Source organism: Castor canadensis, chromosome 5 (assembly GCF_047511655.1).
Source record: "Castor canadensis chromosome 5, mCasCan1.hap1v2, whole genome shotgun sequence".
Lineage (NCBI taxonomy): Eukaryota > Metazoa > Chordata > Mammalia > Rodentia > Castoridae > Castor > Castor canadensis.
Window position 1 is genome coordinate 70,837,828 of NC_133390.1, and position 144,179 is coordinate 70,982,006.

Sequence of the window (144,179 nt, forward strand, 5' to 3'; positions counted from 1 at the left end):
AGATATTAACCCTTTATTAGGTATATCATTTTTAAGTATTTCCTCCCATTCTGTGGTTTGCTTTATCAGTCTCTTTATTGTGTAACAAAAGTGTAGCCAGTCCCCTGGTACACAAAAGTTTTAAATTTTGACTTGTTCAATTTCTCTCTTTTTACTTTTGTTGCTTGAGCTTTTAGTTACATATCTAGGAAATTATTGCCAAATTCAATGTCATGAAGCTTTCTCCTTATGTTTTCTCCTAAGAATTTTATAGTTTTAGCTCTTGTACTTAGGTGTTTGTTCAACTTTGAGTTAATTTTTGTATATGTTATAAGGGCCCAATTTCATTCTTTTGTACACAGATATTAAGTCTTTCCAGCATCAGTTGTTGAAAGGACTATCCTCCAGTTGTAACCATTTTTAAGTGTTCATTTCAGCAACATTCAGAACATTCACCTTGTTGGGCATCCATCCCTAGTGTCTATCTTCAGCATCTGTTCTGAAATTCTACCAAGTAAACAGTAACTCCCTACTCACCCTTCCTTCCAGCCCCTGGAAACCACGGTTGTACTTTTTGTCTCTATGAATTTGACACAGTACATATTCTTAAGGACCATACTGTACATGGGAAATTGTGGGAGCACAGAGAAGGGATACTGAGTCCTGGACTGGTGGGGTTGTTGGAGAGAATGACAAATGTCCAAAGAGGCTTTTGGAGGAGGGATGCCCAAGGAGGGGCCAGTACCAGCAAATCAAGAGGGTGAGGGTGGAGCCAACATGCCTGCAGATGTGATGAGTGAAGGCAAAGACTCCCAAAGGAGCACAGTGGAATTCTAAGCACTTCCCAATGTCATGGCCAGGCCCGGCCAGTCCCTCTTTGTTGGCGTTCTCACCCAGGTCTAGGGATTACCAAGTAATTTCTCTGCTGTTTCTTCCTTGGGTTCCACCCTCTTTTCATCTTCCCTATTCAGAGCAGCCTTTTCCTACTTTTCCCACCCTCCATCCTGTACCTTCTTTTTTTTTTTTTTTTTTTTTGTGGTACTGGGGCTTGAACTCAGGGACTATACCTTGAGCCACTCCACCAGTCTTTTTTTTTTTTTTTTTTTTTTGTGAAGGGTTTTTTTGAGATAGGGTCTCGAAAACTATTTGCCTGGGCTGGGTTTGAACCATGATCCTCCTGATCTCTGCCTCCTGAGTAGCTAGGATTACAGGTGTGAGCCATTGGTGCTTGGCTTTCCTCTTTTTACTTAAATAGCAAACTCTTTATTGAAATATAACATATGTACAGCACAATTCATGAATATGTGCGATGAATTTTCACAGCATGAACATACCTATTTACTCTGATTCAGATGGCAAAACAGAACCCAAGAGACCCTTCCCAGAGACTCCCAGGGGTCCACTCCCTTCATGCACCTTATACACACCGGCTCACAGAGAACAGACTCTTTTGTGTCTGGCTTCTTGGCTCAACATTTCTCCTTGTTTGTTCTGAACCAATTCCCATTGTACCACAATGTCACAAAATAGTCACTATGCTAGTTCTCATCCCAGGCCCGATGTTGGAGGGGACTGGCTACATAAATGTAAGGTGACATCAAATTCACAATACACCACAGGACAGGAGTTTTTCTGGCCTGGCCTCGCTGGGGCTACTGCTGGAAAATGGATGGTTCCCATTGCAGGCTGTAATGGAGGAGGGACTGCAATTGCCCTGTGCTCTCCTCCTAATATTTCAAGGAGAGTGAAGTTCAGAATTGCTAAACATTCCCGGAAGGGCCATAAATCGCATTTTAGCTTGCTTCAATTGCAGACTGAAATGGCCTGTTTTCTTGGCAATTTTTATTTTTCCTTTTCATCCCTTGCCCTCTGGTTCCCTGACTCACATTCTCCTTCCTTCCTTCCTTCCTTCCTTCCTTCCTTCCTTCCTTCCTTCTTTCCTTCCTTCCTTTTCTCTCCACCCCTCTTTTCCTTTTCAGGCCTCCCTAGACCAGCAGCTTTTAGTTAGTCTTAGAAGATACTAGAGTTCCAAGAAATCCTGATGATGAATCACTATACTCTTCATTGTTTAGACTTAAAAAAAAATGAGTGCACAAATCTTAGTGTAGCAGCTCAAGCAATTAATTAATTCAGCTCAATTAATGAGATCATCATGTAATGATCATTTAATCAAGATCTAGAACATCTCCAGCATCACAGTGTTTGCTCATGTTTTTCCCCAGTCTGCCTTTACTTTTCCCCACTGTTTTTCTCCCACCATCATAGATCACTGGTGCCTGTTCTTGAATTTCAGATGAATGGAACCATAGTATTTGATCTGTTTTTCTTATTACAGAATATGCTATTATTTATTCTATTCTATTCTATTCTAGGACATCTGGGTTATTTCTAAGTTTGGTTACTGTACTAGTTTGCTAAGTCTGCCATAATGAAGTACCATACACCAAGCAACTTAAACACCAGAAATTTATTTTCTCATGATTTTGGGGTCTAGAAGTCCAAGATCAAGGCATTGGCAGTCTTGGTTTCTTCAGAGGAACTCTCTCCTTATCTGGTAGAAGTCCATCTTCTCCCGGTGTCCTCACATGGTGTTTCATATATGTGTGTATCCCCTAATCTCTTTTTATAAGGACACCAATCATATTGAATAAAAGCCTACCTCACTTAACCTTAATTGTATTGGGGGGGTTAGGATTAAACATATGAATTTGGGGGGGGTCACAATTCAGCCCATTATAACTATTCTGAATGAAGCTGTGATGACATTTTTGAACATATTTTGTATATGTACAGTTGTCCAAAGTAATTGAGCCAGTCAATGCTACCATCAACAATGTGTGAGGGCTCCAGTTTTTCTACATTCTCAGCAGCTGCTTCATTTTACAGATGAGACTCAGACCCACAGAGAGAAGGTACAAGTCTCACTTTCCCATATATGACTATGATCTTGAGGCTGCAGGGTACAGCATGCTAAGGAGCTCTGTCCCTATTCTGCTTTAGGAATTTCTGAAATTCCTACACATTACCTCATTCAGCTTATCAAAAACAGCATGGGAAACCACCTGTGACTCAGGTCCTTGCAAGGTTCTGTAATTGAGGTAGTGAACAAGAGAGATGGGAAATGTAGGTTGGAGTAATAGATAGCAAACCCAACATCTAAGTACAGTGGTCCCTCAGTATACATGGGGGACTGATTCCAAGATAACCCACAGATACCAAAATCCATGAATGCTCAAGTCTCTTATATTTGCATCTGTGCACATCCTCCCATTTACTTTAAACCATCTCTAGATTACTTATAATATCCAATACAATGGAAATACTATGTCAATAAATGTTATATTGCATCATTTAGAGAATGATGGCAAGAAAAAAAGCCTGTTCATGTTCAGTACAGATACTTTTAAAAAATGTTTTCAATCTACAATTGGTTGAAGCCACAGATTTGGAACCCATTGATCAGAGAGATGACTGAAATTGCAGATTGTGGCGTTTTCTGAGCTAGGGACTAAGGAGGCTCAAGGTTAAGAAGGGTAAAATTGCCTTTCCATGGGTTGCTCTAAAAGGCCTCTTGAAGGGGAACAGATAGGAGACTCCAAAGAATTAAAAGGTTTCAGTCAGGGGAAGGCCACGGAAAGAGTCAGGCAGAGAAATGGGAAGAGTTTAAGCCCTGAAGTCACAATTGCCCTGGAAGGGGAGGGGCAGGATACGGTGTGGGTAACCAGACCTCAGTGGGCCAGGGTGGGGCAGGAGATGAGGTCTAGAGGGCAGAGGGCTAGACCATATATCCCTGCAGGTCATAGGAGGAGTTTGGATTTCATTCTTGGAGCAATAAGCAAGACCCAACGTCATTACCACAAGGACTGCTGGGGAGAAAGTAGGCTACCCTTGGTTAGGTGAGACACACTGATGATACAGCAGGAGGTGACAGGAGAGCTATATTTTGGAAGTAGGACAAATAGGACATGGTAAGGGGTAGGGTGGGTCTGTTGAGAAGAGGTGGTGGCTCAAGGGTAACTTCTAAATTTCAGCTTTGAGCCTCTAGACAGTGGGTAAGGCTCATTCAGATATAGTCTACTGGGTTGGAGATGTGGCTCAAGTGACAGGCACGGAGCCCTGAGTTCAAACCCAGTACAGCAAAAAAGAAAGAAAGAAAGCTACAACATACCAACCCTCACTACTCACTATTGGTGTCCATCTCACTGCTATGTATGTCCATCTCACTGCTATGTACCTTCAGCCTCAAGATACAGTCGGTGTCCAACATTCTTGACTGAATAACTGATTGCATGCATAAATGGAATGAGTTTAAGAAAGGAATTTTTCTTTTGCATTTTAGTGGACAATTCTGTGAACTTTAGTATGTTCACAATGTTTTGCAACCATTATCTCTATCTAGTTCCAAAATTCTTTCACCACCCCCAAAGGAGTTCCTGTGCCTATTAAACAACCTCTCCCCATTTCCTCTTCTCTCCAGCCCCAGGAAACTACCAACCTGCTGGTTGTTTCTATCACTTACCTATTATGGATATTTCATGTAGATGCAGTCATGCAATATGTGACCTTTTTGTATCTGGCTTTTTTTATTAGCATGTCTTTGAGCACATGGTAGCATTAGGGCCTCATTCATTTTAATGGCTGAATAACCGTCCTTCTTATGGCTATATCATATTTTGCTTATTCATTCATCTTTTGAGGACATTTAGGTTGTTTCTACTTTTGGATTATTGTAAACAGTGCTGCTATGAACAATGAATACAAGTTTTTTTTGTTTGTTTGTTTGTTTTGGTGGGACTGGGGTTTGAACTCAGGGCTTCACGATTGCAAAACAGGCACTCTTTGCTCTGGTTATTTTTGGAGATGGGGTCTCCCTAACTACTTGTCTGGGCTTTTCTCAAACTTCAGTCCTCCCAATCTCAACCTCCCAAGTAACTAGGATTACAGGCCTGTGCCACCCCTACTGGGCTTGAACACCACTTTTCAGTTCTTTTAAGTGTATGCTTAGGGAGTGACTGGATCATATGGTAATCTATGTTTAACTTTTTAAGGAACCACCTGTTTTCCAACAGTTCAATAAAATTATTCCGAAGGAGGAAAGAGGAGGTAAGTGGGGGACTGAGAGGCAGAGAATAGGACTTTGCCAATCCGCCAGAAACCGCGTTAAATTTGCAAGTCAAATGACAAATTCTCTGGGCTGCTTCCTAATCCTGCAGTGGGGGAAATATAACTTTTGTGAGCGGAGTGAGATTGAATCTGAGGATCGAGGCACGGATAAGGGCCCCAAGTTAATTACCTTCCCTACTCCGCTGCTTTGCCGCGCTCACTCCAGCTGCTGCGCCCCCCCGCCCCCCACCCTCGGGCCAAGTTGGCACAGCCACAAACTACAACTCCCGGCAAGCCCCTGTCCCACAGCCCCTCCCAGCCAGGCGCGCATGCTTTGGCAGACGTGGCACCGGGAACTCGGAGGCGGGGAGCGGCTGGGAAGTGGCCGTGGTGGTTGGCCGCGGCGGAGCTAGCGGGCGCGGGAGCCAGAGTGGAGACCGGAGCCCCCCGTGGGCAGCGGCGGCGGGGATGGCACGGGCCGGGCCGGCGTGGGGGCTGCTGCTGGCGATCTGGGTAAGGCCGTAGGTCCCGGGTCCGGGCGGGTCGGGCCGGGCCGGCACGTGCGTCCCGCGTGCTGTTCCGCTCCCGGCTTTCCCGGGGTGGAGGGGAGCCGCCTCTGGGCACCGGAACGAGGGCGTGCGTGCCGGGCAGGCAGGGGCCGGGTGGCCAGGCGGGCGGTCACCATGGCTCCCCGCTCGGCGATCTCTGGCGCGGGGTCCCGGAGCAGCCCTGGGCGCCCTGCGATCCCTCACAGGGTGCTTGCGTAGACGCACAACTTTGCGGGGGCGCAGGTCCGGGGCGCCACCAGCTAGGCGGGACACTCACCGGCTGGGGGCGTGCCCCGCCCTACACCCGGCCCTGCACCTGTGTGAGTGCCGGGTGGGATGGGGTGCTTTACACCTGCGTTGCTGGAAACCTTGTTTTAGTGCCACCGTGGTTCTCAGTTTCGATCCTAGGCGGCTGTGAAACTGCGGCCAGGGTCAGCCGACTGGGTGGGGTCGTCCCCCCACCCCTCCGTCCCCCGTGTCCCTGGACTTATTCTCAGATCTCCTGGTGACGCCGGCTCGAGCCCCGGCCACTTTATACAGCTGCAGCGCCGCGGACCATCTTACGTGTGTTGAGGCGCCTCATCCATGAGATGGGGACAGTAAAGATACCTCTCTAACAAGGTTGTCAGAGGGTCGGAGGAGAAAGGCCTGCAAACTGCAAAATCCTACAAGAGTGCAGGAGGGGTGGGTCAGGATGCTGGGAATGGAGGGCTGCCTGAGGGAATTTTTGCCACACTTGGGAGGCTTCCAAGGCATCCCCCAGAGAGGTCGGAATGGGTGTGCCCTGAGGGCTGAGACCTCAGGCTTCGGTGTTGCTGTGGGTGTGTGATGGGATGTTGTGGGGCCCTCTTCCACATGTTTTCCATAACTTTGGCCTCCCTTATGTTAGGACCAATCTGCGCTCCCCCCACCCCTAAGTTGTAGGGAACTTCCTGCCACTGGCACTCTTGCCAACCCAGCATTTTCAGTTTTTTTCCTTTGGATGTGGCAAGGATGCTGGGCACCTGAGAGAAGAGAGTGTGAAGGAGTGGCTTTAAACACCTGCATCTCCCAATGCCGGGTCCTTTGGGATAACCAGTGAGGAGTGGCTTGTATTTTCTGGATGTCTGGAAGTTAGGGGGGCGGGGGAAGAAGCTCCCGGTTCTCTGTTCTGCTTTCTCCCTCTGGGACAGAACTGGCCTGCAGTGGATTTTGTCCCTTCCTTGTATCTGGGTGTGCTGCAGGCTGATTGCTATCTGTTCCCTGGAGACAGTTGGTCTGGGCTGGTCTCCCTGCCAGCATGACTGTGCAGGGGATGAGGCCATCTCCTTCCTGACCCTATCAAGTTTTCTCCTGTGTATTTTTTGAGGGGTTGCACTTTCTTCCCTTTTCCCTCTCTCCTGTGAAAACAAAGGCCCTGGTTGTCTATAAAGTTTCATTCACTAAACATTTATCAACTGCAGTACTTGGTACAGGGTTGGATTTTGGGTGGGTTGCAAAATACATGTTGTGCCTGCCCTCTGGTGTTGCTCTGGGCTGGGCAGGAGTCAGTCTTGTTTGTAGAAGTGCTACTGCTAATACCCTAACTGCTGGTAGCCTCCACTGAATGGGAACCATGCTTTAAATTAGAGGGAGGGTCAGTCATGGGCCTTCCTGAGATGGGCTGAGCAGTCTGGAGGAAGTATGGGTGTTGGCTAGGCAGTGGAGGTCTGCAGATGCCCTCCCTGGTGGTGTGGAAGAGGAGGGAGGTTTGCCCAGAGCACTAGAAGCTGGGAGTCCTGAGTTGGCAATTCACATCTTCTTTTCCCTCTGAACTTAGACTTGGTTTAGCAGGTGCAAGGTGCAAGGAGTGAGCCTGTGAGGACAATGATGAGTGGCTGTTGGGGCTGGGGTTACACCTCTGTAAATTTAAAAGTTGCGTGGATCTGATAAGAGCCTCCGGGTGCCTGGGAGAGGACTGGGTTTATTTGGTCACTCAATATTTACTGAGGGCTGATATGTGCACAACACTGGGCTGTGACCCAAGGGATATAAAGGTGGTACAGTTACCTACCCCCTCCCCCCATCCACAGTTTCACTTTCTGAATAGCTTTAGTCATCCCCTGTCAACAAGAAGGGTGAATACAGTACATCAGGTATTTTGAGTGAGAGTCTATAGTCACATAACTTTATCAGAGTATAGTTATACTCATTCTGTTATATTATTATTGTTGTTAATCTCTTATGCCTAATTTATCAATTAAACTTTATCAGAGGTATGTGCATATAAAAAATGGTGTATATATTAAGGTTTGGTACAAGCTGTGGTTTCAGGCATCCATTTGGGGTCGTGGAACATATCACCCTTGGACAATGGGGAGCTACTATATGAAAGTGTCTGTCCACGGAGATTTGTGTACCTCCATGAGCACCCACATTTTTTATAGTAGCAAAAATATGGAAATGGCTTAAATGCTCAACAGTAGAGGTGGGGTTAAATAACATCTGGCCCCGTTTATTGTGTGGAGAGTAATGTTGTCAGTTTGGGCACCTTTAAGAAATATGCCATAAACAGGGGACTTATTTGTAACAGAGACTTATTCCTTACACTTCTGAGGTTGGAAGTCTAAGAGCAGGGTGCCAGCATGGTCAGGTTGTAGGGAGGGCCCTCTTCCTGTCTGTGACTGCTGGCTTCTTGTGTGGCACAAAGAGGACTAGAGAGCACTCTTAGGTCCCTTTTAAGGATACTGGTCCTGTTCATGCATTGTATCAAATATTAACAGTGATTGTTCTGGAAGGTGGAGTGGTGGGTGACTTTTACTTACCTCTTTGCTTATGCTTTCTTGTGTTTTTCTTATAAACATATATTACTTCATAATCAGAAAAGGATTTTTTTTTAAAAAGGCTTCTTTGAAGGCCTTTCTTCTGCCTTCCAGAAGAATCCCCAGGTGGAAATGGCACAGCAGCACCTGAGACAAGTTAGCCTAAGAGCTTGCAGGGTGTTCCTGCTATCCTGATCTCTCTTCCCTGCTAATGACTCTCACCTAGGTCTATGCTTGCTGGCAGTCCAGTCCATAGGAGAAATGGCGTATCAGAGCTGGAAAGTACTCTAGGGGTCTCCCAGCTCAGTGATTCCCAAATGGCAGGTCAAGGACTAGAGCTGGGCTATGGCCATGTGTTCACTGGTCTTCTTACAAATTAGAAAATGACAACAGTGAAATTTTTTCCCCCATAAGTCCAGGTATTTTCAGTTACATGCATGAGGCCCTGGATTTGATCCCCAACACTGTGCCACCTGTCTATTTTTTATTCGATGTACATATTTTGGGTGAGTCTTCGGTGTTTGTTTGTTTGCTTTTTTTTTTAAATGAAACTGGTGGAAATATATTGTGATTTCTTATTAGAAAGTTCACTCTTGATACATTTATTTAAAAAATATTTAACAGATAGTATATTTACAAATATATTTTAAAACTATAGTCCACAAGATTCAGAAGTCTGAGAACTGATCTTGTTCAGTCCTCTTATTTTATTTTATTTTGCAGTGCTGGGGATGAACCCAGGGCCTCATGCATGCTAGGCAAGCCCTCTGCCACTTGAGCCATCCCCTTAGCCCCTCTGTCCTGTTATTTTATGAGGGAACAGTGAGGCTTCTGGAGGGAAGGGGCTCCCTCACAACCACCCACTTAGTAAGGGTGGAGCTGGGAATAGAGCCAGTCCTGCTGAATTGTAAATCATGTCTTCCCACTCCTCTGTCTTCCTAGTCCTGCCTGCTTCCCTGAGGTAGGTCTAAGCTCAGACCAGGGGACAGTGTGTGGAGATGCAAGAGAAAGAAGTTTGCCTCTGTCTGTCCTGCAGACTTTTAAGGTGCATTCACTTAGGTTCTGTTCTTCTCTGGGATCATTATATATTTAGTAGATTTTTGTGGGCTGGCCTGGGGACCTAATTGCCATTTATAATGCTGTTTGGAACCTGGAGTACATTTTTCCCACAGAAATAAACACATTACCAAGGAAGTCTTAAAACAGACCTGGCACACACGGCACATTGGGTGGAGGTATGTCTGAGTGCCATATGAATGGCAAGTGCTGACTGCTGGGGATTCAGGATAAGGGCAGGTAGTGGGCACCTAGTGATCAGAGAAGGACCCAGGAAAGCACAAGGAGGGAGCTAACTTCACAAGGAGGGTAGACTCCAGCTCTGTGACTATAGAGACCTCCTGTTTGGATGCCAGGGCCTGGAATGTGGGTAGCACTGTTGTGTGTTGGTGGAAGGAATGAATGAATGTTGCAGGTAAGGAAGGAAACCTCTGAGACTGAGATGCAGGAAAGTATGAGGGATAGGCCAGGCTAACTGGAAGGAGGTTTTGAGTGTGGTGATGGGGGAATAAAATAGGAAAGTGGTCCATAGGGAACCTTAAATGCCTGGGAAAACCGTGGGACTGGATTCCATGGGGGTACAGAGACATGATGAAAGTGGCCCTTTTAATAACAACATAAGTCAGTCCACATGCATGATTGAGGCATTGAGGTGGGGAGAGGCTGGGTTAGTCTTCCCAGAACACTTTCTTCCTCTTGCTGTCTTCCCTCTTATGTCCAAGCGTGATGTGTTGGAAAGAATATAGGCTTCCAGCCAGCTAGATGCTCAGGAACTGTGTGGCCTTGGGTCTTGCCCCACTTTTCTTATTTGTAGGTGGTGGTAGTAATATCCACCTTGTAGAGTTGAAAGGTTCAGAAATAACACAGGAAGCCACAGCACCATGCCTGGCGTCACTGGGAGCGTCACATCACTGCAAGCTGTTCTATAGGAGGGGATGAGAAATGCGGGAAGAGTTGGGTGGGAACTGATGGGTCAGAGGGGGTGTGTGAGGGAGGCTGTGTGACATGGTTGCCATGTGGGGGAGCCCTGTGCTGCTGGGATTCTCCACCTGGGTCTGTTGGAGCTGACTCCTGACTCTCATCTTGCCCCCCCCTCTCTGCCAGGCCCCTTCGGAGATAACTGGGGAGTGGTGCATACAGAGGGGCTAAGGATTTAATGTGTCTGTTCCTTCCTTCTTAAAGTCGATTCTTTCCCGGGGACAGAGACACCAACCACACTATTCCCTGAAGGGTTTCGCTCCAGCCTTGTGGTTTTGTTTTGCGGGGCTCTTGTGTCTTGCTTAGTGCTAGTGGCAGGTTGGAGGCTAAGTGAACTGGGCCAGTAATGAATATGTGGGTATAAGGAGGCCTATGTTTTTACATTGCCTGGACTCAACCTGTCCCCTGACATCTGGGGGGGGTCCAGCAGTGGGGGGATGGAAGGAGCATGGTGCTCCCCCAAGGTAGGCTTGTCTATCCCTTCTGCCTGGTCCATCCTATAGCAGGCACCAGAGCCTCTAGCTACCTGTTTGCTCTGAATTGTGACAAATCTGATACATTTGTAGGGAATCTTACAAAGCATTTTCACATGTTCCATGTCATGTGGTGTTGAGTCCCAAGTTAGTTTGGTGAGGTAAGCTGGTAAGTCCTGTGGCCTGCAGAGAGGGATGGACGTGTGGACAGAGAGACCAGGAGCAATACATCACTTGACAACTCTGGAGGCGTGTGTGGCCCAGAAGGCCTAGAGGAAGAGGTGAGATACATGGTGGCTCACTTGAATGTTTCTGTAGCCGCACGTCAGCAGCCAGTCTTCCTGGAATATCCGTGCAGCTCGCTCTGTAGCTCCCTGGTGACTATGGTGTGGGGGGGCAGCTGCTAGGCACCAGCTGGTCTCCTCCTCCCCACTAGCTCCAGTACTGTCCCCTCTGATCACCCCATGCCACACACTGATCTTCGAGCATTTCTAACTGTTAGCCCTGTGGTTGGTCATGTGATAGGGATAATGACAATTGGATGGTATGAGGTTAGAATAGCCTTCTTGCATCTTTTTATTCCTTAAAGTCACACTGAAGCTCTAGTACACGTACACAGTAGTTGTTTGTGCAGTTTTTTAACTCACTACAGTTTTCTGGGGCAGGGGTGAGCGTCCATTCCCTCCAAAGAGTCCTGCAGTTCCCTCTAGCTCCTTGGCATCTTGAATGCATTAGCAGGAGCTTTAACCATTGCGGGAAGGTGCTAATGAAGGTCCAGGCTGAGAGACATAATCAGACTCAAACGTTTGAGTTACTCAGACCCTCATATGTGGGCGGGACTGGAAAGCTCTGCTGCTGGGCCAAGTAAGTAAGGATCCCCAGGGACCAGCAGGTTTGCTCTCTCTCATCCAGGGGCCTAATCTCACTGTGTCCTGGACACAGTATTGTATGTGCCCTGTCAAGGGAACGGGATCAGCAACAGCATCCTATCAATGTCCCAGGTATTCACTCAATAGACACTTCTCCAAGTGGATGTTTCCTTGCATATCTTTATGAGCCAGGCCCCTTACCAAGGCATCGGGGATCTAATGGTAAATAAGGCAGACACTGACCTTCCTCCAGTGGTGTCACAGAAGAATCACGAAGTAGTGACTTCATTCAGATAGTGATGTTGGAAAGAGTGTATGTAGTGGTAAGAATAAGGATCCCTCACCTGATGCAGGAAGTCCGGAAAGTGTCCTGTCTCAAAATAGGGTCTTTAAATGTGTAAGACAAAATGTATAGACTCACAAAGGAAACCAGTTATACTCAGGTACAGTGTATATTGAATAATATAACAAAATTTGTGATAAAATAATATTTGCTTCTTTATTAGTGCATCATATAAGGACATCTAAAAGGCAGGCTTGACAACTTCTTTGATTTTAAGCAGGATATATATTTATATACACTGTTTCAAGATGTCTGCCACAATTGTAATGGAAGAAAAGGTGATTTCTGATGGTGGTGAACTCACAGGCACTGTACTACTATAATGTATCACCTGCATTCATCAATGCAGAAAGCACTCATAAATAGACTCATAATGAAGGAAAGATTTTAGTTAGAGGTTAGGGAACATAAAGACATAACTTTTCTCCATCCAAATTAATGCACTTCAATGCTGGGTGAGGTGGTACATGCCTATAATTCCAGCATGAGGGGAGACTGAGGCAGGAGGATCACAAGTTCAAGGCTAGCCTGAGCTACATAGTGCAACTGTCTCAAAAAACAGGGGCAGGAATATAGTTCAGTGGTAGAGCTCTTGCTTATCATAAGGCCCTGGGTTTGTTCCCCAGCACCACAAAACAAAAACAAAACAAATTCATAGAGCCCAATGCAAAGAAAAAATTTCCAATATTTGGAAGTAAAAGATGATTTTCTGACCTTTAAATGTCATGCCAAGCACTGTGTAAGAAGCTCACCTGAGTTCTGTCTGGTGTACTGAGGGACGAAACCTTGTTTTTTCATTTTTAGGGCCCATATTATGTACAGTCAGGGAGGATGCAAATGATTTCTGTGTGGTAGAGAGGAGAAACCCAACTGTTACTGGTTGAATGTAGTGATCTTAAATCAGGATTCTCACACACACACACACACACACACACACACACACACACACACACACTGGTCATATGTGTATTACATCCTTATATCCTCTTATAATCTTTTATGCTTCTCTCTTTATATCCTCCTTTGACCTAGACTTGTCATTTTAGTGGATCCTTTGTTAATCAGTTAAGTAAGACTTTGAAATATGCTCCATATCTATTTGTAAGGGAATTCAGTTTTTAACAACTTATTCTTGATTCCAGAGTGAGAAAAACTGAGCATGCAGGACATCAGGGTATGTTCCTCAGAGAGAGGTCTAGGGAGAAGATGTTAATTTAGGGGTGCTGCTTTGGAGAGTGGGTGAAATCTCCTGGGGAGAGTGAGGTGGGAAGAGCAGGGGACTGAGTGAGCCCTGAGGAGCACATAAAGGATAAAGGAGAGGTAGAAGGGAGACAAAGAGGGTCCTGTGGAATCCAAGAGCTCGAGCACAGTTGAACTGGATTTATCTATGGGGGGTCATTGACAAACCATTTCAGTGGGGGGATAGATTTCAGAGGAATGAGAACTGGATGGAGGGCAGAGATGGAAAGTTCTGGCTGTGAATGAAGATGGGATTAGTGTGGGATCCAGAGAGGTTTTTTATAAGATGAGACGGGCACAGTTTCTTCAGCCTGGCTGTGATAAAAAGCACCCAAGTGTATTTGTGTAAAAATGGGTTTCTGGGCCTTCCAGACCCATGAGGTGACTTTCCTCAAGAATGAGGCCCAGGAATCTGTATTTTAAAGAGTCTGTACTTAAAGCTGTGGAGCAGCTACAAATATTTATAAGGTAATGTTTTAGTCAGGTTCCCGAGGCTGTGACAAAATACCTGAGGCAATCAACTTAAAAGGAGGAAAGGCTTTTTGTTCCACAGTTTCATAGGTTTCAGTACATGGTTGCCTGGGCCCTGTTGCTTTGGTCTGTAAGAGCATGTGGCAGAGGAGGCCTGTTCACCTCATGGCAGCTGGGAATCAAAGAGAGAGACAGGAAGAGGTGAGGTCAGTATCCTTTTCCAAGGGAGTTCCCTCAGTGACTTAATTTTCTCCCCTTAGACCCCACCTCTTAAAGGTTCCACCACCTCCCAATAGCACCACAGGTTGGGGACCAAGATTTCAACACACGGGCCTTTGAAAGACATTCAGGTTCAACTAGCAGAGAAGATTAATTTTGTGGAGTGGAGAGTATTTGGGGATGCAAGGTTATTTCTCTCCACTGAGTTGTGTTCTGCCACATCACGAGCTGTGTCACCAGCATCTGTCTGCTGTGGCATCCCCTGGCTTGTGCACTTTTCTCTGAAGGGATGCGGGGAACCTTGGGCCATTGAGGCCCTTATCAGTTGGCCATTCTGAGTGGCTGAATCGGAAGGGAAAGCAGACTTGCTGGCTTCCTGGGCTCTGTTCTGGATGAAGCTCGGGGGGTGGAGAGAGCTGAGGAATATCTGTGGGAGCTCTTCTCGTGGACAGGCATGGCTGTGCTCACAGGCCTCTCTGTCTTAGGCTTGGCCTGAGGCAAGTTGTCGGTTAACTGCTTTGAACCTCAGTTTTCACATCTCTGAATTGGAGGTAGGACCATCTCCCACACCAGGTGTTTGTAGCAGTTTTACAAACATTTTTACTGCGGCTCCTGCTAGAACTCTTAGACATTTTACAGTGTAGTCCATTGTGTATATACATAAAAACAGAAGAGGTGAGCATTCTGCTAAGTGCTTAGTCTTGCTTCCTGTGACACACACTGTTGTTTTCTGTTCGCTGTCATTTAAAAAAGAGGCTGATGTCCCTTACTGAATTGATTTTATGACTGCTCTTGGGTTGAGACCTGAAGAGTAAAAACATGGGTTTAGACTCTCAGCAGTAGGGGGCCAAACGAGATAATGTGTGTAAAAGCACGGCTATACACCAAGGGTCATGAGCACTTGAGTTGCTATTTTCTTGTCAATTAACAGAGCTATGAGGCAGAGTTGGGTTTCCAGAGTGGGAATTCACCTGCTCCTCCTCCTCCCTGCTCTCTCATTCAATGTTGCCTCTACCAGTTCCTCATTAACAGGCCTGGCACACCAGGCTGGCAGCCACCCAAGCCCTCTTGGCTCCAGAAGAGCTTTTCCAAAACATTAAAAGCTTCAGGGACTTAAGTCTTGGTTAAATGCACTGCACTTGCAATTTCAGGATAAGAAAATCTGGTTTTAGAGGCTCTTGGATCAGTTGTCCTGTCCTGCCTTGTCCCTGTTGACAGCCACATTTGAGCTGTGGGGAGCATGGGGAGAACTGTACTATGTAGCCCCAAATATAAGGTGTGGTTGCTTAAAGGGAGAAAAATAGCAGTTGAGTGGCCTTTATCCAAAGTGCTTGGGAACAGAACTGGTTTTGGACTATTTTCATATGCATAATGAGATACCTTGAGGATGGGACCCAAGTCTAAACACAAAATTTGTTTATCTTTCAAATACATCTTACACACACAGCCTGAGGATAATTTTTTACCATATTTTGGCACACCTGCATTTTGACTGTGCTGCTTCATGTGGTACCAAGTGTGGAACTTTCCACTTCCCATGTTGATACTCAAAAAGTTTCAGATTTGGAGCTAGGTATGGTGGCCCATGTCTGTAATCCCAGCACTCAGGAGGTTGAGGCAGGAGGACCCTGAGTTTCAGGCCAGCCTAGGCTGCATAGCGAAACCCTGCCTCAAACAAAACAAAACAGAACAAAATCTTTGGCTGTGGAGCATTTTGGATTTTAGATGTTCAGATTAGGGGTGCTCAGCCTGAGCAAGACATGCTGCCGGCCTCCTTATAGAGTGATCAGTCAGACATGCACAGCTCTGGGAACTTGTTCTCCCTATGTTCCATCTCTGGACCTAAAGATTTGGGTCTGAATCACAACTTACTTCCTGCGTGACCTTCAGCAAGTACTGTAGTTTTAAAGAGTATCCCCCAAAGGCCCATGTGTTAAAAGGCTTGGTCCCCAAGGAGGTGGGACATTTAGGAGGAGGGGGTAGTGAGAGGTCCTTAGGTTGTTGGGGGTGTGACCTCAAAAGAGATTGTTAGAACCTCAGCCCCCTGTTTCTCTTTTTGCTTCCTGACCATGAAGTAAACAGTTTGCCCTGGCAGGAGCTTCCCACCTTTGCTGCCTGGTACCCCCACCAGAGGCCTAAAAGCAATGTAGGCTCAATCATGTGTGGACCTTGCAAAACTATAAGCCAAAATAAGCCTTTTCTCTTTGTAAGTCAACCATCTTGGGTACTTTGTTATAGTGTTGGAGAGCTGTCTAAGACAGTGAGTTTCTTAACTCTTCTCGGTGTCAGTTTTCTTAGCTATAAGATGGATATAATAAAAGTACTTATTCTTGCCAAGATAATTAGGTTAGATAATCATGTGAACTACTTAGCTTCCTGCTGGTCCCACAACAAGCATTCTGTGCTTTCAGCTGTTATCAACATTGGGCTGATCCCTGGGCCCTAAATTTGGAATTAAGGAAATCCTTTTACAGGCTCTGTTCTTTGCCAGATGCCTTCCCATTTCTTTCTTAATAAGTACATTTAGCTCCCCAGTTGCAGCTATCAGGGGTTGCACATCCCAGGCCAGTCCATCTCTCCTCCCCTTCACTCCCTCCCTTCTCCCTCTTCTTCTTCCTCTCTCTCTCTCTCTCTCCACACACACACACACACACACACACACACACACACACACACACACACACACAGTGTCACTATTCAGGAACCCTTGGTACCCAGTTTTATTTTGAACCCTAGCAGTAGACATTTAGCATTATTCCACCATGGGTGTTAGAATCCCCAAACTTACTTTGCAGTTAGGCCTTTCTTCCTGGTTAAGAGTGGTGCTCAGCCATGTGGTTGGTGACAGATGCTTAAAACTTGATCTTTCAAGGAGCATAAATTACTCATATTTTAAAATTAATGTGCTTTTGCCTATCTCTCATTGAAGCATTCTATAAGTATTTGTTAGGTATATGTTGTAGGCAAAGTATATTACAGATCCTGTGTAATTTTGTTTTTATAAAAACAAAACAAAACCCCCTTCTAGGCAAGGTAAGCACTGCGCTTCAGTGAGAAAGTGCCAGTGAGAGTGCCTGTGGAAGGAACGGGGCAATATTTTGGTGTGTTACGGGCATCTCTTTTTCCTTTATTAGGCAAGTGTTTGTTTTTTCCCTTCCTCTCACTTATTTGGAAATAGTGTCAGACTTACAGAAGAGTTGCAAGAATTGAAAGGATTCTCATATGTCCTTTATCCAGGTTCCATGAATGTCAACATTTTATCGCATTTGTGAATTGTACCCTTCCTCCACATGTATAAAGTTTATGTATGATGTTCCTTTGCTCTCTAAGTACTTCAGTATAGTCACGTGACATATGACAGTGCTTCAGTTCATGACGGACTGTGTTTCTCAGAACTAATTCCCATTGTTAAGCAATGAATGACTGTGTTTCCTAAAATACAGGAATATTATCTTACACAATCACAATACAATGACCAAAATTAGGAAGATAGAACACTGTTTCTTATGTTCCCCTAGGGATTGCTTCCAGGCCCCCTCCACCCCCAGTGGATACGAAAACCCATGGATGCTCAAGTCCCTTACATGAAAATGGTGTCATATTTGCATGTAACCTGCATACATCATCCCCTGTACTTTATATCATCTCTAGCCTACTTGTAATGTTTAGTACAATGTAAATGCTATCTAAATTGCTATGCTATATTTTTAAGGGAAGAATGACAAGAAAAATGTCTATACATGTTCAATACAGAAGAAATTGTTTTTTATTATTTTTGATCCAAAGTTGATTGAATCTGCTGAATGGTGAATCCGCAGATATCAAGGAGCCAACTGAATTTGGTTCAGGGCCTAGTCCAGACCCCACATTACATTTAATTGTCCTTTACTTTAGTCTCCTTCACTCTGGAATGGTTTCTCATGCTTTGTCTTTTGAGACCTTGACATTTTTGAAGATTTTTTCCATAATTTGGTTTTTGATATTTCCATTCAGTGCATGATATCAAGAGCTGTGTGATGTCAGTATGACCCATCACTAGTGCTGTTAACATTGGTCCTTCAGTTAAAGGGATTTCTGCCATGTTTATCTACTGTGAAGTTGCAAATGTGGTAGTTTTATTTTTTAAATATTTAAATTGGACATGTATATTATGCTGAGTTAGAAAAATACAGAAAGGGAAAGATTAAAAACCATCCAAGGTCAAAACCTTACATTGGTGCATTTTATTTTCATCTAGTGTTTTTCTGAGCATAATTTTATTTGCTTACAGTTGTGGTCATACCATGTATATTTTGAATTTTTTTTGTAGAAATGTAACATTGAGACAAATTTTTTTTGCATTGCACCATCTTTAAGGACATCGTTTAAGTGGCTGTGCTATGCTGCCGAGTGGTTTACTCCAATTTGTATAACCATTCCCCAGCTGTTGGATATTAAGGTTGTTTATAGGTTTAGACCCTTATGACTAAGATTGTGGGAACCATGGCTGTGTGAGAACTTCTGTTAATTTTCTCAGGACAGATTCCCAGAAGTGGAATTACCAGGTCAAAGAGCACAAATACTTTCAAGATACCTGATGTGCCAAGTAGCTTTCCAGAAGAATTGTATAGTTTAGGTTTCTGCCAGCCATGTATGACAGTTGGGCTCCATATTTTAAGAGACTCATTAATGGTGCTTCTCAACCTTTTTCTTTTTCTTTTTAAACTGTGGCCTACCAGGCAGAAATTGTGTTGAGATTAATTTCCTGTATTTTGAACTATGAAAGCATACGTATTTTTCCTAGAAAATAAATGACAGTACAATGCAGCACATTACTCTTCAAGCAGTAGTGCTGCTCCCCCGCATTGAATTGAGCTGTGACAACACAGAGGTGGCTGTGTCTAGAGAGGATTCCTTAGGATAGGGAGAGATTCAGGGCACACGTGAGGGATTAGGGCATTTCACCTGGGGAGGCCTGATTGAGGGGGGGGGCATGTTTGCTCTCTTTAGAGTGTGATTGACTAACAGGAAGGAGGCACCAGCGAAAAAGGAATTTAAACTTTCCAGGGACTGGAGGTGTCCTAGATGAAGCAGATATGGCACTTCTGGAAGTGTTAATGCAAGTTCCCACAGCCTTCTGGAGCCAGCTGTGTTGAGCAGTCTTGGGAGATTTTGAGTCTTTGGCTCTGGAGGCTGAAGACAGCACAGAAGAATCCTTGAGGATTTCCATGTAGGGAAACCAGCCAACCCAACTCTAATCTGGGAATTGCAGAGATGTCCTGGCCTCTCAGTCTCCAGGAGGGTTCCCTGACTACAAATGCGCTAAGGTAGGGAACCTGGGGTGTTCCTACCTAATTCTCCTTATCTGACTGGATAGCTGTCACACAATCAGGAGGAACTCGGGGCAAATCTCTCCTTCCTTCGAAATAATCTACCTAACTTATATCATGAGATTTGGCACCTCAGGCACGTTGAAATATCCCCCTAGGAACAGATATTAATATTTCTTTCTAATTAAAGTTTTCATTTCAGTAGATACTCAGATCTGTTTGTACGTGTGCCAGAATACCCAGAATGATAGTGCTTCAAAAAGATTGTTTATTTTACTCATGTCGAAGCTTAGGGAGGGATATTCAAGGGCTACCACCATTCTTTTGTCTCAGGGAACCACACATCTTTCTTCTATCTTGTTAACATGCATCTTCAGCAAGTCTTTCCTTCTCATTGTCTCAAGGTGCTTGCTTTAGTTCCAACCATCTTGTCTAAATTCCAGCTGGCAGGAAGGAGGAGAGTACTAGGAAGACTTACATGAGATGTTTGTTAGGGACAGTTCCTGAAAGTTGCCACATAACACTTGTGCTAACATTCCAAGGCCTGGGATTTAGCCACATGATCACAGTTTCCACAAGGGAGACCAAGGCTTTTACTGTGGGTGGTCACGTGCCCGGGGAAAACTCAGCAACTTCTTCATAAGGAGTAACTGCTATTTGTTATGAGAACAGGTATACCTAATGCCACAATTGGAAAGGACTCTGGAAATCACTTTTAGCCCCTCCTTTTCCAGAGGAGGAAACTGAGACTTTGAGAAGGAGAGATGACTTGTCCAAGGTCACAGCCAATAACTGTCAAGGTCAGCACCAAACTCCAAGTACAGGGCTCTCTTCCCCCAACCCTTGAGCTTCACGTTCTCAGCAAGCTCAAGTCCTCTGACCTTGGGCTCAAGACCCTTGTCTGTTTTTAACCCTTTCCCTCAGCCCTTTTGCTACCAGCTTCTTCATTGTCTCAACTTCCAGATTCAGACATTTGAAAGTTATTTTGAGCAAAATGTGGGTTAAGCTAAACTAAACTGGTTTCTTCACAGCTCCTAGCATTAGAAGGGAATCTTTATGCAGATGATAGAGCAAAAAAGGTCAAGTCCCACCTCCACCCTTCCTCCTAAATGTTAAACTTCTGTCCCCAAATTTTCTTTCTTTAGCAAGCCGCTTTTACGTAATTGACTACCTCTGGCTTCAGGATCCACAGCAGATAGTCAATCTATAATGACAGACAGCTCTGCCCATTACAGGGAACGAACTGAGCACTAGCAGGCCCTGGAAACGGAGCTTATTAAAGCAGAGGGTGCAATATGGCAAGGACTGTCCTCCCTGATGGTTTCCAACTGTGTATGACTCCTCATCTAGTGGGAATGGCGGGTGGGCAGCAAACTCATTAAGCGAGGAGGGGATTTCTCTGTGCTGTGTGAGCAGGTGGGGAGTGGGCATAGACATGTGCAGAGGAAGGAGTGTATACCTAGCACGTGGTCTCTGATGGGAACAGATCTGAGGAAACTTCCACATGTGGGATCTTCGTGCCCTTTGCCCTGAGAATCCTACCTCACCCTAGGACCATATGAGCTTACAGGGAGCAGCGGGTTAGTGTAAACCCCTGCTGGGACCTCCTGGCCCTCGGTTCTTGGAGGTGTTGGCTGCTCCTGTTGCGGGAAAGTGAGACTCTTCTCGTGGCTTCCTCACCAGTCCAGAGACCAGCAGGTGGGGTGGAGAAAGGCAGACCTCCTCTTGCCAGGAGGAATGACAAGTTCTAGTCCTGGTTCTGCTGCTGACCTACTGTGCAACCATGGTCATTTAACCTCACCTGTAGAGGAGATGAGTACCCGTCTGCTGGGTCCCTGTGAGGGGTAAGTGAGTGGCAGTGCATGAAACATGGAAAACGTGCTTAAATGTGCCACATGACCTCTTGATCTGGTCACTGCACAGCTGGCCAACACCATCAGATTTTCTGGTGCTGAATGTGTGTACGTGTGTGCTCCTTCCTGCCTGGACCTGCTGCTCTGCTGATTGCAGGCAGGGCCCTGAAGAGGAAAAGGTGGTCCCTGTTTTGCTGTTGCCCTTGCTTATTAATGGCACTAATAAAGAGTAATTAACTATTGTTATGGGCTTCTGTATGTCAAGCATTGTGTTAGGTTCTTTATGACCTTGTCCCCTCTCGTTTAGCCTTGAGCCAGCCTGCTAGGTGGACATCCATATTGTCCTCTCACCTTCCCAGTGGGGAGATGACAGTCATAGGTCTAGTAACAAGCCTGAGGTCACCTGGCTGTAAATGGTGGCCCTGCATCTGTCTAACCCCAAAGACAGTGCTCCTTCCTCATTTCTAGAAGATGGCAAAGGGAGGAAGGGGAGTGAAGAGTTGAGAAACCTGCAGGCCGGATGGGAGACAGGCAAATGCCATGTGCAAGAGCAGGGCAGGAAGCCTGGCAAATGAGGAAGGCCCAGTTGTGCTGGAGTGGGGTGAGGACCCCTGTGTGGGTGTGTAGGCTGGGAAGAGAGCCTGGTAGTCTGACTGAGGTGGGTGGGTAGGTGGTGGAAGGGGGCTGGTGCTCTGGGGGGGGGGTCCTGGCACTAGGACAGGAGTTGGGAGACTGGCACTCCAATGGGGTGGGGCACTGCTTTTCTGATACATGCAGGGCTTGGCATTGGGGGTCTATTCCCCAGCAGAAAAAAAGGAGGAAGCTGTCTTTCCCTACCACATTGTGCTCCAAGCCAGAGAAATGTTTTGTGGGTTTCAGCCCAGCTGGAGGACACGTGTGTGTATGTGTGTGTGTGTGTGTGCAGCCCAAGATAAGCGCTGATAAAGCAGAGGGCTTGTAAGTGGAAAAAGGCAAAGGGTGGGGACAGGTGAACATAAGGCTTCTTTTTCCTTTCCTTGACCTCTACAGTGTTGACTTCTAATGTGAGGAGCCTGCTAAGTGCAGGAACAATACCAGGCTGGCTTTGGGAGCAAGGCTTCAATACTGTGCCTCTCCTCCACTCCAGGGCACGACAAAGAATCAGATAGTCTGTGCATCATTGACGCTGTTATTGTGGTTGTGGTTATTGTTGTCCTTGAGGTTTGTGGGTTGTGACTTATGAAGTCTTCAGGAAGGCTCTGGGCAAGGTGATCTAGGCTCACTGGAGCTGCGTCTTGAGGAAGGGAAGGTGCACACACAGAAAGGTTAACAGATGCAAGTGGAAGGGGGAGCAGAATGTTAAGTGGCTGGAGGGAGGAAGGGCACCTCCTTGGCTGCCTGTGTGGTTGCTGGCTGGGGTGAACATGGCCTTTCATCCCTCCTTCCTCAGAAGATGCAAAGCCTTGGATCTTAGTGCCATGGACCTCATCTCCTGCATTCTCTTTGGGTCTGGCTAGCCCCGTTGTCTTTCTTCTCTTGTTCCCAGACCTTCAAATCCTGCCTGACAAGGCACATCATGCATCTTCTGTGCCCATGGATGCCCACCATCCTTCTCCTGATCCTACTGCACCTGCTTGCTCCTTTTTTGGTCACCCAGCTCCTGCACTGGATGCGATTGCTCAGCAGCCTGGCTTCCAATCCACCTGCCCTCCACAGAAATTTTCCTAGATAACCCCAGTCAGTCTCTCCTCAGCCTCTCACCACTCAGCCTGGTCTGCCTTTCCTTGTGTCTCTTCCCTGGGCAGTGTTCATGCCGCCCTCCCCACCTCCCCTAGGTCCTTACTCCTGAACTGGGGTATCCACTGTCTCTGGCCCCAGCCCCTGGAGACTCCAGTTACCTCATGGCTCAACCTCCAGCCTGGAAGATGCGTTCATGGGTACTTCTTGCTCACATGTCTGCAGCCTGAGAAGCCTGCACCTGTTGTCTTCCTTTGCCCGAAAGAAGAACCTCCTCCGTCTGTTCCCAGTCTCTCAGCCCAGCATCCTCAGAGCTGTTTTAGACATTTTTTTCTTCCTGCCTTGCTTACCTATAAAGGGTCATTGAGTTTTTGTTTTCCCCTGGAGAGAGCTAGATTAAGCCTTTTCTCTCTACTGCCTGCCTGTCTGGGCATATGAGCCTGGATGTCCTTGTACTCTCCCTGCTAACCAGTCAGCCATGTCCCCACTCACTTCCTGCCTAGGCCAGCTCTTTAGCCAGGCTATCAAGACCCCTGGTCATGTTCCATCTGCTTTCTCCAACTAGCTCCATGCCAGACCCTCGTGGTCTGTAGTCTCCTTGGGTTCCATGAGAACTGCCAAGGACTCTCCTTGAAGCATACTTTCTGCAGGTGACCTCTGTAGGTCAGGAGTGTGGTAGTGGGTGTGATTTGTCATGTTAATTAAACTGGACAGATGTTTCTGAGAGCTTTCAGGGCACCTGCCCTCCAGAGCTCTTAATTTGGGGATAGCAGTTAGGGGGTCAAGGTGAGATAGGTTGGAGACAGACCCTTCCTAGAGATTTGTAAAGCAGGACAGCTAAGGGAGGGCCCAGTGCCAGTCCCAGCTTCATGCCCAGTGATGGGTTTCAAGCAAAGTCAATTTGCTCAGTGTATTTCAGGTAGAACTTAAGTTCTCTGCTGTGTCATGGTAAACACTGGGCCAGAGGCTTTCGTGGCTGGATGGAAAGTGGCTTGTTTAATTTCAGGTGGCCCTTGATTAGATAACCTGAGGGACCGACTGGTCTTATAGGAAGGAAGCCAGGATGTGCCCACACTCAGGCTCTGTGGTTTCTTGTGTGCTCACTGTGTCACTGAGTCCCAGCTATGTGCTTACCCCTAGGTGGTTTCCTGAGGTGTAGGTGCCTGCCAGGCTCAGGGACCTGGTCTGCAGGTCGGAGTCCTTGGCCAGGGCAGTTGTCTTTCTTGACTAGTCAGATTCTCTGAGGATTAAAAACAGAGCAGCAAGTCAATGTGGTTTTCCATGAGATTGTTTTTCTCTGTCTCTCATCACCGTGTGCACTGGGCTGTGGACTTACCAGTCTGAAGTCCATTAGCTCTCTGGGAACTGTAGGATGACATGCTGGTCAAAGCTGAAGGAACTTTCTGGTGAGCCCTGAAAGGTGGCTTGCCTAAGGCCATGGGTCCTGAGGCATTGTGCACAGCTCTGGCAAAGTGGAACAAAGGAGAAAAATTCTTCTACTCTTCCTGCTGAGCGGTTTTATTCCACAGAGAAGGAACTTTTGGATTCCAGTGGCAGATTTATTTAGAAATACTAGAATAGGTGATGTTTCTGTCTTCCACTCTGCTGAGATGGAAATCGATAATATATATTACAGTAACTGATACTATCAAATTTGTAGTGTGTGTTCAGAAGGTTACCTGATCTCATCCTCACACCAGTCCCTTGAGGGAGGTATCACATATAACATGTGACCCTCAGGCGTGAGTCACTAAGCCTCTGAAAGGTGGAGTGTTGTTGCTGGGCATCTTAGCTCTTGAGTGGTAGAGCTCAGACTCACTCAAGACTCTGGCTATTGAGAAGGCATGTTGGGGACTAGACTGGGATTCAGATCCTGGCTCTCCTATCACCTGTGTAACTGTGGTCAGATTTTCTTTTAAATTTTTCTGCCAGAAATTAAAATCCCTATTTGTATGGTGGAGCATATCAAATACTCTCCAGCTGCCTCTTTCATTGACCTTTTTCCTCCATGACCTGTGATCTTGCTCCAGCCCAGGCTGATTGCTCTGTAGCCTGCTGACCAGTTGTTATTCTGGGTCAGCTCTTCACTGTCAACGTAGTAGCACATCTTGCCTCTCTTCTGTGGGATCTGTTCTTTCCTAGGTTCTGTGTGGCTCTTGTGTTTCATTTGCCTCTTGTTTTAGTAGAGCATGGGTTCCAGTGGCTTCCTGAGAAAGAGTCTGTTTGTTGGTGATAAATTTTACACATCTGGTCTCTGCAGCCTGAGGAAACCTGTACTCATGATTCACAGGTAGTTTGGTTGCAGACGTCCAGTTGGAAATAATGCTCTTGAGAATGGCCAAAGACAGTGTCCTGTCTTTCAGGGTGTGGTGAGCAGACTTTTGCCAGTTCTCACCTCTGATCTTTTGTATGTGATGGGTGTTTTTCTATCTGCAGTTTTTTAGGATCTCCTCTTTGTCAGCAGTATTCTGAAAGTTTTCAGTTGATATACTTGGTGAGAATCCCCTCTTGAGGTGTGGGGATCAACCTATGGCTTTGAGCATTCTGGCAAATTCTGTATAGCGAGCCACATTCCAGTCCCAAGAGTCTTTTTTTATTCATGAGGCTGGGCTCTCTCCACTGGAGACTCACAGCCTGCGTTTCTATAACATTTTTTGAATTTTTAAAAAAATTATTTTTCTTCTTTTTCCGACTTTCTTTAATTTAGTTCTTGTACTTAATAGATCGATTACTTTTTTCCTCATTGTATATCCTTTTTTGTTTCTTGATTTTTAATTTTTTCAATGCTGTTTCCAACCCCAGTTTTTTTGGCAGTATTGGGATTTGAACTGAGGGTCTCAACATTTGCTAGCTAGGCACTCTGCTACTTGAACCACTCCACCAGCCCTTTTTAGTATCGGTTATTTTTGAGATAGTGTCTCGCAAACTATTTGCCCAGGCTGGCCTCAAACCACGGTCCTCCCAATCACTGCCTTTCAAGTAGCTAGGTGAGCCACCAGCACCTGATTCCAACCTCAGTTATTTTTATAATAGTTCTACTTTCTGAGGATTTTTCCTGATTCACCATGACTCTAACATTCTATTCTTATTTTATGGGTATACCATTTCATTTCTATCATTTTCTTTCCTGTTTATTTTCTTTTCCTTCTGAGTTTCATCTTTCCATTGGTTTGTTTGGATTTTGTGTTGAGCCAGAAGACACCTCGTGGATCTTGGGTATCTGTGTGGAAGAACAAGTGCTGGCATGTGGATTGAGGGTTCTGCGTGTGTGGATGGAGGACAGGGTACTTATCTACTGGGAGAGTCTGCAGTAGAGAGCTCAGCAGGAACTCAGGGTATCACTGTTGGTTCTCCAAATCACTGCCTCCAGGTTGTTTTTCTTTTTTCCTCAGGTTCCCCAGAGAAAAATTCTCTCATCTCTTTTGGAGAATGAGGCTGACAGGCAGCCTTCTGGAAAAGGGAAGGGAGATGCTGGGGGTGGGAGCTTGGAGAGATGGGTGATTTCAGGGTTCAATGTGTCGACCTTCCCATAATTCCCTTTTCCTCTAAGGACCGTCTCCCACACCCAGCCCGGTGGAGCTTGTCATATAGTAATCCCTGTCTTCTGACAAGTGGGCTGGGTGAGGGGATCTGCTTTGTGACTGCTCCTTATTCCTACTTTCATTGCCCACCCTTTATTATGCCTGCAGAGATGCCTGGCACCTCCAGTTCCCAAGGGTTCCTACACTCTCCAGGGAAGAGTTGGCTTGTTTCCTGTTGGCTGGCCTTCTAAGATTGCTGGGCCGTATGTGAAACAGTAAAGCCTCTCACCCATCCATTCCTATCCTGAACATGACCTGCTTGCCTGTCAGTTTGTGCTTTTGAGCTTCTAGGTGGGATGGAGTTTTCATTTTGTTCCAGCATGTAGCATTTGGGGCGATGTGTCAAAGGACATGGAGGGGATAGGAGTGGGGACTGGTATGGATTAGAGGTAAAGATGTCCTGAGAAGGGTTCATTAGCGTCCCCACCCCCACCTCCTGAAGTAAAAGGGCAGCACATCTTTGGGCACCGTAGGTGGGCTACAAGCTAGACTCATGGTCTTTGGCTACTTGGTCCCCAGGTGATCCTGCCAACTTGGCTGTCCTCCACTAAGGTTTCCTCCCTCATCGAGAGAATCTCTGACCCCAAGGACTTGAAAAAACTTCTCAGGACCCGGAATAATGTGTTGGTTCTTTACTCCAAATCTGGTGAGTATCCCCTCCTACTCACCAAAGTCACTCATCAGGGTGGGGTGGGATCGGGCAGCTGAGGCAGGAGGACTCAGAGGCAGACTGAGACTGAGACCGCTGAGAGGGTCTGAAGAATGTGGGGATTGTCAGCTTTCCTCAGAAGAGGGGAACAGAGTTACATCGAAGCATCAGTTGGCTGATTTTGCATCGTGAGGGTCGTTTCAGTTCCTCATGATGAGCATTCCTTGGGGAAAGTACTCTGGAGCCCTTCATTGCCTCAGGAGGGAGAGGATGTTGGGGGGCTGTGGCAGAGACCACAGTGAGTGTGGGCCAAGACCTGCCAGGGTGTGCTTCACTGGAGCTGCTGATTAACTGACTGGTCCCAGGCTTAGGGGTACTCACCAGGCTGGCAGCCTGTGTCAGATTCAGTACTGACTTTGGAGTGGGCCCAAGGCTCAGGCATGGCAGCTTTATTGGAGCAGGAGCAGTGGCCTGAGCTCTTCTGACCTTGAGGCTGGCGAGGGCACAGCAGATGGAGAGAGGTTTGCCTGGCTCTTGGCAGTGACTTTGGGGAAGGCGAGTGGCTGCCTCTGTTGATGTTGTTCCAGCAGAGTTAAGTGTTTTTGCTGCTCCTGAGGATGCCAGATTTCCTGTGCTCCTGGAGAAGCAGCAGCCAGTAGCTGGGCCAGTGTACTGGGCGCAGCTCCTCCTGGCAGCTCATCCTTGACACTCATTTGCACTTGGGACTGATGGATGGTTTGGATGTGTGTCCTGCCTGAAGCCTACACCCCTGAGCATCCCTGGCATATGGCCATCCTTATTGCCACTTGTTGCTCCTTCCCCTTCTGAGGGTCTGGCACACACACTCCCTAAGTTTGTTGTTGGAATCCAGCATGTGACTAGTGTTTCTCTGCTGTCAGGAATGGGGTAAACTGAGGTAAGGGGGAAGCACTGTTACTCTGACACTGGGGTTTGTGCCCCTGAATAAACATGTCTCATCCCCTTGAATACTCTTAGAGCTGGGCTGTTTGTCAGCGAAGGAGCCTGTTCACTTCCTCCCTGGGGCAGACTGTGATAGGGTACTTTGACAAGAGCCTCATTTGCTCCTTTGCCACAAGGGAGGCAGTGCAGAATATCAAACAGATAACCAGTTTGTGAATGTGGACATCAAAGCTGAGAAGGAATGACTGACTTGATTGAGGTCTACTAGCTTCTGGTGGCAGAACTGCTCCCCTTTGCTACCTCTGCCTTTTGGGTCCTCTAATGAAGGATAGAAAGAAATGGGTTAATTCCAGTGATAGGGCTTTGGGACCAGCATGGGGCTGAGACAAGAAATCTGGTAAGTTAGAGAGTAGGAAGGTGGAGTCAGTGGGGCCTGCAGTGGAGGCTGGGTCTGACCTCTCTCCTTGTCCCTTCACCCCTTGCCCAGCCCCTTCTCAATTCCTTGAGAGTGGAATGCCTATGGTGACCATTTACCAGGCTTCTTGCTGCTTTGGCATGCTGGGGGCGGGGACTGGACGTTCACTTCACTGCTTGCCCCACACCTGCTGCACCCGACTTGTGACCTCCAGTGGGTTTTCTGAGCATCACAGAAACTGGATTTTACTTCCTCCCTCCCATCTTTCTATGTAGTGCCTCCCATGGCTGAAAGGCAGGGCTGGGGTGGGAGCTATTTATATTGCTTTCCTTCCCCGCCCCCACCCCACCCCATAACTCATCTGTGAGGTGAAACAATGGCTTCCCCGCCTTAGTGTCCCGTTCCTCCTGTTGCTCTAGCCAGGGTTTCCTGGGAGTGCCTCCTCTGAGACACTCCATGCATGTTTCTTGAACGATGCTTTTTGTTCACATCTGTGAAAAGCTCAGCATGCTTTGTATTCACAAACAGCTACCATTATCCACCCTGGAAGAGGAGAATCCGTGGAGGCACATAATTCAGACATCATTTCTGCTTGGCTTTGGGATGTATCATGTGGTGTTAGACAGAGGAAGGCAACAGATCACTCTCCTCCCCCGCATCTGCCTGATGGACCTTTAACAGTGAACTTACTGAGGTCAAATGGGGAAGGTGACCAGTAGTCTTCTGGGTGCAAGTGTTAAACACTGACCACAGCTATCCTGCCACTGTGCAGTAGACCATTGCAGGATGACAGGTTTGAAATACTAGGCCACAGAGGATTTTCCAAGTCTCTGCTATCCCACAGTAGTTCTGAGTTGCTTTGCCCAGATCCACAGGAATTGACACCAGGACCAAGGAGCCTCTTCTTTTCTTGGATTTACTCTACCTTGCCCACAGCCCAGAGCTCTTGGGCATCAGTGTTTAATTTTCTGTTCTTTTACAGAAGCAGCAGCTGAAAATCATCTCAGGTTATTATCCACTGTGGCCCAGGCAGTGAAAGGACAAGGCACCATCTGCTGGGTGGACTGCGGGTACGTCCTGGGAATCTGAAGCAAGGGATGCTTGGGGAATTTGGTGGGTGGGGCAGAATTGTCTTTTGGCTAATTTTCTAGGAAAGAAGATGTAATAAAGTGATACCCCGGTAATCCTGGGGGTCACTTCTGCATTGGAGAGGGGAGGTCTGACTCTCCCTCTTTGTCTTTCCAGCACCTGCCCTTTTTCTTCTTTTTCCATAGTCTTCACTTTCTCTTGTGTTCCCATGTGTTACTTTATTTTGTCTTCCCAGAGGGAGGTGGGTGGCAGAGGGGATGCTTCCTGTATATTGGGGGGCCTTGATATCCAGAGAGGCAAGATGGTTTTGAGGATTACCTGGTGGGTGGATTTGCACCAAGAGCCATAAGCTTTACCTCCAACATAGGATGTCCCCATGCGTGCAGCACAGAGCTTAGTGCAGGCAGCTGGTGAACCGACTGTGCCTGGGCTCCTGAGCTGGCACAGGCCTGGGAATGTCTTTTGAACCTTTAATGTCACTGCTCCTGACTAGGTCTCAAGCTCTGCCACTACTCTGCAGCTAAGTGAGCTCTTGTGGTTCCTGCTCCCATGCAAGCCTCTTTCTGTTCCGTCTGTGTTTTAAGTGACTGTTTTGCAAGTGAGGTTTGGGACACACTGATTTATAAATTGATGACCTCAGGCTTGTTCTGCCCGTAAGAATCAAAGGATGTTCATATTTTGACAAAGCACTGGATGAGGCCAGGAGAATAAGTCTTAATCAAGTGGGGTGTGTGTGTGTGTGTGTGTGTGTGTGTGTGTGTGTGTATGATGCACACACTTGAATTTGGCCTCACACCTCCAGATGTATACTTACGCTGGCTGATCAGAAAAGACTGCTCACTAGGCAGCTGGTGAGTTTTTAGCCATTGGTCAATCAGCTGGGCTGAACATGCTCCTGTCTTCCAGGTATCTCTCTGTCTCCCACAATTTACCAGCAGTGCTCTGTGTGACTGGCAAAGTGACAAAGCCTATTAGACTAGACACTTTGGAATTTCCATATCTGAAGATAACAACAATTATGGAACCTTATTGTCGGGCATTCTTAGGAGGCTTATGGGTTGGCAGGAATTGGCAGAGGAGCTTTGATTCATTGCTGTTTATTCCTGGGTCCATATTCCAGCCATTACCAAGCACTTATTATGTGCTTTGAGGATACACAGATCAGTAACAGTGCCCTAGAGGAACTCAGGGTGTGTGGAGTAGGCAGACACTCAAGCAGGTGCTTGTGTTGCCCAGCAAGGGTACAGGAAACAGGCTCTGCGTAGCAGTCAGTTAGTTCTGCCTAGAAAGGAAAAATTTCATAGAGAAGGTGAAGTTCAGACAGGGTGCAAAGATCTGAGGGTGTCATGTGCTTCTAGTGCATTGGCTTTCCCAGCAGGAGCTCTCTGCAGCATGGCTTCATCCCTGTGGGGGGCGGAGGTTCTGCTATATCCCTGGGCTGCAGAATATCCAGAGATCCAGAGCAGGATACCTGAGCTAACTGGGGTTGGGGGCCAGCACATAAAGGTAGATATGGAAAGTTAGAGTTTAGGACTAACATTTGGAGTCTTGATGCCTAAAGTCTGCAAAAATGCCAGTGGGAAAATCCTGTGAATTTGATATGTGAACGTTGAACTCTAGGTGAAGGGGCATGTTAGGGCTTGAAACAGGTACCTGTACAAAGACTATAGTGTTCAAAGTAGGTGCTTCTCAACTTATTGAATTTATCCCTGTAAGAAGAAGTACAAACTGAAATGGTAAGTAGCTTTAAAGTAGTTTAGATAAGTAGGTGGATTATGGAGTTAATGTGAATTATGTCAGAAGCCAGAATATCTGGGTCTGAACTTGGAATTAGAGGAAAAGTACAACTGAACCTTCCCAGAGCAGCCTAAGGGACAGCACTGGGACTCTGGTCTTTGCAGGTCACCCTGGGTGGTAGGTCTTAAGGATGACTATTAGACAAGGAGATCCCAAGAACACAAACTGACATCTCTTCTGCTCACCTGCTCCTGGTCATCTACACCTGCTCTGAAAATCCTCGGGGGAACCCACCATGTGAACATCACACAGCCCTGCAGTGGCTCCCACCGTTGTCCCACATGCATTCTGTCTGTGTCTGTGAGTGTGGGAATGAGATGCTCCCAGGATGGGCAGGCATGTTGGGAATACGTTCTGCTGCTGTCTGCGGAGGAGGGGGGAGTGGCACAGAGCCAGCGCTGCTCTCTTTAGCCTCGCTGTTAAGCAACAGATGGTCAGCCGGCACGCGCCTCCCTTCAGTGGGCCCTGCTGTGGTTCCCATCTCATCCTCTCCAGCTCTGCTTCCTGCCCTGCCATCGAAGGCTTGGTGGCTAGAGTGGGGACAGCAGGGCCCCACAGCTGTCTCCTGTGGTGAGGAATAGGTAAATGAAAGTTCCAGAATAGAATAGAACAATTTAAATGTGAGATATCATTCTACTGTTATCATTTTTCATCCAGGCAGAATTGTTCAGGAAGGAACTAGTCAGGGAGAGATGGTACATTGTTCCTTAAACAACTTTTTGTTGGGTGAGAATCCCTTGGTTTTGGAGAAGATGCCCCTGAAGAAGGTATTGGGCATGGAGTCAGCCCCAGCACACTGGTTATTGCTCTGCCCTTTAAGAAGTATAGGGTGAGTCAGGCAAGGTGGTGCTCCCCTGTTAACCCAGTACTCAGGAGGCTTATGCCAGCCAGGTTTATATAGCAAGACCCTGTCTCAAAAAAAAAAAAAAAAAAAAAAAGGAGGGTGGGAAGAAAGGAAGGAAGGAGGAAAGAAAGGAGGGGAAGGGCAAGGAAGAGACACCTATTCTTGGTGTCTCCTTTCCTTTCCCCCAAGGTGTTGCCCCTCGTTTCTCTCCCTTTACTAAGTGTCTGTTACCTCTTCCCAGAGGGGAACTGGATCTCTGCTTCTCCCATTCTTTAGGACTTTTTTCTCTACCTGGGGATATTTCTTTTCCTCTGCTTTGGTTTTATGGCTCTTTTTTCACTGATCTGCATGTGCATCTGCAGGCACACACTACCCCGTCCCCTCCCCACCTCCCACCCCAGCCTGTTAACTCTCTTCCTGGTGCCAGACCATCCCTCCTGCAGATTTATCAGTTCTCCTTTCCCCTCTCTCCTCCTCTTGATTCTGGCCTGAGCAGTCACACTTGCCCATGGTGGCTGTGAAGGGGGTTGGTAGTCTGCTCAAATCCTGAGCCTGCGGCTGGTACTGGGGCAGGGCCTTGTGAGGCCATGCTCTTGTCTAGAAAGTTTAGCTGGAGCCAGCCATGGTGCCATGCCTGGTATGCCAATTCCTGAGGGGCCCTCACTGGAGCAGACTCTCCTGTCATGTTGGCTGCTTTCTTTCTTAGGGATGTCGGGTCATTGCCTGATCACATTTTCTATCTCCCTACTCTCCTTCCATTTGTTTGATTTCCCTGGAGTAGTGATGGCTCCCAAGGTGCCAGATTAGGGACCTGCCTGGGCAGGTATAGCATATTTTGAAGTCTAAATTTTCTTCTAAACATTATTCAAATTTAGCATTTGCCCCTTATTTAAACATGACAAACTTTACTTACCATGGTATAAAATAGAAGTGCCATGTTTACCTTGTGACTTCAGATAACTTGTGGCACATGGCCATGCACTTGGGATGCTGTGTCTCCTCTGAGGAGCAGAGCCTTAGAATCACTGATCTGGGCAGGCAGGTGGAGAGAGCACCATACACATCTGTGGAGGTGATACCACACTCTTCTACACTGTTCCTTTCCCTCTCACTAATTGCAGTGCCTTATGTACTCCTTTAGGTAAGTACCAAGTAGCACAGCCCCTGCTGTAGAGTCCTTTCATCAGATAGTGCTATGTGGCACCAAAGTCTGTCCAAGTTTAAGGCTCGGCTATTCCAAGACAGTTCCAGCTGTCCCCTGCCTCATGCCCTCCAGTTATATTCTTTCTCATTGTGCTTGCTACTTGGCGCCAAGCAGTCACTCTGTTTGTTGCCTATTGCCCTTTTTCTTCTTGTTTCTGAAATAAGGGACTGCTTAGCTGTCATCTCTTAACCATCCCAAGGGGTGACAAATTGATCTGCTTGGAATCCCACCACAGCAGGCCAGATAGGTGGAGAAAGATATTTATCCTTTGCCTGATGGGGAAATGGAACCCCAAGAGGCTGTGGTAGCCATGGACACAAGAGTTCATGGATAAGACAAGTGGAAGTCTTGCCTGCTGGTTTTCAGTGTAGCTTTCTTGCTACCCCACAAGAAAGAGACCAAACGTGGTTTGCTGTGAACATAATAACCTAATTGTGGGGCCAGGTTCTCCCATTTAATCTCAGCTACTTGGGAGGTGGAGATCCAGAGGATCAAGGCTTGAGACCAGCCTGGGCAAAAAGTTAGCAAGACTCCATTTCAACCAATAAGCCTGGTATGATGGCACATGCCTGTCACCCCAGCTATACAGGAGGTGTAAATAAGAGGATTGTGGTCCAGGCTGGCCTGAGCATAAAATACAAGACCCTATCTGAAAAATAACTAAAGCACAAAGGGCTGGGGGCGTGGCTTAAGTGGTAGAGTGTTTGCCTAGCAAGCATAAAGCCTGGAGTTCAAACCCCAGTACCACCAAAACCAAAAACAACAACAACCAAAAAAAAAAAAAAAAAAAAAAACACTGAGAGTGGCTGAGAAGAGAGATAACATGAATGGGTTCTGGCTCCTAGTGTGTGTGTCAAAATAGAAGGCAGATTGTCTTCATTCCTTAGTGTTCTTGACCCTTTAAAGGGATCAGAAGCTCCTGAGCTTATGTGAACAACTCCTGCATTTTGCAGCACAGGAAACCAAGGCCCCATCCAAGGTCACAGCTGGCTAGTGGCAGAGCCAGATCTGGAACCCTTTCTCTAGGGAACAAGCTTCAGTAGTTAGGCTTCAATTTAAGAAGGGCCTAATACCTCCTCTTCTTAGCCTCTGGCACCTTGTTTCTTTTTCTCTTGCTGTCCCTCCACCTGCCATCCCCAGGTCTGACTCCCAGGAGTCTCTTGAGTGTTTTTTGTTTTTTTGTTTTTTTTTTGGTGCTGGGGATTGAACCCATGGCCTTGTGTGTGCTAGATAACACTCTATCACTTGAGTTACACTCCCAGCCTCTTGGGTGATTATTATTGCATGTGAAGATGTAATCTACACAGCACCTCATACCTCAAGCAGCCACTCCAGACAAGTAGCCAGATCCCCACAACAGTGTCACAGGAAAACCCCTGTGTACTCGGTTAGGGTGTGAGGACATGGGGTGGGTAGGGAATTGGGTATAGGCCTCTGTGATCCTTCCCTTCTCACTCTTGGTTGAGGAGAGCCAAGTGCAGTGGGGAGGGATAGGATGTGGTAGATTAGTGGTCTTGACACCTCCCTGCAAACTGATAGCTGGTTCCTGCAGGCCAGGGGAGGGGCGGGTGAGGGCCTTGGCACTCTGGGACTTCTGACAAAGCAGCTTATTCTCCTGCTTACTGCCTTTGTCTCCTTTTCCCCCTAGAGCCTCAGCCACAGACTGGGGGAGTAATGGAGGCAGTGAATCAATTAATTGTACTTAATCTATCAACCCAGATCCTTTTAAGTCCCTGAGCTTGGGTAATTTTCTCCCCTTCTTGATCTCTTATGACTTTTATTGTTTGCGCTGCACAATTAGTAGATGTTCACATGCACACTTAGACACTCTTAAGAGAGAATTGTATGTGTATGGCAGGGGGAGCAGAGCTGAGGGAGCCCAATCAGGAATTGTCACCTAGCGGGTATCCTTGGTCCCAACCGACAGAGTCCAGGAAGGCAGAAGTGTAGGGTCTCATCCCAGCACTTCAGGTTATTTATCAAGTGCCTACTGTGTGCCAGCTGTTGTTGTGACCCTGGTAAAGCATCTATGAGCAAAAACAAGCCGTTGCCTTCAGGGAACAAACGTTCCTGATAGGGCAAAGTCAGTGAACAGTGACAGCCAGATGTCAAAAGTGCTGTGGAGAGAGACAGCAGGAAAAGAGAGGTTGGGAGTGCTGTGACAGGAGTCACCTCCTGTACCACCCCTCTGACAGAAAGGGTGTGTTTAGAGGGCAGGGGGGAGAAGAGACTCCTTGGTTAAAGCGTTTTATAGAGTCTGCCGCAAGGAATCCTAGACGGAAATGAGTGATTTACTTGAGTACATGCCACAGGCTTCAAACTAGCTGGACCTCTGAGGCACGCTGAGGAACAGGCTGGGTGCTCTGTGTCCTCCACCTCCACCACTCACGTTGGTTGGTTTGGAGTGTTGCTCCTAAGTTAGGCATATCGCAGGCCCACAGGGGACCTAAGACTGGACCTCTGGGACTTTGAATGGCCTGGGTTCTGGCCAAATGGGCAGGACTTGGAGCTGGAATGACCTCAGTCTTTTCAGTCCTCCCTCTGCCTTGTGAAGGTCTTGGGCATGGAGGCAGGTCGACTGCATGTGGCCCGCATGGTGGCCAAGGATGGATTCCTGCTGCAGCCTCTGCTGTTCATTGTTGCCAGTGATTGTGATGGTGATGGTTGGCAGTCACGTAAACAGTTGAGCTTGGCAGAACAAAGGTGGATAGGGAGAGTGCCAAGTGTGGTTGCAAACATCCCAGGTGGAGTTCTCCCTTCCATGCAGTTAAGTGAGGCAGGGAAAGGACACCTCCTCCACAGTTGTTTTCAAACAAATCAACCCCTGGCTGTGCAGCTTCACCACAGAGCCCCTGAGGGACAGGATAAGCTCAAACCAAGAGGTAGGTGTGGTATCCCCCAGAGGGCTTTAGGACAACAAAGTTTCCAGCAACCACATGCGGTGGGCTGCCTTCTGGTATGTCTGTCCTCCTCATCGCCAGCTTATCACTTCTCCCTGGACTCCCTGTATTCAGGTCCTTCATATTAGGGAGGCGCCATTGCAGTGCCATTATTCCTACCTTTCTACTTTCACATGTATTTCTTGAGTCCTCACTGTTGGCAGGCCTTTGGCTGGAAGCTGGAGTTGCCGCAGAGGTGATTAAGATAGCTGGAACTAGTGGGAGGAAAGCCTGTAGATGTGGGTGAGGTGAAAGCAGGGTGATAAGGTGATACCCCCTTCACCCACATCAAGACATGCTTCTTGATGTGCAAATTGTATCTTACACTTAAAGTAACGCCTGTGATTTTGCTTGTCCGTTGATGATATTACTTGTAGAATTGAGCTGAGTGGTTTAATGAGTCCATCTGTTCTGGGTCTCATGCACAGCTGTGTGAATCTGGGGTCTGTGGATAGAGGAAAGGTCTATAAACAGGTGGGAGAGGAAGGAGCTTCCCACAGGTGGCTCTCATATCTGGCAGAACTGAGGTCCCTCAGAAACTGCCACTATTGGTCAGTGGTGTTCTGTGGGTGCCAGATGGCCGAAATATTCTGAGTCCATTCAAGTCTGGGACATAGCCCTGAAGTGACAAGCAGGGTTCTGTGCATGTGAGGTGATGGGTTGCCTTTAGCAGGAAGGCCTCTGAGGAGCTGATAGAAGGAGGTAGGGAGGGAAGAAGAGCCAGTGCAGAGTGGTGATCTCATACAGTGGTTCCATACTTGAGAATCACCCAGGAGATTTGTTCAACACAGTTGCTCAAATACCCTAGAGTTTTTTATTTAGTGGGTCTGAGATAGGGCTGACTTTTGCCTGTCTAATGGGTCCCTGGGTGACAGTGGTCCATGGACCACACCTGGAGATCCACTGGTCCACCAGGAAAGGCACCAAGGTTAGATAAGATGCTGCACCTTGTAAATGGTATGGGCCCCTGGCAGACATTTGTTGTCAGAACATGTGCAGGTAACCTATCTCCAATGCCAAGGGAGGGGCTCCTTTAACAGAAACAGTTCCCTTACTCCTGGCTTTTGTCAATACCCAATCAGATTTCATCACTTCTTCAACATGGCAGAACATTTTCCTCTTTTCCCAGTCAGATGGCCTATAGCAGTTGGCACACATTAGAGCTTTTAAAACAAAATCTTGCTTGGATCCCACCCCAGATTCTGGTCTGGGAAGGCCAGGGAAGCAACAGTATGTTTTAAACTTCCCCAGTGCGAAGCTGGAATTGGGGTTTCTGGTTTTTTTTGAGATGGGGGTCGTACTTTGTTGTGCAAACTGGCCTTGAATTCCTGTGCTAAAGCAGTCCTCCTGCCTCAGCCTCCCAAGTACCTGGGACTACAGGTACTATTGCATCTGGCTTGGGGTTTATTTTTCTTACATGAGCTTTCTACTCCCTCCCTTTCTGGGCACTTTCTCTGTCTGAATCCATGCATGTTGCCACTTACGAGTAGTGACACATCCTCTACCATCTGCTTGTCCCCATCTCTCTTCACTAGCCTATATCCTGCTGGTTATTATTCTTCCCCTAATTCTCTAAGAGCCCGCTGTCATAAGGTCCTCATCTGCTGCTGAGAATTCTAGATTACCCAGCTTATTTCTTAGGCCACCAGCAGATTTTGCTGTCAACACCTATGTGAGGACTTCAGGTAACAAATGTTTCCCGACATTTGTGTCTTCCAGTGACGCAGAGAGTAGAAAATTGTGCAAGAAGATGAAAGTTGACCTCAGCCCAAAGGACAAAAAGGTTGAATTATTCCATTACCAGTAAGTACACGTGGGCATTTGCAATTTCCAAGTAAGTGCTGGAAGCTTTTATTGGTATTCTCAGTGAATAGCAATTTTTAGTTAGATTAATTTTATTGCAGAATGATTTTTTTCTATGTTTATAATTATTTCTTTTAAAAAAAATCCTGAACTGTGTTCAACAGCTAAGTCTTATTAAGATGCTTAGGGAACCAAAGGTATGTATCTTCACAACCATTGTTAAAGTTAACTCCTTTTTCTCGTTTGACAGGGATGGTGCATTTCATACTGAATATAACCGAGCTATGACATTCAAGGTAAATTTGCCTCCCTCAATTTCAGCAGAGGTGGATGGATAGACACCCAAAGTCTGGCAAGTTGTCTCTGAGAAAAGGAAGAACAGAGTGCACATTGGTCTCCCAAGTGACCTGAGGACTCTTCTCTCAAGAGCCTATGTCAGCAGTTGTAACTGTTAACACAGTTAACAGTTAACAGTTATCTACAAGGCTGGATGGGCCAGCCCTGTAGATAAGTTGGTAAATGTCTAGGAGTTGTCCAGTGGGGCAGGTGACATCATAGCCTCTCTCTTCCACAGGTTCTGGGTCTCCTTTTGCTGTTGCTTCAAAGCCATCCCCTCATCTCTGTGGTGGTGTCCATAGTGGCCACCCGTGGGCCAAAGGGAAACTACTGTGCCCAAGTTAGCATGGGGTATAAAACATAGGCAGGTTGGCATTTTAGACTGATGTGGCATGTTCCAGATGAGATGTGGATGTCACTGAAGTGTTCTCTGCTACATCCCAAATCTAGAAGTAGATGCAAGAGTAAATGAAAATAAGTGAGATTCTGTAATCTACAGGTACCATCTGGTTATCATGGAGCAGTTGCTCATCCCTCAGCCTGTCAACTGTCCTTCAGTACTCCTTCAATACCAGCATCCTCTTCCTCAAATCAGGTCTTCTGCTTCTGGTCCAGGTGCCGTTTTCCTGCCTTGGCTGAAAAAATTTCTGGTTCCAACCTGTGCTGAACTTAGTTTTTCTAACTCCCCTGCTTCTCAGACAGGAGTTAGTCTCTGCACTCCTATCTTTTTCTTCTCTTTTTGTCTCCTTCTGTCCCTTCCTGTCTGTCCACTCTCTGTGTAGCTGTGAATGCCCCATTCCCTCTATCCATCCCTCTCCACCAGCCCTCAAGTCATTTCTTATTTACCCACTAAGAACTCCTTTTTTTTAAAGTTGCTGCAGCTTTTACCTTATAGAGGGGCTTGGCCTGATTACTCACCATCGTAGCATCCACTTAGATACTTGGAGGAGCTCATCCAACTACAGTTGTTTGATCCTTTGTATTCTGTGTTATGACATCAGCTACTTCTTGAGAGAGAACATGTGCTCTCCAGAAGTAAGATTTAGTTGGATGGGATAGGGGAATTACTTATACATTGACTAAAAAGAAAGGCTGGGTTTTGGTTTTGTATTTATTCAGAACCTCAGAGGAATCTGTCCTAGGGTTATGGAGCAGGAGTAGCAGCAGCTGAGAACTCTGTATCAGGGAAAGAACAAGGAGCCCTTAAGGCCCAGCTTGCCACTGAGTGTCTAATAAGGGAAAAGAGTCCTCACCTGTGTTTCATTCCTGTGGAATAGGGGCAGCTTCTTTTTACCCTTGCTGCGTCAACAAGCTGGAGAAGTGGGCTGAGCATTGTACAGGGTCATAGTCTTTGGTTTCAAACAGTGAGCAGGCAGCCATAGTCCTAGGGTCCCCAAAGTGCATAGGGGCCAGAGGGACTAGGGAAGAACAACTAGATTTCTCCAGGGCAGGGGGAAGTTGGTGAAGCATTTACCATGACTGTCTGATGCTTCTTTCTTTTCTGCCTGAGCAGCTAAGATCATTCACCTCTGTCACTAGCTTTCTTTACAGAGTGCTCCTGGGACCCTGTCTATAGAAAGGTGGAAGAGCCCTGGCAGGGTGGGGACATGGTTTACAGACTCATGATCTGGCTGTTACTGATGTCATCCTGCACGGTTCGATGGTCACAGGAACTACTGTAACCTCTAAGGAGGTCAGAGGGCTTATTACATCTCCCATTTGCAAATAAAAGGAAGTTCAAAGGGAACTCCCTGTGGATGCAGCCTTCTGCTTGTCTGTTCCCCCGCTCCCCTCAAAGTCTTTTTGTAAGTGGTGAGGACCAGAGGTACCTGCAAGCCTAGATGGCTGAGGGTGGCTCCCAGGCACTGCTCCTCTCAGACATTTTATCCAGGGCCTTGTTCAGTTAGACCAACTTGCAGAGAACCTCTAGATAGGATTATTCAGCTTCAGTTAAATGAGAATAATCCTCACCTGGACCACAGAAGGGTGCAAGGATGACTGTTCTAATGTTACATTAAAAGAGATCTTTTCTTTCTTTTTTCCATTCTTGTCATCTTGTTTCTTAGTGCTGGGTGGAGGTGGGGGCGAGGAAGCTGTATGAACTCTAGTGCTTACTTAGCTCATGCTGGATATGGGGACAGGATGCCTGTCCCCCCAGAGCAGCAGCTCCTAACCTATCATAGGTTCCCAATCCCATTAATAGTCTACTAAATAGAGTCCTTCTCCCCCAAAATAGCACATGTGCATATAGCAAAGTACCCCATTTGTCTATGAGTTTGGGGTTTCTCAGACTTCTGGAGTCTATTGTATGCCCTAGATTGAGAAACCCCTACAGCAAGCCTTTCTGGAACAACAGGGAGGGGGCACCCAGTAGCATCTCTCTCATGTGCCAGGTGGGCAGGCCCCTCTGCAGCTGTGTGGGTGAGTATGAGCTTACAGAGTTGCTGCCCATTCCATTTGGGCTTATGTTGTTCTGGTGAAATGTTGACAAAGGATGTGGACAAAGGTAGATCTGCCTTCTGCTGTGGCACCAATGACTGTTTTTTCCCTTATCAGGAGGTACTCCACAGTTCCATTTGGATAGATAGAAAGCACAATCTGAAGGAGACTCTGTAAATGCTTGGCTGTTTCCCATATTCCCATAGTAGTTCCTTCCAAATAGGAGATTTCAGAAATGATAATCCTCACCAAGGTCCTCTCTGTGTGATGATTAGTGGATGGGCTGAACATACAAAATGGTGTTTCCCTTCTCCCTCAGCTCTCCCTTCCACTCTCCCTACACACACACACACACACACACACACACACACACACACACACACACACAAGTTCAGCATCTGCTCCCTGGAGCTTGATCAAAGTTGACAGAAATGACAGAATTTTGCTTCATCAAATTTGTGACATGGAAGATTCCATGCTTTGACACAGAGGCCACAACTGTCCTCCAGGGTGTGTGGGAGGGGGCGTGACTGCTTTCTCTCACCCCTCCCTGGCTCTCACAGACTTTGAGCACCATTTTCCAAGAGATTAACAAGAAGGAGAATGCTGTTTCTGTCCATAGTGGTGAAGTGCTGTAAGTGGGACAGGGAGAGAAATGAAGAGATAGTGTCCCTTTCCCCTGTCCACCATGTGTCTACCCCAAAAGAAGTGGAGATTTGAGTCAATGGTCTGCATAATAAAGGCCAGCCAAGCCCTTTAGCTTCTTTCTGTGGGTCTAGAAGGGAGGCCTTCAGGAAGAGAAGTATAGCAACAATGCACCAGGCCATGTTGGTGAACAGCTTGCACTGGGGCTTTCCAGCCCCCACTGAGCATAATCAGGATCTAACACACAACCTGTGCAGATTGTGAAGTACCCAGCAGGAAATAAGTAGTGTGATTATCTGCTTATGGGATTGACAGTTTTAATGGCCATAGATATGAGGAAGTATCCACTTTGTACAAGTCTGGAGGTCTTTATTCAGTTGGTCAGAAAGGCTTCTTGGAGGAAATAAGATTTAGTGGAAGCACTAGGAAGTCTCTGGTTTGAATAAGCTAGCTCATTGTCTCATTTTCTCTTTATCCACGAAAACATAATAAGTATGGATCAGCTGAACAGTGAGGTGTCATGTGATTGAAAAAGCCTAGTGTGAGTGGTACAAGTGCATTTGGGGGCACTTAGTGGTGATATCCATGGACAGTGGAGATAGCTCACCCTATAAGCATGTACCACATGTCGCATCCCATGTCTGACACTTGGTGTACCTCGGTGACCAGGCAGGAAAACAAGGAAGGTACCTGATTCCTCTACCTCCCATTTTCCTGGCTAAAAATGCATTTTTCTCTTCTTTCTTTTTTCCTCAGTCTATAGTGGCCTTTCTGAAAGATCCTAAAGGTCCCCCACTGTGGGAGGAAGATCCTGGAGCCAAAGATGTTGTCCACATTGATAGTGAAAAGGTAATTTTTTCCCCATCAGTGCTTGTAGATGTTGGATCCTTTCCTGGTATCTGGGCCTTCCAAGGAGAGGAGCCCACGGAACTATTCCCCCAGGGGAACTAGGCTAGGACCCTAATATTTGATTCCTTTTCCCAACTCCATGATGTAACTAATAGGAGATCACAGGTGACTGCCTGAACTTGTTCTCCATTCTCCACTCTTTTATTTAATATGTTTTAACATGTTTGGATTTTCCTTATAAAAGTATAGATTTAAATGTTCTCCCCTTACTATATAATCCATATGTTGGTGGCATTGACTTTACATTTTTTTGAGTCATTGTGTAATTGTGAACAAAATCTTTATCCTCTTAGCTTTAATTTTCAGAGTTGGCCAGTCATGAGGAGTGGATGGGTGAATCTGGCCTATAGTCTGCATTAGTTTTTCTAATATTTAGCCAAAGCTGTGACCAACCTGCCCCTCCCTCCACAGCCTGCTCCACCTGACCTGAATGTGCCTCTTCTGCCACTCAGACTAGTTTGCATAGCTGTGCCTTTTCATAGGGATGTACCAGGTCTTCTCTTACATGTCACGTGGCCTGTGAGGCAAGCATTGCTTTTGTGGAGATGTAGGGAGATTGCTTATTTTTGTCTTAATGAAACAAAGCATAGCATTTATCTTCCTCTGCCTCCTCTGCCTTTTCATTTGTTTTTGTTGTTGTTGTTCCCTTGTTCTCCCTATTCATTTAAAACTACTTACTGATCTATTAGTCTAAAAGGAAATGATGACTTTCTTACTTTCTAGAGGAGGGATTATTTGTAATCTTTGTGGGCCACCCAAGGAGGTCAGTCTATTGTGATTCAGTTTAAGGGGTTGGGTGTTCACATTCTCTAGGATAGAAAGTGTCAACTAGAAGGGGAAGGGAGTAAGTGTCAAGAGAAGGTGGCATGGGTGCCTAGAGCCATGAAAAAAGCAGAGAGCCCAAATGATTGTTGTTCCTTTGATGATAAAATTTTATCTTCCTGGCACCTCCCTACCCCCAGTGTCACATCCTGAACTTCCTGAAGCCGTTCTTCCATAACTGCAGGAATGTTATGCAGAAATATTTTCCTTACCTACTGGTAATTCTGTTGCTATTCTTTGTGCTTTTTTTTCTGTCATGCAGGAATACAAGGTATAGCTGTTTTTCTGCTGCTTGAATCCCCACACAAAATAACTGAAAGTTCTAGATTAAATATTGATTCAATTTCTAGGCTTAGAATTCCATATTTGTGAAAGTAATTAAGCATCTTTGCTTGTAATATTTGTTACTACTCAAGATATGAATCCAAATTGTGGCAGACTCCATAAAACCTTTTATCTTTTTAAAACATTTTTTTTTTTTTTTTTGCGGTACTGAGGCTTTAACTCAGGGCCTTCACCTTGAGCCACTCCAGAGCCCTATTTCTGTTAAGGGTTTTTTGAGATAGGGTCTTATAAACTATTTGCCCGGGCTGGCTTCGAACCGCAATCCTCTTGTTCTCTGCCTCCTGAGTAGCTAGGATTACAGGCATGAGCCACTGGCGCCCACTCTCCTCAGATCTTTAACTGGGTTTTATCTCCAGAGTACCCAGAAGATAATTTTCAAAGTGTTTGCATCCTTTTTTCCCCAGTTAGGATCAAATATCTGTGTGAAAGTTATCAGAATCAAAATGGAGAATCTTGTGTTAAGACTTAACAAGAAAATTAAAAATAAAATAAAGCTGTGAGTTTATGAAGGAAGGGATCTCTGTGCATATGCCTGATAATAAGAACAAGTCACAATGACTCTGCCAGAACCACAAGCTTGCACAAAAGTCTGCCACGACTTTACACAAGGAACACTTCTGGAAGCTGTCTGTCACTGTCTGTCCAAACACTGTTCAACCTTGTTATCCACCCTGTACACCCTTGTTACTAATCCTTGTGGCCAAGGATTATTAGGTCAAAAGAAGTTATATAGTCTTCATTTTACCCTTAAAGGTTTCCATGGCTGGTAGAGTCGACATTACAATCCTCCTTGCTTACTCCCACATAAGTATTATGATTTTTTAAAGTGCCTCTCTGGTTACTATTTAGGTTGACACTTAGTTACTAATTCTGTTTTAAAATGAGTTCCTGTACCCTCTAGTTACATAAATAAGAGTAAACTTTTTCAGGATTTATTATAAAATATTTTAGATACCTACAAAAATTATCCTTTTTATTTAGCTGAATAATTTTAAGTAATACACATTCATTGTTGAAAATTTAGAAAATATATAGCATAAAAGAAAACCACAAATTATTCTTTTCATTGAGAGATACCCACAGCTGATATTTTTGTAGCCTTTGAGGTTTTTAACATAATGCGTACATATTTTTACTCACTAAGACGTCATTATATTGTATATGCTGTTTTGTAACTTGCTTCCCTCACACTTAATGTAACATGCACATCTTATTGTGACACTAAGTATTCCTCTCCACTGTTTTTAATGCTGCAATAGTATTCCATTGTGCAGGATCTGCCATCATTTATTTACCTAATGCCTTGCTGTTGTCAGAAAGTTGCATTTTGAAATTTCTCTTATTCTCCTTATTATTCAAAAGAGAAAAACCCATAATTTTCTTCTGTGAAAACTGGTTAGAAGAGCTTATGTTAATCAAAATATGCCCTGTCTTGGTGCTTCACTGCAGCCCTTGATGGATTTGCTGTTTCTCATCCATCACTAGCTCTCATTGGAAGAAAAGTCTCTGTCCTGCTTAAGCCTCTACATTAACATTGCTATGACCATTTGTCTTTTTACATTTATTGTATTTATTTAACAAGTCATTATGCATTGTCTAGTAATGTTCCAGGCTTTGATCTAAGAGTTTTACAAATACAAATGATCTCTTTAGCTTGTAACCTCCTGGAGGGCCAGGCAGGCCTCATTTTTATGCCCTTGTACACACAGTGGGTCTGGGACTGGAATGGTGGTGGTAGGGCCAGAGCTGAGAAAGAGATTAGTGGGCCAGGATTAACTCCCTGTTACCTCAACTATCAGATCCCCATCTGACCAAGCTGGAAATTCATGAAAACAGCTACCCTCACCACAATAGAACCACTCCCAAAATCACATGAAGGGGCAGAGGACTAGAAGTACATCTAGTGGCTGGTCCTGGCTATTATATCTCACCAGTTGGACTTGGAAAAGCCATGTGTCCCCTTATGGCCTTAGTTTCCCACTCTGTAATATGCAGGGTAGTCTCGAATAACCAGCTCTGAGGTTCTTCAGCATCTGATGTGCTGTGACTAGACACCTTGTAAATTCTGGGGTGCTCCCCGCTGTGTATTCCGCTGCTGTAGGTACTGGGGCAGGGGGATTTATCACATTGTGTGTGAACTGATGGAATCATGTCTCTTTGTGTCACAGGACTTCAGACGACTCCTGAAGAAGGAAGAGAAGCCGCTCCTCATGATGTTTTATGCCCCTTGTGAGTGAACATTCTCCTTTGGGCCTAAGTCCATCATTTAGTCTCTACAAGTGGTAGGCAGCTGGGGTTTCCCAGGGCCATCTGGAAGCGAGGTCTGGCCTCTTATTCCATCGCTCCATCCGTACCTCTTCTCTTAACCTTTCCATCTGGCTCCCTGCTTCCTGCTGTCCGCTGTCCTCATTTGCTCTCCACTAGAGTCAGCAGCCTTCTGCCCTCTTCACACTGGACACTCTGTGGTCTTCTGGAAAGGCTCTGCCTTCCCACCCCTCTGCCTCCTGTGGGCCCACAGACCCATGTGCTCTCAATCTCAGATGCACTCTGGTGCTGTCGCTGTGTCACCCCTTGGGCCCGCTGCTCCTTGCCATCCAGAGCCTGCCTGCCTCGGGTGGTGGGGGAGGCACCACCTCTCCAGCATTGGCTCTTCATCTGTTGGTACTACCTGGGAAGGCAGAAGTCCAGAAGAGAAATGGGGCCCTAGGATTTGGGCTCTGTCCCTGTATGAGGCCAGAGGCCATGGGGGATGGCAGAAGGACCCTGAGGTGGTACCCTCAAGACCTGAATTCTAAGTCCATCTGTGCCACCAGCAAGCTGGGTGAGCTTGGCCAAGTTGTCCACGTCTCTGGGTCCATTTCCACACCTGTAAGAGAAGGGGTCGGATCAGAGCAGTGGCTTTCACACTTTTAGCTACATTTCACAGAATTGAAAATATTTTTTTATTTCCAGGCATGGTGGCACATACCTTATCCCAGCACTTGAGAGGCTGAGATAAGATCAAGAATTTGAGGCCAGCCTGGTTACCTAGCAAGACCCTGTCTCAAAAAACAAACCAAATATTGCAATCTAGTACTATAACTGTATATAAATTACACATTGATAAGATGAAGTTAAAGTTTTAGAAAGCCATACTTGTCATCTGCTCTACCAGATATAATGTACAATATTTTATTTTCTGTTTTATTGAAAAATTATCAGCTATGTGTACTGCTTTATAAGTCTGTAATACAGGATCAATAAACTATGGCCCATGGTGGCCACTGTTTTTATAAATAAAGTTTTATTGGAACACAGCCATGTCTGTACATTGACATGTTGTCTGTAGCTGCTTTCAAGCTATAACAGCAGATTAAGTAGTTGTGACAGAGACAGTCACAAGTAATCCCTGTTGGGCCACCCTTGCAGTCTCATGCGTCCCAAGTCACAGTGTGATTAAAGCCTAGTAAAGGCCCTTTGAGCCAAGTCTAGGGACTACACGTGCCCTTCAAGAAGCCAGAGGTGCCCCTGTCTGCATGGCTGAAGAAAGAGAAGGACTGTTAGTTGTAGAAGGTGGGCGTGCCCAGGTATGAGTGTGGCATAGGTGGATGTCACAGGCTCTGGTGCCAGGCTTCTGTTTATTTATTTATTTTTTGTGTAACTGATGTTTAAACTCAGGGCTTCATACCTGTAAAGCACATGCTGTACCACTCCAGTCCATTTTTCTCTGGTTATTTTGGAGATGAGGGTCTTGCAAACTTTTCCTGGGCTGGCCTCGAGCCACAGTCCTCCCAATCTCAGCCTCTCAAGTAGCTAAGATTATAGAGCCACTGGCGCCTGACTTTGATTACTCTTGAAAGCCCATCAACATCTCCCTTTCTGAGAAATTCTTTAAGCTGAGGCCCTTTACCTGTGCACTCTGGTGATGGTGATAACCCTCACTTGCTGGGTGCTCCTCTGAGTTCTGTCGATTCTGCCCAATGTGGCCTGTAGCTTGTTCACCATGTCAGTAGACTCCCCAGCCCTAACCTCCTCTCTACTGCCTGTAGCTCTTGCTCCGTCCAGAATGGCCTGTACTTTCACCCTGGTTCATTCTCTTTATTAATGTTCATTAGTTGGTCTCACCCTTTCCTCTTTCTTCTTGGAAGGATCTTATTAACTGCCCAGCCATGAATTGCTTCAGGAGTACCCTGCCTTAACCATCCTAGGAGGAGCAGGGACTCGTTTGTTTTATCTCTGAACCCTTCAGAATGCAACACATTGGTGAAATGAAAATGTAAAACAGGGAGTGTGTGTCAGTAGGCAGTGCATGTTACCAGGCAGGATCATGGTACAGCCATGCAGGTTTCTTTGTAATGACATTAATCATTTTAAAAGAGTGGTTCAGTAGCGGTTTGCACCTAATCTTTGTACCATCTCCCCCACCCACTCTCCCAGGCTGCCCGGCAGTGTGCCTGCCTTATTCATTGCAGCAACTATGTGAGCAGAGGGATCATCTTTATATAATAGAAAGCTGGGGCTGGGGAAGTTAGGAACCTTGCAGGGTTCCTAACACAGGGTGTGTTAGTGATAGGAGAGGAAGAGAAAACAGAGTTGCTAAGTTAAACTTCCCATGGAGGGTCAGATTGGGTGGCTTCCAAGGTCCTAGGACCTTGGATTCTTTTTGTTATGTGTGTGTGTTTAATGAAACAAACTCGTGCTTTTATTAAACTCGTCTAGCACAGCCTCCAGGGCCTCATAATTCAGCTCGCTCCTGAGATACACAACAATTCTCTAACCAGGACATCTGTTAGGACGTCTATGATCATGTGTTGGGTGCATGAACCCAGAAGCACTGGGAGCCTTTAGTTGTGACATGGCATCTGGGTCCCCAGGCCCTGCTGCTTGCTCAGTAAATGTTTGTTCTTTGAATTAAAAAGCCTGACTGCTTTCACTTTGGGGCTTGAGAGTGATAATTAATCTTACCTCTTTCCCTGCCTCCCAGTTGAATCCACTGAAAGATAAACTCAGATAGGACTCAGAGTATCCACTCTATTTTCAGTAACATTAAATTGGAAACTGGCTGGGCCTATAGCTTCCTAATACTCCTCTTCTTCCCCCAGTGATTTTTTTTTCCACCAGAACTGCTGGCCTCCACCCCTGGGGACAGTTGGCCTGTCACCTATTTGGCAAGGAGGGTGGGCAATATTGCCACAGAGCTGGAGGAGAGGCCACACCTGTGGAGACAGGTGATAGTTAAGCTTGTGCTGGCCCAGTGGACATCACACTAAATTCACTGAGTGAAGAGGTAGTGACGCAGGGGAGAGGCAGCATGTGTACCCTTACTTCCTGAGGACAGGGAGGCAACTCTCAGGCCTTGTGCTGCACTGAGATATCTCCCAGTTGGTAGGCATCCCTTGCTGAGGGCCAGGTTTTGCCTGCCTTCCTGGTCCTGCAGGTCAAGTGCTATCTCCATTATATAGACAGGAACACTGAGGCTCATACAGCCTAAGTCACTTGCCCAGGGTGCCACAGCCAGCAAGGGCCAAGGGCAGATGAAGTGAGGGTCTCATTCCTCGGAGCCAAGCTTTCTCTGTGCTGTGCAGCCTCCCATTTTCCTTCCTGTGGGTAACCCACTGTGCATTCCCACTGAAGCACTGTCCCAGTTTCCGTTTAACTCTGTGACACTCTACAGTGGGAACAATGTCCCTACCTGTGTCACTAGTGGTGTCTATGTCCCTGAGGAGAGCTTCTCATCTTCTAGGGCAGGTGCTGTGCACAACTTCTGCTCTCCTGCCTCTCCTGAGTGAAAGCCCAGACTGATGGCAGGAACTTAAACCCAGGGCTCATGTGCTGTGGCATGTATGCGTGTCTATCTGTCTGTCACCAGGAATGTTGGGGAGGGGCATTTTGGGGACCAGTAGACTTTGTGCCAGAGAGATTTAGGTGGCCTGGGAGGAGTTTGGACCTCCTCCCAATTCTCCAGTGTCTGTATCTTCTCCAAAGGGTGAGAGGCCCCTCTGATATGGATTATTTGCTCACAGACTGCCAGGGTGGTGGCTCAACATGGATTAGAGCTTGTTAGCCTGCTGCCACATGGGCTGTGGCCTCACTCTGCTCAGTTGAGATGAGAACCAGCCTGACAGCCTGGTTCTAGGCAGCTCTGGTTTTTGTGGCCATCAGATGCCTCAATGCCTGTTTTGCACAGAGGAGCTGTCAAAAAGGATGACAACCTGGCATGTCAGAATTCTGGTAGCTGAAGAAACTCATTCTCATGTCCAGTGGAGTCAGCGCAGAAACATGGCTTGCCTTGGTTGGGTTTAAATCAAGTTCACTCTGAAGTAGTAGTCGATTTTTAGGGTTTGGCCTGCCTGACCTTGAGTCCCCCAAGGCTGGGAGGAGGAAGCAGAGGAGTATCACCATCCCAAAAGAGGAATGTGGCCATGTGAACTGCAGAAACCCCAGATTTCAGAGCTGGAAAGGCCTGGGGTTTTGTACTCCACCCCACTCCTCCCTCATTTGCCAGAAGAAGAAACATCCCAGAAAGAGGAGGTGACTTAGCCAGATCAAGGGAAGGTTAGTGCCTGCATCTGAGTGCTGGCCTGGTGCTCTTCCCAGCTGCCAGAGCCAGCACCTTGCACACTCGGCCTGCCTCAGTGATTGCTTAATTATCCTTATTAATGGAAGAGAAAAAAAGGCATGAAAATCCCAAAAGTCATTGTATTTATGGTCACAAATTTTCCTTCCTTGTGGCATTTGACTCAGGTTCATTTGCAGTCCTTGGTGAGGGCGGCTTCTAGCTGTGCACACAGGAGGTTGTTCTCCCACATCTGTCCTGGCTCCCTAAATTCCTGTTGAGCTGGTCAGCAGCAGTTTCATTCTGGGCTTTGCCCTTCTGCTTGTGGCATGTTTCCTTATTCAGTCTAACATTCATGGAGAGACTGTTGGGCTCTGTCCAGCAGAGACTATCAGCTCCCTGGGGGCTGGGACCTTTGCCTCCTATTCCTTTCAGGTTCCCAGGGTCCAGGATAGTCTTGAGCTCCCTGGGCTGAATACATGTTTGTGGGTAGAGAACAGCATCGGGGAGAAAGGGCTTGTTGCAGGGCTGCCATCACTGTAACTGGGTTTGGTTTTTCTTCTGCTTGTGACCAGGGTGCAGCATGTGCAAGAGGATAATGCCTCATTTCCAGAAGGCCGCAACCCAGCTGCGAGGCCACTTCGTAAGTGAGGCGTCATGGGCCATCAGGGCTGGGTGGCTGTCAGTCTTCGTGGAGAAGAATGCTGGGGGCAAGGTGGGAGGGCAGGTTTTGAAATGGGAAGGCACCACCTTCCTGTCCAGGCAGTTCCTTAAAACAAAGCCATGCTTTGGCTCAGAGACTGTTCTCCATAAAGATGGAGTACTAATTCCATAGACTTGCTGGGACAGAGAGTTTGACCTCTGTCAGAGGTCAGAGATAAAATAGTCAGGAAACCAACAAACCAAAGGTGGTACTGCTCAGAGGTCAGGGATCAAGGGCAAAACAGCCAGGGTTGGGTTGGGGCCAAGCTCCCAAATGGATGAGGCAATTGATGGGGGACCCAGTGGCAAGGCAGTCACACAAGGGTTGGACTGGAAGAAAAGCAGAGGAAGTTCACAGAGGCCATTAGGCCCAGACTCCCCCCTGCACTGTATTCCTATAGGCCAGGAAGAGGTAGAAAAGCAAAGCAGAAAGACCAAAAACCCTCCCAGGGAACTGCAGAGCTGAGAATGCAGGCAATCCCTGAATGAGGGAGGGGGAAAAATAGGGGAAGGCAGAGAGGAGGACAGGTGTGTCCTAGGAACGTGCATCTTGAGGGGACAGGAGGAGGAAGAAGAGCCATTGAGGAAATGGGCCTCCGGAGAAGTCCAAGCAAGTGGAATGGTGCACAGAGGCAGGACTCCCTGCTGTCTGTATTTCCTCCATCCTGCCAGGCCTTTTCTTCTCTGCCATATGTCTGTTCCCTTTTTAAACTGTGGCAGGAACACATACTACTACTACACTGACCATCTCAGCCATTTTTAAGCATATTCAGTAGTGCTAAGTATATTTACATTATTGTGAAACAGATCTCCAGGCCTTTTTATCTTAACTGAAAATCTGTAAAAATCTGCAAATGAGTTTTCCCTTCACTCCCCACCCCCACCTTTGATAAACAACTTTCTACTTTGTTTCTGTGATTTTGACAATTTTGGAACCCTCATAAGAGTAGAATCATACCATGTTTGTCCTTTTGTGATTGGCTTATTTTGTTTAGCAATATCCTCCAGGTTCATCTGTGTTGTATCATGGGGCAGGATTTCCATCTTTATTAAGGCTGAATAATATTCCACTGTGTATGTGTCCCATGTCTTCTTTATCCAATCACCTGCTGATGGACATTTGAATAATTCTTACCTATTGTGAACAATGCTGCTTTGAACATGGGTGTGCAAATGTCTCTTTAAGATCCCACTTTGATTTCTTTTGTGTGTGTATGTACACATATATTTGTCCATTTTTATACTTGTCCTGAGTAGCAGAAGTGTTTTGTTTTGGTGATAATTGAAAAATAGCTGCTGGCTCCTCTCAGGAACATGGAAGAATTCATAAACCTTTCACAGAAGATTGACCCAAGTTCCATTGAGGGAGATCTGGGGTCTTCAAACTGTATCATGATTGTTATGGATCAAATTAAATGGTAATTAGCGCAAACCAACCTATAAAATCTAAGTGGCAGCACCTGGACATAGGAATGGCCCTTGCTATCCACCTGCAAGATTGACTTGCAAAGAACCGATGCTTTCTCTTTTGACCTCATTCTGGAGCAACACCAAGGTTCTGCTTGTTTCCCACTAATGAATTTTTAGTAGCTTGCCTGGAGTCATTTGGCTTTGGGGCACACATATATCACTCTGGGGAAGTTTCACTGCATATTTTTGGGGCCGCAGTGGACACCATATTTTAAAATTATTTAGCCTGGAGAAAAGACTTAATTGCCTACTGTGTTCTCCCTGCCTGTGCCCTTATACACTTAGAAAACTGCTCAACTTCCGAACTCTAGGCTGTAAAATAAATCGCTCCATCCCCAAATTAGATACAAATTATCCCAGCCGGCCCCATCAAAGCAGAAGAAGACTTGATGCCAGTCACATACATGACATGGACCACTCTCAGTCAGTAGTGCAACTGCCCAACTCAGTATTCCTTCAGTGCCCTCCTTTGCTGTCGCAGAGCTTTTCTCTGCCATGCATGGCCAGGTCTGTCTATCTTTGTTTTTATTCCATGTCACTTTGCCGTTTGATACTGCTCATGATATGTGAGCTTTCTGGGTGTAGGAGCTGTGTTCTAGACAAGTCTGTTTCTGTAGCACATAGCATCGGCCAAGCTCACAGTAAGTACCCAGTACACACAGATGAGTGTGTGGCTTGTCACTCCTGAGTATGTTTTATTTTAGGCTCTGTATTTGTGTAGAGTGACATTCCTTCCTTTAAAAGGAATCCAGAGCATTAATTATTAAGAGCAGGCATGGTGGGAAGAAAGTTTCTGGAAGGTGGATCTTTTTCTAGGTCCAGGCCTCACACCAGGCTATTTCACAAGATTAACCTTAAAGAGCACTTGTGATCAGAGGACTGCTTCTCTTATCTAGGTCCCTGTTTTCAGATGCAAAAGGTGCCTCTTCCCGTTCCCTCAATGACATTATAGAAAAGTTAGGAGGTTTGTCTTTGAACCTAGGCAGCCCAGTGGAAGCTGGGTGTTAATTACCTGTGCCCAGGGCATCTGCATTGTGTGAGCTCATGTTTTCTTGCTTGTGTTTTTCTTGCATGAGCTTTGTTTTGTTCCATTTTCCCCTTAGTGTCTTAGGAAAGCATCTTTTGTAAAGTTCTAGCCCTTTCCCAACTAAATAAAGGGGGAAGGGCACGGCTTCTGAAGGCCCTGCTCATGAAGTAGCTGGAGACAGGGCTGGAAGGGCTGGGTGACCAGAGGTGCTGATTGTTTTCCATCTTCTCACACAGAGCGCAGCAGGACTGACAGATGGGCTGCTATTCTCTAGGAATCAAAAGCTCACCCTCCCCACCATTGAAATCTAGCCAGCCTGGGGCCCCCTGCCTCCTCTTCATCTCTGTTGTCTTTGAGCTCTTTTTGGCTGGCTAGGGTCAGAACTTTTCCTTCTCTGAAGAGATCTTGGGAGGTGTCCAACCTGATGATGTCACAGAGGGAGCCAAGCCAGGTCAGCGATGTGTGGCCTTTGCCATTTTCCAAACTCAGATCTGCCTCTTTGGACTGTCATTGATGTCTGGTGATTCATCAGTGTCTCTTCTCCCTACTGCTTGCTAATTGACATCCTTGTCAGCGGCCAAGCTGTTCTTTGTCTCAGCAGCCATCAAAACGAGTCTCCCTATCTCCATCTGCCTTCTCTTCCCAGCTTTGCTGTTATCCACTCCACACTAGGCCTCTGAGCTTTGCCCAGCCTCTTGCTAACCTTAGCCATAATGGTCTAGTCTGGGTGTAACACTGAAACAACTATTGTGGTGACAGGTTTTTGCAGGTTGTGCTTTGGTGCTGGCTCTCACTAATTGGCTGGGAGTTCTCAGACAAGCTACTTAGCCTTGGAGCCTCCCTCCATTGTTCCATCTGTGAAATGGGGATGGTAATGCCAGCCCTGCACCCCTCACTGGGTTGTCATGAGGAACAAATGTATAATTTACAGAGCACTTGGCAGACACAGATGACAGACCCTCCTCCCAATTTCCCTTACCTAGTCCTCCCACTCACAAAGTGGGGGTGCTCCCGAGGCTCTACTTTCTCTTTTTAGCACATGGAGCATGGGCCTGGCACTGTGCTTTCTTGTCTTGTTACAACCTGTCCCTCAGTGATCTTATCTATGTCCATAGCTTCAGCAAAATAAAGTTCTGGAGAGCCTGAATTCTTCTCCTAAGCTCCAGTGCCACATGTCTGACAGCTTGCTTGACATCTCAGCCTGGGTTTTTCCCCATGTCCCAAATGCAAGATGTCTAAAATAAAACTCAGCATTTCTCCATCTGGCAGACACCAGCTTTCCTTCAGGCCCCTTGCTGAGTCGCCCAGGCTCCTCCACCAACACGTCCCATGCCAGGGCCTCTTTGAACATCTCCTCTCACCCCTCACCTTTCCCCTGCCCACCATCCTGGGCTAGGCTCTGGTTAGGTACACTAGCTGATCATCAAAGGCTACTGACTTGCTGCCCCAATCTGTAACTTTCACCTTGCACCCTGTCCTTTATGTAGTTGGCCCTGCATATTCTTGGATTTTGTATCTGTGTATTCAGCCAACAGTAGATCAAAAATATTTGGAAAACAAATTTCTTCTGTATTAAACATGTGTAGATCTTTTCTTATTCTCTAAACAATATACTATTGCAACTATGTATGTAGCATTTACATTGTATTATGTATTAAGTAATAGATGATTTAAAGCATATGGGAGAATGTGTGTAGGTTATATGCAAATACTACTCCATTTTATATTAGAGACTTTAGCATTCAAGGATTTTGGTGTCCTGAGAGGGGATCCAGAGGGGCAACTATGAATGCAGAGCGGTAACTGTACTTCAAAACAATGCTGCAGGTTGTGGTTGCTGTCTTACTTAGACCTCAGTAGCTCTCTGTCACTTCCTGAATAGAGCCCCAATTTCATAGGTAGTTCAGGCCTTCTCTAAAGTGATCCCAGCTAACTCACTTAGTCTTGCTTCTGCTTTCTGTGTATCCCACAGTCCAGTTAGATAGAAATGTTCTCCATCTCTTGGGCCACATCTTGCTATGGCTTGCTTCCATTTCTCCTTCTGGGGTTTCTGTGGGAATCTGACCCTTCTCTGAGCAGTAGCTCATATGCTAGCCATTTCCATGATTGCTCCCGGGGCAAGGATTGGATGTGACGAGCATGTTAGACCTACCAACTGCACAACCTCATGCACACATGTTTATTTAGGGTTAAGCATCAGCCCAGACAAAGGTTTGGAAAGGCTACCTATGGAAGATACGATGTGTATTAAAGGATGAATGAATCTTTTGTGGTAGCTAAGCAGTGGTGAGTAAGCATCCTCAGCAAGGGGACCAAAGGCACAAAGTGGGAGTAAGGCAAAGACAATGTGTTTTCTGCACATGTGGGCAGCATTAGAGGGCCGCTTAGTATCTACAAAAATGGCTAATTCGTTTTGAGTGTTAAAGAGGCTTTACTTATATTACCTCATTTAATCTTCACCACAAACACATGGGATGTCTACAGATGAGAAAACTGAGGTACACCTGTAACTAGCTAAGAAATATATCTGCTAAGTGGGGAGTCAGGACTGCAGCCAGGCGTCCTGAGTTCTGAGCCCTGAGCCCACACACCTAGCCACTGTGGGATGCTGCTGTGTACTGAGAAGGGTGTCTGAGAAGGCGGACGGTCCAGCTTCCTTCCTGTGAATCTCAGACTGTCTCCTCAGGAGATTGCAAAATCCACACCCTAGCAGGTGTACAACTACATTTTGTAAGAAAGAAGGATTCAGAAACGAATCAGAAACCATATGTGCTGAGTATGGAGTTGGATTTTAGCCTGTATTCAGTGGAATTGGAAGCTTTGGTGCAGGGAAGTGATGAAAGAGGAGGACGTGTACGATTAATCTTGTGGTGAATGTGCACTGACACAAGAGAGATCAATTAGACAGAAAAAAAGATCTTTAAAGTAGACAAATATTACTGGAACAGGCTGAATCAATTTGAGAAATGAACAGAATGGCTTTTAAAGAGCTCAGGGCTCCTACTAAGTTCTGTTTCAGGCTTATTCTCCCTGTTTTCTTTGTAGCATTCCAAGATGGGCTGGAGAGAGTCCTGGTAATTTAGTAAGCATTTATTATGTGCCTGCTATATGCCAGGCACTGTGCTAGGTACTTAAAACAGTTGGAAAGACATATTCAGACGCCCTTGGAGATGGAGAGGCCAAAGGCACAAGTGACTCAATCACTAGAAAGTCTTGGTAGGAAACAAAGATCTTGACACTTACTGAGCATCAGTTTTGTGCTTGAAACCTTTGACCTGGGCCTTCTCTTAAGAGCTCTGTGATAGTCTCATCACCCACACATTCCAAATAAAGCACCTTCAATGTGAGGGTGAGTGACTTGCCCAAGGCCACATGACTCACAAGAGGAAGCAATCTTCTGGATCAAGTTCATTGGCCACTGAAACCACTGTTTCCCTTTTTCTTTTCCATGTGTCCTTATGCATAGAAAATGGTGAGATTTAGCATCCTGGCCTTCTTTTTCTCTGCCACTCTAACTGCTTTTTGGAACTTCCTTTCCCCTTACCTCTATACCATCCTGTTCTGTGGGGCAGCTTTCCCATGTCTGGCCGTTCTAGTGACATTCTCTCATGAGAACAGATTCAAAGTCCTGATGCTTGATCCAGCCCTAGAGAAGAAGGTACCTGTTGTGGGAAAGAATCTGTAAGGATGTTGTTTTTTGGGTTGTTCTTAGTATTTAGCCATGTATTAGTAACACAGGCATTAAAATTCTTCTTTCCAATTCAGGGGGTGCTGGTCACATGAGCTCCTGGAGCTAGAACTTGGTCAAACTTCTATGATTTTGATCAAACCAGGATGAGGACAGTGGTCACAAATAGGAAGAAAGAGTTGGGGAGGCACAGAGGTCTGGAGGAATGAGAAATAGGCAGGCCCCCAGACACCACATTTGTCATATTGTACCATGAGAACCACACAGTCACCTTGGCTATATCTGAACTGTGAGAACTGAGAATGTCATGCCTCAGGCCTTGGGGAAGACTGAGAGGGCAGGCTATGAGGTATCCAGGAAGGTGTCTGAGGACCTTGTACAGAGACTCAGGATGTCCACAATCCACTTATTTCCATAACTCAGGAAAAGAGCAAGTATAGCCTGAGTTGACATAGGCAGAGAAAAGGACATAGTGTGTGTTTGGGTGGCTGTGGCCCCACTCCAAGTGCTGCCTGAACTTGGTAGCAAGGCCACGTTTCTTCCTCAGCACTCAGAACTTTGCTTTTGCTTGTAGATGGTCTTCCTGCAGGGCAGGTTTAATTGAATAGCTGTATGGAGTGCAACACTTGGGCCCAGAAGTCTGACTTTACAGAACATTCCATCCTTATTCCTGTCTCAGCCAGTCTTGTTCTCCCGTGGCCCTGATTGCACATCAGTCTGTGAGGTTTTGTCCCATCTGTCTTTTCTGTTGGGACACCTGGCTAGGCTGTACATGGACATGGGCAGGCTGTGAACTAGTCTGTTCTTCCTCCCAGGTTTTGGCCGGGATGAATGTCTACCCTTCTGAATTTGAAAACATCAAGGAGGAGTACAACGTGCATGGCTATCCTACCATCTGCTATTTTGAGTAAGTCCCCTGCTTCCCTTGTAGAGCTCGCTTCCCTCCCTGATGGTATATTTGTGTCCCTGGCTGAGCCACATTGTCTCTTCACATTTCACAGGAAAGGGCGTTTTCTGTTCCAGTATGACAACTATGGGTCCACAGCTGAGGACATTGTGGAATGGCTAAAGAAGTAAGTCGGGTGTTTGTGTTGGGTACACCCAGAGGGGGCATCAACTGGGCTAAGGGTGGCCCCTCAGTCTCAGTACAGGGGCTGGGGACAAGTGAGGAAGGGAAGATGAGACACGCTACCTGCATGGCTGGTTCAGCCTGGAGTCTAGATCATTGTGGGGATCTGTATTATTGGAGTGACAAGAGTCATGAAGATTTGGTGAGTCCTGGGTCTATAATGATGGGACCTGGCCAGACCCTGGCCAGTGTCTGTCTCCTTCCCTTTCTTCTGCATGGGCAGAAGTTGGGGAGGGGCCTTGTAAGCCTGATAGTTCTTTTGGAATAGTCAAGGGTTTTCAGAAATCTTCCCACATTTCAAATTGAATCCCCTGACTTCCCTCCTCCACCACTATCTATCTGATTGATATAGGTATTTCTCACCCAGGACATCAGGTTTGGGAGAGGTTCTACTGGAGGTCTCTCTGAAGTTAGAGTTATCATTTAAACATTTATTTTAAACACAACTCTGTATTAGGTGCTGTGAAGCTAAAGCTACTCTAGAAACATTCTGATGCCTTAAACTTGCAGAGTGCCTTACTGTACCCACTAGCCCCCTCCCCTAGGCCCAGCTTCATGGCACCCTGTGCCCCGTTTTATAATGTGATTAGAACTGCAGAATGCCAGATCCCACTGTTCCACTGGCACCACCCCCTCATCTGGAACCTCCACTGGGCCAGACTGCTGCTATGTCCTTCTGATAACCCCACTGATCCTGCCCACCCATCACAACCTCACCAGTGCCTTTATGGGACCCCTTGGCATCTCCTACTGATTGTTTGCCCTGCTTACTCTGTGCTCTGCATGGTTATTTGTGCATACGTCTAGGAATTTATAAAGCAGCTAATGTTTTGGGACTCTTACTTTGTGGCTGACACTGTTTTAGGCACTTCATGAGGACTTCCATTTAGTGCTCACAGCAGTGCTGTCAAGACGGTGTTATGATATCCTTGTTCTGTGATTGAGGTTACAGTGACAGAGCTGATTGCCCAAAGTCTTAGAGCTGATAGGCAGTAGCAGGGCCAGCACTGAGCCCAGCAGCCTGATCCTGTTCCCCGCAACTCCCCAGCCCAGCTCAGCCCCTCTGTGTTCTGCTTGGAGCCCTACCCCTTTCCTGGTTGTTAGCTTGTGGATGTTTAATGCCATCCTTACCTTTAGAGACCCTGTGTGCAAACCCTAGGGATAAAGAACTAGCAACCCAAAGATATGGAGGTTCAGAATATGTTATTTTCAAAATGGTAAAAAGAGTGCATTTTGTATTTAAAAATAAAAAAAAACAAAAAAACTGTTGGATTTCCAAAGGTCGAAAACCTCAGTCTTCTGTTTTCCCCATTCCCAGGGGAGAGGAACTGCTAATGCAGCAGTGTGTTTGCGTAGCGCCTTTTATTTCTTGGAAGCGTTTTCACATCTCTGTCCTCATCGGCTACCTCATTTTCAGCCCCTGCCTGGGAAGGCTGCTCCCCATTATCATGTATTCATTGTCTTAACCTGGGCCTTCACTTTCCTGTTTTCCTTTCTCATTTGATAATAAGCGTTGTCCTCTCCTCCAGTCAGACATACCTCGCTCTGCTTTGGGGGAAGGTTTCAACAAATAGCAATCTCATTTGTCACCAGAGCATAAAATCTGTCTGCTTCCCTTCCCCTTTTCTAACATTTTTTGCTTTCAAAACACCCCTCATATCTTTTTAGAAGGATAAGGTTTGGTGTTTGAAAAAAAAAAAAAAAGTGTTCAGAATTGCCTGCTAGCCCTAGACAAGGGGAACATGGCAATGGAGTTTTAGTGACAGGTTATTATCTCCCCACTAGAGCCTGTCACCCCATCCTCCCAGCCCTCCCCTTTCTATACCCCACTGCTCCCCACCCCCATTCACCTTGTTCTGGCCTGCCCGCACCCTGGGCTTCCTGCCTGTGGAGTTCTGTCCTGTGCCGTGCCTCCCCATTTCCCACTTCCTCTCTCCTCTCACCAGTGGGAAGGAGCCCCTGTTAGCCTGGGGTGGATCCATAGTCTCCAGGATAAGAAGGGAGATGAGGAGGGACTTGCATGCTGCTTTGTCCTACCAGGAGTAAGCACTCAGTATTGGGTTGTGCTGCAGCCTACTCCCCCACAGGGCAGGGACAGGGAGGCCACCTCTTAAGGGACATCTAATGAGCTGCCTGACTTGATGCCCCAACAATAGCTAGTGATGTCACTGTGCTACCAACTGGCTTAATTTTTTTAAGTCTTTTCTGATTTTAGGGATATTCAAGTGAGATGTATTTATTACAGAAAAACTTTTAAATGTGGCGAAAGAAAAAGCCTTCCCCCACCCTGCTATCCAAAGATAACATGACATTTTGGGGAATTTCCTTCTAGGTGTTTCCTCTGTATATCCAGCACCACGTGTGGCTTTTCCCCATCTAAATCATTTTAAGTCTACCATTTCCTCCCAAATCCCAGAGAGTAGTAGTGATCCCACCTTTCCTGCTGCCCTGGGCCCCTCTGTTAGCCCATAGCTGCTCAGGGCTTACATGCAGCTAACTGTGGAAGGATGAGGGTGCATCTGGCCTGGATGATTCTTTGGATGACATAATGGAACTCCAGGAGAGAAAAACATCCATCTCACCCTCCAATTAGTGATGAGAGGGTGGCACCGAGTGAGGCAGGACTGGTGTCTGAGGGCATGAGGGCTCTGCAGGGCTCACACCATCATGGCAGTTATACCCCCTTGTGCTCCTGATGGCCTCCTGTCCCTTCACTCATGGCAGATCTCACACTGGTGAGTTGGGCTAAGCAGGCAGACTGAGGGGCACATATGCAGCAATACATTTTGGTGCATCTTTGCTATGGAATTTTTTTTTTTTTTTTTTTGCAGTGCTGGCAACTGAACTCAGGGCCTTGTGTAAGTGCTCTACCACTCCCTGAGATGTGGAGCCAATGTGTGACCCTCCCCGTTCTAGAAAGCCTGGGATAACTGCTTTCCTCAACCCACAGAGCATGTAACAGCAGTAATAGGCCTGGAAGGGCATAGAGGAGTCAGCAAACTGGCCCAGCAATTCCCCTCAGTCCCCTTTGCCTCATTTTGAGATTGCCCACTCATATTGGAATGATTTGTAGGATAGGTTATGACTATCTAGGAACATTTGGGTGGTACTTGATAAATTTACAAAGTATCTTGGGGTCATTGTCAGCCTAGGTGAACCTGAGAGGTGGATAAAAAGGAATCACACAGAGGACACTGGCAGATGTGTTAAGTCAGGTCTGCTTGCCGCAGGCCTGGAGCTGATGAGAAGAGGAATAGCACTCAACTATGTCTTTTCATTTCCACATCTGCTCTCTGTCCCTCTCACCTGCTGTACATAGAGTGGTCTTACTTATACTAAGCTAAAGTTTCTGTCTCTGGACCTTCCACTGGTTCTCATCTTCAGGGCCATAGAAAATAAATCATAATTTCTTTTTTTCAAAGAGTCTGAAATGTTTGAAGATAGCCACTGTGTTCTCTCATGTTTTCTCCTCTCCAGATTAAAACACCTTAATTTCCTTTAACCACTTTTCTCTCATTCATTCACTCAACACACATTTATTAGGTGCTTGCTATGTATAAGGTGCAAGAGTTAATAGAGAGAGAGCCCGAGTCTTCGGGTGCTCACCATCAGGGGGAGGCTGACAGTGAAAAGCATAACTCAGGGCTTTGGGCTCTCTCTCCCTGTTTCCCACAGTCCTCTCCAGTAAGTAAACCTCTAGCCCTGTGCTGGGTGGGAGTGGGTGCTCTCCGGATCTGAGGGTCTAACTGCTTCAGTTTCCAATGGCACTTCCTTTTCCAGCCTGGCTGCAACCCTGCTTTAAGGCGTGGTTTCTGCCTCCTGTTTTTGCTAAGTTGGTTTTCTAGCTTCTAAAATTGTGATGACCTCTTTTACTCTTTCCTGCTTTGTGTTTCCTGTTCTTTTTGCTCCAGTGGATTCATATTAAAAAAAAAAACCTCTTGAACAGTTATTTTAGTGTTTTAGAGTACATTCTCCTCCCTGTTGAACTAGAAATTTTTCAGGTTCTTTCATATGCTTGTGCCCCTACCAAACCACTACTTCTCCATCTTGCATTTATTTTCTTGCTGAATTTCAAATTTTTTATCTTTATTATTTATTTATTTATTTATTTATTTATATATTTTGCAGTACCAGGATTTGAACTCAGGTCCTCATACTTTGCTAAGCAGCCATTCTACCACTTAAGCCACATCTTTTTCTGCTTTAATTACTTTTCTCATAGGATCTTGCTCTTTCTCCAGGGCTGGCCTCAGCCCTCAGCCCTCCTCCTATGCCTCCCTCATAGCTGGGATTATTGGTGTATGGTACCACGCCCAACTCATTTATTAAAATGGAGTCTTGGTAACTTTTTGCCTTGACGGACCTCAAACTGCCATCCTCCCAATCTCTACTTCCCAAGTACCTGGGATTATAGGCATAAACCATCATGACCGGCCCTTATTTTGATTTTGTTTTTAAGTAGATTACATTAATAAAATAAAAATTTTGACATAACTTTAGAAGTGTACTTTGAGAAATCTTACTTCCACCTATCTCCTCCTTTGCATTCTCCTCCCACACTCCATAAAGGTAACGATTACAACTTATGTCTTATATGTTCTTAAAATCTTTCTTTATACAGATACAAGTAAACATGAATATTTTATCTCCCCTTTTTTATGCAAGAGTTAGCAGATTCTAGAACCATCCTTCCAGCTCTAGTAGTCTTCATGTGGGTGTGTAGAGAGACCTTGTTCTTCCTTCAGCACATAGCCCTCCATGTGGGAATGGTCAGCAGAGAGTACCTAACCTGCCCCCTTCCTGTGCACACTGGCCTGTTTCCATTCTCTGCCGTGACAAATATCCTGCAGTATATACCTTTGAATGCACATAACTTTGTATGGTTGCTGGTGTTTGGTAAAGACAAATTCCTAGAGGTATCAACAGTGGTGTGAGGGGTTAGTGGTTGAGCTCAAGTGTAGGACGCTAGATGTCATGATAGTCTGAGATGGTTGTCTGACTGGTGACTCATTCCAAAGCTTGATTCTGCCACCAGTCCCATCTGACATTGGATATTCAAGGTGGTTTGCCACCTTCCTGCCATGTTCCATTTCTTGGGACCAGGATGGTCAAAGCTGCCAGTGGGACCCAGTCAGAAGAGCCAACATAGAGCTTCTAAAGGGTCCAAACCCAAGCATCTGTTGTGGGGGGTTGAGGTTGGGGGTGTTGTGTGAGCCATGGCACTCATGAATTCTCCAGCCCCAGCAGCTGGGCTTTAAAATGTTTCCCACTACAGGCTCTCACAGGCTCAAAACAATGGTTATCTTTCCAATGTTGTCATCCTATAGGGCTTTTCAAAGCTGCGGTTAAGGTGCAGTGGTGCTTGGCTGTAAGGCAGCAGGGACCTTTTGTCACCAGCCATCTTGTCCTGGATAAGGGAGGGTGCCTTCGGGACTTCCCTCCCATAGCACTGTGGGCCACAGGTGTCAGAGTGGGTTCCGCACAATGGAAACGTTCTTGAGAAACCAGGTGGCACCTGAGGTTTTTTAGCTAATGAGTGGAAGAGTTGGTGTGGGCTCTGGGAAAACCAGATCCTTTGTTTTGGGCTTCTGGCATGGTTAATGAGGTGATACAGACACTGTCAGTTAGTGAGGTGCCACAGATACTGCCTGGTAGGACGCTTTTAGTCTGTTGTCCTAGAAGCCTCAGCTGGTCAGTGAGAGCTCTCCCGCTGTCCTGTGGAAGCTTCTTCTGACCCATCTAGATTTGGGCTTTCTCAGACCCCTGGCCCCTTCCCTCTCACCCTATACACTTAACCAGACTCTCCTCTGTTCCCCTTTTTCCCTTCCCCAGTCCTGTGGGCAGCACTGAGCTCAACAGTGAGCTTCTGCAGATGTCACCCTTCACCAGGCTGCTTATTCCTGCCAATTTGCAGTAGTGTGAGAAAGCTAGCAGGCCCCTCAGTTCCTGGGGGGAAGTGAGAGTGCTAGCTAAAAGCCACTATTTATACCATGATGTCCACTAAGTAACTCTGAGATTTTCAGGAGAAGGTGGAGATGGGCAGTTTTTCCCACCCCATGACTTCTCCTCCAGGGCCAGCTTCCACTTTGTAAGAGGCTGATCCTGTGGAGTGGGACTTGCTGAGCCACTGGGGGCTTTGTGTCTAGGGGGCTGGATTTATAAGGGCTGCTCAGGCCCCGGGGCTTGCTCTGAGCTCTGCCTCTTTTTGGTCTTCCAGTCCGCAGCCGCCACAGCCCCAGGTCCCCGAGACTCCCTGGGCAGATGAGGGCGGCTCCGTTTATCACCTGACCGATGAAGACTTTGACCAGTTTGTGAAGGAGCACTCCTCTGTTCTCGTCATGTTCCACGCCCCATGTGAGTGGAACTCTGTTCCCCCTGACCCCTTCTCACAGAGTAGGACGGGTATGCCACATTGGGACCCAAGTCCAGTGAGCACTTACTTGTTGGATACCAGGGGATGCAATGGGGTCAGGCAAGGTCCTGTCCTCACTGTGCGCACACCTACTTACATTATGGTTGGAACTGTACAGAAGTCCTGGTCAGGTCACATGTGTTCCTCAGTGACAGCCCAGTGAGGCTTCACCACCCTCAGGTCTAAGTGACTTCCTTCAACTCAGCATTGAGCAGGAGGAGTCAGGACACTACCTAGGGCAGTGATCACTCCTCACCAGTGGGGAACCAAGGCACAGAGAGGGTCTGCCCTTGCCACCTAGCTGAGCAGGCAGAGTGAGGCCAAGGCTGGGACCTCAGATCTTCCATCGTGTAGAATGCTGTCTTTCTGCTCCACCTGGTTTCCGTCTAAGCATAAGATGACCACAGTGAATCAAGGAAGACAGCTGGGTCCCTGGTGCAAATGTGCTTGCAATAATGCCTGGAAGGTTTGTACCTCAGGGTCTTTCTGGGCCAGTGTCCTTCCCACACCTGTGGAGAATGGAAAACTAACTAGTTGGTTCCAAGAGATAAAAGGCTGGTCCTGGGTGAGCAAGGGAATGGCAACCCTGGGCCCAGAGCTGATGGGCCCTTCAATGGGTGAAGAGCTGGGCCTCGTCACAGCTTGGTGAAGGGTGCTATGTTCTGTCATAAAGGCCTCCTGTCAGCTCTTTGGCCCAGTGATGGTGAGTAAGAGATTGTGGAGGAGAAAGAAAAAACAGGAAGTGTGTGCTTCACAGATTATGTCATAACTGCAGTGTCAGTGCAGGAGAGGAGGCAGTCTTGTCCCCAGAGCCATGTTCTGTGAGGAGAATGCATGATTAATCTGTTCAGCATAAAGCGTCCTCATGCTGACAGTTGTGCATCACCCTATGGTGACAGAGTGGCTTATGAAAGGGCCATCTTGCATCTTATCTATAGTATCACAAAGTGAGTGTTATTAAACCTATTTTGAGGATAAGGAGACTGTCTCACAGAGAAATGGCTCAGGTTATCCACTTCTCATGAGTCCTGTAATGCTTTAGACATCAAGAGCCATTGGATCTGGGAGAAACAGAGGCAAAGCCTGACCGCTGGACTCCTGCCTACTCTCCTCTTCCTGGTTAGTCCAGGATTTTTTCATAAACACACTGCTACTGTGGCCTTTTCTAATTCTTTTCTTGTAGTACTAAATTCTTAAAGAAGAATCCAAGAAAAAATATTCCCTAAGTCTGGTCTCCTGAGTTTCTAGAAAGTAGGCAAAAAGGATCTAAAACAAAAGTTTTGATGACTCTCCAGTCTTGCAGGACCCTCCTGATTAATGGTAATTACAGATAGGGCCTTAGGAGTGTGTTATACTCAGGCCTGCTAGGACCTTTGTGAGAGTGTTCCCAAGGTTAGAGGTACTTGAAGAAGCCAACTGTTAAGACAGCCTGGCAGCACTGCAGTCTCCCCAGCTGAAATGAGCTCTTCTGGCCAGTCTCAGAAGTGCTGATGGGGTCAGGTGCCAGTGGCTCATGCCTATAATCCTGTCTGCAGGACACTGACTGCTGCCCATCCTGCTGCCTTTTGTTTCTTTCTGAAGTGTTCTGGGTGAGAAGTGAGATTGTCTGCTGTTGCTCATCTTCTCTTCTCCCTGTTGTTTTCCGTCTCTCTCCACCTCTCTCCACGTAACTCCCAGGGAAAGATAACATGCCATGGTTATGCAACCTAAGTAGGGATCACTTAAGTGGGGTTAGTGAAAAGGGATGTCCCTGAGAAGCTTGTCATTTTGCTGGTCCCATCAACACCCCTGCAGGTGTTGAAGCCCAGGACGAAGCTGCTAAGGAACCAGAGTCCCCCTTAACTGTTCTCTGCCCAGTGCTGCAAGGGCTTGCCCTTGCCCACTCTGATACCGTCTACCCTTAGCCTTACGGCAGGCCCAAGGTGAGATGCTTTCTTTGCCTCAACTGACCTCCAGCAGATGTGTACTGGAGACCACTGTGCTTTCAGGAGCTAGCCTGTCATTGGTAGCCGGTCCCTGTCAGCTTTTCTACTCTTCTTTTTTTTCCTTTTTACTTTACTTTTGTCCTATTCTAAAGGTGATATATGATCTTTATTGGAAATCTAGAAGATATATGGAAATATAAATGATGAAAAAAACTACCTGTAATCCATTGTTCAGTAGCAACCACTTCATTTTTTGGGCATCACTCTTGTAATTCTTTTTTTCTGTTATTTTGTGTAATTAATATACAGTAAAGTTGACTGTTTTGTCAATACAAGTATAGATTTGTATAACCATCATGAAATAAAACACCTTCATGCTACTGAGTTTTTTTTTCTAATTGTACAAATAATTTAGAAATAGTTTTAGCACTTTTTTTGTAGGCTGTGCAGGTTTGAGAGGTACATGAGAATACAGTGCTGGCATGGGCATCTCCCTCCCCAGGCCTGGCCACCACTAAAGTTTCACAGCCTTCCTTCTCAATCTGCAGAGCTTCATCTAAGTTACAGGATTTTTCCTTTTTTATTTATTCATTTTTGTTAACATAGTCGAATCATTCCCAGTTTTTTTTCATGATTTGATACTTTCATTTTCCAGTAGGTCTTAAAGATGTTTCCATGTAAATGAAGGTGCTGTCATATAAATCTATCCCAATGTTTTTAACCACTGAATAGTGTTTTGTAATTTGGATATGCCATAGATTCTAAACTGGTCCCCTATCGATTGATGTTTTTCTCCATTCAAACAATACTGTGAACTTTTGTAAATATAGTATTAGGATGTTCCCTGATGTTTTGTCTAAATATGTAGGATTACTTGCTGAAAGTGAAGTTGCTTGGCCATGGAGTCAGGGTGCTAAAGCTTTGTTAGATTTTACCGTGTATAGCAGTGGCACAGTCTGCACCCTTGCAACCGTGGATGCTATCTGCCTTTGATAGTTCTGCCTGACTGGGTGAAGTGCAGCTTTTCTGCAGCTCTGCGACCTCTGGAAAAGCTGAACATCCCTTCATGAGGTAATCAGTGTGTTAATCAGCTTTCTGCTGCTGTGACAAAATCAGCTTAAAAAAAGGAAAGATTTATTTTGGCTCACAGACTCAGTGGTTTCATGGTCACTTGGCCCTGTGGCCTTTTGAGTCTATGGTGGCAGAACATCATATCAGGGAGCACATGTCAGAGTAGGTCTGTTCACTTCATGACAGCAAGAAGAGAAAAAGAGAGAGAGAGAGAGTTAAGGGGAGGGAAGATAGTATATGGAAGGGAAAGGGAGAGAAAGTCCCAATATATTCCTCAAGGACACACCTCCAATGACCTCACTTCCTTCCACTAGGCCCTACCTTCTAAGGTTACCATTACCTCTCAAGGGTACCATTACCTAAGGACCAAGCTCTCACAGATGAGCTTTTAGAGGACATTTAAGATCCAAACCATAGCACTAGCCTTTCACATTTCTCCCATGAATAACCTACTCATACATCTGCCCATTTTTCTACTGGGCCATCTTTTTCCTTTGACCTAGAACTCTGTAATTACAGATTTTAATTTTTACCTGGTTTCTCCTCTATATTTTCGATGTTCTCTCTCCTAGTCTGTTACTTGCTTTAACTTTGTCTATGGTGCCCCTTGCTGTTCAATACTTCACAATTTTTGTAGTCAAATAAATAACTATAATGCTTACTGGGCACTTATTCTAGATTGACTTTTGTTCTAGACGTTTTGCATGTATTAACTCATTTAATCTTCTCAACAAAACCTGTGATATTGATAACATGATTATTCCCATCTTATAGATAATGAAAGAGTGGTACCATCATGTCAAGAAACTTGTCCAAGGTCACATAACCAAAACAGAGCAGCCAGAATTCAAACACAGTCAGTCCTGGAAGCTATACCTCAACAATGAGCCATTCTGAAAATCTGCCTTTCCCATCCTCACATCTACATTTGTGGGTTGTTTAGGAAATTCATCCTTGAATTTGAAAACTGTGCCCTATCTTTTTTAAAATGAAATTTTGTTTTCTCATTTCATTCTTTAATTCATTTGAATTTTTCAATTGTTTATGTGCCAGGTGAGAAGGGATTTAATTTTATTTCTTTTAGTCTTTTTATCCATGAATATTTTCCTTGGCATAGTCTCCTTACCATCATCTTATATTTTCCTCTGTTATTAAAAATGCCTTTTTGTACATGTTTTTGGTGGTCACATAATATTCCCACATATGATGGACCACAGATTATTTCATGAGCCACGTAACTTTAAGGGTTTAAGTTGTTTACTGAATTTCCCACTATAAAGCATACTGCAGAGAACACTTTGATGCATAAGTATTTGTCTACATGTCAGATTATTTCCTCAGGATTGAAGCCTGGGAATAAAACTTTAAAAGCTTCTATACATATTTTGCACTGATATAAAGGGTTAAAAACCAAAGCAAAGAGGAGCTGTGATGAATAGAGGCATCCATCAGTGTGAGTCTGCCCCGAGGTATCTGTGAGTATCAGCAAGTCAGCTTTGTCACAAAAGACTCAGAAGAGCCCCAGAGTCTCTGCAGGACTCTTCACAATGTCCAAACACTGGAGATTCTACTCACATTTGTAGAAGATGGCAGGCACAGCCAAATTCCAGGCCGGACAGGAGCCACACTCATCTAGAGTCCCAGGAACGAGGCTTTCCAGATTAATCTGATTCCCTGAGAAATTTTGGTTCCAGCACCCAGGAAAGCTCCATAGCTGGTCTGTAGTAAAATAAGAGTAATTGAAATTAACGAAATGCACATGAATCTGAGGACTTGGGCTTGACAGGCCAGCATTCCCAACAGCCCAAGCAGAGTTGGTGTTTAATCCTCCAGGCCAGATCACGGACCTAAGAGTAAGAGGTTTTACTGATGATAAAAACTCAACAAGGAAGCTTGGCAATAAAACTTAACAGCCTATCAAATCACAATGAAGAAATTAAATGCAGCAGGCTAGAGCTCTGCTCCCCACATCTAATCCCTTCCCCTCTTGTCTATCCCTTCACAGACATTCCGAAGGCCAGGTCCAGGAGGCTGGTGTCAGGTCAAGGCAGGCACCATCTATCACCACAGCTCCCCAGGACAGGCAGGTGTCAGGGAGGAAGGCAATTTCTTGGCCAGACCTTTCTCCTCTTCTGGGCCTGGCCAGTTTCCTTATCATAACTCTGTTTGTAGGAATTTATTGCTTAGCCTCAATATCTTGTTCAGGGGACAGAAGAGAGAATTGATTTAGCCATGTCAAGAGAGTGCTAGGCTATATGTAGGAAACATTAGAACAAAATCCATAGATGTTGATTTCTGAAGACATTTTCCAGGCCTGGTAAGGAGCAGGGGAAGTGCACAAATGGTAGTAGGGAGGGGATGGTTTGTACAGAGCGACTGACTTGGCTGCCAGCTATCCAAAGTAGAGGTTTAAGCCAAATTAGCAATGATTTTGGTGCAAGGCATCCAGTTAAGCCTTGCATATTAGCTTTCCATCACTGTGACAAAATGCCTGAAATGATCAACTTAAAAAGGAGGAAAGGGCCAGATGCCAATGGATCATTCCTATAATCCTAACTACTTGGGAGGCAGAGATCAGGAGGATTGTGGTTCGAAGCCAGCCCAGTTAAAATAGTTTGGAAGACCATATCTCGAAAATACCTAATACAAAAGGGGGCTGGTGAAGTGGCTTGAGTGGTACAGTGCCTGCCTAGCAAGTGTAAAGCCCTGAGTTCAAATGCTCGAGCCTTTAGTACATGGGCCTTTAGGGGCCACTTATCTTAACCATAGCACCTTGTGTGCACTGGTATAAACCTGAACAGTATAGTCCTGAGGTTAATGCATTCAAAAAGTTTGTGGAGCACCATTGTCAGTGTCAGCTAGGCAGACAGCTAAGCTCTTGCCTGTGTGAGCTTACATTCCAGCTGAGGGAATAGACAAGGCATAGGCAAGCAGGTACTCCAGCTGTGTTCAATACAATAAAGGGAGGGTAAAAGCCAGTATTGGAAATGAGCATGATGGGGCAAGGCTCCTTTTGGTTAGATGGTCAAGGAGGGTCTTTGTAGAAGTGAAATTTGAGCAAAAGCCTGAGTGATGTGAAGAGTGAGCCATGCATAGAATGAGGGAAGGTCATGTTCCAGGGAGAGTAGGAGCGTGTTCAAGGGCCCTAAGGAAGAAAGGAGGTTGGTGTGATAGGAGAGAGAGAAGGACCTAAGGCTGCATGCAGTGGAGGATAGAGGGGAGTGACCTTAGTTGAGGTTGGGGGGGACAGGTGAGAGCCAGGTAGTTCAGGGCTTGTGGCCATGATAAGGAGTTTGCATTTTAATCTACCTGTGAGGGGAAGTCCTAGGAAAGTTTTAAGCAAGGGGATTTGATATGACTTATGTTTTGAAAAGATACCCTGGCTGCTCAAAATACCAAAAGACAACCATATAGTAATCATAAGGCAACTTAAAATTACATGCCATGGAAATATAAGAATAAGAAGCATTCTGTGAGTAAGAGAGAAATAGCTCATTCAAAGAGACTGGAGTGAACTGAGAAGACTCAAAGTGGGCCCAGAACCAGGTGGGACCAGGTGGGTGCTCTGCATGGAGAGGCCTTATCCACTGGGGAAGGGGCTGTGATGTAGAGGGGGCAGATGTCAGTAGCTCTGGGGGATTTATCACTTTATCTCCCAGAGCCATGAGATCTGGCTCTGTAAAATGGACCTACTGAACCCTGTCATGTGTCTCGTGGGGCTGTTGGGACAGTGTGTGGATGCCCGCGAGAGCAAGCTTTTCCTTACCCGGGGAATCCTGGGAGACAAGGCTGGAAGTGCAAGAGAGAGCCACACACGTGAACTGAGGAACGTAGGGGTTTTCTAGTGTGTGCCCAGCTACCCTCCATGTCCCAGGCAGGCATTGCAGGCTTATCACAGTCCATCTTTCCAGTGAGCCAATTCTCAGTCTCAGAGCCCATCTCTTCCCCATTGCTAATAAAAACTGCCAGGTGGTGTAGAGCCTATTTGTTGCCTCAGCAGGGTCGTGGCGTCAAAGGGCAGGGACCTGATAAAGATATTAATATGGTGCTTTCTATCAGTTCAAAGTAAAGTCTCATCTGAGGTCCTGCCACATGAATTGGGGTGTTTGGAAAGAAACTGTGATTTTCTGTTAGTAGCAGTGGCTCACTTTTCTTTGTCTTCCCTTCCCTCATCTCCACTCTAGTCCCATTGTCCACCTTGACCATGGGCCCTGCCAAAGCTGACCTGATAGCAGCACTACCTACATCACATTTAGGGGAGAGGGTTTCAGGGGAACATCTCTTGATGGCTGCCCTGGCAGCATCCACCATGTGCTACTGGGCTAAACTATCCTGCCTCGGGGTCTTGGCACTTGGAGGATTTTGCAGAAATCACTTCCTTCTGTCCAGGGTAGGCTGGATTCTTGGGTGATAGCCCTGACCCACAGCAGCAAGAGTGCCTCTGAGTTTCTTTTTCTCAAAGTCTCCTTGTGCAAGATGAACTTCCTCACTCTGCCCCAGTAAAGGGAAATCAGCCTGGGGGCAGGAGAATGGAGTGGTCAACTCAGGTAGGGTCAGGGAGCCTTTGACCTGGAGGTAGCTCTAGAGGGGGGAAGGTGTCACTGTTAAGACTTGTAGAAGTTTATAACCATCAGCTCCAAAGAATGATTTCTTCTTTTCTTTTTTGTGATACTGGAATTTGAACTCAGGGCCTACACCTTGAGCCATTCCACCAGCCGTTTTTTGTGTTGGGTATTTTTGAGATAGGGTCTCACATACTATTTGCCCAGTCTGACTTCAAACTGCAGTCCTCCTGATCTCTGCCTCCTCAGTAGCTAGGATTACAGGTGTGAGCCACTGGTACCAGGCTATTCATTTTTTCTTACTTGAGTTAGAATCAAACTTTTTAAATCTTGATACAGTTCAAGTCAAGCCAGTAGAACCCTTCACAAAATATTCCAATTGCTCCTGACGTGAGGATTCATAGGCCTGGATACCTGAGGGCAGCCCTCCGTGTTCTTCTACCCACTCCATGGGAAAGGGGTCAGCTTGACCTCAAGCCAGCCATCCTTTGCCCTGGCCTCCCAACTGTGGATACTGTAAGCCAATGAGGGGATCGGGATTTCTTGGAAATTACTTGTGAAATTGGGGTCATGGATACATCAGTAAGGGGACAAGGGAGAAGAAGCTTTCACTAGAGTCTCAAGAGTACCATTGACCACCCCCCCCACCCCAAGATCCAGCCTCCTGCCTAGCTCCCCAGCCCATGCAGAGCTTCCTTCCTCCTACTGCTAAGGTGTCTGCCTGGAGGGAGAGGCCACCTCAGTGTCCCCAGCTGATTGTGGCTATGTGTGTCCCATCTAGGGGAGGTTCAAAGAAACATAAATCATACCGCACATTCTGCTAAATGGGCTTTTTTGGTCTTTTTGAGTAATCTTCTTGTAATCTGAGTATAAAATTATTTCTATGAGGAAAACAACCAACCAACTTGCCAAAACAATCATTTTATAGCCTGATTGTTTAGAAAATGACAAGTGGGTTGTAATGATGTTAAATGTTCATTTCTGGAAAATTATGTCCTTGTAATTCAAAGCAGTGGGAACCTTGACTCCTTTACAGTTCATGGGGGCCCAAGTGGGCTCTAGTCAGGTGATACCCACAGAGCCCAGCCAGCCCTGCACCCCTTCCCAGCCCAGAAGCCCCCCTTGGGGCTATAGGTCAGTTGTTCCAAAGGAGTCTTTGGGAATGAGTACTTCCTGGGGCAGTGGCTCCTCCTTGTCCTGGCCATGGGAATTCCACACTGTTTGGTGGGCCTAGGGATGTCTGCTGACTGGCCTTTCTGTCCCTGTCTCTTACTAACTTATCCCCACATGTCCTCTCATCTAAGTACTCTTGGAAGTCTTTTCAAACCCCTGGTCACCCTTGATTTTCTCTATGAGTTAATTAGCTGTTCTTTTCATTGATGCCCAATAAATATTTATCATGTATGTATTAAATAGTGAGCTACAAGTTAGAAAATCCCCAGGTCCTGCCTTTTAAGAATCACAGTGTGGCACTCAGAGTCCAGCATGATGAGTGTGTAATGTGTGTACGCCTTGTAGCAGGGGTACAAGGAAAGAGCAGCAGCTCCCTAGAGCATGGGGATGAGGACAGGAAGTTCTCTCTTTCTCTGTGGTTCATCTCTTGAAGGCATCGTGTAGGCATGCACTACATTCCCTACAAACCAAGGGCCATGGTCCTCTCTGTCTTCAGGCTGGAAGTACCCTAAGACTGGGATCTTCTCTCCCCTTCCTTCTACATTGCAACTTAACAGGAGTGGGCAGCCCCATGGACATTAGCAGTGAGGTGCCTGGTGCTCAGTACTCTCTCCGCTTCCTGCTTCTTGGGCACTGTGGAGCCTCTGAGTTGAGGTTAGTGATGTCTCTGCCATGGGTCCATTTGGGAGGAACAGCATACTGATCTATCTGACAACTCTAGCTACTCCCTGGGCTGGACCCCATCAGGGTCACTTTCCTTGCCTGAGGCCTGTCTAGATGTTCTGTTGGGAAGAGACGCTCCACAATGCTGCCTGAAGCCTGGCAGTCAGTTAGGTTTTCTATTGTAAGTGGGGGTAGCCATTCTGGACCTCACATCCCTGGCTGGGACAGGGTGAGGATGGACTGAAGAAGCCAGCTACAGGCAGGAATGGGATTGAGCGACTTGGAATAAGAGGCTCCTGTCTCTGTCACCTGGAGCTGAGCTCTGTAGGAACAACTTTGGAGGAGACAGAAACCTTCTTCCCAGTTAAGTATTCAGATGGAGGCTAGAGAGCCAATTTCGAGGCTCAGATGGCTTCTGAGAGGATGTGGGAGGTCTCCTCTGATAATTCTGGCCTGGGACTTTCTGTCTTCCTTTCTTGGCTTTCTTTTCCCTAATAATCAGAATCCCACACAGTAGCACACCCCCAAGCAGGCTGAGTCACACCTTGGCATCTGTTGAACCTGATCTATGCAGGGTCCCCTTACAGACAGACTGTCCTTGAGAGCAGCCTGCAGCCTTGAGCCAGTCTGTACCTCTCACCTCGCAGTCCATCCAGCATCAGAAGCCAGGCAACACTATGAAATGGAAACGGTTTTCCAGTGCCCTAATACCATCTGCACAAAGTGCCTGTTTTCTTTGTAATGTATCAGATTTTATTCTTCATGACATCTGACTGCATTCTTGTGGTTATATATAAGGAAAGGGCAGAGCAGTCTTTATCCCAAGAAAATGTCATTAGTTTTGAAAAAAGTCTGATCTCCATGCCTCTCTCTGTGGGGACAATTGAAACTTAATCTCCCACACACACATCATACTTTTGTCTATGTGTATCTTATTGCCAACTCAAGACTCAGAGAAGATGATGGTAATAGCAATGTGGATAATGGAACCAGGAGGCATGTTCCATTTACAGCAACTGGATTGCTTGAGCTCCAACCCGGCTCTGACCTGTGCCTGCGTATACAGTCTTGGGCAGCCTGCCACCATATTTGTACCTCAGTTTTCTCATCTTTAAAATGAAGATTATGCCAGTTCCTGTCTTGTGGGATTGATGAGCATATATAAAGCACTAGGTTGGTGCCACAGCCATATACATCTTGAGTGTGTTGTTTATGTAACTGTTTCATTTTTATCTCTTGGGCTTCCTGGCACTTCAGCACACCTGGTGGATTAGACAGGAGAGTTTTTTCTTTGAAAAAGCTTTCTCCCAGGTACCTGTATTCTGGGAATGGGACTTGCCTGTCTTAGGCAGGCACAGAGGGGCCATCACCAGACTCCCTGCCATGGGAACAACTTCTCTCTTTCTCTCCCCACAGGGTGTGGACACTGTAAAAAAATGAAGCCAGAATTTGAGAGTGCTGCAGAAGTCCTCCATGGAGAAGTGGACGTAAGCGTCCTTTCCTAAACCCCTCACTGTTTTCCTCTGAAGAGTTGCTGGCATATAGAACCATAAGAGCTACTTTCCCTACAAGCCCGCAAGCAGTTGTTCCCTTCCCTGTCCCCCAGTACACATGTCTTGGTCCATGAGGCGCCCCTACCAGGGACAGAGGGACAGAAAGCCTGTGGTGCCATGTTCCTGCAACTGTTTAGGTGACCTGTGCCTGATCTCTATTTTCTCTGGAACCCTGACTATTGGGAGCAGGCCCCAGTCTGACCAGCATGATTAGTGGGCGGATTCAAAAGCCTCATCTCAGCCCATCACTGGGAAATGACGGCCATGTCAGTGTCCAGCTGTTTCCCAGGGTATGTGAATCCTGGCACCAGGGGGCCAGGCAACCCCAGTTAAGTTTCAGCTGGTCCAGGAGGGGCTTGGGGGCCAACTCCTGGGCTCCTCTTTATACCAGCACTGCATCTGAGGCTGTAACGCATGGTTGGCCTTTCCCCCATCCCAGAGCTCTGGTGTCCTTGCAGCTGTCGATGCCACTGTCAACAAGGCCCTGGCAGAAAGATTCCACATCTCAGAATTTCCTACTCTGAAGTATTTTAAGAATGGAGAGAAATATGCAGTACCTGTGCTCAGAACAAAGAAGAAATTTATTGAGTGGATGCAGAAGTAAGTTTTATGGTCAGTGCACTTCCTAGCTGCTGGTGCCGACTGCTGGGCACTGCCTTGAGGAGATGGAGTGAATGTTGTGGGCCACTGTCCTTGGCTCAGGGTCACAAAGACCAAGCCGGATTTGACTCCCTCAGTCCTAAGGCCACCCTCCTATACTGCTCTCGTGTTCTAAACCAGCAGTAGCCCTTCCAGACATAGTTTCAGCAGATTCACGAGCATGTCTTTCCTTTTCTCTACTGCAGCCTCATTAGTCCCAGGGTTCATTATTTGTATTTTATTCCTCCCCTTTGAACAAATGAAGAGAACACACCCAGAGCTGGACTCATTCTGTCCCAGGTTTGCTGGTGGTTGCCAGAAGCCTCCTAGAGTATCCACAGTATAGGCTGCCAGGGTTTGGGGCTGAGGATAAAGACTTCTAAGCCCCCCTATCCGCCCCCCCCACACCAGCCTATGCATCTGCCTACGAGAGTCACCATAACAAAGCAGTGTGGACTGGGTGACTTAATCACAGAAGTTTATTTTTCTACTGCTCTGGGTTGGTTTCTTCAGAGGCCTCTCCTTGGCTTAAAGATGGCCATATTCTGCCTGTGTCTACACATGGGCTTTCCTCTATGTGGGTCTGTAACCTAATCTCTTCTTATAAGGACACCAGTCATTGGATTGGGGCCTACCCTAATGATCTTATATTAACTGAATTATCCCTTTAAAGGCTGTATCTCCAAATGCAGTCACATTCTGAAGTATGAGGGGTTAGGAAGAAACCATTTAACCTATATAGCCTACAAGTCCAGAGAACTTGAGTAACTTTGTGATTACTAAATCAAAGACCCCTGTTCTCCCAGGAAGTTTAGAGCATGAGTTGTCAGCATTTCCCCTCCCATGGGGACTACACAGGCCATCACACAGATGTGCTAGGGAAGGAGGAAGTCTCCAGCTATGCTTGAGGAGCAAAACTCATTACCAGGACACAGTGGAACAACCTTTCTCCTGCCCACCCCTGCCATATTTGAATGCTCACACATAACTTGAATATTGAAGGATGTTTTCTCATTTCAGCAAAGAGGGGGCAGGGAATAAAGCAAAGGAAACCATATTCCTGCCTTCTCAGAGGTCCCTGGTGCACAGGGTAATGATGTCCACTTGTGAGAGAAGGCTTTAAAGTCACAAAGCAACATAAGAACTACGCAAAACAACAAAGTTTCTATTGAGGCACTTTGTTAGGACTTTGGGCCTCAAACTTGGATGTACATAAGCATCCCCTGGTAAGAGGTGCTTATTTGAAGTGCTGGCCTGACATAATGGCCCACACTTATAATTGCAGCTACTCAGGGGACAGAGATGAGAAGGATCTCAGTTCAGGCCAGCCCTGTCTTAGTAACCAACCCAGGCATGGTGGCATGTGCCTGTGATCCCAGCCACACTAGGGGCCGTAGGCAGGAGGACCTCAGTCTGAGCCATGCACTTGACCTCTTGAAGCCCCAGTCTCTATCTATAAAGTGGAGACAATAATTTTCCCATAGGGTTGTTTAGGGAATTAAGTGAGATTGTTGTAAAGGGTTTAGCACAGTGTGTCATATGGAAATACCCAAGGAAAGGACACTGTTTTTCTGATTAATAGAGTAACAACACGTAAGTGGTGATACCACCAAGCCTTTGCCAAATGCTTTCCTGCTTTTTTTCAAACTTGTAGTGCTAGGAATTGAACCCAGGGCCTCCATACATAACTAGGCAAGGCCTCTACTCCTGAGCCACATCTCCAGTCCCCTGCTTTCCTGTCTTGTGCCCATGGCCCCATTTTGTGCACAAACCCTACTGAGGCCAAAGTGTTTCTTCCTATTTAGTTCATGAAGAAATGTGGGCTCAGAGAAGTTAAGAGCCCTTCCCAGACACAGGTAATAGTTCTTTTTGTTATTGTTGTTCATTTATTCACATTTGCATACATTGTTTGGGTCATTTCTCCACCCTGCCCCCATACCCTACCCTGCCCTTCCCAGTTCCAGGCAGGTCTCGTTCTGCCCTTATCACTGATTTTGTTGAAGAAAAGACATAAGCATAATAAGGAAGACAAAGCGTTTTTGCTAGTTGAGTTAAGGATAGTTATACAGAGAGATTCCTACTGTTGTTTTAAATAATAAAATTCTTTGAGGTACCTGGATGGAAGCTTCAGATGGCTCTGAGGTAGAGGATTAAGTTTTCTCACCCAGAAGCAGGGTGAACAGACAGTGCTGGGTGTGTGCCAGCCTGTGCACAGGTGGCCAAGCTGCGGGTAACTGAGACACCCCTGCCAGCATACAACCTGGGGAGTAGAATTCATGGAAAGGGCAGAGCAGAAAAGGCCAGTTGGAAGTGTCAACTGTGGGGTCAGGGCACCTGGAGGACAACATAAAGAGAGGAAGACAGGAAGTCTGGGAGGGGCCGGCTTGGTCACCAGCACAGGTGTGCCATACAGCATGGAGAAGATGGGGAAGGAAGATGGGCTTAGAGGTGAGGAGGAAGGAAGAGTAACATGTTCTAAATCTTGGTGGGTTTGAGGTAGCATTGGGACCTCCAGCTAGAAATGGGCTTCAATGAAAGGTCAGGCTTCCCAGTATCCTCAGCGGTGGGCGTCACTAAAGATCCCAGGAGTCATAGGCACAGGAAAAAGATCTTTTGAGAATTGCAAAGGTTCAGATTAGAGCTGGAGAAGAAAGTGCTGTGGGAGAGGCAGGGATGTGGGGTGATGTGGGTGCTGGTAGGGGAGCTTCCAAAAGATGAGAGATTCAGAGTTGGTTCAGTAATTCTCATTTGGGCCCAGTGGGAATGCAGAGCTGTGGCAAGAGTGCAGGAGGAAGACACAGACCTGGTGTGTCTGGACCCCTTCCCAGAACAGAGACACTACTCTGAGAGGGAATTGAAAGAAAAACATGGGCTTGTAGATGGGGAACAGGGCAGCAAGGCTCTTCAAGTCCCTGGAGCCTTCTGGTAGCTTTCCATTTCTGTAACAAATACCTGAGTAATCAACTTATAAAGAAAGAAGGTTTATTTTGGCTCAGTTTTGGAGGTTTCCGTCCATGGTTAACTGGCAATGATCCAGAATCTCTCACTAGGCTCCACCTTTTAAACTTTCTACCACTTCCCAATTGTGCCACTCTGGGGATCAAGCCTTTAACACATAGACTTTTGGGGTCATTTCACATCTAAACTACAGCAAGCTCCATCCTTGTGAGAGGCAGAGTGGAGGAAGCAGTGAACAGGCAAAGATTGAAAACTGTAAATGCTGACTCAACACCTGTCACTTAGAGCATCCAGGTTCTCCACACATGTCAGTAGCTTGATCCAGTAGTTACTTTGCACTGTTTCTGCTCCTCAGAAATCCCAAATGTAGGTGCCACTGTCTTCATTTAGCAGAAAAGAAAAATGGAGGCTCAAAGAGTAAATTACCCAAGGTCACACAGCTGTCAAGAAATCTGGATTTGAGCCCCAAGCCTCTGTTCTCCACCAGAATAAAACCTTCAGAGTGCTGGATGTAGTGGTGCACACCTGTAATCTCAGCACTCAGGAGGCTGAGGCAGGAATATTTTGAGTTCAAGGCCAGACTGGGTTACATTGAGACCCTGTCTCAAAAAAAAAAAAAAAAAAAACCCTTCAGAGAAGATAATGGGAAGTCATTTAGGGGACCTAGGAGGCAGGAAGCAGGGACTTGGGACTTGGGGCAAGAGAAGGAGATTCTGTGCCCTTGGCAAGGAGATGATGGCCACATCAGAGAGGTGTGCCTTGCCCTAAAACAAGATCATATCTTCACAAAATGGCTCCCTGATAGGCTTCCTCAGAGGGAGGCATCTTTGCAGATGGTATAGATTTGCTGGTGTTTACACAAGGTTTTACACTGAAATTGCAGAGAAGGATGCACATGATTTCTTTGTGTCTGAGTGGTTGGGGGCAGGAGTGCCTACTTGTCATTATTCTCTCCTCACACCTGCTCCACTCACCTACTCGCCTACACCCTACTAATTCCACAGCCCCGAGGCCCCCCCGCCCCCAGAGCCCACGTGGGAAGAGCAGCAGACAAGTGTACTACATCTGGTGGGTGACAACTTCCGGGACATCCTGAAGAAGAAGAAACACACCTTGGTCATGTTCTATGCCCCTTGTAAGTAGCATGCTCATGAGGGTGAGGTAAGAGGGTTTGGGTTCCCCCAAGCCAAGAAGACCCCCAGGCACTAAGGCAGCCACTAGACAACTCTAGAGTCATCTTTACTACGAGCTGGGCTCCCAGTCTCATTCCAGGCTGAGAGCCTTACAACTCCAGGACCTCCTATCAGCCCTGTCAGGTTCTCTCCTTCGTTTGAGGGATACCTTTCTGATGTCAGCCCTATAGCCTTTTCTGTTTGTGGCAGGGACCACTCTCCACATCCCTGGGTTCTTCCATGCCTCCCCCTCCTCTGCCTGACCACTTCCTTCCTACCTTCCTCTTTTTGTCTCTGACTTCTTCTAGGCCTTAGAACCTCCTCTTCTGACCTTCCCCAGTGACTCTGAGCCATTTGGGTCTGAGCCATTTGGTGTGGGAACAGGCTCATTTATTCTCGAGTCCTGTGTGATTCTTGTTTTAATCAAAGCATAAACTTAGAGGAAGTGACATGTCTGCTAACATTGCCGTTTGTGACCTCGGGTTTTTGTGTAAACTCATTTTTAAGTTGTTAATTGACACTTAGAAGGAAAGGTTCTTAAAATTTCCCACTCTTCTGTTGCCCTTCTCGCTCTCCCCCAGGTTACAGCTCAACTTAATGGAGTGAGGATAATAAAGGCTGCAGTCTACAGAGAAGCCAGGCAGCTCAATCTAGTCATAAACCTGCTCAGTTGTAGCCAGCCCTCCTGTTTGCTCCCCTCCTGCCCCCACTGCTCAATTGTCAGTAACCCATAATGTCTCCTCCTGCTTTCACTGTCTGGGAGGCCTCTGCTGCCCGTGGCCTCAGGTCCTGTCCCTCAAGCAGCCAGCACATCCTAGTAGCATCCCTACCCCTCGGCTTTGGCCTCTTCTCTTGTTCCCTCAGTTCCTTATCTGGCTTCACGCTTTCCTAGAAACCTGAGTGTGTTTTAGGAAGTTAGCATTTTCCCTCAGGACAGAGGGGCATGGAGGACTGAGACCAGGATATCTCTGACTTCTCCAAGGTCTTGCAGCAAGTTAGTAGTGGCAGGCCCTTCTTGCAGCCTAGGTGGTCCCCTGTCCCTGTCATAGGCACAATTTGGTGAGTGAGAGCGTTCTTAATGAACAAGCACATTGCTTCAGAAGTAAGAGTCCTTGACCAGGCACCAGATGGGCTTCACAAAGTCCAGACTAAATACTGCCCATAGAAATGCCCCTCTGGCCTGTGCACCAGAGCTAGGCTTTCCCTCTGCCTCTCCCAGCTAGTTCCTGACCGATGGACCCTGTGATAGATACAAAGGCCTCATTGGCTGCTGGAGGAGACAGGTTTCTAAATCTCTAGGGAATTTGAGGTGGGGACTCCTACCCTGCTGGGCTGCAGATACCGACCTTCCTTCACCAAACACCAGCTCTGTGCTGGGCAGGGTCCTGATCCCAGGATACAAAGGAAGAAGCCATGTCCCCATCAGGGCTCCCAGTCTTCTTTGACACAACTCTAACAATCCTTTCAGGTCATTGTCACAGAGAGACTCATCATCTGAGTAAGAGCTTAGTTCTTGGTTTCCCTATCTCTCTTACTGAACTTTTCTGTCCTCAGATCTTGCCCCAGTACTCCTTAGGGAGATATACCTTTATGTGGGGAACCATTCAAGGACAAAAAAAGCTATTCTTCTATGTTTTTCAATGATAAAAATAATATATACTTACTTATACTATATATTAATGTGGCATATACTGCATACATATAGATATATAAAGAATCTAAACACTGCAGAAAGGTTAAGTATAAAATCAAACACCTGATAAAAGTATAAAGTAAGAAGCAAAAGCTGACCCCTCACACCCTGCCACTTTACTGCTCCACACCTGCCTTTTCCCACCTCCACCCCCGACATTCCACCTCCCCCCACGTTTCATCTCCTTCTTCCACATCTCTTTAGCCCACATTGCTGCTGTCCTGCCCCTTGTGGGTCCCACATCCTGGCTCCTTGATTGTCACACAGATCTTCTTCTTGCTGTGTTGTCCTGTTCCCTACATGGGACTGCCCTTTCTACACCAGCTTAGTTTTAGGGTGGGATTTCCTATCTTACCCTCAGTCTTTGTGTCTTTCTCCCCATTCTGGGAGGCTTCTTTGGTTTCCTGCTCCACAGAATTGGTGCCTTTAAAAAAAAAAAAAAAGTCCCAAATTTAAAGACATCATGCTACTCTGGCCCACCTGACAGCTCCTGGAAATGTCTTCATGCACTTTCTGAGACAGCCTCCCCTCCAGTTACTCATCTGCTATGCTCTTTCTTTCAGATAATGAGAAAATGAGATGCAGCAGAGGCCATTAATCAGAGGCCTCGATAATTTAAGTTGATGGTACAGGAATTTGCACTAGGCTGACAGTTACCTTTATACTTTCAATAAGCAAAGAGCTTAAAAAGGAGAAATTAATAGTTAAACCAGTGGGGATAGGTTATTTTGAGCCAGTCTCATGCTATTAGTGGGCCTGTGCCCTTCACAGGGACTGTAGCTGCCCATAGGATTAATCTTTAGCATAGATTGTTAACCAGTAGATTGTGCTCTTCAAATGTTTTGAAAATTATATAACATCATTCCTTTAAACTATGACATTCTCATGAGTTTGAGCTTTTTGTCTCTGTTAGGTCAAATTAGCCAAGTGTTACTTGTAATTGCCACTTTAGGCAATTAAAAAGTCATCCATCCAGTATCTGCCATGTAGGCTGTGCTAGGCACTTTGTCTCATTTAGTTCTGATATAACCCATAACTAGCCCAGGTCTTGTCTCCTCTTTCTGCATCAGATGCTGGGAAAATCCCTGTGAGCCCTCTCCCCACCACCCCCAACACTGTTCTGGAGCCAGCTGGCTGCTCTGCCAGCCAGGCCATATGGGTGGTCCCACCCATCTCAGGAACCAGCTCAAATGCTAAATTCAGATTAAATTTGTAGCTTAGCCTTAATTTGGTTTCACAAAACCCTTTGAAATGCCAGTCATTATTATCTCATTCTAAAAAGGAAAAGGCAGAAGAGCAAAGCCATTTCTCTCCCCACCGAGTCAGCAAGTCAGCTCTAACTTGCTCCCTGAGGCAAGCAGACTTACAGGCTGTTTGTCAGAAAGTTGTGGCTGGAGCCAGGTCAACCCACAGGGCCTCTCCACCTGTGTTTGGATCAGAGTTGATTACTACAGTCAGGGTCAAAGCTGCCTGTTCTCTTTACTAGCATCTGGGGAATAGTTGAGAGAGGTGGTAGGTTTGGGTTCTGATCTATTCAGGCTGAGGGAAGGACCAGAGTGGCCCTCAAGTTTCCTGGACTTAACTGTTACAGGAGAAAAGTGACCCACAAACAGGTCTCTGCCCTGCGCACCAGCTTAATGGGCTCTGGGTGATATACTGATCAAGAGACAATACTGCAGGGGAAGATTGTCACAAGCCTTCGTCCACTCCAGTAGGTCTTTTCTCTGGGCTGGGACATGTCAAGGGACTTGGGGACTGATGGTGACTCCTTGTAGCTTATCTTCCTCCTAGCCTGACCTGACCTTTCCCATTTGTGTCTTTGAGGTTAAGGTGTAAAGGGTGGGGGTTGCCCAGAGAGTGGAAGTTTCAGCCAAGCATGAGCCTCTGGGCTTGGACACAGTGGCTCCCCTAGGTCCTGCCTTTCCCAGTGCTACTTCCTCAGTCATGAAGTGGAGGACTTTGCCTTCAGCCCAGGGCAAGAGAAGAATGAACAGGCTTGGGGATCCTGAACACACATGTCTTTCCCTGAGCCCAGAGCTCCCTCTGGGGCCTGGATCCAGCTCTTCCTAGTCTTGAGGGTGTCCTCTGCAGAAGGGTCCTGCACAACACAACTATGGTGACCGCCTCTTAGGCCAGGTGGCAGATGGGAGGTCCTGGGCAAGAGTTGCACCAATGCTTGTGGCAGGGACTGCCACAAAGGCCCCATGCCCACAGGCCAAGCAGAGGAGTGGTTTAAGTGGCAAGGTTGACATGTGGACCCTGACAGTGGGGTGGGCAGGACCTGGGGCTCCTGGAAAGCCCTCTCCAAGGTTCTAGAAGTAGCCCCTGGCTCTGCAGCCTTCCAGCATGTGTGACACTCTATCCTCTCTCATTCAGGGTGCCCACACTGTAAGAAGGTCATCCCACACTTTACTGCTGCTGCTGACACCTTCAAAGATGACCGAAAGGTAAGGACACTCTCATCTCTTGTCCTACCTCTACCTCTACCTTTGCCTTGCCACTGATTCATACACCTTCCTCCCTGCCAGTCAGGTCCCTGTCCCTAAAGAGGTGTACTTCTGCCAAGACCTGTGAGCATGGTCATTCTTGGGGACTGGGACATTCTTTGTCTTCACAAGGCAAGACAACACAGGCTGGATTTGTACTGCAAAAACAACAAATGAGATAAACTGAAGCATTACAGCACTGACTTGGAGGAGCGGGTGGTAAAAGGGGCCATGTGTTTTGTTTTGTTTGTTTTTTGTTTTGTTTTAGTGCTCTAACCTTTTTACAGTAGAACTGTGGTCATATATTACTTATATAATTAAAAATATGAGTAGAATCCCACAAAAATCAAGTGGAGGAAAGCCAGGCCATACCAGATAATCCTCATCCTGCCTAAGCCAAAGGCCCCTGCAGCTGCCAGCTGATGAAGCATAAAATTAACAAGTTGGATCTGTAGATTGGATTATGGTGTGGGTGCCAGATGTGGACACCAGCCACAGTCCGCAGGCAACTCCAGCAGCAAGGGTACCAGTGGGAAAGGGCAATATGTGTCCTCTGGGTGGGACAAGACCCCAGAACTCAGGGGAGTCCTATCAACCTCTAATCCTTGAGAACCCTTCTCCTGTATGGTTTTTGTTGTTTGGGTTGGAGAGGGGACATGCTGGCATTGAAGCCCAGGCTTATGCTAGGCAAGTACTCTACCACTGAGCCACACCACCAGTCCTCCAGTTTCCATCTCCTCTTACCATCCGGGCTGGTAGAGATGATTGCAAGACTATTCCTAACCCTCATAATCATAGGAACCTCTCATTTAACAGGCCCAGAAGCACAGGTTGTGCTCTCACAAAACCAGACCCACAGTAACATGCTCTGCTGCTGCAGTGACTTATTTTCCCAGTTGGAAGCCTCAGGCCAGGCCAGGGCAAGCTAGAAAGAGCCAGGACCAGGCATAAGCTAAGTAGCATCGCAGATGCTATACAAACCAAGCAGGCAGAAATGGAGGTTCAGCCAAGGTGGGGAAGGCAGCACACGTAAGCAGAGGGCTGGTAGGGAAAGGTTGATGAGGGCAAAAGGAAGGAAGGAAGGCCTGTAGGTGTCTTCCATGCCAGTGGAAGCAGATTCAAGTGCTTGGCCCTGAGAGAGCAGCAGAGATGGGATGGTGAGAACTAATGGAAATAGTAAGCTGGAGGAAACCAGACTGGGACAGGCACATATATGGGTAATGGGGACAAACAGAACCAAGTTACCATCTAAACCCAGCCTATGGGACCCTTTCCTGGACTCAGGGAGTCCTACTGTTGCCCCACAAGGGGTACACTTGAGGCACCCCTTACTCACCAGGAGAGAATATAAAGACGAGAAACATTTTTTCTACTGTGTCTGCCACTTGTCCTGAATTGACATGGGAGTGGCAAGAAGGGGTTTCCTGTGTCCCATCTCCTTACCACCCCCATCTGTTTATGCCACAAGGCCCTATGCATGCCACAGGGTGGTCATGCCTTTCCTGGGAGCTCCAGGGGATACCAGCACAGCCTGGGTGCCCAGCCTAGCACTGGAACAGCTGTTACTCCATGTCAGCATCCTCACCCCTTAGCTAGAACACTATGTGCTCTAGCAGACAGGAGAATGGCTGAGGCTGGTGTTCTTCCTGCTCCAAAGCTATTCTGGTCTACACAGGCACCAGGAGATCTGTGAAGTGATCCTGAGGCATCACTGATGCATGGAACCAAGGCTCCAGGATGACTGAGGAAACCCTGAAAGACAGCCCACATTAATATGGCACCTCTACTTGCTCAACCAGCATTAGGGCTGTTGGAGGCCAGAGTGGGCAACCTAGAGCCAACCTCCATCTTTCCCAGTCCCTCTGCCAGTGCACAGGGCCCTGTTCCCTTTGTGCCCTCCTGTTACACACTAACTTGATAGTCTCAAAGTGGGCCAGTAATGTTGCTGGCATTTTTCCAGGCTCACTGCTTCTCTCTCTCTCCTAGTACCTCTGTCCCTCCTTTACTCCATGCCAGGGTCACTGTTACTTGTTTTTCAAATGCACATCTTAACCTGTCTGTTAGGGCAACTGGCCCACAACCTGCCGTTCCTGGAGAGAGGAAGCCCAGTTACAGTACTAACAGCAGCTCTCAAGGCCAACATCTGACCTGGGGTCTAAGGTGACTCGTGCCCATTCTATGTCCAAGGCATGATGCAGGACTGCAGCGTGCCATCCTACAGCTGTCAGATTGAAGACTCTCGGGGATGCTTCTGGAAATTGGTGTTTTATAAGATTTGGCTCTTGTACTGGCCACAAGCTGTACTGTCTACCTGCTCCTTTTACTTGTGAGGAATCAAGGCCCAGAGAGGAGCTATGTCCCTTGCTCAGGGATGCCCTGTGGGTCATTGGCAGCCAGAACTGGGTCTCCTGACACCCTTTGCTGTCACCTCTTAGCTAGGATTTTTTTTTCCACCCCTCATTCAGTCTCAGTTCCTTCCCCAATCAATATGCAGTTGGTTCTTCACTTCCATTTTCATAGCCAAAGTCAATATTAGCTCCTGCAGAGATTTATTTTACTGAATCAATAAAACTGTGTGAGGCAGCTCATATTTTAACTAGGGAGCTTCCACCCCCTCCTGGGAGCTTAGCTGGGGACTTTATCAGTTGACACACTGGTGGATAAAGGGCTGCAGACTGGTAGTGTTTTAACAGATGGTGTTATTGAAGGGTCTAGAGGACAGGGACCCATGAAGGAAGGTGGGTGAACCAGAGCGGAGGCCAGGGGACTACTGGGTTGACTAGAAGGTCTCACCTTTCACTGCACTTCAAGGTATGCCCAGCCTGGGTGCAGAGTAGGGCCAGCAAAAGTATGAAGGTTATCCCTGGGGAGGCCATAAGGCAGCAAGACCCCTCAGCAGAATAATCACCACCATAATCTGTCCATGAGGTCTAGCCCCCTTCTTTGCGAGGCTGACTCTCAGCCCAAGAGTGAAAGCTCCCTAACGACAGGGACATTTGTCCTTAAATTCCCTGAAGTCCTGACACTTTAGGCCCCTATAAATGTTGACTGAATGAAAAAACAGTAACAGTGATTGATAGTTCACTCTGAGAGCTCTTCCACCAAAAAGGATTTGTCATGTGGTCCTCACAATAGCTTGATCAACAAGGTATTAGTATGGTTCTCATTTTACTAATAAGGAGACTGAAGCTCAGAGAGGTTCAACGACCAGCCCCAAATTACTCGACTAGAAAGGAGCAGTCATAACTAAATGCACAGGCATTGCCATAGTGTGAGTCTTCTAGACGCAGATCCTGTACCTGAGGCTCAGGAGAATTTGAGTGGTGGTCTCAGGAAGCACAAGAGGGGATCAAGGAAGTGAGACAGGAAAGGAAAGAAGCCAGAATAGGTGCAATGTGGACAAGACAGCTATGGGCAACCAGCCAAGGCTCAGCCCCACAGGAGACCTCACCAGAGTTGTCCCACTAGAAGTTCGAGAAGGCCAGAGTACTTGTCCTGTACCCCAAAGTCATCATTGGCCTATGTCCAGCTCCCTGGGGCTGGGAGAAAGCTCTCAGGTTGAGACTTCAGGTACTATGGCAAGTCAGGGCCGAGGTGACCTTTCAGGAAACCTATACATGTGTCCAGGAATTTGTGCCAACTACTGTAAAGCCAGAAGCCATGGTGAGCACATGGGCTGCAGGTGACCAGCATAGATAAGGGGTGGGTCTAGTGGAGCAGGCAGGTAAAGTGGGGAGCACAGAGAAGAGGTTTCTTCTCACAGTCAAAGCCATCCCTTCAAGAGGGCCGCTCTTGTCTGCTCTTCTGTAGAAACTGAGCATGGATCCCCTTAACAGCTAGAAGTTGTCTTTGTGCATGTGGCTAGAAGCTAATGTAAGGGATGCAGAAGTACACATTTTTAATTTAGTAGATTTATAAAACCATACACTATGTTTCCAACAGCTCCAGGGCATGTATACAAATTAAATTCATAATTTAGAGCGGATGCAGGGAGAGCAGCAGCCTGGAGCAGTGTTCATCAGACACTCTTCACAGCAGAGCAGAGGAGCTGCGGCCCCTGGCCCAGGACTGGTCACAGAGGGCCCTCTGCTGCTGGCTGTGCAGAGGCAGAGTCAGATGAGCCTATCCCTGAGGAATGAAACTCCACACTTGGAATACCGTGGGAGTATCTACCTCATACTTCTAAGTAACTCAGAAAACACTTAAGAGGGTGAGCCAGGGTTCTCAGGAGCCTGTTGGGGCCAGCCTGCTGGCCTGAGTGAATTGGCCTCAATCAGGCACTAGTGAAGGGCATGGTTAGCCTACCAACTCCAGCCAGTCACTGCCTGTGGGAACGCAGGGCAACTGTCATCAAATCTTCAGATGTTTAAAGTGAAACTGGAAAGCCAGATTTTTATATTAAATCTTCTGGTTCCTTTCTATGTTGACAGCTAATTCAAATTTATCTTCTTTTTAAATTTTATGTGGGCCAAATAGAATAGGACTGAGAGCCAGTTATGGATTGTGTACAGTGAGTTTGCAAACTCTGCTCTAAAAAGTCTTGTGATATAGAACATTCTGGTGGAGAAGGCAGAATTGAAGGGTGAGAAGAAGGAGGGCAGGTATAGCACATTGGTGGCAGAGGGAAGGCCATCCATACCCCCTTCCTCACCCTAGCTCTGTCCTGAACCTCATAGACAGTAGCCCACTCATGTTGGTATAAGATGAGTGACCAGGAACCATGGCTGTTGGTGGCTTACAGAGCCTTCCTCACTGGAAAGGGGTCTCTGCCTAATGTAATATCAATAGCCAGTAGCCAAAGATCTGTGAATCAGGATTATTCAACAATCTTAAGCCATCTCACTGAATCACCCTTCAAAAATGTCTGCAGAGCATTCATTGGACTCTAAAATTATTTTATTTGTTATGTGGTGCCTAGACTTTGTCAAGGTCATCTTTGCACCTAGCATCTCAATAGGATTTTACATAGCAGAGTTTCAATAAATGTTATTTGATGAGAGGACTTTCCTCAAATCCCAGTCTGCCCTTCCAAACTGATAGTTTTGATTGTGTTGCCATTCATTGACCCCTTTCTCTCCTAATTTGTGACCTTCAACAGAAAAAAGTTCCTGCACTTCTGTTTTATACCTTCTTATTTTAAAAGGACAGCAAATAACAAGGAAAAGCTACCCAGCACATGGAATTTGTTAGATGAGCAAAGAAGAGGACAATGGTCAATTTGAGAACCTCTTTCTGACCAAAACCCCTGATTGCCTGAGTCATGCTAAATTCCTTTCTGGAATATGCACCCCTGGCTTACTTTTCTGTCCTCAGGCCTCGGCTCAAATGGGGCCTTTTCTCCCCTGGCACCCTGGGCCATTTCTATCAAAGCTCACATGACACCATGTTGTTATTTTCTCTCTATCCAGCTCCAAGGTGCTGAGTTCCTAGCAGGATCAGAGCATGGGTATGGGGTTGCTAGGAGTGATTGTTACAGCAGCTGACATTTACTAACCACTAATCCTGTGCTAGGTTCTATACTGATTAGTCTCACTTTAATTTTCTTGCTCATCTTCATAGTATCCTTATAACATAGGTATTGTCATTATCCCCATCTTGCAGCTGAAGTAATTTAGGCATTAAAAGGCTAGGTCATTTTCTGTAAGTCTTAATGTGCAACAAACCAAGGTTTGCCCTTGGGAAACTTGACTTCAAAGCTCTTGCTCTTCACCTGTCCAGTTCTGCCCCCTGCAGATGTGCAGACTAGAGACGCCCCCTGCCAACTCTTCCCCATTTCACCCCCTAGATTGCCTGTGCTGCTGTGGACTGTGTCAGGGACAAGAACCAGGACCTATGTCAGCAGGAGGCTGTGAAGGCCTACCCCACTTTCCACTACTACCACTATGGGAAGTTTGCAGAAAAGTATGACAGTGATCGGACGGTGAGTTGGGGGAGGTACCTGCCCAGAGTTCTTCCTGCAGATGTGATGGGAAACAACCACTGTAGAGGCATGAGGCAGAGAGGCTGCCAGGATCCTCAGTAGTCAGCTGGAACTCTCCATGCTGACGAGACACAGGCCTGGGCCCAGCTGGGTCCTCACACTACTGGGCGGAAGCCCCTACCCCAAAGGTATATTCTGGGGTGCAGTTTCCTTGCCTTCTCAGGGCTGACTTGTGGAACCCAGCAGGGCCTCCTTGTCAGGTTGCTCACCTCTGAGCTGGTGGCAAGGGGAGGTTGAAAGGGAGTGTGCGTATCCACTCAGGTTTTTATCCCTTCTTTTCTCTCTCTTCCCCTGCACTACAGGAATTGGGATTTACCAGTTTTATTCGAACCCTTCGGGAGGGAGACCTTGAGAGACTAGGGAAAAGGAAGGAGGAGTTGTAATTTCTGCCTCAGAGAAAGCTTTTCCATTACACTGTGAATGATAACCTGTTTTGTTGTTCTTTCTGAATTTCCACATATTCTGAAGACAAAGTTTTTTATAGCCACTTATGGCCTTTTGTACAATTTTGAAATAAAGTTAAACTGTTTTTCTGGTGTTGTGTATTTTCATGGAGCCTATCCTAGTAGGCTCACGTGGAGATGAACATGAGTGTTCTCGGCTTTCCACACCGTCTCTGGGAGATGGACCTGTGCTCCAGTGCCACATCTGCTTTGTGGACTCTAAAGGGTAGGTGGGGAGGGTATAGGGTGGTGACCCCTGTCCATCAATTGAGAGCAGACCAGAGAAACTGGACAAAATACCCTGTTGCATAAATCTGGTTGTGTGGGGGGAAGTGAGTTGGTACCCAGAGGATTCAGTGCTAAAGCAGCAGTAACCAATCATTGGCTTCAGTTTTGGTAAGTTTTCCTGGAACTCATTTACATATTCCTCATTCAACTATTTCTGTCTTCTCCTGTCTCTATTCCCACCCTGCTATGCTGCTAAAGAAAATTAAGTTACCCTCAGGGTAGTGGTCAAGCCCAGGTTGCTATTTGTGTGGAAAAGGAGACCTTTGCTCTGGCTGTTTGCTGTACACACTGCTGGAAGGAAGGATGTATTCTCTGTGGGCAGTTAGGCCTACGAGCCTGCACTCTACCACTCTACCCTGGCCACAGGAATTTCAAACTTTGACACCACCTTTTCCTTGGGTGGACACTTGCTATTCACCTGTCTGTGGACATCTCTCCTGATCCACCTGTCCCACTAGTCCTCCTACATTCTGCATCTCTGTGTAACTGCAGCCCTCCCCACATTCCCCTGTGACACATTCTATCCACTCAGTGGTATTTCTCCACAGGCAGCATGAGAGCCTTGCTCTGGCTCTAAGTGTAAGTGGTGGCCCTAGACTTGGAGTCCTCAAGTCATTCAGGGGCAATTCCTACACTGTAGTGCTTGGTGACCTTGTTGGGGAGCTAACCTATAGGAACAGGTTTTCTTTTCTGGAATGGCTCCTGTCCCTAGACTCTACCCTTCTTGCTGAAGAATATACTGAGAGGAGGACAGAACCTCAAAGTTCCTTGTGGCTTGGTTGACCATGGGGCTACTATGCTCAATTCCATTAAGTCAAGTTGAGGTTTTGAAAGCCCTTGCTCTGTACAGTTCTTCAACTCCCTATTTATTCCCTACCAGGTCAGCCTTTCTCTTTTTTCCTAAGCATCCATTTCTTTGGCAGTGACTCTTGGACTTCCCCCAGGTAAATGGGTATAAAAGAAAGCATATATTTAAACACTTGCTAGGCATGCACTCTACCATTTGAGTCACACTCCCAGCTCTTTTGCTTTTAACTTGTTTTTCTTTTTTTTATTATTATAAATTTTTTATTAGGATATATTCATTATGGGGGGGATTCAAAGTGACAATTCTGATCAGACTTATATTGTACATTATTTATATTTCCCCATTGTCTTTCCCTCTCAGCCCCCTCCCCACCCCACCCAAAGCAACTGCAAGAGATTTTTTTGGAAGGAAAGACACTCGTGTTTTAAGTTATTCTCACATACTTGCAGGCTTCATTTGATTTTTGCTTGGAGGCTGTCACTGTGGGAGGCTCAACAATGGCCTCTAGAGATGTCCTCATTGGAATCCCTTAGAACTGTGAATGTTACCTTACATGGCAAAGGGTCTTTGCAGATGTGACCAAGAGAAGGATCTTGAGACTTGAAGGTTGTCTTTGATTAAACATGTGGGTCTGGTGTAATCACAAAGCCCTTCTAAGAGAGAGGCAGGAATGTCAAGAAAAGAGGAGCTGGAATGACAGACCCACAAACTGGAGTGACAGACTTGGAAGAGGGAGGAAGTGGACCTGGAGCCAAGCAATGCAGGTGGTCTCAAAAAGCTGGAAAAGAAGAGGAAACTGATGCTTCCCTGGGGCCTCCACAGTCATCAGCTCTGGCTATACCTCACTTTTAACCCCTAGGATTCACTTCAAACTTCTGAACTCCAGGACTCCCAGTGAAAAGGTTGATGTTGTTTTAAGCTACTCTGTTGGTGATAATTTGTGACAGCAGCAAGGGGGACTAAGCCAATCCCAGTGCCATTTCCAGACTTACCTTTTTTCTCTGCAGCTGCCTCAGAGAAATCTTTCTATAAAACTCTTCTGTTTGCTGAAAACTTTTCACAGGCTCCTTATAATCTGGGAGATAACAGCCAAGCTCCTTCCCAAATTTCCTTCCTCTCTCCCCACAGTTCTCACCCTTTGTCCTGCCCTGTCTTTCCTCTTCCCTTTTCCTTCCTTTTTTTTTTTTTTATTTTTCTTTTATTATTCATATGTGCATACAAGGCTTGGTTCATTTCTCCCCCCTGCCCCCATCCCCTTCCTTACCACCCACTCTTTTACCTGAGCCTCCCTCAGACTACGATCATCCTACCTCTATGTTCCAAGAAGCTAGGATTATAGGTGTACACCCCACACTCAGAATCCCTGAAAACCCTCTTGAGAGCATGTATTTACATCAGTGTGAGTTTCCTTGGTTATTAGGCCTATGTGGGAGGAACATATTTAGTTGTCTTCAAAAAAGGCTGGTTTGTTTGTTTTTCTGTACCATTAAAAGCATATGTAACAGAGGCCATTTCCTGGCTGAAGACACACTCCCTGCCAGTACCCACCATCAAAGCACAGAGCTTTCTTTCTGTCCATCCAGAACCTCAAGTTCCCATTTTCCTGCCTAACTTCTGTGTAAGGACTTGAAAACATGAAATAGCATCTTCACACTGCTCTCTATTTGTAGGATTTGTTCATTATAGGGCTTTCATCAGAATGGTGTGTGTTTTTGCCTTGACTTTGGTTGGGCATGACCTAAACAAGTTCATCTTCACTCTGGGGAGCTGCCTCTGCAGGCAGAGCTTCCATCCTCCACACATACACCCCATGCCCTGATTCCAGAGCTTGATGCAGATCAAAGCAGTGCAGTGGCATCTGAATTAGTTCTAGTCCCAGTCATCATGCTTGGCTCATTTGGGCTTTATTGGTGTTTCGTCCAGAACCTCTCTCTCTCTCCCTTTAGCATTCCTTTTTCCTTCAGCAATCCTTTTCCCTTCCTTTAGCCTCCCACATCCAAAAGCCTCCCTATTGGGAACCAAAAGCCACAGTCTGACAAGGTCACTGTGGCTTAGAAGCATTCTGAAAAGGTTGGAATCTACAGGTGCACCATGTCTATCACAGTGGGAAGGAACACTAAATGGTTTCCCTTGACTGAAAAGAAGTTTATACTTAGTCAAGAATACTGGCAGTAAGAATGCAGGGTGGCTGAAAAAGAAAGGTTGTAACTAGGTCAGAGTGGTTTTTTTTATGTTTAAGTCTCTTTCTCTTTTGTATAAAACTTGCTGAAAAAAATAAAAAATTTGCCAGTTGGTCATCAGCCTTCTGGCCCTCTCGATATGTGTCTTGTCTGTTCATTCCTTCCCTGAGCCCTTTCGGGTCAAAGACCTCTGTAATCCCAGCAAGTGGCGCCCAAACAGGGACCCAGACAGAGGCTTAAGGTAAGGAAGGCTCCAGTGGCGCATGCGCATATATTTTAGTTTCAGTTTGAGGTTATGGAGCAACATCGAGAGAAGTGGAGCAGCAAGAAAGTAAAGAGCAGGCTCTCTTTACAGAAATTTTGTGTTCAGTGTAGTGTGGTCAAGGATGTAAAGTGTCTAAAAGTGAGCCTGAATGTTTTTTGTCTTATGTCCAAGAGTGCACTCAAAATTAATGTAATTGTTTTGTGTCTCATTGTGTAAGTTTTGTGTATGTCTATGATATGATTAATTTATTAGAGACAAAAAAATCTAATAGCTATAAGTCTTATTAAAAACTGAGAGTGACTCAAAACACTATTCCTAAAATTGACTCTTCAGCTATCATTCTACCCAAAATCAGTCCTAAAAGAATAGAATGGGACACTTATCAATCTACTCCTAAGTTTAAAAAAATAACTTATCAGTGTACTTGTGGCCACTTAGTTACTTTTACATGTTCTTGAGCTCTTGAATCTGATCATGCTTACATTGACATTTATGGCATGCCTAATTTAAAACTTTTTTTGCATATGCATATACTTAAACATCTTTAGGATGATTCTTATTATAAAATTAATGTAAAAAAATACCAGGCTTCTGTTCTCTCCACTACCTCTTCTGCTGCTACTTTTAAGAAAAACCAGTTTTTTTAAAGCTTATGTCAATCAGGGCTAACTAAACTATAGACATTATTTTATGGACAGTCACTTTAGTCTGTTTCATTTCATCAAAAGTAATTTACATTCAAGTCATTTATAATTAGGTCTGTTAACAAATGGTGTTCTTATAGGTTACTTATTGTATAAAAACAGTTTAAAATTGCCTTTCTATATGGGTCTATATAATAATAATAAAACTAGTTAGAAAAACAATTTTGTTTAAATTTAAATTTAAAATTCTTATGAAAGTTACAGCCCTCATCTTTTTGGACAAGCCTTAACCAGAGACTTATTAGATTGGCACTACCCAGAGGCCACCTTTTTTCAATATGTTGATGACTTGCTTTTGTGCAGAGCCCCAGAGCCTCATCATCTTCAGGGTGACTGAGTCCCTTTTAAATTTTCTGGCTTTCCAGGGACACAGAATCTCTAAGAAAAAAGCTCAACTATGCCTCCCGCAGGTCACCTACCTAGGTGTGGTCTTAAAGAGACAGGCTCACTCCTGAGTCACCTACCTAGGTGTGGACTTAAAGGACAGGCTCACTCTCTGAGTCATGAGCAAATCCACCCAATCCTCCATTTCCCACTCCCCCATACCATAAAACAGCTTAGAGCTTTCTTGGGAGTTACAGGATTTTACAGAATCTGGATCCCTAGATATGCAGCCCTTGCCAGACTGTTTTTTATGCTTCTGCTAATACTTCTATTTGGGCCTTGTATAATAAATGCTCTCTCCAGATTCATATCTTAACAGGTCCAACGGATCAAACACCAGCTCTTGGTCAAGAAATACTCACCTCTGCCTACACATGAGCCCCCCATCCCATTCTACTGGGGACCCTTGGAGACTACATGGGTCAACCCCTAAGACAAGTACCCCCTCCCCTATCCTCCCATTGCCCCATTGTCAGCATGAAGTAGCTAGATGAGTCATCGCCCCTCTCCCCAACAGCAGTTGGGTGCTTGTCTCAGAGAGGGGATTTGTTGGGTTTGATGACCTAAGGCAGATAAATGGGTATCCCATCGCCCCTGGAGAGTCATTCCTACATCCTGAGGAGTTATGGGCCTGCATTTCTGCACCCTGAGAGGGAGTTATAAACTACATTTCTGCATCCTAATAAAAGATACAGGGTCTGATAGATCTGCCACAGAGCTGATGAGCAAAATGCTCTCTAGATTGTTTCCCATCCCCCCAATAAATGTGAAAACCGAACCTGTTCACCTAAAAAAAACCCCACAAATTCACAGCCAATAAAAAAAAAAACTCACGCAACTCACAGCTGGCACATCCATAAAAACCCCAGCCTTCGCCTGAGCAGGGAGCTACCAATTTCTGGGCTCTGCTACTCTTTTCTAGCTGTAGCCTTTCCTTTCTCTCTTGTAAATACTACTTTATATATATATATATATATTTTTTTTTAAACAGGCATTAAGGTGTCATGCATCTTTCCAATGGATAAGTGTTACCTCCAAACCTTACAATGATTCTCATTGTGATTGCAAACGCATCAAGCATCATCTACAGGGAGTTTGGTCCCATACAGATTTAAGCATAGACTTGATGGCTTTGCATAAAGAAATCTTGGATATTCAAAATAGCAAACTGCCTATTATTCACCAGGGAAAGTAGCAAATAGAGTGCTGGATGCATTACAAGTATTTAACCTCTTTAACATATTAAGACACTCATTTTGGATTATTCTTGAAATGGCTCTTCTAATTTTATGTATGCTGTGTTTATTTCCAGTCATCTGCCAAATTGGCATGTACCAGCTCTTCAAATTAAAACAAGACCTCACCATGTTCAATTAAAAAATATAAAGAGAGGAGATGTTGGGAACAAAATCCACAGTCTGACAAGGTCACTATGGCTTAGCAGCATTCCGACAAGGTCAGAATCTGCAGGTGCACCATATCTCTATCACGGTGGGAAGGAACACTAAATGGTTTCCCTTGACTGAAAAGAAGTTTCTACTTAGTCAAGGACACTGGCAGTAAGAATGGAGGGTGGCCAAAACAGAAAGGTTGTTACTAGGTCAGAGTGTTTTTTTGACGTTTCAGTCTTTTTCTCTTTTGTATAAAGCTTGCTGAAAAAAATAAAAAATTTGCCAGTTGGTCATCAGCCTTCTGGCCCTCTTGATATGTGTCTTGTCTGTTCATTCCTTCCCTGAGCTCTTTTGAGTCAAAGACCTCTGTAATCCTGGCACCTCCCTTCATCCAAAAGCCAAAAGTCAAAAACCAAAAGGCCCAAAAGCAAAAGCCCAAAGCAAAAAACCCCTGTCCTCCTTCAATGAGTCTTTTATATCCAGTGGTAAACAGGGTGGAGCAGCAGTTCTCAGGGAGGGGCGTGACACTGTAACAAGAGGAACCTGCGTTCCTGCTTCTCTGAACATAAACAACTTAGGAGAAGCACTGTAATTGCACAGCTCCAAGAAACAACTTCTTCGACTAGGCCCTACTGCCTTGTTTCTATCACATCCCAATAGACTTAAATTATGAATCCATAAATGGATTAATCCATTGATGAGGTCACAGCCTTCATAATCCTATCACACTCCAAAGGCCCTACCTCTGACCACTGCTGCATTAAGAGCCAACCCTTCAACAGATGGCCCCCTGGGGGACACACCAGGCTCAAACCATAACACTTGATATCTGTTTGTTTCCATTGGGTCACTGCTTCTGTATTTCTTGTCCCTACGGGTCTGCCTTCACCTGCTGGCCCAACTACACCTTCATGCCTCTTGCGCACCACAGATTCTCCATCACCACCTAACTAGAGCCTTCTGAACTAGTCCCTAACAGGTCTTGCCTTCCCTCCTGCCATCTTTCTAGATGACATTCAGCTTCCAGAAACTGTTCTGTGCTGAGTATGAGAATGATTCTAGGTCCAGAAATATTTGCTCCACTCTGTGGATGAAAATGTAGAATCTCACTGGAAAGCACCAGTCTCTCATAGATATAGAAGACAAAGCCTTTGGCTCAGAGGACTTACATAACCTGTCCAAGCTACATAGAGTGCAGCATCACAAGAAGAAGGGTGAGTACAGTACAATATGGTACTTTGAGAAAGAGAAGCCATAGTCACAACTTTTATTATACTGTATTATAATTATCCTAGATTATTATTAGTTGTCGCTGTTTGCCTCATACTATGCCTAGTTTGCAAGTTAAATTTTATCATTGGTATGTGTGTACAGGAAATACATGCACACAGATTATATATGGTTCTGTTTCAGGAATCCACTGGGAATCCTAGAGTGTATCCAAGTTACTCTATGCAACTCCTCCATTCCTGTAAAACGTGAGTCCTGGTGAGACCTGGCCCACACAAGGGAAGGAGGACCATGAGCCTCTCATTTGAGATGTTACTTGTCAGTTAATCTCATCCAAGACTATATGCTCACTAGCAACAAAATCCATCAAAACTGTTTCACACTTCTCAGAAAAGACTAATCCTTGATTGCTAATGTTCATGTAATATTTTTCTTCACTGATTTTCAAGGTAGTATGCGTATTATAAGAAACCTTGAAAAGTGCAGAAATGCGTGCTGATGAAAATTTAAATCATGCATGACCCTGCTACACATCAATAACCATCGAATATTTTTCCACTCACAAACAGATGAACTTTTACCATTTTGTACCATTTTAAAATTTGACAAAGTATTTGAGCACTTTCCTATGTCATCAGATATTCTTCCTCCACATGATTGTTAAAGATTACAGAGTGGAGTTTCTTAACTGAGGTAGTAGTGACATTTGTGTTAGGGGACATTCTTTGCATTATTCGGCAGCATGTCTGGATGTCAGTAGCACTTCCTGCCTCTGCTGCAGTGTGACAACCAAAAATGGCTCCTGATTTTGTCAAATGTCCCTTGGGAGACAGAATCACTCCTTCTTGAGAATCATCACTATATAATCCTATGTAAATACCATCATTTACTTACAAATCATTATTATTAGGTATACACATTATTGTTATTCTCTACCATAAATAATGCTGGGATGGATATTTTGCATATTCTCAAAAGTGGGTTTCTGGGTCAAAGAATATGCTTATTTTTAAAGCCTATGATATATATTGTTAACTTTTCTTCAGAAATATATCTATTTATATTCTACTAAAAATATGAAATTATTGTTTTCCTACCTCTTGTTAACTCTGGGAATTACAATGTTTAAAGATGTTAGCAAAAAAAAAAAAATTAAAAAAAATAAAGATGTTAGCAAACTTTTATTTGCTTGTTTATTTATTTTGGTAGGAATGGATTTTGAACTCAGGGCTTCACACTTTGCAAAGCAGGTGCTTTACCACTTGAGCCACACCTCCAATCCATTTTGCTCTGGTTGTTTTGGAGGTGAGGTCTTGCAAACTATTTGCTCAGGTTGGTCTCAAACCAAGATCCTCCTGATCTCAGTCTCCCAAGTAGCTAGGATTACAGGCATGAGCCACTGGCACCTGGCAGTAAACTTTATTTTTGATAGATGGTATAATTACTCCAGTTACATTTTATCTTGAAAATTCATCTTTATTTTAGCCCTACCAAGCTAAAATTTTAGATTCTGTTTCTAAATCTAACAAGTTTTTTATCTTTAACTTCATATCATTTGCAAATTTTATAGGAATTGTAAAAGATAGAATTTAAACTAGAATCCTATAGCAGGCCACTGGACATTTCCATCAAGCCACTATTTGAGCATCTTAGACACAGCTGTTCAGCCAGTTCCTCACTCACTTAATTATTCTAGCATCCAACCTTTTCTCTCAGAGACACAATGAAATACGATGTCAAGTGTCTTGTTGAGCTCTGGGTATACCATAGCCACCACATTTCTCTGGTGAATCAATCTAAGAATTGTATGAAAGAAGAACTCTTTACCTGTGCATGGTCCTTCACAGTCTGCATGCATTTTTAACCCCACTTATTTTTTTGTTGTTGTTGCCAGTACTGGGGTTTGAACTCAGGACCTTGCTACTCAGGCACTCTACAACTTGAGCCACTCCACCAGTCCTTAACCCCACTTCATTTAATGTTTAGACAACCCTATGATGCTGGATGAGGGAGCTGAGGTTCAGGGAGGTTAGGTTACTGGACAAATATCATAAAAGAGGTAAGGGGCAGAGCTTGGATGCAATGCCAGTCCTCTGACTCCATCAGGGTTTCAATATCCTGTGAGGGTTTCAATATCCTGTGAGGCTTTCATAGGTGATGCTTCCTTCCCTCCAGAGATGAGTGCTTCCTTTCCACACTCCCACTGATCACTATTTTAATAACTCAAATAATGCCTGCTCTGTGAACTCTTGTGTGGTTTAGCCATGTCTCACTCTCCTTCAGAGATTTGTCTGACAAAAAAACTTGAAATTTTTAGATTAAGTTGGTCTAAACCCTTAAACCCTTAACTAAACTTGATTTTTTAAAATTTATGTGTATTCTATACATTTTCTCTGTGAAACAAAATCAATTACTGCTGGAGATGTCACTCCGTGTAAAGCACTTGCCTAGCACACATAAAGCCCTTGGTATAATCCCCAACCTCACAACAAAACAAAACAAAACAAAAACGTCAGCTAAACTACCTATAATCCCAGAAGCTGACATTGGAAAATCTCAAGTTCAAGGCCACCCTGGGCTACCTGAGACCCTGTGTCACATATATATGACATAGGTGTATATATATACAAAATAAAAGCTGGACTTCTCATCCATCAACATTATATATATATATATATATATATATTATATATATATAGTGAGAGAGAGCCTCTATTTATTGTCTTCCATTTTCATGCCCCAAAATAATTACTGTCAAGTTTGTTATATATCCTTCAAAACATTTTCTTAGTTTATAAACAAATATGCCACCATATGTTTTTCAGATTCAACCCAGGGTTTTGCATGTGCTTGGCAGGTAAGTGCTCCAGCAGGAGCTACACTCCCCGCCTGCAGTATGCTTTTTTTGTGTGTGCATTAATGTGTGCTCGTGTATATGTGTATGCATATATAGATATATAGATTCAGACAGTTTTTCTATTCCAAAATCACATATAGCTTTTTTTGTTTTTCCTGGTGTCTTTAAATAATTCTCAAATTTATTTTGATTTCAGGAATGAAGTCAGAATACAGATTTTGTTTTTCAAAAATGTCTAGCCATTTGTCCCAACACCATTTTTAATTATTTGTAATTTTTCCACTAAAATGCTACTTTTGCGATGTAATAAATTTTGAAATATTTTTGGGTGCTGTACTTTCTGCCCTGTTCTACTGTTCTTTTTATCTATACCTGCTGTAGTCACTGATAAACAGAAAATCCAGATTCTTATATCCTACATGGATGCATTCAGGCAGAATATGGAGACATTGTGAGGGTTAGAGGAATTACAGAAGGCCATGATGGGCCAGGTATAAGGTGGAAATGAAGACAGCTTTATATTACAAAACTGTTTTTAAAAGGTTGCCCTAACTCGTGGGAGGAGTAAAATCTGAGCCGTTTTTGATCATCAGCTTTTGGTGGTCTCAGGGATAGGGTTTGGGCCATCCTCTGGCTAGAATGTGAATAATCTGCATGTATTTGCAATTGAAAAGAAGGGTGTGTGTGTGTGTGTGTGTGTGTGTGTGTGTGTGTGTGTGTGTGTCAGAGAGAAACAGAATGTTTAACCTGAAATACAATGTTAAATTAGGTCTGCCTCATACCCATTTTAATAACTTTTGCAAATCTTTTTCAGTTAAACTTTCTTGGGTTTCTGTTCCTTCTAAACAAAGATCATTCCATCCTCTCAGTACAATGATTATTCTCTTTGACAAATAAACAGAAATAAAAGCTTGAGAGTTTCACTTTCTTTTCTCATCTGTCAGCATTATATAGTGGCTTCTGGCCTATGTCTCCTTTCTTGAACCTCTACTCTGGACTGAATTGAAGTCATCCTTTTTTTTTTTTTTTTTTTTTTTGTCCCTAGCTTCTTGTAGGAAGCCTCAGTTGGCAGGGCTTTGCAGGAACTCTCCAGTGAAGTCTCTCATAGTGTCCTCCTTGGTCCCCTTGCTTTATGATCTGAAGTTGAACCCTGCTAGCTGGTTTTATGTGTCTTCCCTTTTTTTTTTTTTTCCCATTAAGATCACTTCCAATTGTAAAGTAAAAAAAAAAAAAATTTTTTAGAACTTCCTCATCTACATCTTGTACTCTTGTTATCTGACCCAAGTATGGCTGCTCACTGAACGACAGGCCAATTAACTCAAGAGACTAAGTGTTAACCAAGGAAGGCAACTTTACTTGAAAAAAAAAGTGAACTCATGGAGAAGGAGGACTCTTTGATGCACGGATGACACACGCAGGAATTTCAGGTGCTCAGGGTTTTTGAGCCTGCTCTGAGGATGAAAGCACAGACAGACTCTGACAGCAGAGGTTGGAAAGATTTTATTTGTAGAGAATTTGGTTGGAGAAAAGAGAAGAGAAAGACTACATATTAGGGAATGCAGGGGCACCAGAAAACTGGTAAGCCCATGGGCCAGGGTGGGGAGTGGATTTTATAGCCCATTTTTGCATTGCCTAAGGGCAGAGATGCCTTTCAGATGCAAACAGGAGTTTCCTAGGGAGGAGAAGTGTCTCCTTGACCTCATGCAGTCTGTCCTTCAAGTCCTCCCTCTCAGTGATCACCCTAACTGCAGTTAGGGATAGGGATAATGAAGTCTGTTCAGTAACTGCTTCCTGCTGACAGGAGGTGATGAAGGGGCCCGCAGCATCAAGGCTGACCATGAGGGGTTGGCAAGGGGACCACAGTAGTAGGTCATTTTCATCTCCACCAGATGCATTTGTTGTTTGATGGATTCTAGGCAAGAAGAAACAAACTTGGCAAGTAATTTAAAATGCAAGGTCCAAACACAAGCAAGAGAATAATGGCAACTATAGGCCCCAGAAAGGTTAGGAACCAAGTCCTGGAGGGAAGCCAGGTTTTTATTTGTTCCCATACCTGAATAGAAACCTGAGTTTCAAGAGATTGCTCCTGGAGCCATTTAGCCTGTTGGAGAATGTAATCTGCACGTTCCTCTACAATACCTGAAGTGTTTATATATGTGCAACAGGAGGTATTGGCAATGGCACATACCCACCCCCCCTTGTTTGGCCAAAAGAAAATCTAGGGCCAGGCAGTGGTCCTGATGCATGGATGACACGTGCAGGAATTTCAGATGCTCAGGGTTCTTGAGCCTGCTCTGAGAATGAAAGCACAGGCAGACTCCAACAGCAGAGGTCGGAAAGATTTTATTTGCAGAGAATTTAGTTGGAGAAAAGAGAAGAGAAAGACTGCATATTGGAGAATGCAGGGAGACCCGGAAACTGGTGATCCCGTCGGTCAGCGTGAGGGGTGGGTTTTATAGCCTAGTTTGCATTGCCTGAGGGTGGAGATGCCTTTCAAATGCAAACAGGCATTTCCTAGGGAGGAGAAGTGTCTCCTTGACCACTTATCGCCCTTTTGGGACCTCCCCGCAGTCTGTCCTTCAGTCCTTCAGTCCATGACCATACAGGCAAGGGATGACAAAGATCTTTGTATGTCCTTAATGGCAAGGCCTACCTGGTCTGAGGTGTCCTCTACCACTTTGGTTAGGTTTTTTGCAATTACATGATTGGCAATCACCCCATAGCTAATTCCAGCAAGGGCTGTAACTAATGCTGTTATCCCTAAAACTATTAAAGTAACCTCTCTTATTTCTATGGGAACCTGTTCCTATTCGTTAGCCTTCCTCTTTTTTTCCCACATGGCTGCATAAGCATGCAGGATCAGGAAGGCATACTTACAATCTGTATAGATGTTTACTCTCTGTTCTTTTGACAGTCTTAGGGCATCTGTCAGGGCCACTAATTCTGCCAATTGAGCACTTGTATTAGGAGGAAGAGGACCTGATTTGAGGATGCCAAATTCTGTCACAACTGCAAACCCTGCATGTCTGACACCATTCTTGACAAAGGAACTGCCATCAGTGTATAATTTTAGATCTGGGTTTTTAAAGGGCCAATCAGTTAAGTCAGGTGAGGCAGCATAATTTTCCATAAGTACCTCCTCACATGAGTGCTCAGAATTTCCCTCTGCCTCTGGTAGAAGGGATGCAGGATTTAGGCTCTGACAGGTCCTTAAAGTTATTTCTGTCCCTCCCAGAAGCTGGGCCTGGTATTTAAGTAGACAGCTGTCAGGTAGCCAAAGTTCTCCTTTTGAGTTTAAAATTCCCTCTAGGTCATGTGGGGTATAAACCGTTAGGGGGTGGTTTAGGATAAGTTTCTGAGCTTCAAGCACTAGAAGGCTTACTGTGGCCATTGCTCTGAGGTATCGTGGCCATCCCTTGGCTACCTGATCTAATTCTTTGCTTAAGTAACCTACTGGCTGGGGAGTAATGCCCTGGAGCTGAGTCACCACACCCAAGGCCAGTCCTCCCTTTTCATAGACATATAATTGAAACTTGTCTTGTATTGGGAGACCCAGGGTGGGAGCTGTCATAAAAGACTTCTTTAACCTGTGGAATGCATTTCCTGACTTGTCATCCCATTCAATAAAGGGCTGGGTATCCTTCTGTGCTTCCTTAAGGATTTGATATAAGGGCCTGGTTAGGTCTGCATATCCCAGGATCCAAATTCTACAGTATCCTGTGACCCCCCAAAAAGGCTCTCAATTGCTTTAGAGTTTTAGGTAGAGGAAACATCAGGATTGGATGGATTCTATCTTCTCCTAGAGACCTCATTTCTTTCTCTAGGACAAGACCTAAATATGTAACCCTAGACTAACACAATTGGGATTTTTCTTTAGAGATTTTATAACCTTTATCTGCTAAGAAGTTTAGTAAGGATTCAGTGGCTTGTGAAATGACAGGCTCATTTGGTCCACAGAGCAGGAGGTCATCTACATATTGTAGCACAGTAGCTTGTGGATATTGCCATTCTGCCAAGTCTTGGATTAGAGCTAGCCCAAAGAGGTGGAGGCTGTCTCTGAATCCCTTGGGGAGGACAGTCCAAGTGACCCATCCAGACTTTCTTGTGGGGTCCTCAAAGGCAAAAATAGGTTGACTTTTAGGGTGTAAGAGAATGCAAAAGAAGGCATCTTTTAAACACAGGACAGAGTAGTAAGCAGTACCTGAAGGTATTGGGGCTAAAAGCATATAGGGATTTGGAACTACAGGGTGGAGAGGCACTACTGCTTCATAGATCAGGCAGAGATCCTGGACTAGCCTCCATTTGTTAGGTCCCTTCCTGACACCAAGAATAGGAGTATTATATGGGCTGGAGCATTCTATTAGCAGTCCCTGTCTCTTTAAGTCTTTGATTATGAGAATTAGCCCCTCCTTAACTTCTGGCTTTAAAGGATAGTTTTTTATGGGGAAACCAGGAGGGGTCCTTGAGAATTATTAGGACTGGGACAGCTGTTTGTGCCTGTCCTACAGTGTGTCCACACTGTGGGGTCTACTTGTTCCTCTATTAGGGGCAAGCAAAAGTACTCTCCTGGGGGGTAAAAGGAGCTGTACCCCCAATTTGGATAGAAGGTCTCGCCCTAGCAGAGGAGTAGGGGTTTCTGGGACAATTAAAAAGGAGTGACAGAAATGGAAATCTCCCCAGGAGCAGGCTAAAGGCTGAGTGAAATAACACTGTAGAGGCTGGCCCGATATTCCTCGAACAGTAATTTTCCTGAAGGACCTGGGTCTGGGAGAGAAAGGACTAGCTGAGATGCTGGCTCCAGTATTGATAAGGAGGGTGACCTTGTGCTTAACCTGGGGCTTCCCTGCTTTTATGGTGGTTACAGAGCCTGGATGAGAGGCCCAGAGACCCGTCATTGGGTGGGAAACTCTGGCCTCAGTTCCCAGGGGAACCAGGGACAGTGTGCCTTCCAGTGTTTTCCCTGACAAATGGAGTTGGGTCCCGGAGGTAGCTTTCTCAGGGGGCACTCCTTCCTAAAATGACCTGCCTGTCCACATTGAAAGCATGTCCTTGGGTTTGGACTTTGCCCCAGGGAAGCCTCTCTGAGCACTACGATCAGAGCCTCCTGTCACTTATCCTTTCTCTTTTCCTTTTCCAGGTCCTTCCTTTCTTTTTCTAAGTCCCTGTTATAGTATACAGACGTGGCTACATGGACCAATTGGTCCAGATCTCTGCTCCCTTCAGCCACCAATTTCTGAAGCTTTTTATGGATATCTGGTGCTGACTGTCTTAGAAATTTATCTTTTAGGATGATTTCCTCTTCCTGTGACTCTGGTATAATGTTGGTATGCTTTTGTAAAGTACCCTTAAGTCTGTAGGAAAGCTACTGGAGTTTCTAAGGGTCCTTACTGTACAGTTGTGACTTGGGAATAATTAAGAGGTTTTACCTTTGGCTCTCCTTAGACCCTCAAAAATGCAGTCAATGAAATGGTTATGACTCCATTCATCCTTGTCATTTTCAGGGTCATACTTAGGGTAATACCTAGGCACTGCCTGATCTCCTGTTGAAATTGGGAATTGAGGTTCCCTTTTAGGTATCCAATGTCTTTGTCTTTCTTCTCCCTCCCCCTCCTCCTCCAGTGAGGGTGAGGGTGAGGGCTATAGGGATTTTCCCCAAACTCCTTGAAGAAAGAAGCTCACTGCTATTTAAACCAAAAGTGGGGAGGTGGACACTCATCCTGAACTGCTTAGGAAAGGGGAAGGAGAGGCTGAGGGTTGGGGGAAAAGAGAGTTTTCAGGCTCAATGCATGAGGGATTATTGGTCATCACTGCTGTCCAGGTCCATCCTGCCCAAAGGCAGTACTGGAGCACTGGAAGCAAGAGGTGACCTCCACTCTTGGGCCATGGAAACCATGAAGGAAGCATAAGATATCTGATTGTCTGTTTGCCATGGACATGGCTGGAGGGGTCCAAGACTTAGCCACCTTTAGAGCCTCAGGGCAGGTCAGGAAGTTGCATCTCCAGCCTTTGGGTGACACTGGGAGCTGCCCCAGCCAGAACACCTTTTGTGGCTTGAAGACAAACTTTCCTTTCCACCGGCTCTTTTCGGACCTCCCCTTAAGTTGGTCAGATCTTGAAAGAGAGAGTTAGCGTTTAAGGAGAGGAAAAAAGAAAAAGCCTTGGTACACTGAAGTTGGATTCCACCCATATAGCATTAGCAGTATGGTATAATCCCCCATCTGGCCTCTGAGTTTCCTCAGATTGCCTGCCATACATCTGTAATGGGTTCGGAGCTTTTCCTCAGTTTCCCAAGGAAGAAACCCTCCTTAACAAGGCAGAGAGAGAGGGAGAAAAGGTCGACCTGAGAGTTCCACCATAGCTAGGCCATGGTGGGGGGTCTCTCCTGGAAAAGAGACTCCACCAGAGTGCTGAATGCTCACAGTCACATTCCTAGGCAGCCTTTCCCAGTTTGGCACAACCTATACCGACCTCAGGTGACAGCTGGTCCCTTCATGCATTGCCAAATATGATGCACGGATAACACGCACAGGAATTTCAGGTGCTCAGGGTTCTAGAGAATTTAGTTGGAGAAAAGAGAAGAGAAAGACTGCATATTGGGGAATACAGGGGCACCAGGAAACCAGTAAGCCTGGTGGCCAGGGTGGGAAGTGGGTTTTATAGCCTATTTTTGCATTGCCTGAGGGCAAAGATGCCTTTCAGATGCAAACAGACATTTCTTAGGAAGAAGAAGTGTCTCCTTGACCTTCTGCAGTCTGTCCTTCATCTTGTTCAAAGTCCATTTTGCCAGAAAGCTGATTTAGGATTGCTATAGCTAATATAGAGGGTTGATGGGTGTCCCACACTGGTGGGCACCTTCTCACAGTGGGCATGTCAAATGAGGCACACGTAATCCTAATCACCTAGTCATGGGATGCTTGTCACTTCTGCAAATCTCAAGAACAAAGATCATTATTTCCTCAGGCTTTTCATATCACTGATTAGTTTGCCCACCTGCAGTCCTGACTTATGATGCAATGGACAGGCTAGAGGAGTAGCTGTCAAACTCACAGTAATGAAAGAAAACATGAGTATTTCAGTGCGAAGAACGCTTGCTCTGTCAGTAACCAGCACAGCTTGAGCTGAAAACAATTCCCCCACTATGTCCCCCACAGGTCCACATAGTACTCTATCTCAAGCCCTAAGGAAGGAAGAGATGCCATTGGCATCTTTAGGGCATGGGCTCCCTCAATCACACATGTATTTTCTACCACTTCACTCACTGGAAAAATGAGATCACCATCCTTGCCCATTTTTTTTCAGGGGCTAAGATTTTCAACCTGGATGTACATTTAACCAACTGTGAAGCCTTAGAAACTATCAGGGTCAGGCCCCACTCCAAAACAATTAAACAGGAATCTCTGAGAATGGAACCTTGACCTTGAGATGTACCAAAATCTGCAGGTTGTTTTACTGTGAGCGCCTTAGGTAGACTGCTGTGGGCTGCCCTGGTGCGGTGCTGAGCTTGCAAGTACAGTCAGCCCTGTGTTTACAGTGCAAGAACTCTCGGATTCCACAACAGCAGATTAAATGTTGTTTGCCCTATGAGGGTTGCATCAGTACTGAACAAGTACAGACTTCTTTTTCTTGTCATTATTCCCTGAATAATATAATATAAATATTTCCATAGCATTTATATTACATTAGGTATTACAAGTAATCTAAAAATGATTTTAAGTACACAGGAGGATGTGTGTATGTTATGCTCAAATACAATGCCATTTTATATAAGCATCCAAAAATTTTGATGATTGAAGGGGGTTACTGGAACCAATTGCCCAAGGATACTGAGTGATGAGTGCATATATTTATGTGTATGGAAGTAAGCCTAGAAAAACTTGGGAAATCAAGTGAAAAGTTTTTCCAACAATATTCTCTAAGATACCAGAATTTTTTTTATAATTAAATAATTAAGTTGTTTATGAACTATTGCTACCTTTAACTGTCCTTGAAATTATTCCTAAAATACATTCAATAGGAAGCTATTTAGGTAAATCCATTCACATCATCAATGGAATACAGGATCCATGCAGCTACAAAGATCTCCACTGTAAACCTCAGTGATAGCAAAGTGAGCCATGGTAACCTCACTGGTCCGGATATCTGTCTGGACCAGTGAAAGAGCAGCACGTGGAGAATATAACGTTTCAAATTCGGCTACATCATTAGATGTTCAACCTGCCGGCTTGGCCGGGAGTCTGCCAAGTCCATGGCTCCTCCAACAGGATGTTAAGGCCTCAGCAGCACTCAGACTTCAATTCCCATCATCTCCTCCAGTTATCCACTTTCTGCAGAAATTGGTCTGGGTTTCAAAATTCCTTAAAGTAAGAATTAAATTAGTATGAACACATAGAAGAGCTTATCTGAATCCAAGCAGACATTTCATTTTCAGAAGTCTTTGACTTGTTGGAAAATAAAAGAGGTGTTGGGAGAAGGGAAATTACTGATAATGATAGTTCATAGAATGAGTTTGTGTAAAACAAGCTGCATCAGCCAGGATAGGAGGAGGGGGAGTTCAGCCACAGGAGGTGGCAGCCACAATCTGGGATATGGCATTTTGTTATGCACATAATTAACTCATTCAACCCATCCTCCTATTTTCAGCATCCCTAGGATCTGGGATCACAAGATCCTAAACCTACCTGTTCTGTGGTGTGACTCTGCTTCTGGGCTTTTCCAATGCAAGATTGGTTTCTGGTAGGTCAAGCCATTGACTAGGCAAGGACTGTCACCGGATACTGTTCTTCCCTCCAGAGCTACCTCTCCTGATCTCCCTCCCGACAGTGCTTCCTGGAGACTGCTACAACATAAAGACTGAAGCAACATGATTTAGGGACTCTTTCTAAGAAAAACAATACAAAATTAGGGACAAAGGTAAATATAAACTTAGAATGAGGAAGAAAGAATGCACAAAGTTACACAAAGATGACATACACCACAAATAATACAAAATACAGAAAAAGAATGCCAGGTCATTATTTAGGTTTATTTTTCTTTAGGACTCTCCCTACAGGAAGGTGCCAGCACCCTTTGCATCAGTCTCCATTCCTTCATCCTTCTTTCTTTCACTCTATAGCAATTATCTCAAGGGCATTATAGCTATTTTATTTGTTTGCCTATTGTCTTTCTTCCCCACTAGAATATAAGCTCTAGAAAACAAAGACATTTTCTGTCTAGTTCACCATTTTTCCCTAAAAACCAGAACAAGTAAGTTCCTCCATGAGACTATAGGGAATCGGTTCCAGTAACTGCCTCCTCTCTGGTACCCAAATCTGCAGCAGCCCAAATCCCTTACAAAAGTAGCATAATATTTTCATACAGCCTATATATACTTTAAATCATTTCTGAGATTACTTATAATACCTAACACCATGTAAATGTTATATAAATAGTTGCTGCACTGTATAGGGGATAAAGAAAAAAAACCCTGTACATGCTAACACAGACACAGTTTTTAAAGTATATATATATATACTACTAAATATATACTATACTACTATATATATATAAAGTATATATATATATACTACTAAAGTAGTAAAGTATATATATATATATATATATATATATATATGTACTTTATATATATACTTTATATATATATACGTATATATATTGGTGCTGGAGGCATGGCCCAGCAAGCACAAAGCACTGAGTTCAAAACCCAGTACCGCCAATGCATATATATATTTGATCTTTGGTTGAATCCGTGGACGAGGATATGGAAGGCTGATTGTACTCAATAAATGTTTGTTGAGTAAATGTTGAAATTTTCCACACAGGATTTCATATTTTATGAAACATATGTAGAATATAATCCAGTTTTTCTTTTTTAAAAAAGTAATATGCAAGGGTGAGGACTTGGTTCTCAATGGTAGAATGCTTACTTAGCATGTTTGAGATCCTAGGTTTAATCTGAAAGAAAGAAAGGACAGAGAGAGAAAGAAAGAGAGAGGGAGAGAAGAAGGAAGGAATAAAAATATGAAAACTGATGATAAAATTATAGGTGAGTTTCATTTTCTCCATCCAGATTTTCTAGATATTCCAATTTCTTTTAATGACATTTAAATTGATGTGAAAAAGCTTTAGATACAAAATGTATCTACTGTGATCCTAATTTGTTCACTTTTTTAAAAAAAGATTAGAAAGAACTATAACATTAATTTCATAGTGTCTACCTCTGGAAGTTGCAAATAACAGTAGGCTTCCATTATGTTCTCCTTTTTTGTATTTTTGCAGATTTTATAGTGGGTATGAATTATTTTGGTAATGTAAGAAAATAAAACTCACAATGTTACTTTTTTTTTTTGTAGCACTGGGAATTGAACTCAGGGCCTCATGCATGTGAGGCAAACACTAAACCACTGAACTATATCCCCAGCCACAATGTTACTTTTTTTTAAAAGATTAGGGGTTAAGAAAAATGGGTTCCATTAAGCTAGAAATGTGGCTAAATATTTGGTGATATTAAAAGGGTGCAAGAGACAAAAAGGTACCAAGAAGGAAGGAGGAAAGTGGGAATAGGGGTCCCTAATGAGAATGAGACAAAACAGTGATAGGGAAAGGAAAAGAAAGGAAGGACCCAACATAGGGAGGGATGAAAGTCACAATGCAGGAGAAGCAAAGCAGAGAAAGTAAAATGGACTTTCTCTCTTTTTGATGGAAATAAGTTCCCACCTTCAGAGCTTCCTAAATCAGTCCCAGAATAATAAATTAATGAGACTATAATGGAGGGGGGAGGCAAAGCTGAGTGGGAGATAAATGAATATCATTTTTTAAACTTCTTATGGGGTCTTTTCAAAAGGAGCAAAGAAAAAATATATTCTGAAATTGCCCCAAATGCCTTCTTAACTCCAGTTTTTCAAATGAGGCATCTGAATCAAGATATTCATGACTTAACTTAATTGTGCATTAATTCCATGTGGTGATGATTGACCATAACTGCAAATAACAGGACACATTCTTGTGATCTCCGAGGACTACCTGGGTAATGGAATAAAAAAGATAATTAGGATGTGGTGAATCCACCTTCTCACTATAAAAGAGAATGCCAACTAGAAGTAGTTAGTATTCATTGAAAGCAGATGTGAATAATCAGATAAAAGAAAAGTACTTAGTGAAAATTCCTTTAACATTTATTTTTGTAGCACAATAAAATAAAAATGTGAGTTAGTTTTAAAATTCATAGCTTATCTAAAGAAATTCCCTGAGACCTATTGCCTACATATAAAATTACTTTAAAGAGAGAACTAGAGACTGTATTATTAAATGGAAGGAATTTAAAGTTCATTTTTACTGGAATATACATTGATATGTGAAAGTGCTTTTAATTAGAGATAATTAAAATAATAGGCTATATTTAAAATAATTACATGCTAAAAGATGTCTACAAAATGATGGGATCTTGGCTATACAATTTTAACATGAACAATATTGAGGCATAATAATACCTTGTCTATGTGAATATGTTTTTTGCTAATCTGTCTTTTCACCTCACTTGCCCTTATTTTGACTTGGGATGGGGGGAATGTCTCACTAATGTACAGACCTTGATTCAGCAAGTACAGAAATTTATTGGAGTTATATCTCTATGACATGGTTACAAACATATATTTCCCATAAAAATAAAACTTTAAATTAATGTATTCTCTGAAAAATACATATCAATGTTTGTATTTATACATCTATAGCCACAGACAGCTACATTTAATATATCACAGATCAGACTGTTCCTCACATTGTTAACTTAAAAGGAAGTAAAACTAGAAAGTCCTACCTAAGAAGAGTTGCTTAAGTACAATCTACATAGTAATAAAACAAAATGCAAATTTAAACAATAAGAAGCCCTTTTTTCAATTAGCAAAGTATTCTTTTACTTTATTTGCAAAGTAGTTTTTAAATGATGGTACTTAAAACATCATCATCAGTCATCACCATAGCATTTTAAAGTGATTCAAACATTTTGGAAAATACTCTGGCAATATATATTAGGAGGCACAAAATGTTTATAATTTCAATTTAGCAATTCTAATTATAGGACTATATCCTAAGGAAATAATCCCAAACATGGAAACAGTACAAGCAAGAAAATATTCATCTATGGGCTGGCTTGGTGGCTTATGCCTGCAATCCTAGCTACTCAGGAGGATCACAATTCAAGACCAGCCCAGGCAAAAAATTAATAAGACTCCATGTCAACTAATAGCTAGGAGTGGTGGCATGTGCTTGTCATCCTAGCTATTCAGGAAACATAAATAGAAGGATTGTGGTCCAGACCCACCCCAAAATAAATGAGAGACCTTATGTGAAAAATAACTAAAACAGAAAGTATTGGGGTCCCGACTTAGGTGGTAGAGCACCTACCTAGCAAGTCTGAGGCTCTAAGGCCAAACTCTAGTTACCGCCAAAAATGAAAAAAAGAAAAAAAAAAAAAAGGAAGGGGGAGGACTCCCCCAAATATCCAAACATCTAATAAAAGAATATGTAAATTACAGTACATTCATTTGGTATATTCTGCAGGTTGCAAAAATGATAGTTAAGAAAATAAGCAAGGAATAAAAAAGAAAACAAATGAGGGAGAAACATGGAAGAAATCCTTTGGTGGGTTGAATTCTAACAGAAAAACAAATTTGAATATATAGTATGATTGCAATTCTTTAATGACATGGTTTTTAAAAAAATAGCAGAAGAAAATACATGAAAAAGACGACAGGATGTTTAGGATGATGAGAGCATTTGTTCTCTTCTTTCTACATTTTGTGATGTGATTATTTTACTTTTAAAGTAGAAATGAAATCAAATTTTTGATTGGCTATTTGCTTGTTTGGGATTTTTTTTTTCCTACAGTGCTTTTCCAGCTTCTCTAAAGTCTCTAAATCTCTGAAGGCTAGATAACATAAATGTAAAGTAAAACTGAGGAGATATGTTTAGGTAAATTACAGGGTGAAATGTTCATGAGGAAATATGTGAAAAAATGGAAACTGGCTTTATCTAATATGACTCTGATTTTGATTTGATTGAAAATATGTTTATTAAAATTAAGGTTTGACCTTCTTAGATATGACACAAAAAATCACAAGCAACAAAAGACCAAAACAGATAAAACGGACTGCATCAAAATTAAAACCTGTTGTGCTTCCAATGGTGTCATCAAGAAAATAACAGACAACCCACAGACTGGAAGAAAATGTTTGCAAATTAGATATTTGATAGGGACTTGTATACAGAATATATCAAGAACTCTTACAACCCAACAATAAAAAGACAGCCCAATTTTTTAAATGGATGACATATTTAAATAAATGTCTCTTCCAAAAAGATATACAAATGGCCAACAAGCCTGTGAAAATATACTCATCAGTCATCAGGGAAATGCAAATCAGACCCATAGTGAGACATCACTTCACACCCACTAAGATGGCTATAATCAAAAAGACAACAACTAGCGATACAAGGATGTGGAAAAATCAGAACCCTCATTGTTGGTGGGAAGTAAAAATGATGCAGCTGCTTTAGAAAACACATTGGAGGTGCCTCAAAAAGTTAAACACAAGCCAGGTGCTGATGGCTCATGCCTGTAATCCTAGCTACTTGGGAGGCTGAGCTCGGGAGGATCACAGTTTGAGGCAAAAAAAAGTTTGCAAGACCCCATCTCAACAAAAAAAGCTGAACATGGTGATACATACCTATCATCCCAGCTATGGTGAAAATGCTGGCAGAGTGGCTTGAGTGGTAGAGCACCTGCCTAGCAAGCATGAGGTCCTGAGTACCACCAATATCACCAAAAAAAAAAAAAAAATTTAGGCCAGTTACTGTGAAAAAGCATAAAATAGGAGGATTATAATCCAGGCCAACCTGAGCAAAAAGCAAAACCAAAAATAACCAGAGCAAAAAGGGATGGAGGTGTGATAAAGTGCTAGAGCTCCTGCCTAGCAAGTGCAAAACCCTAAGTTCAAATCTTAGTACCACCAAATAAAAAAAGTTAAACATAAAGTTACCACATGAGCCAACAATTGCATTCCTAGGAGAAATGAAAACATACGTTCACACAAAAACTTTCTCATGAATGTTCATAGCAGCCTTACACTTGACAGCCCCAAAGTGGAAACCACCTAGGTGTCCATCCACAGATGAATGGATGACAAAATGTGCTATTCTTGCACTAGAATATCATTCAATGGAATGATGTTCTGATACACACTACAGCATGGATAAACTTTGAAAACTGTTGAATTTAAGAAGCTGGTACTTTGTATGATACTGTTTATAGGAAATTTCTAAAATAGGCAAATCTATAGGGGCAGAGAGCAGATTAGTGAAACCCAGAACCAGGGGGAGGAGGGTAAGATGTGATCATGGGGCTTCATTTTGGAATAATGAAAATATTCCAATTTTTAAATTTTTCATTGACATATAGTTGTACAAGGGGATACATTGTGATGTTTACATGTATGCTTACAATGTATCTTACTTAGATTTACCCCCTCCATCATTCTCCCTCTTCCCCCCTCCCCATTCTTAGAATAATTTCAATAGGTTTCATTCTTCTATTTTCATATATGAAAATATTCTAATATTATTTGGGTTTTTTGTTTTGTTATTTATTTGGAGGGAGGCCTGGGGATAGAACCCAAAGTCTTGTGCCTGGTAAGCATGTGCTCTGCCACTGAGTACTCCCCCAGTCTGATATTCTAAAATTAGATTACAGTATGATTGTAAAACTGTAAAGATATTCAAAATCATTGAATTCATATGCTTTCAAGCAAGTGAATTATATGGCATGTGAATTATATTTTAATAAAGCAATTTTTTAAAAAAAAAGAAAGAAAGAAAACCACCTCTATTTTGACTCAAGTATGTATTTTTTTTTTAAGAGAGGTGTCTTGAAAAAAATCCAGCAACAAATAGATTGTACTTCCTTTTTTTTTTTTTTTTTGACATTTAAAAGAGCATTTGGGGATAAAGGTGAATAGTGGAAGGGGTTAATTCAACTATGATATATTGTAAGAACTTTTGTAAATGTCACAATGTACCCCCAGTACAATAATAATTTAAAAAATCCATTTTGTTAACAGAAAGAGAGAGAGAGAGAGAAAAGCAAGCATTTCTAGGCCAGGTAAAATTGTTCACAGCTGTATTCCTAGCTACTCAGGAGACAGAGATTGGGAGGATTGCAAATTAAGGCCAACCCAGGCAAAAAGCTAGTAAGACCCTATGCCAACAAACAAGTCTATGCATGATAGTGAGCATCTGTGATCCCAGATAGATAGGAGGTCAGGTGTGTTGGTCCATGCCTATAATCGTAGCTACTCAGGAGGCAGAGATCAGTAGGATCATGGTTCCAGTCCAGCCTGCACAGAAAATTTATGAGCCTCCCATCTCAACCAATAAAAGCTGGGTGTAGTGGTGCACACCTGTGATCCCAACTAGGCAGGAAGCACAAATAGGATCACGGTTCAGGCCAGGCTGAACATAAACAGTGAGACCCTATTCCCAAAATATCCAAATTAAAATGGGCTGGGAGTGGGGTGGTAAGGTGGTAGAGTGCCTACCTAGCAAGCTCAAGGCCCTGAGTTCAAATCCCAGTACCACCAAAAACCAAAACAAAACAAAACCTAGCTATATGGGTGGCCATAGGTAAGATAAAAGGATTGCAGTCTGAGGCCAGATGTGGGCAAAAATGATAGTGTAAAAGGAGGGAACCAGAGAAATAACTAAAGCAAAAAAGGGCTGGGAGCATGGCTTAAATGGTAGAGCACCTACCTAGCAAGCATGAGGCCCTGAGTTCAAACCCCAGTACTGACAACAAAACAAGAGAGAGCATTTCCAGCATTTTATTTTTAGCATATATTAATTATACAAAAGGTGTTTAATTTTTATATTTCCACACATGCATATAATGTACTTTGATCAAATTCAACCCCTCTATTACTTTTTCGTGTCCCTCTTCCCCCTTTTTAAAACAAAGTTAATCAGTTTCACTATTCTATATTTGTATGTGCATATGAAGTACTTTGATCATATTCACTCCTCCCTCACCTGTTCTTTTCACCCTGTTCTCTCCCCACTGGTTCTCACCCTCAAATGGTGCCTGCCCCTTTACACTCTTGTCATTTTTTTTTTTTTTTTTGGTATGGATTCCACATATGAGAGAAAACATGTGCTGGCAGATGAAATAATACCATTCTTCTTTATAACTGAATAATACCTCATTGTATATATAAACCTTTTCTTTATCTAATCATCCATTGATAGACATCTAGACTGGTTGCATAGTTTGGCCATTGTGAATAGTGCTGCTTTAAATATGGGCATGCAGATGTCTCTATTGTATGTTGACTTGCATTCCTTCAGCTCTATGTCCGTGAGTGGTATTGCAGGGTCATATGGTGTTCTATTTTTAGCTTTTTGAGGAACCTCTATACTGATTTCCATACTGGCTGCACTAATTTACACTTCCACCAACAGTGCATAAGGATTCATTTTTTTCCTGTGTCTTAGACAGCATTTGTTGTTTGTTTTCTTGATGAGAGCCATTCTGATTGGGATGAGATAGAATCTTAATATAGTTTTCATTGGCATTTCCTTTATGCTTAAGGATGTTGAACATTTTTTCATGTATTTATTGGCCATCATTACACCTTTTGAGAACTGTATGTTCAAATTCATTTGCCCATTTATTAATTAGATTGTATTTTTTTGGTGTTTAATTTTTGGAATTCTTATATATTCTGGGTATTAATCCTTTATCCAATGAATAGCAAAGATCTTATTCCAGTCTGTGGATTGTCTCTTGATTCTGGTAGTTGTTTTCTTTGATGCACAGAGCTTTTTAATTTGATGCAATTCCATTTGTCCATTCTTACTCTTGTTTCCTAAGCAATTAGAGTCCTATTCAGAAAGGAATCACCTATGCCTGTATCTTCAAGGATTCTCTCTTTATTTTCCTCCAGTAGTTTCAAGTTCCAGGCCTTACATTTAGATCTTTGATCCATTTTGAATTAATTTTTGTATAGGATGAGAGATGGGGATCTAGTTTCAGTCATCTGGGTGTTGATAACCAGGTTCCCCACCATTTGTTAAAAAGGTTGTATTTTCCCCAACATATGTTTTTGGCAACTTTGTAGAAAGTCAGATAGCTTTAGCTATGTGAGCTTATTTCTGAATCTTCTATTCTATTCTATTTTTCTACACCTGTTTTTGTGCCAGTACCAAGCTGGTTTTGTTACTATGGTTTTGAAGTGTAATTTGAAGTCAGGTATTATTATACGTCCAAGCATTGCTCTTTTTGCTGAGGATTGCTTGGCTATTCTATGTCCTTTGTGCTTCCATATGAATTTTAGGATTGATTTTTCCATTTCTGTGAAGAATGACATTGAGAGTTTGATGGGGATTTGATTGACTCTGTAGACTGTTTTTAGTAGTATAGCCATTTTCACAATGTTGTTTCTGCTGACCCATGAACATAGGATGTCTTTCCATGTGTCTTTAATTTCTTTTTTCAATGTTTTATAGTTTTCATTGTAGAGGTCTGTAACCGCCTCCATTAAATTTATTCCTACGGCTTTTTCTTTTTGAGGCTATTGTGAATGAGATTGATTTCCTGATTTCTTTCTCAACCTGTTCATTATTAATTTTCATATGTTGATTTTGTATCCTATTGTAAATATTTACCAGTTTTTTGGTGGAGTCTTTAGGGTCTTCTAAGTATAGGATCATATCATCTGCAAATAAGGATAATTTGACTTCTTTTCTATTTGTATCCCTTTTATTTCTTTTTTTACCTTACTGCTCTGGCTCAGAATTCGAGCACTGTATTTAGTAAGAGTAGAGAGAGTGGACAATCTTGTCTCATTCCTTACTTTATAGGAAATAGTTTCATTTTCTCCCCACTAGTATGATGTTGCCTATAGGTTTATCATATATAACCTTTATTATGTTGATGTATGTTCCTTCTAATCCTAGTTTCTTCAGGGCTTTTATCTTAAAGTGATGTTGGATTTTGTCAAAGACTTTCTCCTCTATCTACTGAGGTGATCATGTGATTTTGTCCTTTATACTGTTTTTTGCTGTGTTACATTTATTGATTTGCATATGTTGAACCATTCTTCTATCCCTGGACTGAAATCAACTCAATCATTTTATATGATCTTTTTGAAGTGTTGTTGTATTTTGTTGAGAATGTTTGTATCTATGTTCATCAAAGAAATTAGTCTATAATTTCTTTTCTTTTTCTTTCTTTTTTTTTTTTTTTTTGGTCATATTCTGATATGGTTTTGTTGTTAGGGTGATAGTGGACTCATAGACTGAGTTCAGTAGCATTCTTTCCCTTTCTATTTTATGGAATGTTTGAAGAGTATTCTTTAAAGATCTGGTAGAATTCAACAATGACTCTGTCCAGACCTGGGCTTTTCTTTCTTGAGAGAATATTTATTATTGCTTCAATTTAATTATGTATTTTAGATTTGTTTAAGTGGTTTATATCTTCTTGGTTTAATTTTGGTAAGTTATATACACCTAGAAATTTATCAATTTCTTCTAGATTTTCCACTTTATTAGAATATAAATTTCCAAATATTCCCTAGTAATCCTCTCAATTTCAATGCTATTTGTTGTGATTTCTTCTTTCTCATCTCTATGTTAATTAATCAGGATCTTCTTTCTTTCAGTTAGTTTGACAATTTATTTGGTTCTAAGAAGTTTTTTAATTTTCCTCCTATTTTTTCATTGACGCATTGATGATTCAATAGTGAGTTCAGACTCCATGTATTTGGACATTTTCTGTGGTCTCTCTTGTTATTGATTCTGTTTTTTTTTCCATTGTAGTCTGATAAACTACAGGGAATTATTTCAATTTTCTTGTATTTGTTAAGACTTGTCTAATATGATCTATTTTTGAGAAAGTTTCATGATCTACTGAGAAGAATGTATATTCTTCAGCTATTGCATGAAATGTTCTCCAGATATCTATTAAGTCCATTTGATCTATAATGTCATTTAATTCTGAAGTTTCCTTGTGTTTTTTTTGTCTGGATGGCCTATCTTTTGGTATGTGAGGGGTATTAAAGTTACCCACTATTATTATGTTGGGATCTATCTATGCTTTCATGTCCAATAGTGTTTGCTTTATGAAGTTGTATGTGCTAACATTCAGTGCTATGATTACAGTTATTATATCCTCCTGGTAGATTGTTCCCTTTATCAGTGTGAAGTGACCTTTGTCTCTTCTGAATTACTTTAGTTTTAAGTCAGCTTTGTCAGGTATGAGTATAGTTACTCCTGCTTGCTTGCAGTCTCCATTTGGTTGGAAAATCTTTTTCCATCTTTTCACTCTAGGTCCATGTTTCTCCTCATCAATGAGTTATGTTTCTTTTAGGCAACAAATGGTAATGGTGTTGTTTTTTTTAAATTCAATCCACCAGTCTGTGTCTGTCATTGGAGAACACAGATCATAACTTTAAGAGTAATTGAAAAGTATATAGAGAAGATGGCAGCTAGAGGGAGGAAGCAGAAAGTGTGCCTCCTAAAGTAAAATCTTGGAGAGACGCTGGAGATACACCTTACAGGAAAAACCACTGAGAAGAGGCAAAACTTTGACTCCTCCACACCTCCAGCCTGCACAGAGCATCTCCACTCCATGTTAAACAGAGAAACCAGGAGGGCTCCCCGTGCCACCAGACACCCATGCCCAGACAGCTTGGGAAGACGCAGACCACAAGGTGAGCTAAGTGGCATGCTTAGACAACCCTGGGCCAGATCAGCATAGCCTCCTGGAGAGACCAACCCCCACCCAGGAAAAAAAGAAGAAGAAAACTGAATAATAAGCAATTACAACAAAAAAAAGATACGTAGCAAAGAGGTGGGGCACCTTGAGTGCCAAAGGGGAGGAGGAGGGGAAATCCCTCATGGAATTGTAAATAAACAAGCCGCTGGAGAAGGCAGGAGTGGCAGCACATGCCCAGCAACCAGGAGCGGGAAAGCTTGTAAAAGTGGCGGTGGGAGGAAAACACAGGACAGGGGAGAAGGCCCACTTCCCACATGACCTGTAAATAAACACACTGGCTTGAGAAAGCTCGTGCAATGTCACCTCCCCCAGTGTGCTTGGAAAGGGCAAAGCTTGTAGCAGTGGCAGTCGTGCCCAGGAGAACTCTGAGTAAACAAAGCCTGAGGGGCTAGGTGAGTGCTAAGCTCACTCCTGAGATCTGCATAAATAAAGCCTCCAGCAACAGCAGGCTGACAGCAGCGGACAGGTGAGCCACAGCCTCAGATAGACATTCACATAACAGTCTCCAGAGTCTTTTTTTTTCTCCCTACCTTTGATGCGACAACAAACGAACTACACCTGCATGCTGAAAAACTTACTGAAACTGTATAGCATTTGAACTTGGGACACTTAGTAGTGTTTTTTTGTTGTTGTTGTTGTTTGGTTTGGTTTGGTATGGTTTGTTTTTTTCCCCTTTTGATGAGACAACAACAGAACTCTTCTGAGACACCATCTTCAGGATTGGAAGCTGAGGGTCTAACACCAAAATTATTAAGACAAAAACTTTATTGCATTTGAACTTGGAGATTTAAAAATTTTTTTTATTTTTATATTTGTTCATTTTATTATTTTTTTCTCAATCATCTCTCTGTCTCTCTAATGCCTGTTCAGCTAACTGTTGATTAGTATACTATCTCTCCCTGTTTATATCTTTGAAATTTTGTTTCTTTGTTTGTCTGTTTTGGGTTTTTTTGTTTGTTTGTTTATTTGTTTTTCCTTCTTTCTTTAACTTCTTTGTTTTCCCTCTCCTCTCAACCTTCCATTCTAAATATCACCATTGTTATTATTGAAAGCTAGAAGATACTTAATAGCACACAGTACAGGGACAATAACAACACCAAGGACAATGACAGGAAGACAGAAAAAACAGGGAAACCAGTTTCCCTACAGCAAAAAATTAGTACAGGAACCAGAGGGAAATGAAGAAAACATATACTCAGATCCAGACTCCAACAAAATGAAGATAAACTATGCCAAAGGACCCAATGAAGCCCACAAGAATTATCTAAAACAAGAAATACTACAGGTAACCAATGAGAATTTTATAGAGATGATACTAGATATGGTCAACCAAAATGTACAGGAGATAGTCAAGAAATTCCAAGAAAACAAAAATAAAGAATTTGAAAAAGCACAAGAACAAATAAAAGAAACCATAGAAACACTGTATAAACACCAAAGTGAAACAAGGAACACAATTAATAAAGAGATAAATGAACTCAGGATGAAAATAGACAACATTAAAGAGGAAACAACTCAGGATATGGAAACCTCAGAAAAAGAATGAAACAGAATTGCAAAACAAAATGGAAGGCCAACACAGCAGAATAGAACAAACAGAAGACAGAATCTCAGAACTCAAAGATGAAATGGTAATTAAAGGAAAAACCAAAGAACTATTAGTTAAACAACTCAAGACCTGTGAAAAGAAAATGCAAGAACTCACTGATTCCATCAAAAGACCAAACCTGAGAATCATGGGCAGTGAAGAAGGAGAAGAGGTGCAAGGAAAGGGAATGCATAATATATTCAACAAAATAGTAACAAAATTTCCCAAATCTAGAGAAATCTATTCCCATACAGATGCAAGAGGCCTCCAGAACACCAAACAGACCAGACCAAAATAGATCTACCACACGGCATATTATCAATAAAACAACAAAAACAGAGACCCGAGAAAGAATATTGAAGGCTGTAAGAGAGAAAAAACAAATAACATACAAAGGTAAACCCATCAAAATCACAGAAGACTTCTCAACAGAAACAGTAAAAGCAAGAAGAGCTTGGGGTGAGATCTTCCCAGCACTGAATGAAAATAACTTCAACCCCAGGATACTCTACCCAGCAAAACTATCATTCAAAATAGATGGAGTAATAAAAGTCTTCCATGATAAGCAGAACTAAAACAATATGTGACCACAAAGCCACCACTACAAAAGATTCTTCAAGGGATTCTACACACAGAAAGTGAAACCCAATATAACCATGAAAGCACATGCAGCACCAAACTACAGGAAAAGAAAAAGCAAGAAAGTAGAGAATAACCTCAACTTAGGTACACACAATCAAACCTTCAAACAACTAAGATAACTACATGGCAGGAATTACCACATACATATCCGTACTAACACTTAATGTAAATGGACTTAATTCACCCATCAAAAGGCACCATTTGACGAACTGGATTAAAAAGGAAGATTCAACAATTTGTTGCTTACAGTAGACCCATTTCAGAGACAGAAATAAGCATAGGCTTAGGATGAAAGGCTGGAAGATTATTTACTAAGCCAATGGCCCCCAAAAACAGGCAGGAGTAGCAATACTTATCTCTGACAAAGTAGACTTCAAACCTACATTGATCAAACAAGCTAAAGAAGGACATTCCATACTAATAAAAGGGGAAATAGACCAAAAGGAAATAACAATTATCAACCTATATGCACCCAATGTCAAAGCACCCAATTTCATCAAACATACCCTGAAGGACCTAAAAGCATATATTAACTCCAACACAATGGTCATGGGAGACTTTAACACCCCCATTATCATCAATACATAGGTCATCCAAACAAAAAATCAATAAAGAAATCCTAGATCTAAAATATACAGTAGACCAAATGGACCTAATTGATATCTACAGAACATTTCATCCAACTTCTACACAATATACATTCTTCTCAGCAGCCCACGGCACCTTCTCCAAATTAGATCATATCCTAGGGCACAAAGCAAGCCTCAGCAAATATAAGAAAATGGAAATTATATCTGATCACAATGGAATAAAACTAGAACTCAACAAAAAAAGTAAAGACAAAAAACATGCAAACAGCTGGAAACTGAATAACTCATTGCTTAATGAACAATGGATCATTGATGAAATAAAAGAGGAAGTTTAAAAGTTCCTGAAAGTCAATGAAAATGAAAACACAATCTACCAGAACCAATGGGACACAGCAAAGGCAGTCCTAAGAGGAAAGTTTATAGCCATGAGTGCATATATTAAAAAGACTGAAAGATCTCAAATGAATGACTAATGATACATCTCAAACTCCTAGAAAAACAAGAACAAGCAAATCCCAAAACAAATAGGAGAGAAATAATAAAAATAAGAGCTGAAGTCAATGAAATAGAAACCAAAAAAACCATACAAAGAATCAATGAAACAAAAAGTTGGTTCTTTGAAAAAATAAACAAGGTCAACAGACTGACCCCTGGCAAACCTGACTAAAATGAGGAGAGAAAAAACCCAAATTAGTAGAATCAGGAATGCAAAAGAGGAGATAACAACAAACACCATGGAAGTCCAGGAAATCATCAGAGACTACTTCAAGAAACTATATTCAAATAAATTCGAAACTCTTAAAGAAATGGACAGATTTCTAGATACATATGATCATCCAAAACTGAACCAAGAGGATATTAATCACCTGAATAGATCTATAACACAAAATGAAATTGAAGCAGCACTCAAAAGTCTCCACAAAAAGAAAAGTTCAGGACATGATGTATTCTCTGTTGAATTCTATAAGAACTTTAAAGAAGAACTGATACCAACCCTCCTTAAACTGTTCCATGAAACAGAAAGGGAATGAAAACTGCCTAACACATTTTATGAAACCAGTATTACACTTATCCTAAAACCAGGCAAAGACACCTCCAAAAAGGAGAACTACAGGCCAATCTCCTTAATGAACATTGATGCAAAAATCCTCAATAAAATAATGGCAAACTGAATTCAACAAGACATCAAAAAGATTATTCATGACGACCAAGTAGGCTCCATCCCAGGAATGCAGGGGTGGTTCAACATATGAAAATCAATAAATGTAATAAACCACATTAACAGAAGCAAAGACCAAAACCACTTGATCATTGCGATACATGCAGAAAAAGCCTTTGATGAGATCCAACACCATTTAATGATAAAAGCTCTAAGAAAACTAGGAACAGAAGGAAAGTACCTCAACATTATAAAAGCTATATATGACAAACCTACAGCCAGCATTACACTTAACAGAGAAAAACTGAAACCATTCCCTCCAAAATCAGGAACTAGACAAGGATGCCCACTATCTCCACTCCTATTCAACATAGTACTGGAATTCCTAGCCAGAGTAATTAGGCAAGAAGAAGGAATAAAAGGAATACAAATAGGTAAAGAAACTGTCAAAATATCCCTATTTGCAGATGATATGATCCTTACCTTAAAGACCCAAAAAACTGTACTCAAAAGCTCCTAGACACCATCAATAGCTAATGCAAGGTAGCAGGATATAAAATTAACATAGAAAAATCATTAGCATTTCTATACACTAATAATGAACAAACTGAGAAAGAATATATGAAAACAATTCCATTTACAATAGCCTCAAAAAAAAAAATCAAATACCTAGGTGTAAACCTAACAAAACATGTGAATGACCTCTACAAGGAAAACTATAAACTTCTGAAGAAAGATATTGAGGAAGACTATAGAACGTGGAGAGCTCTCCCATGCTCATGGATTGGTAGAATCAACATAGTAAAAATGTCTATAACCCCAAAAGCAATCTACATATTTAATGCAATTCCCATCAAAATTCCAAAGACATTCATTGAAGACATTGAAAAATCTACTGTTAAATTTATATGGAAACACAAGAGGCCATGAATAGCCAAGGCAATACTCAGTCAAAAGAACAATGCTGGAGGTATCACGATACCCAACTTCAAACTATATTGCAAAGCAATAGCAATAAAAACAGCATGGTACTGGCACAAAAACAGACATGAAGTCCAGTGGAACAGAATTGAGGACCCATATATGAAGCCACACAGCTATAACCAACTTGTCTCTGACAAAGGCGCTAAAAATATATGATGGGGAAAAGACAGCCTCTTCAACAAAAACTGCTGGGGAAACTGGTTAGCAGTCTGCAAAAAACTGATACTAGATGCAAGTATATCACCCTATACCAATATTAACTCAAAATGGATCAAGGATCTTAATATCAGACACCAAACTCGAAAGTTGGTACAGGAAAGAATAGGAAATACTCTGGAATTAATAGGTACAGGCAAGAACTTTCTCAATGAAACCCTAGCAGCACAGCAACTAAGAGATAGCATAGATAAATGGGACTTCATAAAACTAAAAAGCTCTGTTCAACAAAAGAAATGTTCTCTAAACTGAAGAGATAACCCTCAGATTGGGAGAAAATATTTGCCAGCTACACATCAGACAAAGGACTGATAACCAGAATATATAGGGAACTTAAAAAACTAAATTCTCCCACAACTAATGCACCAATAAAGAAATGGGCAAGTGAACTAAACAGAACTTTCTCAAAAGAAGAAATTCAAATAGCCAAAAAACACATGAAAAAATGCTCACCATCTCTAGCAATAAAGGAAATGCAAATTAAAACCACACTAAGATTCCACCTCACCCCTGTTAGAATAGCCATCATTAGCAACACCACTAACAACAGGTGTTGGTGAGGATTCGGGGAAAAAGGAACCCTCTTACACTGCTGGTGGGAATGCAAACTAGTACAACCACTCTGGAAAAAAATTTGGAGGCTACTTAAAAAGCTAAACATGACCTACCATATGATCCAGCAATACCACTCTTGCGGATATACCCAAAAGAATATGACACTGGTTACTCCAGAGGCACATGCACACCCACGTTTATTGCAGCACTATTCACAATAGCTAAGTTATGGAAACAGCCAAGATGCCCCACACTTGATGAATGGATCAAGAAAATGTGGTATCTATACACAATGGAATTTTATGCAGCCATGAAGAAGAATGAATGTTATCATTCGCTCATAAATGGATGGAATTGGAGAACATCATTCTGAGTGAGGTGAGTCTGGCCCAAAAGACCAAAAATCACATGTTCTGCCTCATATGTGGACATTAGATCAAGGGCAAACACAACAAGGGGATTGGACTTTGATCACATGATAAAGCAAGAGCATACAAGGGAGGTATGAGGATAGGTAAGACACCTAAAAAACTAGATAGCATTTGTTGTCCTCAACGCAGAGAAACTAAAGCAGATACTTTAAAGCAACTGAGTCCAATAGGAGAAGGGGACCAGGAACTAGGCAAAAGTTTAGCTCAAGAAGAATTAACATAGGAGGTAACACACATGCACAGGAAATCAATGCGAGTCAACTCCCTGTATTGCTATCCTTATCTCAACTAGCAAAAACCCTTGTTCCTTCCTATTATTGCTTATTCTCTTTTCAACTAAATTAGAGATAAGGGCAAAATAGTTTCTTCTGGGTAGTGAGAGAGTGGGGGGGAGAGGGAGGGGAGGTAAGGGAAGTTGTGGAGGAAGAAGGGAGAAATGACCCAAACATTGTATGCACATATGAATAAAATAAAAAATTTTTTTAAAGTATATAGAAATTTCTGTAATTTTATTAGTTTTGTAGTGATCAATTCTTACTCCTCATTTGCTTATCTACTGATCTAATAAGTTTTATTCTTTCTCAGATTTTCATGGTTGTGTTCATATTCCTCTTCTATGTATAGAATTTCTTTAAGTATCTACTGCAGTGCTGGTTTAGTGGTCATGAATTCCTTTTTTTTGTTTATCATGGAAGTTTTTATTTATCCTTCAGTTTTGAAGGATAGCTTTGCTTGGTACAGTAGTCTAGGTTGGCAGTTATTTTCATTCAGGGCTTAAAATACATCATTTTATGTCCTCCTTGCATTTAAAGTTCCTGTTGAGAAATCTGCTGTTATTCTGATAGGTTTGGTTTTATAGGTGACATGACTCTTCTCTCTTGCAATTTTCAGTATGATTTCCTTGTTCAGTATGCCTACTGTTTTAACTGTAATGTAACATGAGAAGTTTCTTTTCTGGTCTTATTTGTTTGGAGTCCTAAGAGCCTCCTATGCCTGGATGACCATCTCTTTCTCAAGACTTCGCAAGTTTTCTGCTATTATTTTATTGAATATGTTTTCTATGCCTCTTGCTTGTATCTCTATTCTCCTTCTTTTGTGACCATGAGTTATAGGTTTGGTCTTTTAATGGTGTTCCAGAAGTCCTGTATGTTCCATTTTTTTCTTTAGCTTTGCTTTTTTTTTTTTTTCTGCCTTCAACTGCATGTTCTAACACATCTAGCCTATCTTCAAACTTCTAATATTCTGTCTTTAATTTGATCCAGTCTACTGGGGAGATTTTCAACTGAGATCTTTTTTTTTCCGTTTTTTTTTCTTTTCTTTCTTTCTTTTTTTTTTTTTGACTTATTGAGCTTTTCATTTCAAGAATTTCAATTTGATTCTTTTTCAGAATTTCTGTATCTTTATTGAATTCATCTTTCTTGTCCTATGTTCTTTTTTATTCCATTCAGCTCTTTATTTGAGTTTTCTTGGAATTTATTTAGGCATTTATTTGTGGCAATTTTAAATTTCTTTTTTTTTTTTTTTAGTTCTTTTCTTTAGTTTTTGTTTCTGTGGAGTTGTATTTTGGAGGAGACATGTTGCCTTATTTTCTCATATTTATTGTGTTTCTGCATTGAGATTTTTGCATCTGAGTTCAAATCACTGGTAGTCTTTCAGTTGAAATATCCCCAGTGTTTAGGCAGGATAGTGTAATACCTGGATTGAAGTGTTATTTATCATCACTGAACTGGGAGTATGGCTCAGTAGGCAAACATTTGCCCAAATGCTTAAGGCACTGGGCATGATCTCCTGCAGTGCTCAAATCAGGGAAAACTAGTTGGAGTCTTGTAGAAAGGTAAGTTATCAGCTTTTGGGCTACTTTTACCCTGGAAGCTTCCCTTCTTTGTGAATTGGAAGCTGATTTTTACAGCTTGTGGACTGGGAAAATTTGCACTTGGTCCACAAGCCCCCCAGTTTGTGTCCCCATGGTAAGCAAGCATCTGCGCCTAAGGTTGATCCCAAATGTGTCAGGCAGTGGGGGGAGCAAACTAAGCATTGAGTTGTGCAGAGGCAGGTGGAGAACTGAAGGACCTAGGCACTCTGTCTGCTGGTCTCAGTACTTACAGATACTGCCCAGTAGTTCACCTGCCTGTAGAGGATATGGAAGTCACACGATTTGTAGGATCTGGGCCCAGGGCCCTCAGATCCACCTGGCAGCCAAGATTCACAGGGATATAGTTCCCGAGGTGGACCACAATGCCTTCAGACTCTGGCCAGCATTTCCTCCTACTGTTGTGTAAAAGAGGTTGTGTAAATCACAGGGCCCTTAGATTCTGCTTGGCAGCAAATATACACCTGAATGCAATTCCTGGAGTGCTTTTAGACCCTTCCCAGCTATTCATGTCCCTGTGAGGAGAGAAAGGCTATAGAAATCACAAGATTCAGAGGGCCTAGACTAGGAGTTCTCAGCCCCACCTGGCAGCCAACACATGTAGTCAGGAGGCAGGTTCTGGAGGCCAAATACTATACAAGTCACAGATTCAGTGCCTGGTTTCTGTTACAAGCCTCAGACACTAGAACTCTCTCCTCACCAGAAAGGGTGGGGCCTCCGACCACTGTGCCTTTGCCGCCAGAGCCCTCTACTTCTTACACTTCTCTTCAGGTCCACACAAGACCCTCTCCCTCTCCACATCCACCACTCAGGGCGATCTCCCACCTGGGCACTATGGCAAGGTATCTCAGGACTACTGAGCTAGATTGTTCCTTGTTTACAAGCTCCTGTAGTAGTTCAGTCTCAAATAATACTGCCCCTTCTCAAGATAGTGTCTTGCTCTAGTTCTCAGAGGTGAGGCGAGTGACAGAATGTCTTTCTTCATCAAGGATAGACTTTTTCACTGGAGCACTCCCTGTCTCTCTAAATCCTTCCACTGAGTTTAAAGCTTACAGGTGTTGGCTTTTTCTGCAGTCTGTTGCCAAGGCTTTCTGGGTTACCTTGTTATTGTGTCTTTAGTTCCCTTCCCCTTGCCAGGGAGTCAGGGATGGGGCTAAGAACTATCTTGCCACCTCTTTCATGATTCCTGTTTCTGTTCCTGTCTTTTTCTCTTCAGAATATAGTATCTGCTTTGTTATGTGACTCTTCTCATTCACCAAGTCAAAATGAGAGATGCTTCTAATTTGCCATTATACCCCTGTAGTTAGCTTTCAATAGTGAAGTCATAGGTGATTTTCATCTTCTCTTATCTTTGATGTCAACCAGTATTCATAAGTAATTACCTAATAAAGTCTATCAATAATTACTATTATGTGTTATCAGAGAGCCAATGAGGCAGAGCTGCTAGGTACTTAAGTGAGCTCTGGACCAGACAGCTCTGGGGCACCATCCTTGCCCTAGGCTGCTGCTAGCTATTAATTGTGCCATCTTGAACAAGTCATCTGACCTCTCTATGCCCTAGTTTCTTTTTCTGCACAAAAGACATCATGATCATTTCTCCATACTAGGTTGCTTTGAACATTAATTTAGTTTGTGTAAATCCAGAGCACAATGCATGGCCGAGGACAAACTCTCCATAAATGCAGGTTATTAATAAGAGTCATAATAGTAGTGATGTTAGTTCTAGTGGTGTAAAATACGGGATCTATGATGTCAAAAAATTTATGAACCACCACTCTCAGTCCACATTGTAGTTGCAAAGGCCTGTCTCTGCAGGTTGGTCAATTGTTGTTATAAATGAGGAGAGGCAGAGAAGATACCTCCCAATTCACAGGACGTTTGCAGAAAATGTTGAAAGAAGCATTCTTTCAGCTTCCTGAGAATTTTGAATTCTAATTCTAATGATTTTTTTCTCTGAGTTCTGTGGGGACCAATAAGTATTTCATCCTATTTTGCTGCTATGTATAATTAATTTGTTTCTTTTCCTTTGTTTGTCCTTTTAAAATTCATACCAAGATAAATGATTGAGTTTAGATTTTCAACTTAATGAAATTACACTGGGTTCAAAAACTATACTTGAGAAATATAAAATAATGGTTCTTAATGTAATATAAAGTTTGTTTATCATTATCAGTTCTATCCTATCAGGAGCATTGACCATTCTACAATTTTACTGAGCTCTTATATAGCTATGAAAAAATTAGACTGGAATTTTGCCTAGATCTGTTGGCATCAAATTGAAAAACAGGATGAGTTGCTTTAATGGTTTGCATTTTGAGTCTATCGGTAATTGGTTACATAAACTACAAAAGTTTCCTCACGTGTACACAAGACAACATGTTTAAGAATTATTGCAGCAGCATTGTTGATCATAGCAAAAATAAATTTTAGTCATGCTAGAAAAGAGATGGTAGTGGAATTTGAATGAATTAGAATCACACATATTCATGAAAAAACTCCAAAAAGGTAAATTAAGTTGCAGGAAAATACTGAGAGCATGATATCATATGTATAAAGCTTAAAATCTACAAAAGCAATGCAGTTATTTTGGCTGCATACATGAATAGTAGAAGTATAGGGGCTGACATGGGAATGATAAGCATGCGATTCAAGAGAATGACAATTTGGGAGGTAGAAGAATGGAGGGGAGTGGAGTCAGGGAGGTACCTTCCACCATATTTGTAAACTTTGAAGCCAATGGATACAAACAGTAATGTTCTTTGTATTATCTTAGCTCCTTTCCATACAATATTTCATACATTGTTTATTAAAGAAAAAATTTGGAGGCATGGAACTTGTTATATAATTCTCTATGCTTTTCTGGACTTTAAAGTCTTTTAAGTAATAAAATATTGTATTTTAATGTAAATTCTACATGTGTAAGTTCCTTTTTTTTGGTCACTACTAAAATGTATTGAAGGGAAGATGAAATAAGGTACCAATATTATTATTTCAGAAGTAGTTGAACCAAGACTTCCTCTGCTGAGAACCAGAACTTGAAATAAATTAGGTTTGGTTCAGTCTACAGTATTAATTGGATTTAATTATTTATGAGCTCAGTATCATAAGTGTCCATGAGCCTTAAAAGAACTAATCACATTTCAAAGGGCATAGAAAACCATATAAATATGATAAAGTTGCATAGTCTATTCATCAGCACATTAGTTTAAGGTCCTGTGGAGGAAGTGGTCTATTTAACATCCTAGACACTAGGCCAGACTTTTGCATCTGACTTTCTACAATGCCATTTAATACCTATGGAGAAGAAACAAAGATTAGACACAAAGCACAACCCAACACATATTTCATAATGATACATGCATATTTAATAGCACATATGTTAGATGAATTGGTGGATGACTACCTGGAAGGTATGAGTGAATGAGTAAAAATAAAAGAAAGACACATAAAGTAAGATAAAGGCTTCATATGGATTGATAAAGACAATTAGCTGTGAACTAATACAATTAATTCTCAGTACTTAAGTTTTTTTTAAAAAAAGAAAGCAAAAGCAAAAAAAAAAAACCAACTTGGTCCTTTGACCTTAAGATTCTCTTCTTCCTAGAGGAAAGGAATATAATGTGATGAGTGTCACATCCTGATGCCATCAAGCAGGCTTTGAGGGCCAGAGTTATCCCAGCAGTAATAAGTAATACGTCATCAGTAATAGACATCTCAAATCACTTTTCCCTTCCATGTAGGATGCACCAAGAATGACAAACATGGTTTCCTTTGCTTGCCAAAAAATGTATAACCTTAATCACATTATAAGTGAACACAACAAACCCAAATTTTACAAAATCAGCTACCAGTACTTTTCTAAAGTATCAAGGTCATTAAAAATAAGAAAAGGCAGAGGCAATGTCACAGACAGGAAGAGACTAAGGAGATATAGCTAAACACAATTTGGGATCCTGGATTGACTCCCCTAATTAGAAAGAGGACATTGGTGGAAAAAACTAGCAAAATTCTTTAGGTTTATGGGGTTTTTGTTATTGTGCTAATGTTAACGTCTAGATTTTGATAATTGGTCTGTAGTTATGTAAATTAGTAACAGTAGGCAAAGCTGAGTGAAGGTGAGGCAGTGGGACTCAAGCTTGTAATTCCAGCTATTGAGAAGGCAGAGATAGGGAGGATCTCGGTTTGAGGCCAACAGAGGGAAAAATTTACTGAGACCCCATCTCAATCAATAAGCCAGTGGTAATTACTGGTCTGTCAGGAGTTTCTATTCCTTCTCTACATTGTTTTGTTAATTTTTATTTTGCTCAAATGTTTTCCACTTGACATATGTTTTCAGAATTTGGAATGGTATTCATTTTTATTATTTTTCAAGCTCTGAAATCTCTGCTGGGTTTACAGTTACATCACCTTGTTATTATTAGTATTATTTATTTGTTCTCTTCCTCTCTTTGCTCCTTTGATCAGAAGTGTGAGAGCTTTGTCCTTTTTATCAGCCTTTCAAAGGCTCTGTTTTGAGCTTGCCATTCATTTTATTGTTTGTTTTCAATTTTTGATAATTAGCAGTTTCAGCTTCATTTTTTCTTCTGTTTATTTGAGTTAATTCTACTACTCTTGTTCTAACTTTTTGGATTGAATAGCTTTCTCATTCATCTGCCATCTCTTATGTTTACTAATGCAGGCAGTCATAAAGATATAGTTATTTGTTCTAGCTCTATTTGACTGCATCAATCCAGTTTTAGTGTGTAGCACTTTCATTAGGTACTTTCAAGGGTTATTATTTCTGTCATAATTTAACCCTTTGGCTCATGATAATTATAAGTTTGCCTTTTATTCTAAGTTTATTTTATTATTATTACTAATTTATTTTATGAAAGCGTGGACATTCTTGTGACCTAGTGTGCTTGTCACTTGGCACAAGATCCACAGTACAGTTTTAATGAATACTGTCCATTTGAGCTTCACTTTTTCCTCCAAAAGAGTTATTGGTTGCCTGAAATGAGGAAAAGGCTTCAAAATAGAATATGCATAATTGGCTGAATGATCTGAGATTCCATCCTAACTCACCTTCCCCACATCTTTTCAACAGCTTTGTATACTAATTAAGAGTGTTAAAGCACACCTTTAGCTTGATTTGTAATTCAGTTCAACATCTTCACACAAATTACAGCCAATAAAAATTTTCTAATTAGCATCTCCTCTCTGGCAGTTGCAGGTATCCATGACATTTGTGTGTGGATAGAGGTTATGGAGATTTGTGATTGTGCTGAAGAGTATAGGTCCAAAATCAGTACTTATTATTGCTGGTGTTAAAGTATGACAAGTAATATCCTGACTAATTTATATAGTCCCACTATTTGAAACACTGAACTAATCTGGAATCTGAAGACAAGGTCAGGAAAGTCATTCTAAAATGAAATCTAATGAGATTTAATATACAAGGAAGGGAGTTTTGTAACATATCCTGTTCTGTGGTTTTGAGTGTTCTTTTCTGTGAGCCTGAGATGTAATAGTAATGGTGCTATCTCATGCAGACTTAAAAAAAGCAGTAGTAGTTGTTATACATCATTGCCTGTGTAGTCAGGTTCTGCAAATAAGCAGAAACAATTGTGTGTGCGTGTGTGTGTGTGCGTGCGTGTGTGCATGTGTGTGTGCGTGTGTGTGTGTGTGCTCACGCAGAGATTTACTTTAGTGAATTGGCACATAAAGTTCTACAGCATGGGTTGATGCAGTTGGGAGACCCAGGGAAGTATCAATGTTTCAGTCCAATTCTAAATGTCATCTGTTGGCAGAATTCCTTCTGGCTTGGGGTAGAACACATTTTGTTCTATTCAGGTCTTCAACATTATGGAGACTTTACTCAAAGTCCACCAATTTAAATATTAATCTTATCCCAAACACTCTCACAGAAACACCCAGCATAATGTTTGACCAACTATCTGGGTACTGTAGCCCAGCCAAGTTTATCCATAAAATTAATAATTATATTGCCCAAGTTGGGAGAGGCCAAAGTAGGTGGCTGCTGGTGTTTTTTAATTTCTGGAAGACTGGATGCCCAAGAGGAAAAGTGGCCTGACTCTTAGTTTTAGCCCTGTTGCTTCCTACTTTTGTGACCTTAGATAGTTTGGTAAACTCTTAGAGCTTCAGATTCTTTCTTCAACTAAAAATAACAAGGTTGTGAGAATTAGAGGATATAATTGATATGCAACATCCAAGGGTTCCTTTGCAGATACTCAATAATTGTCCGTTTCCCTCTGCTTCCAGAAGGAGGAATATTCTCCAACTTCTACTTCATTTTGAACCAAACTTATGAAGTGATCCAACACCCTAGGTTCTGATAATCTTCTCACAAAGTGATATTCTGCTTACAAATTCCATTTTCTATGTATGTAAAAATTCTTATTGGAAAGGATTCTCCTCTTGTTCATGAATGCAATCACAACTTTATTCATAAATCAGTGTCTGAGCCAGAAGTTATTGGTAAGAAAAGAAATCCATCCTAAGAAACTCAAAAAAAGACTTTGTTATCAGACTAAAAGGAAAAATCTCACAGAGACCTAATTGGGGAAATAACCATAAATAAACCATGAAATAGTTGCCTGTCTCTGTCTCTCCCTGGGAATGTATAATTTTCTTCATTTCTTTTGGACTTCCTTTGCTGTGTTCTAAATGTCTTCTCCTTTTTAATTTGGGGTACATTCAACATTTCATTGACTCTCTTGCCTGCCCTCTGCATGACTTTGTAGTTCCATCCACACACCATCTGACTAACGCATTCTTTGTGATTCTTAGGTCAAATTTTTAAGAGAATCTGATTGGGTGCTTGCCAGTAACCTTCAGCTAGATGGTCCAGTCAGCTGTAGCTAAGTGGGAATGGGTCACAGAGTTGATGGACTGATCCTTCCAATAATGTAAATCAGTTTTAAGCTTAGAAGGAAAATTGGGTGTGGCAGACAAAATAACCTACAACTTAGTTTCTAATGTGGTTGTTTAGCTGAGTCAGTCAACGTAACTCAAAGAGCTACACCTGCCCTCTGGTCCTGCATCCCCGGCCCAAAGTTGGTCCTCATGTCACAATAAGTCTTTAGATTTGTACGGATGATTTCTCCTCAAGAGAGAGAAATCATGGTTCTGACATACCTTTCTGTCTTTCTAGTTCCTAGGGGCTCTCAGTTGTCACTTGGAGCCTTGACCACTCCATTATGTGACTTCTTCTTGACTGCCATGATCTCTAGGATTGGCTGGACATCTTGTCATCCTGCTCTTTGTATCTACTGCCCCCCCCCATGTCTGTGTCTTCCTTGTTCTTTGACTCCTCATTCTTCCACAGACATGGATTCTGTATTCACATTTCCTTCAGCAGCCACTAGATTTTTCTCTAGGAAGAGCCCTTCCTTCTGATCTTATGCTTTAATCCACTCCTGGATGAACAGACTCTAAATGTTGGTTTTATTGGTTTTAGAACTGTAAAGCTGGGAGGCAGACCCAGATATGACTGGATCCCTGTGAAGCCGATGTGAAGCGCCCTGAGAGGACAAGCCTAAAAGAGCTGGTCTCCCTTCCCCACTACAGTTGGCCCTCCATATCCATGGCTTCACATCCACAGACTTAATCAACCATGGATTGAAAATATTTGGGAAAACATTGTGTCGGTACCGAATATGGACAGACTTTTTCTTGTCATTATTTCCTAAACAATTCAGTAAAACAATTGTTCCTAGAATTTGCATTGTATTATGTATTATAAATACTCTAGAGATGATTTAACAGGTATGTATATTATATGCAAATACAGTGCCATTTTATGTAAGGGAATTGAGCATCCACAGATTTTGGTATCCAGGGTCTGTGACATCCTGCAGTGAAGTATTATAGAGAAAATGTGTGAGTTAGCTGGGCTGGTGTTGAATCCTGGCTTTTACATTTACCAGCTGTTGGGGCTTTGCTCAGGTTTTCTGAGACTTAGTCCTTTAAAATAAAAAATTTAAGGCATAGGGTTGCTAGAAAAACTAAATGAGTGTGAAGTAATTGGCACACAATGTTAATATTCATTTAAAATAATTTTAGCAGAGTAAATAACAGTATTTCCAAGTCCCCAGGAAATGATACAAGAGAGGTATTGATGTGCCACACATTCAATTCCCCATTTCTGAGAAACAGGCTTTTGTCTCCACTCCATCCATCCTACAAGGTCACTGTCACACAGGGGCGGTGAAGAAATGATGGCTATATTTATAGCAGTTAGGGAAAGCGTACTTTGGATTTGGAGAACTTCCCCCACCTAAAACCCTCTCCTGTAATAAAAGTTTAAAGTCCTTTCCTTGCAGCTTACCTTATTTTTTTTCTTAAACTACAGCAGCAATGTCACATTGCGGTTTCTCTTAGTGTGCAAATGCCACTGTGCTAAAGCATATTTCTTACTGAATTTTGGTTGAAGGGGAAATCATTTCTAGGTTATTTTTCCTATGTCCAAGAAGTATACAGTAATTAAAACATTATTTATAAACAGGAACAGGAAATAATTTATAGCCAATGTACAATCGTTTCACTCTTTCATGAACTTACATATTTATGTGTTTGAATAAAACCTATGAATACTAACTGGCTCTTTACTCCAGTAAATGAGATGTGGTGGGGAGTAAATTGAAGGAGGAAAGTGCAGGACACATAATTGAAAAATAAGATGGAGAGATGGATTTTAGATGCATGTCTGCCACTGGATCATTTTGTGACTCTAACTAAGTACAACACTTCGTGCTCTGATTCCCCACCTGGAAAATTATGACAATAAAACTATCTGGGAACTATGATATGAAATTCTATTTTTAATAAAGAACAGAACATCAATAAAACTTTTAGAGTTTTGAATCCAAACAGGCAAATATTCAAAACAACAGTCTAGGAAATTAGAATTCTTAGCTGCCTTTAGATGTTACATTTTATACTTTGATAATTGACTTGTAGCATTTAAAGAAGCCATTTTCAATCTAGGGTTTCATTTAATGAATAGCACTCTTATATTGCTTAGTCAAAGGACCAGACAAATAGGCAAAAGATGAAACACATTTGGTCAAGAAACATAATAAAAAATTTACTTACTCCACTAATGATATAAAAACAGCAAGCAGAACAATTAGGTAACGTGTGTGTGTGTGTGTGTGTGTGTGTGTGTGTGTTGCTAGGGTCTCATGCATGCTATTCAAGTTCTCTACCACTGATCTACATGCCTAGCTCTCACTTATGAAACTGGAAAAAATTAAAACTGCCTAAGGATTCAAGTCCAGGTTTGGTGAGGATGTGTGGAAAGTGAGCACATTATTTGTGAGAGTACAGTGACCATAGAATTTTTTTAGAGCATTCTGGTAGTAGCTCTTAAATTTTAAGCATGCATGGCCTTTAGGCAAGAAATTCCACTTGAAGGGATCTGTCCTATCTAAATACTCAAACTAGGCAATGATGCAGGTATGATGGTGTTTGTGGCAGCAAGGTTCAGAATGGCATGAAAAGAGAAGCTAACCATCTATTAATAGAAAATGACTCAATAACTTATGATACATCCATATTACCATCTGCTGCCACTAAATAGAGTAAATAAATCCATATATACTGACAGATGGGTAGGAAGGGAGGACTATACATAAAATATTTTAAGTCATAAAAACAAGTTGAAGAATATGCAGAACAAGTTGTAGAAAAACAACACGTAGAATATATCAGTTTTTGAAAATCTGTGTATGAAAAAATACCCAGTAAACTAGTAAGAGGGAACTTGCAAAAAAGTTAAGAGATAACTGTTTTTTACTTTAAAGTCTTCTACATTATAATTTTATAGAAAGTATAAATTATTTTTGCTGTTAACATAGCATATAATTTTAGAGAGACTTTTACAACTCTCCTCCACCTATCCCCACACTGTTTCAGGCCAACCTTTTCATTTAGGTGTTCTCCTTTTGTTTGTGGAAATGTTTTTATATAGGTCAACTTTCCTGTCAATTATAAAAGAATACTTATTTATTGCCCAAAATTTCCAAAATACAAAGAAAATAAAACAACATGAATCTCATTCTTCAGAGATAAACTGACATATATTTTGCTGTATTAAGTTGGATGTGTAACTAAGATTCCACCTCACCCCTGTTAGAATAGCCATCATTAGCAACACCACAAACAACAGGTGTTGGCAAGGATGCAGGGAAAAAGGAACCCTCTTACACTGTTGATGGGAATGTAGACTAGTACAACCACTCTGAAAAAAAATTTGGAGACTACTTAAAAAGCTAAACATTGATCTACCATATGATCCAGCAATACCACTCTTGGGGATATACCCAAAAGACTGTGACACAGGTTACTCCAGAGGCACCTGCACACCCATGTTTATTGCGGCACTATTCACAATAGCCAAGTTATGGAAACAGCCAAGATGCCCCACCACTGACGAATGGATTAAGAAAATGTGGTATCTATACACAATGGAATTTTATGCAGCCATAAAGAAGAACAAAATGTTATCATTCGCTGGTAAATGGATGGAATTGGAGAACATCATTCTAAGTGAGGTCAGCCTGGCTCAAAAGACCAAAAATCATATGTTCTGCCTCATATGTGGACATTAGATCGAGGGCAAATACAACAAGGGAATTGGACTTTGAGCACATGATAAAAGCGAGAGCACACAAGGGAGGGGTGAGGATAGATAAGACACCTAAAAAATTAGCTAGCATTTGTTGCCCTTAATGCAGAGAAACTAAAGCAGATACCTTAAAAACAACTGAGGCCAATAGGAAAAGGGGACCAGAAACTAGAGAAAAGGTTAGATCAAAAAGAATTAACCTAGAAGGTAACACACACGCACAGGAAATTAATGTGAGTCAACTCCCTGTATAGCTATCCTTATCTCAACCAGTAAAAACCCTTGTTCCTTCCTATTATTGCTTAAATTCTCTCTTCAACAAAATTAGAGATAAGGGCAAAATAGTTTTTGCTGGGTATTGAGGGGGTGGGTGGAAGGGAGGGGGTGGGGGCAATGGGGAGAAATGACCCAAGCCTTGTATGCACATATGAATAATAAAACAATAAAAAAAAAACCCAGTACCACAAAAAAAAAAGTTGGATGTGTAGTTGAAGTGATAGAGTGCTTGAGTTCAAACCCAAACTGCCTAAAAAAGAAAGTCAGAAAGAAATTTTGGCCTATTCCATAGGCAAAGATGCTTTTCATTTTGAAAATTTATATTTATTTGTTGTTGGAGTGGTTCAGAAATTTAAGTATATATTACTTCAATTTTTAGTTTTACAAAAAACATTTACTTTCATAGTCAAAAACATTACAGAGTTAACAAAATTAGTAATAATTTCTTAATATTACCTAATGCCCATTTCACACTTAAATTGCGTCAATTGTCTCAGAAATATTTTTTTGTTTAATATAAAATCTAACCCAAGACCATGCATTGCGCCTGGTTGTTCTATTTCTTGAGATTCCGTTAATCAGGCTGGCCTCAAATTTACAATCCTTCTGCTTCTATTTCTGAGTCCCGGGGTTAGAGACGTGTACCACCATGCCTGGTTTCCTACATCCTTCCTTCCTTTTTCTTTTCCTTCCTTTCTTTCTTGTTTCCTTCCTTTCTTTCCTTCATTCATTCATTCTTTCTTTCTTTCCTCCTTTTTCCTTCCTCCCTCCCTTCCTCTCTCTTTTTCTTTCTTCTTTTTCTATACACTGACTTACTGAAGATGCCTGAAGAATGTTTTATTTTTCAGAATTTTTCTGGTTGTGACTTTGTGGTGCAGTTCCCTTTTATTCTCTATTCCCTGTGTTTTTTGAAAAAGGGGATCTGGATCTAAAGGCATAATGGACTCACACTTAACATTCCTGGAATTAGTATGTAATAGGTGATGTATACCTATCACTGTATCACCTCAGGAGACTGACCCATAATGTCCTTTGACGAGTCATTAAAGATGCTGAGACTGACTCCTGGGTCATGGTGGTGTGATGGTGGTAATGACTTCCTTCCTCCATTACACAGGTGGGTCTCCCCCTTGAGAACTGGGCAGTAGTCAGTGAGGGTGGTGTACTTTGGCACTCTGAGAATGTCCTTTGTCCATCTACCATTCTCCTAATGACTTAACACCAATCGTTAATTTCTGTCTAAATCAACATTTTCACTTGGCGTCGGAAATGATTTTCTAATTCCCTCTTTCCTCCTGGTATACTTATCTCCTATCCATCTATTAAGTATGGCTGTCCCTGCTTAAATGGGAAGATTTGCTTACTCTGAAATATAGCTTACTCTGAAAGGCAGGATATGTAATTTTCCTGTAAACTTTTGTTGACTACTTACAGCTCTTTGTTAATTATCTTTTCAAGTAACTTGCCTGATGACAATGAGATTGTTCTCCATCCTCTTATTGACATGTTGGCCTTCTTTGTCACATTCAGCACGTATTTCCCTCAGTTTGCTGCCTGAATTTTAATTGTGTCCATTCTTCATGCAAATGTGTTTTATACATTTATTTACTCTAGTCTCTTATCTTTTTCTTGTTGATTTCTTCATTGCTTTTATACTTAGAAACCCTTCTTTAGCTCAAAGCCAAATCTGCCATCATTTTCTTATAGCTGCCTTATAATTGTTTTGTGGTTGAATTTTTTTTTTTACAGTTATAGAATATGCTCTTTTGTGTCTGTGTGGTACTGGGGATTGAACTCAGGACCTGGATCTTGCTAGCAAACATTGTACCAGTTGAGCCACGTATACCTAGTCCAGAATATACGCATTTTAAAAACACTGACCCAATCTTACTATTATCCTGCAGTGTCTGAATAAAAGTGAAACTTGGAAGCGTGGCATATCAACACTTTGAGTCTGGCCTTGCTTTTGACTTCCTTTCCCACCTATACCTTCACTAGAGAACCATTGATTGCATATATTTTTAAAAAAGAAGTTTTCATCTCTAATGGAAGGGAGAAAAGGCCAGGACAAACACACAACTTAGGAGGTTAAGAGCCTATAAAAGAGGATTTTTACGCCAAGATCAGAGTCCTTGTTTGGAAAACTGGTATGGAAACAGGACACATGGAAAAGGGGGTCATGAGAGTGGATAATCCTACATTTTTTTCCTCAAAACATTTCTATTAGCATAAATTAGTTGTCTAAGGGGGATAATGGCCCTAATTTTTTACCATTGTAAATTTTTTTTTACCATTTTTTACCTAATTTTTTCCCATTGTATTCTCCTCTGAGGCTTTTGAGCCTTCAGTAAAAAGTACGCCTGAGCCCTCCATATTAAGAGCTGGTACCTACCCCTTACCAGGCAACATGGGCTAGCATGTGTCCCCACTTCCCCTTTGGCGGGCAAGTCTGTAGCGAGGACTGCCACAGCACAGCCCAGCTGAGGACACAGTGGTCCTTACAAGGAGGGAAAGACAATATAAGCTGCATGATCTAGGCAATGTGCGTCAGGAGGAGTTGGAGGAGTGCATGCGTGACTGCATTCTAGGGAACCGGAACATAAAATTGGAAGGGAAGAGTTTGTTGACTTGGGCACTCTCTTTTGTTTCCTCCATTTTTATTAGCATATTTTGGTAGTATACAGAGGTTTCACATCACAGTGAAACCTCTATACATGCAACGTATGCATATAATGTATCCAGATCAGACCCATTTCCTCTATCACTCCGCGTCATCCCCTCTCCAGTCCCCTTCTTGGAACAATTTCAACAGGTTTCACCGTACTATTTTCATACATGTTCATAGATTCCTTTAAACATGTTTACGCCCCCCCACTCTCTCTTTTCACTTTCTCCCCTCCTGCTGGAACCCACCCCTAAACAGAACCTATCTTACATTCCTGTCATTCATTTTTTAAGGCTAGGTTCCACATATGAGAGAGAACATGTGATATTTGACTCCCAGTCTAGCTTATTTCACTTAGCATCCATTTTTCTGTGAAGGATATAATTTCATTCTTCTTTATGGCTGACTAATACTCCATTGTGAATATATACCACATTCATTGGTTGATGGGCACCTAGGTTGATCCATGTTTTGGTTATTGTGAATAGTGTTGTTATAAATGTGGGGTGCAGGTATGTCGACTTATATTCCTTAGGATACATGACTTGGGCACTCCCTTGAGATGCAGGATTTAACACCTTGCAAGAACCTAGGACCCCAAGAGGTGATACAAATTCACATCAAGAGTAGAAAAGTGATGGCCTGCACAGTGGAGCTGGACTGCCCAAACTACCATAGCAGACAGAGGAGGGGTAAAAAGTGAGCATGGCATGCTGGACTGGCTGGAAGACTTCCCAGATAGGTGTGCTCACAGGAAAGCACAGATAACAGGTTCAGTGAGGGGTCTCTCTGAAAGCTGGGGCAGATGGTAGCAAAAGCTGGTATAGAATTTGGCTCCTGATATCGTAGAACTCTGAAGAAAGAGAATGTTTAAACACCAAAAGCTGGGCAGTAGACACTATTACAATGACTGGCAAAGTCAGAGTGGCAGCAAGTGAGCCTGACTTTGGGCCTGGCAAAATTGGGGCAATAGTATTCCCTTACCCCAAATTGTGACTGTGAAAACATGGGAATAGTATATACAGTCAGAGAAGGGCATGAATGATCAGGGGCTCAGCATCTTTGGGAAGAAGAGTCTGGGTCATACCACTGGGTAAGACACTGGAGCTAGCTGAGTTGGTAACTAAAGGAGTGCCACATCTAGAATGGATGGTGAGGGAGGGTTACTTAGCTCAGGATGCTGTAAGAAAATACCACGGATGAGTGGTTCAACAACAGACATACATTCCTCACAATTTTGGAGGCTGAAAGTCTAAGATCAGGGTGCCAGCACAGATAGATTCTGACTTGCAGATGGCTGGCTTCTGACTTTACGCTCCAATAATGGGGAGAGAAGGAATGATGGGGGAGGGGGAGGGAGAGATTTCATATATCTTCCTCTTTTATAAGGATGCTAATCGCAGTAAGAGGGCCCCACATTCATGACCTAATCTAGCCCCAATCACCTTCCAAAGATGCTACCTCCAAATACCATCACATTGGGAATTATAGCTTCAGCATATGAATTTGTTGAGGGGGGGGCCACAAACCTTCAGTCCATAGTAGCCTTCAGACCAACTGCATCAGTGGTAGTTCACCTCATTATCTTCCCTCCTCAAAATTTGCCCTCAGGAAGAGGCCCACCTCATTCCTGTACTACACTTGATCTTAGCCAAAAGGCCGAGAAGCGATACCTCATTCCTGTAGAAGTGA

The 144,179-nt window shown here is 43.6% G+C and overlaps 1 protein-coding gene across 1 annotated transcript; it reads left to right on the forward strand.

The window, feature by feature from the left end:
* Positions 1-5,304: 5,304 nt before the first annotated feature.
* Pdia5 (protein disulfide isomerase family A member 5) lies at positions 5,305-91,041 on the forward strand. The gene is made up of 17 exons (XM_020183414.2): positions 5,305-5,595; positions 27,037-27,163; positions 29,485-29,572; positions 38,095-38,178; positions 38,429-38,474; positions 42,355-42,447; positions 45,843-45,903; positions 50,785-50,852; positions 57,912-58,003; positions 58,098-58,169; positions 64,443-64,579; positions 75,448-75,518; positions 76,024-76,184; positions 80,186-80,316; positions 84,423-84,493; positions 90,318-90,452; positions 90,815-91,041. Exons 1-17 carry the CDS (start codon positions 5,551-5,553, stop codon positions 90,893-90,895), a joined length of 1,563 nt encoding a protein of 520 aa, XP_020039003.1. The 5' UTR covers positions 5,305-5,550; the 3' UTR covers positions 90,896-91,041.
* Positions 91,042-144,179: the final 53,138 nt, after the last annotated feature.

Bases quoted from the DNA above. Each gene is read 5' to 3' on its own strand.
- Pdia5 (XM_020183414.2), top strand. From the start codon at position 5,551: ATGGCACGGGCCGGGCCGGCGTGGGGGCTGCTGCTGGCGATCTGG. The intron at 5,596-27,036 runs GTAAGGCCGTAG...CTTGGTCCCCAG, and splicing joins GGCTGCTGCTGGCGATCTGG to GTGATCCTGCCAACTTGGCT. The intron at 58,004-58,097 runs GTAAGTCCCCTG...CACATTTCACAG, and splicing joins CCTACCATCTGCTATTTTGA to GAAAGGGCGTTTTCTGTTCC.